This window comes from Alosa alosa, chromosome 9, assembly GCF_017589495.1.
Source record: "Alosa alosa isolate M-15738 ecotype Scorff River chromosome 9, AALO_Geno_1.1, whole genome shotgun sequence".
Lineage (NCBI taxonomy): Eukaryota > Metazoa > Chordata > Actinopteri > Clupeiformes > Clupeidae > Alosa > Alosa alosa.
In genome coordinates this window covers 15,792,980-15,936,218 of record NC_063197.1, presented here as the reverse complement: position 1 = coordinate 15,936,218, position 143,239 = coordinate 15,792,980, and the positions used below count along the sequence as shown (strand labels likewise).

The window sequence follows — 143,239 nt, the reverse complement described above, 5'->3', positions numbered from 1 at the left end:
GGCCTTCATGGCGTCCAACTTCTACACATCAGCTAAGGAATGCAGAGACAAAGATCCTAGACTGTGAGTACTACATCTTGGTGATGGTGTTGATTGACGAATGTGTTAAATAATAATCTCCTGGGGCTCTAACCTTTGTCCCCCCTCAACATATGCACAGGTGTGCAGAATGACCTGTGGGCCCGCTTTGTCTCGCTTCCTACTCAGGACAAAATCTGGACAGTATCAGTGACTCACAAGACTCCCCAAGCTCCTCCTAATCCTGGTACTAACCTGTCATTCATTGTTAATTTTACCTAATTTTAAATGTTATGTTTGTTAAGTCCGCTTTACATGAAAAGCAAGTACCAAAGATTAATTCATTGGATGTGACATAAGGAAATCTGAAGTTTGATTGGGAATGTACATTTCCACATGATAAATAAGTGGTCCTGGTGCTCAGTAAAACTAAAAGTGCTTACTGTGTCTCCTCAGCCTCTCAGAGACCACTGGTGATGGTGCATGGGCTATGTGGCGGTGTGGGCTTGTGGATCCGTAACCTAGACCCCCTGTGTCGCTCTCGTCCTGTCCTGGTCTTTGACTTGCTGGGTTTCGGGCGTAGCTCCCACCCCCGCTTCCCAACAGACCCCTCACAGGCGGAGCAGCTCTCCGTCGACTCCATAGAGCACTGGAGACAGGCCTTGGGTCTGGAAAGCATGATACTATTGGGTCACAGTCTGGGTGGCTACCTGGCGACATCTTATGCCATTCAGCATCCAAAGAGGTGAGAATTGAAAATAGTTTACATTATTTACAATTTCAGTTACTTTGAGAATTTCAATCTTTGAGAATTATTCAGTCTGACAGTTTGTGGTGCAGCCTGCATTACAGTAAAATAATAAAATACTACATGTGTTTGGCAAACATGAAGACCTACACTAACAAAACAAGTCATAATAAGTTAGGTAGTCATAAGGCTTAATGCATTTCCTATTTAGGGTGAAGCACCTCATCCTTGTAGACCCTTGGGGCTTTGAGCACATACCGGAGGATGGCCCAGCTGCAGCGAGGCCTGGATGTCCTTACTGGGTGGAGGGTCTCATCTCCGTGGCCTCCCGCTTTAACCCACTGGCAGGGATCAGAGCTGCAGGGCCTTGGGGTATGTAGTCTTACGATAGCAAGATCATTTTCCCCTGTGTATGTGTGTGTGTGAGTACATGAATCAATATGTCTGAACACTCTGCTCCAGTCATTCCATGTACTGTATTTATTTGTGCTTGCGGAGGACATGCTAGTGGATGTTGATGTTGAGTGTAAATTGGGATTGGGATGCTATTTTTTTTTTTTTCATCTCTCTCTTTACAGGGCCAAAACTTATCCACAGATTCAGACCTGACATTAAGAGCAAGTTTGAAGACATGTTTGATGACCAGACTATGACGCAGTACATATATCACTGCAATGCCCAGAACCCAAGGTAGGCCAGACAATACTGAACGTTCTCATTTTAAAGACCTGATCATTCCTGAGCATCCCTATACCATCACTTGCATGTTGGCAAGTCTTTGTCATATGTTTAGAAGTATACATGTCTTTCATAATACACAAAAGACATTCACATAATTCATATTTTGATATATCTGTGCACTTAATAGTGCAGGGAGGTTTCGTGTCTGTCATTGCATTGATGTACTGTATTTTCTCCCTTCCACCAGTGGGGAGGTGGGTTTCAGGATAATGTCTGAGTCGATGCTTTGGGCGAAGCGTCCAATGTTAGACCGGGTTCATCTCCTGCCCGCAGGCCTCCCAGTGACCCTAATCTATGGAGCCCGCTCTTGGATGGACAGTAAGACTGGCAACGAGGTGGCCAAACGGAGACCCACGAGCTACACACAAACAGTGGTAAGGCACAAAGACTGCTGTTTAGAACCCTCATCAAGAATGTGTTGTGTGAGTTTAGACAATTGGATATATTTAGGTCTAAAATAAAAACAAAAGTAAAGTAAAGGGGTTATGTTGCAGTCAGAGATTGTACGCCATTTCAAGCCCATAACATCTCCTCACGATCCGCTAGCTACCCATTCAGAGTACATGATAAAAAAAAAAAGTCTCTGTAAGGGCTGTTTCACACCGGGTCTGTTGCGTGTCAGTTGCGTGGCGGCTGCGTGGCCAAAAATGTTGTGATGACAAAACAAATGATATATCACACGATTTGTAGCTCTCCAGCTTCTAGTAGTGCATCTGCTTCTATGTCTTTGCTTACCAGAAGCATGTCTGACGCGGCGCTGCGGCGGCCTCTCTGCCTATTAAAACATCTCTTTTTCTCACGTCATTTTTTTCTTCACTGTTTTGAATGGAAACGCTTCCAGCACGCTTGCGTGTGGCGTGAAAAATAGGCGTCGGCCCTATTCCTAGCATGCACGCGTTTTCGCCATGGCTCGAGCCGCACCTGAGACGTGTGTGTCACGCAGGCGGTGTGCAAGCTCTAACCTGTTAACATGGGAGCCGAAATAAAATCGGACACGCCACGCAGCTGACACACTCACGCCACGGACCCGGTGTGAAACAGCCCTAAGAGTTTCTCTAGGAATACTTAAGAGAGGGGTGTGAGACCTCTCTGATATGTTTTGTTTGGTCCTTGATTAAAATTTAATGTATGTTATTTTGGGCAAAACCGCCTGCTTAGAAATTTAAATATAAACATAAACAAAATTGTGACTTCATACACAATCACTGACTGTAACATCAGTACATCACATGAATGTACTGTTTTTTCATGTTTTAAACTGACTTGGACAAATAGGCCAACTCCTTGCATATGATGTCGTCTTCCACAGCATATCCTCTTAAGTTAACACATGTTAGGTAACGTTAGGGAACTTAACTTTAATGTAATGTCCAACAGGTCTGACTTCTTTCTCAGTTGTTCCCCTTCATTGTCCCTCCTCACTTATTCCAGTTATTAATAAACCATCGTTGACCATATAGATTTACAACAATGCATTTATTTAGGCTAACGTTATGAATTTTGAAGCATCTTTATAATTAAAAGCAGTGCCTAAACTCACTGGACAGAAGCACTTGCCACTTCACTACTGAAGTGGGTAGCCAAACGTAACATTATTTATTTATTTCTAAACTGTACTTTTTAACCCAGTACTGCTTACATGGGCAATGCAAAATTAGATCCCCACCTGCAAATATTTTCTTTTTAGTTTATCTTTGTTTATAATCCATCAAGTCAGACTGACAGCTTGTCATTACCACTCAGCTAATGTAAACTACTGTACAAGTTCAAAGCCAATCAACCTCATGATGTCATCTTCTTCTGTTCTATTAAAGATGGCGCTGCACGTTTCAAAAATATAACTTTAAGAAACGTAATATTTAAAACCCAGCTTCTGTGATGGTGTTAAACCTCTTGGGATTTATACAGTGGGAACCAATCTTGTAAATTATGTCCACTTTAAAGCAGAGGTTTTCAACTGCTTGTACATGAAGAACCACCATTGTGACAAAGAAATCACCTCAAGGACCACTGCTGAATAAACAAATAGTGATTCCTAGAGTGAAAGTATATTACCGAATGCATGGTCAGGGACCAGTACTTTTCAATTACTGTGTTAGAGAACTTATGACTCTGTGGGCCAGATGTACTAACGCTTTTGCGCCCACTTCAGGCCTATCTGTTTCGCAATGTGCGTGTAAAATCCTTGTGAGGTATGTACAAACAGGCCGCAATTATGTAAAAGCGCAAACTGCCTGTGGCGGGAGATGAAAGTGGCAGATTGCGTTTGTCATGTCATGCATATGCATTAATGGGAGGATCCAGGGGAAAGTGGGAGTTTATCTTAAAAAGACGGGAGGGGAAGAGTAAAGAGCGCCTAATTATGTATTCCGCGGTATGTACAAAGACTGCTCCTGAAAGCGCACGTCTATTCTGCGCCTAAATACTTCCGCCTTGTAAAAGCAGGTGTTAATCCAAATTGCAGTTCAATGCATCAATAAGAGAACCTTTCAAAGACAACAGAATTGCTATTTAGAGCACCAGTTTTTGTGGTGAAAGTATTACCAAAAGCCAAATACAACCTTAACTTTCGTTGGCCTTTCGTTGGATTGATAAATACGACGGAAACTTGGGTCTGACAGCGTTCACAATCTGCGGTGTGTCCATGACGCTGATAACGCTAGGTTCGCAAATGTACGTACAGCTGGCCCTGTGTGTCTGTTTGTAAGAGGAAGAGAGAAGCTTCCAGGAATAAATAAGCATTTTAAAAATGTCAGTTTGAAATTACAAGCCATTTACTGAACTCTCTCTCTCTCTCTCAGGTGGTGAAAGGGGCATCACATCATGTCTATGCTGATCAGCCTGAAGAGTTCAACAGAGTGGTGCAGAGTATCTGTGACAGTGTGGTGGATTAAGTGCCTAGTGTGAGTGAGGTTTTATGTGTGTGTGTAGGAGAGACAAAGAGGTTTTGTGTGTGTGTGTGTGTGTGTGAGAGAGAGGGAGAGAGAGAGAAGAAAGTTAGACCATCATGTTGTGTTCTTTCTCATGTAATTTACTGTTTCACCTAGACTGCCAAATATAATTTATCTTTTTAATAAAGTAAACGTATCAGTGTGCCGGCTCCACCTACATTTATCTGAAAGGTATCCCTGTTATATGATACAATAACTTATATAATATACAATAACTTGACATTGTGTTGCATTGCTTAAGGATGGCATTGTCATACCAATAAGGGCACTTTTTTTTTGCAATTTCAGTTTATAATAGTCTTTAGTACAATACAAGGCACTGTATGTCATGTGAACTTCAAACTGTACACTGCATAAAATGATATCTTACCAAGTGTTATACTATTATATTACAGATTTTTTTCAATCGCTAACAAGCGCTTACCCATACTTCAGATACTTTTTCTAAACTCTTAACACAGACTCACACCTAGAAAACACCGTTGGCCAAATGGATAATTTTCTTCTCAAAAACATATTTTGTTAAATGTATTACTAACACATATTTCTCTACACACACTAACTTTACAAAAACACTGGAAATCTGACTCAAAATGAAATTATTCTGTCAAAGAATGACACTTGTTTTCACTTCACGTACAAGGTACATGCATTCAATCAAAGTACACTCAAAGTACATTCAAAATACTGGCTATTGTTGACATTACAAAAACTGCATAGACTTTTATGTTTCAGTTTTACAGGTATTTGCAATCAATTGTTACACTAAATGTCTTGGTTGGGAACTGTATGTCCACATGTTATGTTCACATTCAAAAGCATTCCAGTAAAAAGCAAATCAGTTTATTTTTTCCTTGTTTACTACAGGAGGTACAGTAGAAATACTGTTTACAGTATGATGGAACAGAAAAAGTTTTGCAGTATTGCTTACAGTGAACAACAAAATATCCATGAAATACAAAAGAGCATTCTGAACAAAAAAACAACAGCAAAAAGCCCAGATAAAAGGGGGGTGGGAACTAAAAAAAAAAAGCACAAAATTACTGTATCTAATCTCTGCGATCTTCAGGGTTAGGCCACATGTTTTCATCAACATCGCATTGATTACATGGTCAATGATAGTGGCACGAATTTTATCACTGACAACAATTCTTGCAACCTTTTGGAATGCCACCACCACGCATTCTTACACCTCTACCTTGCCCTCTCTTTGGGCCTGCTCTTTTCCCTGGCCCTGCTCCTCTAACTGCTCCTGCATCTCTCACTGCAGCTCTCACTGGGCCTGCTCTTCTCCCTGGGCCCCTTGCTCTTACTCTTCCTCATCCAGACATTACAGTGTTTGTCTTATTCTGTTTCTGTTTCTAAAAACATCACTCCTCAATGTCCTCCTTTGTATACGTGTCAATGTAATAGAAAAAAAATAACCCCTGCCACTGAGTCTAAGCCAGACTGGAATCAGCTGTGGTTGGCCCAATTTACCCAACATAAATCAATTGTGTCAATTATTCAATTGTTTGTTTATTATCAGCTGAGATATATTGTTTTTTGAACTGATATCATGCAGAGGTTTTTAAACTGTATCTAAGGTTTGGAATATTGTTTTTGCTATTGTGGGATGTTGTGTGTTAACATTCGTAAATACTGCAAAAACAATCCATAATTTTGTTGGGAGGTATAGCTTGTCTGTTAAGAAAATGTAAGCATTGTGGAAATGTGTTCACTGACTGCATATCGTGTGAAAACGACATGAAATGTGTGAATGTTATGGCCACAAAAGACCGATGCTGTGCTAACTGTATTTAGAGTTTTGAAAATGTGACAACTGGTTGGACAAACGCTTGTTAGCGACTGAAAAAACCTAAGATAATTAGTATTGTTTTTAGTATAAAGATACTTTTTTTGAGCTTTCTTGTAAGATTTTTTGACTCAGTCAAAATCTTCTTAAATTAAGACATAAAAACAAGTAAATTTATCTGCCAGTGGAGTAAGTAATTGTATTATAATTTAAGATAAGATTGAAGATTTAAGACAATTTAAGGTAAATTTATAAGGTAAATATCCCACATAGATGTTGCTGTTCTTTTTTGTGTGTGCATGTGTGTATGTCAATTTGTCGCCATCTCCTATAGAGCCTGACCGATATGCGCTGATACCGATTTCGGTATTTGAGTTTTTCAAAAACTAATAACCGATATGTCGGCCGATAGTCATTTTTAACAAACATATTTTTAACAAACGTTGGTATGCGTTCATGTGTGTGTGCGCATGTGTGTGTGTGTGTGTGTGTGTGTGTGTGTGTGTGTGTGTTTGTGAGAGAGCGTGTGCGTAAGACAGTCCTGCCTTGTAGCTCCTCTTCTCTCTGAGTGGCCCCTGGGGAGGGGCCACTCATTTTCCGTAAGAGTCTAGTGGGGCTACATGCCCACCAAGTTTTGGTGTCCCGGGTATCATTGACCAAAAATTCAGGAAGTAGATAACGGAGAAAAAAAAAAAACAAAAACTTTGACAATCCACGCTAGCGATGGTCATAATGTGTGTGTGTGTGTGGAATGGAAATGCAGAACCGCCTTCCCGAGATGCTTTGCAGGCGCATTAAAGACGCTTGGCATCACCCATAGGAATAAAGTGGAGTTTGGCACAACAGAAGCGCTGCACGCCGAAGTGGATCTGCACCGTTACCCTAACAGTATTTGCAGCAGAGTACTATTAGGTGAAGTTGTTTAGAGATCCATAGAAATCCATAGAAAAACAGTGGGATGAGTCAAAGAGGACCTAGGTGTGTGGACCTAGGAATCTAGACGATGTGGGGAGATTTCGTAAAGATGAATGGTCTTAAATCCCTTGGTTTCTACCGGTATTCTCTGACTTTATGGGGTGTCATAAACTCCAGAGTTCTCGCAAGAGCACAATTTGAATTGTCTCTGCAAGACACTCTGGCAATGAGAGATGATGCACGTTATTTTTGCCAGAATTGCCACTTGTATTGCGGGGAGCCAATCACATCAGTGTATCTGATATATGTGAGCCAGAGGCGAGCTAAACAGATGACAGTCATATTGTGTTATCCAATTGCGTGCAGTGAGATTTTCAAATGCACGCTTGGTGCCGCCCCTCGAGTTGGGCCATTATATTATTTGTGGCCAGACCCTTAATCTTTCTAGATTATCAGGGTCTGGAATCTCCAGGCTAGGAGAACATTATGAGCAGTTTTATTGTCAAAAGGGAGGCTTGGACTCGGCCGTGGCGCAACTGGCTGGGGCACCTGCACCGTATGCCAGCGACCCGGGTTCGATTCCCGCCCCATGGTCATGTATCACCCTATTGAAAAAGCAATGTTTTCCCTGAAACCTCATGGTCCACAGATGAACCAGAGGCCCAAAACTTTGTCAGTTCAGGTTAGTGTTTAATAAAATGATATTTGGGTCGGAGCTTAAAGATAGATTTGTTCATATTTACATTCATATGTTTAAATGTATTTCCATGAAAACTGTCTCCATCATTTTCAGTATTACTTATGGGAGTAACATTTACGGATGCCTTTTAAGCACTGTGAGCTTGTTATAAGAGTCATGGTGATCATTCTAAACCCACAGCCGCATGGGTAGCTGTTCCTGTAAAACATACATGACTCATATCTGACATCAGACATGTAGACACTGTTATAATAGTCTATGAGTTACAGGCAAAGTTAATTAGGGGTTTGCACGGCGTGTCATCAGATCTGGACGTTGCCATATGGAGATACTCGCCTCATTAGAAGGCATTAGGCACTGAAGTAAATCAACATCGTCAAGGAAAATGGTTAATTATTGCCGTGTTTTAGGTTGTACCAATAGGTCAGACTGAGAAAAACATCTGGTGTAGGTATTGACTTCCAAAAGTTATTTAAAAACCAGGGAGAAAGGAGAATAATGCCAGACGTTATCAGAGGAAGGGGGGCGCTTGTGGTTGAACTTGGTACTGCGTCTTCCTCACCTAACTCATATGGATCTGGGTTGCCAATAAACCGTAATTTATTTTAATATTGGGCCTTTTCTTGTGGTCCAAGTCCTGACCTATGTGCCTTTGCATCTTGGATGCGTTTTGATGAGTTTTTCTGTTGTTTAGACATGGTTATAATCACTTAAGGTATCCAAAGTGCATAATACTCCATTGTACTTCATTCAGTTCTTTATGCCGAGTGCCTCCAACATGGCCATGCAGCTGGGTTACCGCCCAGAACGTGACTTCCGTGCAAACTCCTAATAAGCAACAGTAAAGGCATCCAAATGTGCACCGCATACCAGGACCTCTGCTGACCCATAGCAAACTGACTGCAGCAAATCCAGAACAGATCTGGGAAACAGGTCCGTCTGGCATTGAGTCCACTTGCACACCACAACGGATCCGTGGCAGTTACATCATGGTTCCGATCTCGAGGGTTGCCACATTTGATTTGAGAAAATCCAGGACATTTGGTGCATTGTCACTTTAAGGTTGCTAGTCTAAACGATTCTCACTGGGTTCTCATAAAGCCCTTTCACCAGCTCTTTTAAGATATAAGGCTAATCCATAAACTCTAGCTTTGTTTGTTTGTGTCCCATTGATTACACAATATTAACAATATATATTAAGTTGTTTCAAGCGGTTATACCTTTCCTATATTAAAAAGGAGATATTAACATTGACAAGCCACCTGGAACTGCCAGCCTCTCTGGTAGTTCCAGGTGATGCGTTCCCAGTTAATTAGAGTAACTAACTAACTAAGTTAGATCTGCTGCATGATAATCCTGTTTTGAACCCGTGAAATAAATAGACACGCATCCTCTGCGGAATCATTATGGACCCGCTAATCACCCTCCGTGGATAAATTTCGGATCCGGCCTGGGTCCGTATAGGACCCGTTCATATGGCCCATATCCCTGTCTTATTATGACCGCCGCGCAGCGAAGCGGCGGTCATATAGGTTTAGTCAGATTTTTTTTTTTTCGCATGCCCAAATTTCCGTCAATGATTCCCGGACACTGAAAGACCGGGTACACGAAAACTTGGTGGGCATGTAACCCCACATGGATAGCATGGAACCATCGTTTTTCGTTTTGATCTGTAGCCCCCCCGCTGGACTGGACCCCCCGAAAGGAGGGTAGGGCAGACACAGTTTTCTGTGAATATCTCGAAAACCGTAGGGTTTAGGAGGACCATTTTTTTTTGTATGTTGATCTCAAGGGGCCATGTCAACCCATTCCATAACCACTCATTTCATGTATAGCGCCACCTAGTTAAACACAAAAAAGTAAAATGAGGTGTTGTAATTGAAGGTATCTGTGACCTAACATAGTCAAAACTGCACGAAATTGGAATTGTAGGATCATTATGACACCCTCTGTATGCACGCCAAGTTTTGTGGAATTCCGTTCATGGGGGGCCACACAATAAATTAATTTATGTTACTATACACCAACTGGCCTGTAGGTGGCCGGAGACAGTTTTCTGTGAATATCTCGAGAACCGTAGGGCCTAGGAGGTCCACCTTTTATGTATGTTGGTCTTAAGGGGCATGTCAACCCATCCCATTACCACTTATTTCATGTATAGCGCCACCTAGTTAAAAATTAAAAGCAAAAAAAATTAGGTGTTTTCATCACAATATCTCTGGCTGACAAGGTCAAAACTGCACGAAATTAAAAGTGTAGGATCATTATGACACCCTCCGAATGCATGCCAAGTTTTGTGTACTTTCGTTCATGGGGGCCTTACAATAAAATAATTTATGTGTACATTTAGTGACGACACCAACAAGGATTCCCGACACTGAAAGACCGGGTACACAAAACTTGGTGGGCATGTACCCCCACATGGATAGCATGGAACCGTCATTCTTCGCTTTTGATCTGTAGCCCCCCGGGCTGGACTGGACTCCCCGAAAGGAGGGTAGGGCAGATACAGTTCTCTGTGAATATCTTGAGAACTGTAAGGCCTAGGATGACCAATTTTTTCCGTATGTTTGCCTCCAGGGGTCATGTTAACCCATTCCATGTGCACACATGTGCATAAACAGATACACACGCACACACATACATTTACAGTAATCATACGTATGACACATACTCACACAGTAGACATATGTACTCATGCATGCACATGCACAAACACACATATGCAGGCAAACACACAAGCACGCACATACACACACACACACACACCCACACACGCACACATGCACATAATTCAAGAATTTTTCCCGTCATCTACTCCCTGAATTTTTGGTCATTGAGACCCGGGATACCGAACCACCGGGGTACATGAAATTTGGTGGGTATGTAGCCCCACTAGACTTTTACGGAAAAATTTCATTTCGGCCCCCGGGACCACCACCACCCTCCCACTGGGCCCCCGAACCGCAAAAAAAAAAAAAGTTTTTCCTAATAACTACCTGAACCGCGTGGCACTGAGGATGAAGAATCTTTTATGGTATGTTGGTCTCAAGGGCCCACATCAACCTGGCTCATAATCACTCATTTGTGATTTGCACCCCCACCCCCGTAAAAATGAAAATGCAATATTATTCTGCTTTAATTGCCCCTATCTTCAGTTAAGATGTTCAGAACTGCACCAAATTGTATGTGTATGATTGACCTGGCATTCTCTGGGGTATGCCAAGTTTCAGAGAATTTCATCCATGGGGGTCTAAAAATTAGGTTATGTGTACATTTAGTGACTGTACACTCATTGGCCTGTAAATGGCGGTGCACACATATACACACGCACACACACACAGGCACCCACATACTATCGGTATTAGAACGGCCGATACATAATTACAAATTCAGTAGGATTAAAAGAAAGCCAAAATAAATATTCATCATCATCATCATGGCTGCATTTTCAGTATTGGCGATAAGTAGTCGCTTGTCCACTAGATGGCGATCGTTGCAGTGAGACGTAATTTTGTTGGAAGTTAAAAGTGGGTTGGAAAAACAATGGACGCTTCCTACAAGGACTGTAATTTACCGCAGAGGACATCTAATAAGGATAGGACGATGTTCACATGAAGTGTAATTCCCATTTCTTCTTGAAGCCGAAATAAATCTGAGGATGTTTATCGGACATGCTTGGTTTTTACTGCAGGTAATGCTAATCTTGTAATATCAATAAGGACCTAGGTAATGTTACCGTTAAGCTATTGAGTGATGGAGGCATTTGATTGATTGCATTTGTAGAAAACTATAAATGCGGTTATACCAAGCAAATTGATAGCAGCACTGTTTGTATCTTTCGACTGTCATTTATTGCACGCGCTACAAAAATCATTCTGTGCAATGGAAGATTTACCAACGCTACAATCGGTCTGATACAGTTTTGCCTATACATGCGTGAGACTGAGACGCCTGTTTATTTTGTTTTAAGTGCGTGCATGGTGTGAGAGGGGAATCGATGTGCTTTGATTACAGCTTGGTAGTTGTAGTCTAGTGAAATTAAAAAGCACGTGTGTGTGAAGTATCCAAACAATGACACCTTCATTTCATTATGGCTACTTTAGCAACACACCTTAAGCTACTGTGTAGTGGGTCCCATTTAGAAGTGGCTACTTCATTCAAGGCTTTCCTTGACTCATGGAGCTGCTTGAATGTTATTACAATTTTTCGCCACGATATGACAGTTTAAGTCCGCTTTGATACTGTAAGGCGAAGCCATTGGTTTCAAAGGAGATTTTATTTGTGTCGCCAGCATAGCCTGGCAATTTATGTTGTAAATAGGCCTACCTTATAATCCTACCTGTAGCTTAGGGAAGCTAACAGCTTTCTATTAGGATCTAGTTTGTTAGTTACCGCTTTGTCATAACTCCCTGATGCATTTTTGCATTTAGAATAGCCAGAGCGTGTATATCTCAATCGGAAAATTAAACAATATCGGTGCCTATGGACTAGGCTGGGTGAACCCAGCCTGATCTGCCCGCTATTTATTTTTGATTTCTTAAAAGATTGAGCTTGGTCTGATGAAAGCCAGACTAGCCATGGACCTCAGTTACACAATGCAAGGGAACATGAATCAGCCTATATTTGCAACGGTAACAATAACGGACAAAAGGCTCTTCAACTTTGGCCCGTTAAAATGTGTATGAACAGTCTAGCGGCGATTTCATCAAGGCCCATTTGGACATGTCAGTTATTTGCACCACTGGTTAGATGTAAAACAGCATTTCGTTTCAGACTACTGTTACTTAATTTGTGCATTAACAATAACGTTTCAGACTACTGTTACTTAATTTGTGCATTGACAATAAAGTATTACATGAACTAAAGATGACTAAAATCTTATGTAGAAGAAGAAACATTCACAAAAAATCCATCCATCCAAAAATGACCTTTGTTTTTGATAGCTGTTGAAAACGGCATGTAACTGACAGATATGTTTTTGTTTATAAATACATAAAAAATAAATAAATAAATAAATAAATAACATTATGCTGATACCTTTTGCTTTTCCCAAATACAATGTAGCCTACAGGTGTAAGTGACCTTTCATCAATCCAGTTGCAATGGATGAACTGTGATGAACTGCCCTACTTGTGATTGTTTAGAGATTTTAAAGGTTTTATAACAATGCTACATCTTCTTTGGCTATTCTACAATCTATTCACCTTTTCAGCACCAGTAGGCTACTTTCTGTGCAGCCGCACACACACACTCAGGCATGCCAAACAAGCATACACAAAAGTTTCAAGAGTGGGGGATGGAGTAAAATATGGAGACAAATTGAAGTGTGATTTATTTTCGCGGAACAGATGTACAGGACTGAGCGGCGGTCATATTTTGTACCGCTATGCGGTACATCTAGTTTTATAATGGCCAAAACCTAGCCTGACGAGCCAGACCCACATTACAGTTTTTTTCAATCGCTAACAAGCGCTTACCCACACTTCAGATTCTTTTTCTAAACTCTTAATGAAGACTTACACCTAGAAAACACAATTGGCCAAATGGATAATTTTCTTCTCAAAAACACATTTTGTTAAATATATTACTAACACATATTTCTCTGCACACACTAACTTTACGAAAACACTGGAAATCTGACTCAAAATTAAATTATTCTGTCAAAGAATGACACTTGTTTTCACTTCACAAGGTACATGCTTTCAATCAAAGTAGGGCCTACACCAGGTTTCAAAATACTGGCTATTGTTGACATTACAAAAACTGCATAGACTTTTATGTTTCAGTTTTACAGGTATTTGCATGCAATTTTTACACTAAATGTCTTGGTTGGGAACTGTATGTCCATATGTTATGTTCACATTCAAAAGCATTCCAGTAAATCAGTTTATTTTTTTCCTTTATTGTTTACTACAGGAGGTACAGTAGAAATACTGTTTACAGTATGATAGAACAGAAAAAGTTTTGCAGTATTGCTTACAGTGAACAACAAAATATCCATGAAATACAAAAGAGCATTCTGAACAAAAAAACAACAGCAAAAAGCCCAGATAAAAAGTAAACTAAACTAAAAAACGACTAAAAACTAGCAAAAAGCACTAAATTACTGTATCTAACTATACAGTAACTAAACAAACTAAAAAAAGCACAAAATCACTGTATCTAATTTCTGCGATCTTCAGGATCTTCAGGGTTAGGCCACATGTTTTCATCAACATCGCATTGATTACATGGTCAATGATAGTGGCACGAATTGTATCACTGACAACAATTCTTGCAACCTTTGGAATACCACCACCACACATTCGTACACCTCTACCTTGCCCTCTCTTTGGGCCTGCTCTTTTCCCTGGCCCTGCTCCTCTCACTGCTCCTGCATCTCTCACTGCATCTCTCACTGCTCTTCTCCCTGGGCCCCTTGCTCTTAGGCCTACTCTTCCTCATCCAGACATTACAGTGTTTGTCTTTTTCTGTTTCTAAAAACATCACTCCTCAAAGTCCTCCTTTTACTGTATACATGTCAATGTAATAGAAAAAAATAACCCCTGCCACTGAGTCTAAGCCAGACTGGAATCAGCTGTGGTTGGCCCAATATACCCAACATAAATCATAAATCACATAAATGAATCAATTATTCAATTGTTTGTTTATTATCAGCTGAGATATATTGTTTTTGAACTGATATCATTGCAGAAGCAGAGGTTTTTATACTGTATAAGGTTTGGAATATTGTTTTTGCTATTGTGGGATGTTGTGTGTTAACATTCGTAAATACTGCAAAAACGATCCATAATTTTCATGGATTTCTATGGAACGTCACGAAAACATGCGTGCGCAACCAAAAGGCAGGAAGCACCATAGAACAGCATAGAGCAATGCAAAAGAGCAAAAGAATAAAATGAGTTTTTGTGCTGAAAACTGCACCAATTCGAAATCACGATGGTTAGAGAATGTTAAATATGTGCAATATCCCTAACGGAATGCATGTCTTCGCCAAAAATGACAAAATATGATCACTGTAAAAAGTTTAACGTAAAATTTACAGCAACTTGCTGGCAGCAAATAACCAGCAAGTTGCTGTATTTCACTCTACAGTACACCTACTGTATATGAAATCACAGTACCTATGCCTGATACTGTAAATGCAAACTACAGTAGTACTACCAGTGCTGTAATGTATACAGTATTGAATTGTCTACCGTATTTCTAATCACAGTACTTATGGATCATACTGTAACTTAGTACAGTAGTAATACCAGTGCTGTAATATTATATACAGTAATTTTGGGAAATTCATATCCTGCTTTATCTACAGCCAGGATAAATTTGACTAGGCCTAGGTATGGTTTAGGCTACACAAACTTGCATAAATAACCATTGACAACTTGTTATCAGTTTGAAAAGCAAGTACATTTATTCACTTTTTTCCGTTTAGAAATTCTCGTGTGCTGCATCCTAACGTTAGACCAACGGTTGCAGTCAGCCTGATCCACCACCAGTAGCAGAGTGAAGCAGCAACTAGCAGAAATAGAAGGAAAAAAAGATAAACAGTGTTAGATAACAATTTTCAACTGAAACTGAAGGCTACTTACAAGTGAAACTTTTAGAATAATCATGTATATATATACTGTATGTTTTTGAGTTTACTGTCAAAATGCCAGGCTGAAGATGGTGTTAGCATAACTCAGTTTCGCAAGGTATATTTAGCTGCTAGCGTTAGCCAGCTGGGTGAGCTCATTGATGATGTTTGCTTGCAGCAACACATAGCCTAGATATATGTACTGATTACTATGAGTTAACGTTACATAAGTTAGCTGGTAGCAGCTAAACCTCCACGCTAACGTTAACCAGCAGCACATCATCTTCAGCCTAACATTGTGACAGTAACATACTAGGCCTAGTACTACTAGCTTAATGTTTTATATAAATTATATGAATATAATAAACTATAACTTACTGAGAACTAAGGTAGGCCTAAGATAAATGAGACTGCCAAAACGTTAACGTAACATAAAACATTAACGCACGCCACCTTCACAGCAACAGCAACTATGATAGCAGTAGCCATAGTTGTGTAGATAACAAAATCTGGTTTGGTTCCTACTTACTTAGCAAAGTTATAGTTGATCCAACAAGCATGGATGAGTTTGTAAAATTAGACAGTACAACGCATACAGCTCCTCGAGACTGTCACACAATTTAGCCCTATGTTGTGCGTGGTTGCGTTTCTAATTTAATGTAGTACAATTTCACAAATGAAACATTAACGCTACATAAATAAATGCTTGCTTTGTACCATTAAGGTGGAGCTTTCACAATGAACTTGACAGAGTGCTGAACAACCGTTGGTCTGACTGACTGAACTGTTGCTCAAAAATGATCTCCCAGCTAGCGGACAGTTCAAACGTCGTCGCCGCGCGTGCACGCTTCAATCACCACGTCAAAATTTCCCAGTAAACCATATATCCATGACTTTTCAATATCTTTTCAAAATGATGATTTGGATGGAAAATCCAACATAATATCAATGTCACCTTGCTATCCTGGAGCTTAACTTTGTATTTATGTGCAAAAAGAAAACAGAAAACTCCAACTGATTTTCCGCCATGTTTTTTCAAAATTTTCAAAAAGCTGACAAGTGAGGGAGGAGTCAGATTTATTACTGTGTTATGATTCGCAGCAAATTTGTATTACTGTAGTTTGACCATTTTTGACCATAATTCATAGCGAAACTACAGCAACATACTGTATTCACAAATACAGTACACATTTTTCTCAAAAACAGCAGTGATGCTGTGAAAATCACAGAATCTTGTTACAGTGATGTTATATTAATAATTCAAATGAACGTCAAACTTTGAAATATAGTCTAAAATGGGATGTTATTATCATTGAGACAACAGGGGTATACAAAAAAGCCGATTGTAGCTTACAGCACAACGTTATAAACTTAACTTTAGGTTGTGTGACAACTGGTTGGACAAACGGTTGTTAGCGACTGAAAAAAACTGTAAAATGTAGGGTCTGGGCGAGGGGCGGGATAATCGGTTGTCTTTCAAATTCCCTCTGCACGCAATAGGACAGCGCTATGAGTCCCATGCGTTTCCCACCAGGGGAGCTAATTGGCTAGTTTAAACTTTTGCCAACTTAATAAAAGCTTAACTCGTGTCACACTGTTTGTTCGCCAACAGCATCATTCATCTTATTTGTTTTCAAGTAGCAGGGAATTCAAGCCAAACCTTTGCAACTCTGCCATCAATCATTATGTTAAGCCCGCCTAACGACTCTATATTTCTCTATTTGATTGGCCTGATATAAGTTTAATTTTTCGAGCTCACAAGCCAACGGAGAGTTGCTAGACTAGCCCTGGCTAGGGTGCGTCTAGATTTCTAGGCTAGCCAAAACCAGCAACCTGCTATGCCCGCCTAACGACTTTATATTTCTCTATTTGATTGGCCTGATATAAGTTTAATTTTTCGGACTCACAAGCCAACGGAAAGTTGCTAGGGTGCGTCTAGATTTCTAGGCTAGCCAAAACCAGCAACTACATAACCTGCTATGTTATAATCTGTCCAACAACTAGAATGTAGCCTACAAAAAATACGTAAAATACTTTACCAACCAATATGACCAATATAATAGGCCTACAAATTACTAGTATTCAGTTCAAGGCATGATTAAGTCCAATTCTATCATGTGAAGCACTTTGTGATTTCACAGCCAAATGCTTACAATTGTGTGAAGCTGTAGCTTAAACATAAAAATAGGGGTTTTACTAGCAGTGCAGTTATCCATCAGTTAAAAGCAGTATATAAACAGGTATGGAGGTAAAATGAGATGCAACCATAAATATTGTCTTTATTTATTATTATCATTATTAAAATTATAGATCTCTGTTTGTCAAGGTCACCGAGTACTGTCGGTACGGAAAAAAAAGTGCTGCAGCCAACAGCTAGAGGAGACAGGCAGCTACAGTGCTACAGTACACTCTGGGGGCACCTTTCACATTTAAAATGTTACAGACAGTAGATGCTAACTGGAAATGTCACTATTTGCAGATTTTTACCAGCACCATTGAATCCCATGGATCACCTGTTCGCAATTTCTTTATCCCCAGAGGCAGCATGCCCTGCCGTCGGTGCCCAGTGCGAGGCGGACTCTCCGAGGCTTGGCTGCGAGGACCAGTGGGTGTGTGTGACCGACCTCCCAGCAGGCTTTCCCAGCTTTCTCTAGACAAGGTGCAGCGCAGTAGGTCTACAAGGACTAGCGGCGAGTAAGGCTAGTATTTTCACAGCACTCTTTTTATTTTGTCGTAACAAATCATAATATAATGTTTGAATGTTTAGAATTTGTATATAGATATATTAGTATAATCTGACCAATAATAATGCATATGTGATGTAGGCTACTGCAGTATCTCCTATCCTCACAATTTCAACAACAAAAGTCATTAGCCTACAGTCTTGTCAAGGCAGTTTTCATGACTTGTATGATTTACTGCCTGAAAGATTCACTTTTTACTCCTGACATTACACAAGACACTTTATCATAATTTATTTGATTACAACAAATGCATTTAAGCACATAAGTATTTCATATATTTATACTATTTTTTATTTGTATTTGCATTTATTTGTTTCTGTTCTGTTCTAACTGTCTTCAAAGACTGGATTGATTCCAGTATTCCACAACGTCTCACCCTTACTGCTACTGGCTGTGGAAAAGAACAAAATATTAGAAATGTACAGACACAAATATAAAGGCAAGACTGTAACATCAATCCATTTACCATTATATTCTTACCTTTCTTAGCCATGCGTCGCACAAGCAGTCCTACACCAATCAAACCAAGCAGGCCAAGGGCAGAGGCAGCACCCACTGCTGTGTACATCAGCAGGGCTGCACCCAATGATCTCTCTCTCACTGAAATGAGATGAATCACAAACTGGTTTAATCCAATGCACATTCTACACCCTGGTTCAATAACAAGAGCAGTCAGGTGACTGTTTACCATTCCCCTACATTGGGGATATATCAAAGCTTATTAACATTAAACCTTGACAGGTCGAAACGTTGGGATCAATAAAAAGTAAAAAGAGAGAGAGTGTGCAGTGACCAAGTTTTTTATAGTTTATTTTCCCTTGCCAGCACCTCGGAGGGTGTGCATTCTTTTCATAATATATTAAAGCGTACCAGTTAACAAGTTTACATTAATTGGTGGAGTTTTGAGCAAGACCTCTCAATCAAAGTTGGAACATATTAACTACCGTAAATAGACCTTGTTTTTACTCTTTTAAAGTTATGCTTTAAAGAAAGTGGAAAAAATTCAATATGCAGATCCTGATGTGGATTTATTCATTTTTACATTTATTCATTTGGATATGGACCCAGATAAATATTTTGGAGGACCAAACATGTTGACCTTGTACATATAAATCCAACTAGTAGTTTTTAAGTTATGTGAGCCACACACACACACACACAGATGGACAGACGGCATGGTTACAATACCCTTGATCCTGGGTCATTACTGAAGTTCAAGTTTTCCTGTGGTAGTGATTGAGGACACCAAATCAGCTATGTATGATAAGGACTGTCAGCTGTACTCCAAAAGAACAAAATGTGACCTGGCAAAATGAGTCACATTGACCCAAAATTATTATGGCATCAATAGACAGAGGACACCATGAGCTTTAAAATGATATCCTGGTCAAAGTATCTTGAATTGTTGTCAAGATACAGTATTTTGCAATATTGCCTCCCGCCATCTTTTTCCAATTGAAAAACGGAGAAAATCACAGTTCAAGTTACATATTACAGGCAGGTAGGGTCCGTGTAACGCTTTGCAGTGCTGTGTTCTATTTTCAGAATTCACATAAAAAAATATAAAAATATAGCCTGACGAGCCAGACCCACATTAAAATGTAGGGTCTGGACACTCACCGTTCGCAGTGCTCAGTCCGAGGGCCGGGATAATCAGTTGTCTTTCAAATTCCCTCTGCACGCAATAGGACAGCGGCAGCTTATGAGTCCCATGCGCTTCCCACCAGCGGAGCTAGTTAGCTAGTTCAAACGCTTGCCTACTTAATAAAAGCTTAACTCGTGTCACACTGTTTGCCAGCAGCAACATCCATCTTATTTGTTTTCAAGTAGCAGGGAATTCAAGCCAAACCGTTGCAACTCTGCCATCAATCATTATGTTAAGCCCACCTAACGACTCTATACACGATTTCATTGGCCTGATTAAGTTTCGATTTCTGGAGCTCACAAGCCGATTTTTGGGAGATGGGACGTTAAACATAACTTTTAACCTATGTTGAACATATAGTAGGCTATATTTGAATACCATGGCCATGCCATAGCCTACCATAGCAAACAATTCCCCAAAGCAGAATGCTTTGCCATCTGTCAGTTTAGGCTATACAGGCCTATAGGCTACCCCAAGCACTGTTTGACATGGGCCGTTTTTCCTTATTTAACACTTTACACTAAACTAGGTTCATTAAACGAAGACACAACAGTGAATAATTCATTAGTTTAGGCTATCCATTTATTAATTTCAACAGCAAATAGCCTACATTGGCCTGTAGGCTACTACGGCTCAAGTCTATTGGTAATGCTCATGTAGGTCTCCAAAGCCTACCAGAACAGCTCTTCTCTACCTATGAGACATGAGTAAAACACGTAGGCTAGCCCAGTGGTTTTCAATATGGGGGCCGCGAGGGGGTGCCAGGGGGGCCTCAGCAAGTTGGAATACAAGCAACAAATAAATACATTTGAAAAATGTAAAATATACCTATTGGGTTGTTATACAATGCCATTATAATAATTTGCTGCATATCTGAACATTATATTCTCCATGATAATGACTGGGAATAATAGTAGAGTGATAGCTCTCATATATAGCAGAAAGTCACAAATGCAATTTTTACACACTGTATGCTCCATCGCGAAGTGCTTGTGGCTAAAATAATTATTAGGATTAGCTTAATGTATTTTTACATTTGCCGTAGTATTGTTGATGGGTTGAATAACACATCAAGGGGGTCCTTGGCCAGAACCTAGTGGTATTTGGAGGGCCTTGTCGTGGAAAAGTTTGGGAACCCCTGGGCTAGCCTCCTCATAAGTGTCAGGACGCAGCAATGTCTCCCTCTGCATCTGAAGTTCTGGTCTCGAGCTGACATTATCAATCGCTTGCCACCTTGATGCAAGCTGAACTGTGTTTGATAGCCCTCCATCACATCCGCTGATAAAATGTGATCACCAACACCGCGCGCTCTGTTATATGTATCAGGTCACCCCCCCTACGCTTGTGGTTCAGCCCGACAAAAATGGTAATAAAGGCAAAAATCCAATAACTGAATTTTACTTTTGTTTCCAATCCAGTTTCTGTTTTTTTTTCTTTATCTTGTGTGACTAATGACAAATGTAAACAAATGTATTATCTATTTGCTGACCAGTAAAAAAAAAATGAAAATTGGATTATTGAACTTTTTTTTTTTAATTTGGATCAGATGGATGGAGCAAATAGAACAAAGCACTGCAAAGCGTTACACGGACCGTACAGGCAGGATTTGCCCCCTAGAATAATATTTTTACATTCTTGTCTTGACTATGAAACTTAGGGAAATTCATTTTGAATGCATCTTTCACAGTGTTTGGAATAACGCTGTTTAAAAGAACGGCGTTAGGTAACAATGTTATTTTTTCAGTAACGGGGTAATCTAACTAATTACTTTTCCAAAAGTACTTTGCCAAACACACCGATACCTCCACCACAGATGATAGCTCGCCATCCACTAGCAAAGAAGGACTCGCAGCAAAAGCTAGATCTTTCTGCCTCACAGCAAAAACCTATGACACAGGTTGAAGTCAACCATAGGTCTGTCGATGTTCAATATCTTGAATTTCCCCTTGGGGATCAATAAAGTATCTATCTATCTATCTATCTAATAAATATCTAAAGTTATGTAGCCTACAAACACCTGTCTGTTCTACTCATTTCAACTGGCTGCTCAAAACTGCTCAAAAAATCCAAATTCTTTGACATATAGCAACTTTTTTTTTTTACAGTAACGCAAATAGTTACTTTCCCTGGTAACGAGTTACTCTTATCATAGAGTAATTCAGTTACTAACTTAGTTACTTTTTGGAACAAGTAGTGAGTAACTATAACTAATCACTTTTTTAAAGTAACGTTCCCAACACTGATCTTTCATATAACACCAAAAAAGAAAAAATCGATATTTTCAATGGTTTTTGAAGTAATCGGCCTGTATTTCAAAATGAGATGTGCGACTTGTGACTTATTTTGTCAAATCGAGTCACAAATGATTGCTCTCGCTAAGATGTGTCCCTAGTCTAGTCTGTAACTGTATAGCACTATAACGTAGCAAAAGAGAGTCACTGTCGGTCAATGATCTGGGTGGCTAAGCATTTTGGTAAAGCGAGGGAGTGATATTCTAGAGTGAAATTTACACTAATGTCTAAAACATTATGCAAACTGACCCTGGAAATATTCCTTCTCATCCAGTCAGTACTGAGTACTCAACTACAGTACCAGCAGTATCACTGTTGTGTTCCAATCTAAATCAAACAAATATGTACATTTATATGATTCTGTACCTTTGCAGGTGGGGGCTGGGTGCGTCCACTGGCCTGTGGCATCACATTCTGTTCTCTTAGCTCCTTGGAGCAGGAAGGCCTCATCACACCGGAATTCACAGGTGGAGTTGAAGCTGTAAGGAGCAATGGGGTGGCTGCAGTTCATGCCTTCTCCACTAGGGGCATCAGACACTGCAGGACACTCAACAGCTAGAGGATGAAACAGAGACATGAGGGGCTAGACATACGCTAGTGATTGGCTTATGGTCAGAGTGGTGATAAGTAAATGCTGTGGTGATTTGATCTGTCTGTGTAGTCGTGGAATAGAAGATGATACATGTTGGATGTATGTTTCTTACCCTGGCAAATGGGAAGGGCATGGCTCCACTGGCCTCGGATGGAGCAGAATGTGGAGTTGTTTCCCTTAAGGATGAAGCCGCTATCACATTCTGACCAGCAGGTGGAGTTGTAGCTGGACTTCTCCAAGGGGTCCTGACACTTTAATTTGCCATTTGATGGGGCTTTTAATTGTTCACACCTTACAACTACAACACATGGGAGAACAACTCACTCCAACAACATCCATGAACAATATATTTTCATTACATCAAAGAACACTGACACCCAGCACTTGTTGTATTTCCTTTCTTCTCAGCTTGTGTTGGCACACCTCTGTTAACCACCCAGTGTCTGTACCTTTGCAGGTGGGGGCTGGCTGTGTCCACTGGCCTGTGACGTCACATTCTGTTCTCTTAGCTCCTTGGAGCAGGAAGCCCTCATCACACTCTGACCAGCAGGTGGAGTTGTAGCTGAAATTCTCCAAAGGGTCTTGACACCGCAGCTTGCCATTAAGAGGGGCATTTAGTTGGCCACAGCGTACAACTGAAGTATATCAAAAGACAATAAATGCTAAAAATTGTGTATTTTTTTTACAAATGCATTGGCACTTTTGGCAATGAAGTGTGACCGGCTGTATAACATAATTATTTACAGAAAGCAGTGTGATCATGAAGGTTGTTTGAAGGGCATAACTGGTCATTAAGGCTTTTATAGAACACATAAATGTACTTCATGATCTTGAATTGTGGGATTTGAAACAAGTTTTCTGTTTTTATGTATGTAACTGTTTTCATGTTTGTATTTATATTCTGTCAGGCCCATACCATTCATCAGAATTCATCTGAGTCTTTAATGTCATACACCTAACAAGCATCCTGCGGACAGTGAGTGTCTCACCTTTACACACAGGTGCTGCTGCTGACCAGGTTCCAGACGCCAGGCAGGTGAGGCTGAATGGTCCCATCAGAGTGTGACCCACCTTACAGGAGAAATTACAGGTAGAGTTGTAGGAGGAGGCACCCAGTGGGTTTTCACAGGTGAAGTCGACTCCCGAAGGCACTAGCAGTGGATCACAGGTTACCACTGGAGGAAAGGAAAACATGGTTAGCAACACACACACACACACACACACACACACACATCCACAAACACAAACACACATATACGTACAGTATGCATGACAACAGTGATGCAGTCTAGTTATTGGGTCATTACTGAAGTTGAATTTTTCCTGTGGTACTGATTGAAGACACCAAATTAGCTAATGTATGAGAAGGACTGTCAGCCATAGGCTGTATTAAAACTCTGGGCAGGGTACTCCAAGAACACAAACTGATTCTGCTCTCACTAAGGCGTGTCCCTAGTATGGCGCCAGAGGTCTGTGAATTTGCAAGGGTTACATAACTGGTCCAAACTGGCAGGGCCTACTTCTCTAAAGCAAATTGTCATATTGTTCACTCTGCAGATGCACTGCAAATGTAAGTAGCAAAAGAAAGTCACTGTCGGTCAATGATATACTGGGTGACTAAGCATTTTGGCAAAGTGAGAGTGATATTCTAGAGTGAAATTCACACTAATGTCTAAAACATTATGCAAACTGACCCTGCTAATGTCCCTTCTCATCCAGCCATCTCTGTGATCTTTTCATTTTTCCACACTGACTGATCAGCAAACAAAAAACAACAAAAAACAAACAACTGGTGCAAAAAAACATAAGCACCAGCAGTATCACTGTTGTTTTCCAATCTAAATGGAAATATATATATATATATATATATACATTTACTCTGTCTTCAATAATGTGTGTTTTTGTATGATTCTGTACCTTTGCAGGTGGGGGCTGGGTGCGTCCACTGGCCTGTGGCGTCACATTCTGTTCTCTTAGCTCCTTGGAGCAGGAAGCCCTCATCACACCTGAATTCACAGGTGGAGTTGAAGCTGTAGGGAGCAATCGGGTGGCTGCAGTTCAAACCTCCTCCACTAGGGGCATCAGACACTGCTGGACACTTCACAGCTGCAGGTCAAGCAGGTCAAATAGTCAATCACTTCATACCAATAATAGCACAAGGTGTGAACAGCATGGCGTAATGCCTTTACACTATGAAGAAACTAATTTGAAGTGAAAGTGATAGATATGAGGTTTTCCTCCATCCTTTCTACCTTAGGTGTTATTTCAGTAATGAGAGTATTTCATCAAACATTTATTCAATTGTGCATGCAGATTCAATGTAAGCATGCCACATATGTTAATATTAACATGTAACATCCAACATGTCTAACATAAAATCAAACATAAGTCATTTTTGATTTTAGAATGGCCATGAACGTCAGCTCAACCTTGGCACGAGGGAGTTTGTTGGTCCCACTGTCTGGTGGCCAGGCAGAGTAGCTGTGCTGCCCCCTGCAGCTGGAAGCCTGCATTGCATCGGACCTGGCAGCTGGAGTTGTAGCTGTTCTCTCCAAAGGCGTGGAGACAGCCCACTGAGCCCTGCTCTGGAGGTTGCACTGGCCCACACACCACAGCTGAGGGAGAGAACAGACCAAGAAATGCAGACTAAACAGTTAAATAACTCTCTGATACTAATGAGAAAGTGTGTGGGATAGTCGTAGGGTTGCCACATTTGATTTGGGAAAATCCGGGACATTCCCCCCACCTCCACGAAAAAGAAAAAATGTTGCGGTCCCAATTAATGAGTAACTAACGTTCAAGTTAGATCTGCTGCATGATCATCCTTGCATCATGTAACACGGAGTTGGCGCATTTCGAGATCATAAACATTCTCGAAGAGAGAAAATCAGTTTGCAGTAAGGCTATTTATTGGCTACATTTTGGTACCCCTTCTGTCCCTTGTGTGTGATGCACGTGGTGAGAACTGCGTTATTGTGTAGCAGCCTATATACAATGTTGAAACATTTCCTATTGTCTCTTACCTATGCCCTGATGGCTACACAGGATTTGATATATGATAAACACAACCAAGAACAAAACCAAATAGCCATTTCATTTGAAACTAGCAGAAATTATAATCAGAAGTTCGTTTTCACCAAAAACCGAGAGAATTTGTGTCCCGGAAAATATTATTAGTCACTCAAAAAATAGAACAATCCCGGAAAATCCACTAACATGTGGCAACCCTAGATAGTCGTGAGGCATGTGGGTTTTTAACGACACACACTCACCTCTCTCACAGCGAGGGCCTTCAAAGCCAAGATAACACCTGCACTTAAAGTCTCCAATGGTCTCCACACACTCCCCAAACTGACTGCAGGACTCTTCAGAGCACGAGGCTATTTGGGTTAAAAAAAATACAGACAAAGGTCCAGCAGTCAACTCCACTGTCCCCACACATCACTAAGTGCTACTCTCCGAATCTGGATATGAGATGCACTTCATAGTAAATAAATAGTCTGATTGTAAATGGTAAATAAATGTAAATATTTGTATTCATATAGCGCCTGCATCTCAGTATGCCATTGATAAAGCAGGTTGTTTTTGTTTTATCTTATAAGAATAAATATTCTTGCAATTCAAATAAAATTTGATTTAATTTAATCTTTTTTTTTTACTCATATACCCTGCATTATATGCCACTGACTGACTAAGCATTTCTAGTTTTTAGCAGATCAGCATCACCAACTTTCAATTCATGTTAAATTAAGTATTAATTATTCTAACCTGTGTAGCAGATAGCTCCCTTTTTCTTTCCACAGTTCTCATCATTCCATTGTGCCATATCTATCTCTCTCTTGATGTAGATCTCCACACAGTCTTGCCCGTCGCCCAAGTCATTGGGCTCCCCCGTGGCCCAGTTCTCCGCCTCAGGTGTCAGGACCTTATTGGTGCCCACCCAGGTCCACTTCTCCTGCACCTTCCGGATGCCGATCCAGTAGTAGCCTTGGTTACGAGGCAGTGCCTCATTGAGGTAGGCGATTTCAGCCTTGTTCTGGATTGCCACTATGTCGGTGAAGTGCTCCTTGCAGTAGCGTCGAGCCGACTCCCAGTTCAATGGTGGGTCTGTGGTGTAATTATAAGTCCAGGCCTGAACGCCCATTCGACTGAGAAGCAAATCTGAACAAAGGGCAAATCAAAAGGACAAATCTCTCTCATAAGCAAAGCCAGTACTTGGTTCTATGTGAGAAACGTTGTCATTAAGGATCATATTGTATGCAAATAAAATAATAACATACACTTGAAATGGCTGTAAGCACCTTGAAAATATCAAAGTACCTTAATACACAGCAAAGTTTGATTTTGTCCATTGTCATTTTTTTAAGTGCACATAAAGAAGCAAAATCCCATGCTGTTGAGTGCATCAGAATCTTAGTAAACTTAGTTTTGGTGTGATGTATTATAGTGCAAATCCAATCTCATTGTGGATAACTCACCATTACTTATTGCAATGAAAGTAATCCCCAATGCCACAGTCACCATGGATGGCCGCTGATGAAATATCCAAGAGCGCATCTGTAAAGCAGTAGGCCAACAAATATGTCAAGACAGAACTCACACAGTCACTCTTTTGTTGGTGCATCTCAACATACACACACACAGGAGAGGATGGTTTACATTCAACAAATTCAATTCATAATTCATAGTAACATTTACTCATTAAGAGGTTTATATTGAGTCTAAGTCCATGTGAGAGGCCTGATCTTAAGTAATATGACCATGACTTGAAGAATCTTACCTTTCACAGACAGATGTTTTGGTAGATTCAGCATCCAACAGACCCATTCACACACTCTAGAGCTGACTTGACTATTGAATCATCGCTCCTATGAAAAAGGATGTTTCGCAACCTTCTTTTCTCTTTTAATGCAACATCCACAGGAAACTTGCCACAAAGATAGTGGGGTGTGTTATTCTTGCTTCAATCACAAGTCAATTTTACAGACACATAGGCGACACACATGTACAAACACACACGCACACAGAGAGAGAGAGAGAGCGGGAGGGAGGGAGTTGCATTGCATTGCATTCTGTGTATGTGTGAGAGAGAGAGATAGAAAGAAAGATAGAAAATTGCTGAGACAGTGAAAACAGAAAACATCTATGGCCAAATTATGTCCTCTCTTGATTATGTTTTATTTATCATCACAGTTTCTTGTTTAGAAAATGTTTTAGTAGTTGATTTCCTTCATGCTAACATGGCCTTCATTAAAGCATGTTTTGCACGCCTGATTGGGCACATCAGGTGGGTGTGAAAAATGAGAGCAAAACATAGAAAACACAGGGTGGAGTCCACTTCCTGTGGTTAGAAATTAACCATCACAGCATATTTCCCAGAGAACACCCAACAAAGAACCCAAGAATTATGCAAAGGAGATTCACACAAGTGTATCATAGATTCAGACTTATGCAAGGAATCTCTACCACCTGTGAATAGTTGTTTTCCTTTTGTTAAGCACAGCAGGGAAACCAATAGCCTAGAGGTTGGGGTCTTTGAATGACATCTGTATGAACTGTTTTGCAAAAGGGTGTGAAATGTGTGTGAACCCAACAAAAATGTGTGAAGACATTTGCAAGAGATGACTTCTGCTTTGCAAAGGTGTTAATGAAGTGTCACAGTCAGGAGGGGTTTATTGTCATAAATGTTGGGTTTTGAGGTTTCCAGGTGTAAATGTCTGAGATGTGGGTTGACAATGCTTATTTGTGTAAAATGAACAATTTTCTGTGATGGATGTTTTCCTGGTTTCACATGAGAGAACACTGTGATTGGTGGATGGACTAATTGGACTGGGATGTGTGAGGGTTTGTGATTGGGAGAATTGGGATGTAAATCCTTTTTATAGGGAAAGGGGAGGTTGTAGAAACAGTGGGGAACCCAGGGCTGGCCCGATGACGCGAGATGGACTGCTAGCTGACTGACTGACTGGCTGACGGATTGATTAAGAGGACGCAAACTACCGATCCAGTGAAGGAAAGTAATCACTGTTTATCTGTTGTCTTGCTGTGTGAGTGGGCCATCGGTCGTCTGTCCAAGTTTTAAGAACTGCTTTCTTTCTGAGGGGTGCCGACTTCCTGGAGCTGTGCAGCCTGACCGAAGAGAGGAGACAGCTGATATGCGCGATCATGCATCTCTCCCCGAGGGCGATTGCTGTGTGGGAGATGGCGTCTGCCGACAAGGAAGCCTTACCTGTGCATTTAGGCAGCAGTCTGAGCGTGCCTCGACGTCACTGGCTGCAGGGAGGCTGACCCCACGGAGACAGCGCTGCTATAGTACCCGGAGCATTATGGGATTTGTTGTTTTCTTGGTCGGCGAGGAGGGTGCCGGCGACCAGTGTTATTTCTCTGATCGGAGGCCGGCAACACGCGACAGCAGAGGGCGGCGTGGACTGTGTCATGGTGAGCCCTCCCTCCTTATAACCGCTTGGGCCTAGTGCACATTTGTCTACCTGTGTGGCAATGAAGAGAACAAACTGGACTGAAGTGACTATTGGTGTTAAACTTTTGCTATGTGATTTTGAATGGTACCATATACTGGAGTGCTGTGCATAATTTTCTATTTCTACTAGTGTTAGCCTGTGTGTGTTTGTAATGCCATTCCCTTTGCTGGTGATTGGGTGTATGGGCTATTTTATCCTAGGAGAGAGTCTTGTGATGTTTTTTTCTTGCAGCTCAGTCTAGGCTACTAGTGGCTTAAACTGGTATTTTGGGAACTGTGTGTGGGGTGATAGCCTGGACCTTAACAGAGGGTGGGCTTGGGCCTGATACGGTTACCACCTGTTCTGTACGTATGCTTGCTGGTGTTCCCTTGTTAATAAATCCTGTACATTTATTCAGTGTGGTGTTTGTGTCTCAAAGAGGTTCAGATCTGCATGGTTAAGAGCGGCACAACAATTTTGGCGTTAGTTGGCAGGACCTCTCTTAAGACACAGCACTATGTCTGAAGATCAGCAGGCCGGTGGAGCAGCCAGACCTGTAATCAACAACATGATGATGGTACCATGGTTTTTAGGGGGTCCATGGGTACCCCCTGCAGAGAAAGATACAGCTGATCATATCTTTGAGGCCCTAGGAAGAATATATGGGGATGATGTAACAGTAAGCCAGTTAAAGGAGAATTCCGGTGTGATTTTGACCTAAAATGTGTTGAAACATGATACCGAGTGTGAACGTATGTCTCATAGCCCATCTCGGCTTGTCCCCTGCACTCCAAAATCTGGCGCTAGTTAGCCGATGCTACCAACAGCTTTTTCAATGGTGGTGCTTCGGCATCGGGCTAGCCATGCAAATAAATCACAATGAAAAGATCCCGGGCCAACACCTCGACAACCTGACCGAGCTAGCAATAACAGTAGCCATCCACAAGGTACCTGCCCCCGCCGGAGAGATAGAACACCTCAATAGGACGACCAGGGACGGCCCATATGCCTCCGGTGTGGCCAAGCTGGCCACATGCAGCGCAATTATGTTTCTCAGGGACCAGTCAACCATCGCAGAGTGGCGTCCTCTGCAGATGGCAGTAGCCCAGCGGAGGCCCCAATGAAGACCAGACATCCCAACCTGCAAAAAGCCATTTCAGGGAGGTACCCCCCCCCCCCCAAAAAAAAAAAAAAGAAAAGAAAGAAAGAAATATAAATAAGCCTATGTTTGTTAATTAATTGTCTCTACTCAGCACACCAAATAAGGAAGGCCTATAGTTAGAATTTGGTAGTTTGGTCTTTATGTGGCCTTGGCAAATAGCCATCTAGTAGGCTAGTCCTGAATAATATGCACATGAAATGACACATGTTAAACTCACCTCAACATGTCTTTTGCAATCATTTAACCCGCCATGGGCAATGCTAAAGTCACTGTTACAAACAGTGCAGCATGCAAGACTATCGGTATTTTGAACTCTTATGACAAGGGTACACTTTCGTGTAGTCTGATGTGAAATGGGTCTTAAATGTTCCTTTTTGGGGACCCTCTGCCTCTGCCATGATGCTCCTGTTCCTACTGAACTGAACTGAACTGAAATAAGCCAATCAGGATGCTCTCTGTCTTGAACAGGCACACACGCACTACCTCTCTCTCGGTACCGATCCACTTCACTTCATTTTGTCGTGTCACATTCCACTCTAGTCCTATGGGTGACGTCAAGCGACTTCAACGCGCCCGCAAAGCATTCCGGGAAGGCAGCGCTGCATTTAAAATAATGTCGCGCGTCAAAAAGCTGGCCGATGCCCAGCTTTATGCAAATTAATCCATTGAACGCGAGGCGACTCTCCAATGAAAGGACGAGTTTGTAGCTGATTTTTGGCCAGCTCCTGCTCCAAGACCTTTAGAGATATCGCCACCGGTCCAACTCTGGAACGTCCGGCCGGAACCGGTGTAGTGTGGAAATTGAAAATGATGTCACTGACCCTTGTCATTCTTCCGCCATATTGGATTGAATAGAATGCGAAACTAAAGTTTCACAGGTCACAAATTTGGTCCGAACTTCACGAAACTTGACGTACATGATCCTTGGACCAAGCCTCACAAAAGTTACAGAAAGGATTTTTGATTTTCAGAAGCGTTTGCCCGTCACAGCCAAACGAAATCGGCGGCGAAGCTCCGAAACAGGAAGTCGTCCATATCTCAGGAACACTGTCACATATCGATACCAAATTTTGTATATGAACTCGGGACTCCAATGTGAGTGCAAAAAAAAAAGAAATATTCCAAAAGTTTCCAGCATTTGGCAAACCACCCACCCGTATTTGGTAACTGCCACCTTTCACCTTTGCAGTTGCACCTCTATCACAATGCCTTCCAAGTATGCACAATGTCTCTGTCCAGCCACAATGTCTCTGGGCAGCCCTGCCCAATCATGAAATCCTTGCTCAGCCATGGGATAGTATGAACTTACGAACTGAAATGGCAAGGAGAACATTAGCTATTTATTGCTGACGTAGTACAGTTATTTTCACATTGACGGTATTCAAAATAAATGTTTCATTATTGTTAAATATCATGATGGGAGAGTATTATTAAAAATGTTACAAGTATGCAAATTCATATGTTTACGGGCATTTAGGTTTTACTGTGTTGCTTTGTTGTAAAGACATGCAAGCCATTCTGGGCCGTAATAAACAGTGGTTGGCAGCACTCCATAGGCTACGTATTAATATTAATAGGTGTTTCTGTAAACCTAGGGACAATAAACAGCTATCTCTGTTACAAAAACGAGCTGGTAATCGCTCATTGAAGAGGGAACTATGATAAAAAGATTGTTTTCCTAAAAGCATGGAGTTGACGAAAGAATAAGCAAGCAATGTCACGTTAATGTTAAATAGCCTACATCTGAATGCTAGGTGGCAACGTTGTATTACATTTCACTAGTGTACTTGAAATATGGTGTGAGCTTCACAAGTAAGGAAGGTGCAAATATAATGTAATTTATCATGGGAAATTATTGGAAATGTTATTTCTTGTTTATTCTAATTGCAAACCACACACATCCATTCGTAATCACACGTACACTTTTAATACCTTGAAAAGACTCATTTTGTTTATTTGATGTTGCCTAGCAACGCAGCTGTTCAGAGCAAAGATTCTAGAACAGAGCTTCAGAGACACGTTTTGAGTTTGTGGCCAAGTATTTTTTAGACGGTGGTGGAGGTGGATGTTCGCCCTGTAAGCAGTGCCCTCCCTGACCACTTAGCCTAAAAATTGTGAATCAGAATCATTTCTGTAAATGTACATACTGCGTACTTCTTATGGTCATTTGTGATTTTTGTACCCATGTGTACCCTGTGTGTGTCTTTGGTCTGTATGCAGTGTATCCATTGTTTATCCTTGAATGATTAGAATTAAATGAAAGCCTGTCTAGAGGCCTTTTTCTTATCACCAGGTGTGAAACGTTAATGTTTGTAGAAACAGCATGTGTCAAGGCCTCTGAAGAACTTCCCAGGAAAGGGGGTAGTTTTAATTAATGGGCAATAGAAGCTGACTAGACTTGATGGCACCAAAAGGCCACATCCCCTTCCACCACACCTGTACATTGCATATTCATACTAGAGGTCACTCCTTCTCTTTGTGTGTAACTTAAAAATGGTAGACTTGTTTCTGTATGGTCAGAGTACACTGGTGAAACCCATGATGGGGTGACACAAACATGCATCTCTCCCTTGAGGGGCAATGGCCCCTCATTGAAAAGAATAAAAGCCTGGATCCTGATATTTCATCGTCCTGACTGAGTCTTAAGAGAAATATGGTAGTAAAAAATATGCTATCAAGCCTCTCTGGTCCATCAGGCGGAAGGTCTGGCCCCTCTGCAGCGGCAACAGCTCGAGGGTCTACTGGGCCAATGTCAAGGTGTATTTGCACAGAGTGAGGAAGATTATGGTTGCACTGTTGTAATATATCATACTATCCCGACGGGAGATGCTGCCCCCATACGTCAGCGCTACCGACCAGTGCCACCCAGCCTCTACGCCAAGTTGAGGACTACAGAGGTACTACAGAGAATGTTGGAAGGGGGTGTCATTCGTGAAAGCTCCTCCCCCTGGGCATCGCCGGTAGTGCTTGTGAGGAAGAAGGACCAGTCCTAAGGGTTTTGCATATACTAACGCCAGCTGAACGAGGTCACGCACAAGGATGCCTTTCCTCTTCCTCGAGTGGAGGAGACATTGACTTGCCTGAAACAAGCTGAGTGGTATTCTACCCTCGACCTGGCCAGTGGCTTAGTCCACCAATCTGATAAGGAAAAGGCTGCCTTTGAAAGAAAGCCATTTGGCCTATGTAATACCCCCGCTACGTTCCAGTATTTAATGCAGTGGTGTTTGGGAGGTCAGGTTCACGATTTTCTACTTATTTATTTAGATGATGTGATTATATATTCACCTGATTTTGATTCCCATTTAGACCATCTGGGGCAAGTTTTCTTGATGCTGCGGGACCATGGGCTGAAGTTGCAGCCTTCCAAGCGTCGTCTCCTCCAGAGGTCAGCGAAGGATCTGGGCCATGTGGTTGGAGGGGGTGGTGTGGCGACCTATCCCAGCAAGACCCAAGAGGTGCAACAATGGTCAATCCCAACAACTGTGCGTGAGGTCCGTTCATTCCTCGGGTTCGTTGGATACTATCGCCGCTTTATCCCTGCCTTTGCCCAGAAAGCTGCTCCCTTACACGCTTTGCTGAGGGGTACAGGGGGGCATAAGACTCGGTCAATCAAGTGGACCTCTGATTGCGAACAGGCCTTTAACCAGTTGAAGCAGGCGCTTGTGAAGGCTCCTGTGTTGGCATATGCGGATTTCACTCTGCCCTTCCAACTTTATACCGACGCTAGTCTACATGGGTTGGGGGCAGTACTAGCTCAGGTTCAGGGAGGGAGGGAGCGTGTTATCACTTATGTGACCGACAAATTTAAAGATTACCTCTGGGGGGCAACATTCCAAGTGTTTACTGACCGACCTCTGCTCCACTTGTGGACTGCAAAATTGAGGGCTGTGGAGCAGAGGTGGGTGGCCCAACTGGATAACTTTGATTCCTCATTGTGTCATAAACCAGGGTCAGAACATCAGAATGCAGATGCTCTGTCCAGGCTTCCAGAGGCCATGCTGGCAGGACATGTCGAGACCCCATCTAATGGAGGTCCACAGGAGGCATGGGCAGAGCGGCAGGGAAGTGATTCGGACCTCACACTTATACGTCGGTGGCAGCAGCAGGGACATGAACCATCTGCAGTGGAGCACCAGACCCTCCAGATGGCTGGTCGACAGCTGTTAGATAGATAGATAGATAGATAGATAGATAGATAGATACTTTATTGATCCTCAAGGGGAAATTCAAGAGTTAAGTTAAAATGTTAAGAGAATGGCCAAACCTAACTGTGAAGGAAGGGGTATTGCTGTGTAAAAGGCTGGCCTCAGGTGCACTGGGAGAGGTGACTGCGGTGGTGGTGCCGGTGGCAGACAGAAGGCAGGTTTGGATTCACTACCATGAGGCCCTGGGTACCGACTGCTGGCTGCACTGAGGGCAGGGGCGGACTGGGACCAAAAATCGGCCCTGGCATATTTAGCCCAAGCGGCCCTCAAATCGGTCGGCCACACCTAATTAAATACAAAATCTTTGCAATACCCTTAAATATGCATATATTTTTAACTGTCATGGAGCACTGAAAGTGATGTAGGCCTCATTGGCTATCACTCTGACTGATCAGAGGTAGCCATGGAGCACATGATTTCCATATTCAAGTAGCTTAGGCTATACAAGCAATTATTATGACCGCCGCGCAGCGAAGCGGGTTTAGTCAGATTTTTTTTTTTTTTTCACATGTCCAAATTTCCGTCAAGGATTCCCGTGACACTGAAAGACCGGGGTAGACGAAACTTGGTGGGCATGTAACCCCATATGGATAGCATGGAACCATCGTTTTTCATTTTGATCTGTAGCCCCCCCGCTGGACTGCACCCCCCGAAAGGAGGGTAGGGCAGACACAGTTTTCTGTGAATATCTTGAGAACCGTAGGGCCTAGGATGACCAACTTTTTCCGCATGTTTGCCTCCAGGGGTCATGTTAACCCATTCCATTTGCACACATGTGCATAAACAGATACACACGCACACACATACATTCACAGTAATCATATGTATGACACATACTCACACAGTAGACATATGTACCCATGCATGCACATGCACAAACACACATACGCAGGCAAACACACAAGCACGCACACACACACACACACATAAACATAAACATGTACACGCACACATGCACACAATTCAAGAATTTCTCAGAATTATGAACAGGCAAGATGGGGGTGGGGATGTATAAAATGAATTTTACATGTGAAATCTATGAACTAATCATGTTTTGGTACTTGTTTTCTAGCAGATACCAGTGAGAATTGAGTGTGGATAATGCAATTTAGACAGTTAGAATCATATAGGCCTTTCAGCGTGATTTATTTTTGTGGAAAAAATGTGCTGGACTGGGCGGCGGTCATATTTTGTACCGCTCTGCGGTACATCTAGTTAAATAAGAGTTTCTGCTTGAATTCAAAGTATCATTTCAAATTATTCAATAGGCTACATTTAAACTATACAATGCTCAACTGACAGCAGCACCAAACAGTTACTGAAGCCTATGTGTAAAGAGCTAATTACCTATTGTTGTAGACGTTAATCACTGTAGGACAACTGAAACAACACAAAATAAACAGCGCTGTTGCTGGAAATATTTTATTCCTGTAGGCTATACTACATTGCTGGTACATTTTGGAACATTATAGCTACATTAACTAATTATCTTTAATGTCTTCCAGTAGCCTATCGTATAGGTTACTGTATATTAGTTGGCTTGTGCATGAATATGACTTAATGTTTTGTAAGGCAAGGCAAGGCAAGGCAGATTTATTTATATAGCCCATTTCATACAATAAGAGCATTTCAATGTGCTTTTACAGATGCTAATGAACAGTTTATCAGAAAAACAAGATAAAAAGTTAACGCAAGATGAAAAATAAAATATAAATAGAAGATCAATTGCTGGGTAGAAAACAAGGGTAAAAGATAAATAGTCAAATAAAGGATAAAAAGAAGATAAAATCCAAAAGATAAGAAATACAATGAAATTTTTTAAAAAAAAATAAACTTTTTAAAATGTAGTAATATGCATCATTAAAAAGCTTTGCCTTAAGTCTGTTTTTAAAAACAGAAACCGTTGGAGCATCTTTAATTTCATCAGGTTGTCTGTTCCAAAGTTTAGCTGCATACACACTAAAAGCTGCTTCACATTTGGTTTTAGTGGTGGGCTCCATTAAAAAAAAATTGTTTTGAGACCTGAGTGGTTTATTTGGGATATACTGTTTGAACAGGTCGTGTATGTCATTTGGGCCAATGCCATTAAATGCTTTAAAAACAAGAAGTAATACTTTTTTTAAATTTATTTTTTTTATTTGCAAACATCATTGACATTACAGAAAATGCAACACTACGACATGCACAAGAATACTACATACGACAAACAGATGTACATTACATAAACACATACTGTAACTTAACAAGACATCACATTGACTTGGCTTCCACAAACATAACACAACATAACATTAATAACAGAAAGGCTAAGGATGATTTGCGTCCAGGATGATTACAGATATGATTATCTGGGATGAAATTGATGACCGGAATGAAAAGAAGGGGGGATGGGGGGTGCGGATGGTAGCTCTGAGGAGTGTGAATGAGGTGGTGTTGGGATGGGGGTGGGAATGGGGGTGAGGGGTAGTGAGTATGTGAGGATGTATGTGTGTGTGTGTGTGTGTGTGCATATGTATAAGGCTGGCTTGCTGTCGGGCCAGGAGGAGAGAAGCTGGAACATAGAGAGGGAGGGTTTCAGAGGAGAGGAGTTGTAATTATTCTATTAAAGATAAGTATAATAATAGGAATAACTGATTGCCTGGTTGATTGCCTGACTGATTGCCAACCTGGGCACCCCTTAATGGCCACAGTTCCACCCAGCCCCCGCAGTTATACTGCGACGAGCTGACAGAGGGGAGGACCTGCGTGCCACCCATCCCCAGCATATGCACACATCCCCCACTGCCACGACCAACCACACCTCGCCCCCAGACCTTCACCCAACACGCCACTCTTGACCTAAATATGTACAGTATGTAAATGGCTAGGTTGAGGGATCTATCTAGAGTGTAGCATTAAAAGAAGTGGGCATGCATGGTGAATATCTGTCAGGATTTCCCCATGCACACCACACTTACCGTGTGTAAGATGTATGCCTCCTCAATGTGTGCATTAAAATAAGTGAGGCATGCAGATAGACACCTGATGAGGCATCTACCTGCACTCCACTCTTACCCTAGCCTGTTTTGTAATTTTTGTTTATGTTTAATGTATGTCAACTAACATGTAGTGCAATTAAAAGAGAGTAAAGCGTGCTGTGTGCTTCCAGGACAAGGCGTGTGCATGAGCGTATGAGGAGGGTGCACACCGGGGGCCCAGGGCCAATAGATAACCCACAGGACCCAACCAATGCCAAAACCACACAGCGACCCGCCAGGACCGAGTCTCCCAAGCCATCCAATGGGGCCCCGTCAGAATAACGATGGGAGAGGCAGAGAGAAAGTGTGAAATTAGTATAGTTTATCAGAGAATGTAAATAAAAGGGGGAGGGAAAGAAGGGGATGCTATTTATATTACTACTACTAATAATAATAATAATAACAATAATAGTTCCAGCTACCCTCCCCTGCCCAGTGTTCGATGATATGTGTATCTGTTGATGAAGTGTGTTATGATGGTGTGGAGATGGAACTCAGGCAAAGAGGGTCAGGACTGTAAGTAGGTGATAAAGGGGTACCAAGGAGAGGTTGTATCCTGAGTATTGATTAAGTTTGTAGTTGATAGGTTTTCTAATGATATATATTCTGTTAACAAGTTTTTCCAATGAGTGATGTGAGCTTTGTTCTTAGATGTCCAGTTCATGAGGATTATTTTCTTGGCGATAGTCAGCGCTACCAGCAGTGTTTTATTGCAGGAGTTGCTTAAATTGACTGTGGATGTATCACCAAGTATGCATAAGGAAGGGGATGCTGGGATGTGACAGCCAAAGATGGAAGAGAGAGATTTTGTGACACTCACCCAGAAGTGGTTGATTGGAGTGCAATGCCAAACCGCATGAATGTATGTATCTGGGTTATTTTGTGTGCAGTGAGTGCAAAGATCCGAGCCAAACCCCATTTTAGCCAATTTATGTGCAGTGAAGTGGAATCTGTAAAGAACCTTGTATTGTATTAGTTGTAGATTACTATTCTTTGTCATGAGGTAGATGTTTTTGCACATTTTGGTCCAGAAGTCGGCACCGGGAGTAATTGATAAGTCTGATTCCCATTTGTGATATGGCAGGCCAATTGTTTTTCTGAACGAGATATAATTTTGTAAATTTGGGAGAGTATTTTTTTGGGAGAGGGAATATTAAGCAGCTCTGAGATTGGTGGGGGAATGTCAAGGTTAGCTGTCTGGATGTTCATTTTTCCTAGGATAGATGATTCAATTTGCAGGTATTGTAAGAAGTGTTTACTCTCGATGCCGTGCTTCTGGACCAAACAGGAAAATGAGGCCAGATTATTGTCTTGAAGAATGTGTTGAAGGTGAGTGATGCCCTTTCCCATCCATGTGTGAAAGTTAAGTGTTTTTTTATTGACGGTGAAATCTGGGTTATTCCAAATCGGGGTGCGAATTGATGGTGCTATAGGTGAATCAGTGATGTGGTAGAATCTCCACCAGGCTGTCAGAGTAGCTGAAATTGTTGGGGCTTTGAAGGATGGATGTTTTTTGACTGACTGCAGAAAGGGAGATCTGAGATTTTAATTTCTTTACAGATTGTTTGTTCTAGGTCTAACCAGGTGTTGTCTGAGGGGGTGGGGTGTAGCCATTTGTGGATGAAGTGGAGCTGGTTGGCCAGGGCATAGTGCTGGAAGTGTGGGGCCTCTAGTCCTCCCATTGCTTTTGGTTTTTGGAGAGTGGTGAGTTTGATCCTTGGGGTCTTATCTTTCCAGTAGAATTTAGTGATTAATGAATCGAGAGACTTAAACCAGAGGGTGGTGGGCTGGGTTGGAATCATAGAGAATAGATAGTTTATTTTGGGCAGTATTTTGATTACTGAGATTCTGCCCATGATGGATAATGGGAGGTTCTTCCAGCGTTGAAGGTCATCATCTATTGAAGTGAGTAGAGGGGAATAATTTAGGCTAAATAAGTCTGACAGCCTGGGGGGAGACTTTTATCCCTAAGTAAGTGATATAGTTAGTGCAGAGTGGGATAGGTGAAGAGTTGGCTGTCACATCCCAGCTGTTGGGATGTAATGGGAGAACTGCAGATTTATTCCAATTGATTGAGTATTCAGAAATTTTAGAGAATGTGTCAATGAGTTTGATGGTTTCTTCTACTGATGTTGTGGGGTCTTGAAGAAAGAGAAGAATGTCGTCAGCATAAAGGCTGATTTTGTGATGCATATATGGAGTCTGGACACCTTTGATGAGGGGGTTCTGACGGATGGCAGCTGCTAGGGGTTCAATGAAGATTGTAAATAGTGAGGGGGAGAGTGGGCACCCCTGTCTAGTTCCCCGGTAAAGAGTGAAACTTTGTGATGTTAGTCCATTGGTGATTACTGTGGCTGAAGGAGAGGTGTATAGAAGTTTAATCCAGTTAATGAACGACTCCCCGAAGCCAAACCTCCCTAATGTGGAAAACAGGAAATTCCAGTTCACCCTATCAAAAGCTTTTTCAGGCCCAGAGTTGCTATGATGGTATTATCTTAGAAAATTTGTGGAGTGATACATTATATTTAACAGTCTGCGGGTGTTGGTGGATGAAATTCTACCTTTAATGAAGCCTATTTGGTCTGGGTGGATAATGGATGGGGTGACCTCTGATAATCTGTGTGCTAGCATTTTTGCGATTATCTTATTGTCCACATTGAGGAGAGAGATTGGTCGGTAGCTGGATGGCAATGTTGGGTCCTTATTGGGCTTGAGGAGCAGTGAAATTGAGGCTGTGGTGGTACTAGTTGGAATTCATTAATCATTCTGATGAAAAGTGGAGCTAAGATGGTCCAAAATTGTTTGTAGAACTCAGCAGGAAAGCCATCCGGACCTGGTGCTTTATTATCGGGCATCTGTTTCAGGGCATCAAACAGTTCTTGTTGAGTTATAGGTGATTCCAGGTTTTTATTTCGGTCTCATTGAGTTGTGGTAATTTGATGCTGTTTAGGAAAGAGTCTATGAATTCCTGGTTGGGGTTTATTTCTGAAGAATATAGTTTATTGTAAAACTGGTAAAAAACATGATTTATTTCTTCAGGTGAGCTGGTTAGCTTCCCCTGCTGAGTTCTTTATGACCGGATTGTTGATTTTTCTTTGTTACGTTGGATTTGATTGGCTAAGTATTTACCTGATTTATTGCTATGGTGGAAGTTTTCCTGCCTTAGGCGGTGAATCATAAATTGAGTGTGTTTATTGAGTATTTCATTGAGTTTGAATTTATGTTTCCTAAGTTTTGCCTGTGTTTCTTCAGTTGGGTTGCTTGCATTGGTTTCTTCTAACTGTTTAATTTTATTGTTGAGTTCTACTTCCTGGTTCCTGTTCGTTTTTTTTGTATACTGAATATGAGATGATTCTTCCTCTGAGTACTGCTTTTCCTGTTTCCCACAGAAGGGAAGGAGATGATTCAGGGGAGCTGTTCATTTCTAGAAAGAATGCCCACTCTCTCCCAACAAAACTGATGAAATTTGGGTCTTGTAAGAGGGATGTATTAAAACGCCATTTGCTAATTGGTCGCTGTTGGTTCAAGTATGTTCCATTTAATTGTAAGTGGGGCATGATCGCTAATGACTATGGGATGAATTGTTGAATCAGAGATATTTTTCATTATAGAGTTGCTGGTTAGAAAATAATCAATACGGGAATAGGAGTGGTGGACCGGAGAGAAAAAAGAGTAGCATTTGGAGTCTGGGTGCTGAAGCCGCCAACAATCGCCAAGGCCAGAATCGCTCATGAACTGTTTTATTGTTTTTGTGGATTGCCAGATTCGTTTGCTTTTAGAGTGATCAGATCTGTCAATTGTGGGGTCTAACACTGTATTAAAGTCGCCTGCAATTATGATGGGACAGCCAGATAGAGTTGAGATGGAGGTGAAGAGGTTCTGAAAGAAAACTGGGTTGTCTGTATTAGGGCCATAAACATTAACAATTGTTACAGGGGTATTGTGAATTGAGATGTTTATGATGACAAAACGTCCTTCTGGGTCTGTGATGGTGGCGTTATGGATGAATGAGATTCTTTTGTTAATCAGAATGCAAACTCCCCTTTGTTTTGTATTGTAATGAGATGAGAAAATGTGATTGAATCGTCTTGATTTGATGCGGGTGAAGTCTGATTCTGAAAGATGAGTTTCTTGTAGGAGACATATGTCAGTTTTAAACTATCCAAATGATTTAAGATTTTGAGCCTCTTTGCCTGAGATCCAATCCCACGGATGTTCCAGGTCAGGAATGTAAGTGGTACCATGTTGTGATTGTACAGTTATGAAAATGTTTGATAAGATGGGTATTGTGTGTGTGAGAGTGTGTGCAGGTGTCAGTTAGATAGGAGAGGGGGAAGGGGGGGGTGGAGGAATAGGTATGTAATGTGGTGTGCGAATGAGATGTAAAGGGTAGGGGCTGAGAAGAATATAGAGCATAAAGAGGTAGGAATTTGGTTCTGGAGTGGTGACAGCATGAACATTTCCTGTTTAGCATTGAGAACATACAGATCATAATTTGACTTTAGCCTATAGACATAATAAACAAAAACAGACAGGACACACAAGCAAACATGTATAGACAAAACACCATGAATAACATTAAACATTGAGAGAGCAAAAGAGAATGGGTGGGTAGGGGGAGCAAAAGGAGTGAAACATAAGAAGTAATACTTTAAAATCAATTCTGTAGCTGACTGGAAGCCAGTGTAAGGACCTTAAGACTGGAGTAATATGCTCGCTTCTTTTTGTTTTTGTTAGAATTCTAGCAGCTGCGTTTTGTAGGCTATGCCTACATTTCCGTCAGTCTACAGTCTTTTAGCCCATCTTTACCATGATAACCCTTCCAAGATAGAACCCTTTCGACGCTCTACTTTGAGAGACCAACCACCACTCATGCCATCGATGTTGAATTTTGGGCGTCTGAAGGAAACTGATCAATCTGACCAACAATTAACATCGATTTGACACTCTTTTACTGTCCGGGTTTACAAATCATTCATTTAAAACATTTAAGTTGCACTATTTGTTATTATAATCACAGCACGGCCTTACGTTATCATTACCATATCATTACATTATCACAATTAATAAGTCATCATAATCATCATCGTCAGCATGGCATGTCACACATAGCCTACCTGCTCCACCACTGAGTTCTTATCATGTAGCCTCAACTAGGCTCCACCACCTGCTCACTGTCCCTCTGCTCTGCTTGCTTACATCCTCGTTCAAACTCAACGAACTTCAACATGTTGCCAGCCTACTTGCAATATTGTATTTTTGAAGCTTTTACATTGGTGTTACTTTTGCACTATTGTCACTACCGGCACCCGCCGCAATTTAGTGTAGGCAACTTCGATTAACTTTTCATGCGCTCACAAAATCCTGGCTCTGAGCCAAAATGTGAGGGGTGGGGCCTGACGTGAGCTGTTATTGGATCAGTCGAGTGTCAATATGGAAATGTAACCAATGGGCCAATGGTTGTCCTTCCTTTGGGCCGATCGTTGGCCAAACTGATTAAATTATATATATAGCCTATTCTATCGGCCCAAAAGGTGCGTCGGCCCACCGGGAAAATTCCCGGTATGCCAGATGGCCAGTCCGCCCATGACTGAGGGAGAGGGTGTTTTGGAATGGTATGAACCGAGACAACCGCAGGTGGGTAAGGGAATGCACCCAGTGCTGCCTCAATAGCAACGTGGAGGGGCCAAGGGCACTTGTGTTACAAGGGGTGGACCACGCCATATCACCCACAGGGCAATGGAGCCTGTGAGCGTATGAACCAGACCATCTTGGGGTTGCTCAACACCCTCAGCCAACGTGAACCGGGCCGATGGATGGAGCATCTACCGGAGCCGACGCATGCCTATAATAACACTGTGTTACTGGGTCGGCCCCTTCTTTGTCTTGTTTGGTAGGCATGCGCGGCTGCCGGTGGACCAGCTGATGGGAGTACATCGATCAGGGTGGTGGGGTAACACCCTCGACTGTATCCATGAGCATCATGCCCGCCTAACCTCGGCATACCAGTTAGTGCGCCAGGGTACTCAACAGCGGCAACAACAGGATCAGCGGCATCAGAATTGGGCATAAAAAAAATAAATTCTTGGGTTCCGGTTTCCGACCGACCCTGTCAATTTATGTGCGACCCAAATTTATTTTATGAGCTTGGGGAAGAAATAACACTAAATAGTCTAGGTTACATTAAATAAATCCACAAATAAAAGGCGAACTATAATTACATTAATTACCCCTTGCGTTATGTATAGGGATGAGCGTATTCTCTCTTTTACAAAGTAGCCTATGCACAGCTGTTCACAAAGACGATTGTTTTCGTCACTTACCAAGGCACTCTAATTTTGTCCAAACACCTCAACTTTTTCGCAAATTTGACCAATCATCGTAGTTTCACCGTGAAATTTCACCTACCACAACAGTCCCTCGCGCAGAATATTGAGCCAGATGGCACACTTACTTCTGCACCTTCTGCATATGACACCAAAGACTGCCCTAACGTGTTCGTTCCTCTGCAGTTTTGATGACAATAAATAGAAGGCTAACGTTAATGATCTGCTTACTTGCAATTCAGTGTTCAATGAATTGCTGAAATACCAGATGGAAACAACGCACCCCTGTCAAAGATAAACCAGTTGAGTACTTCAGGAGTTGAAGACTTCACAAATGCAATGCCAAACATCAGCATGTTCCAAACAAGTTGTTCTCAACCTGGTGTTGCTAACATACCTAGGCTATGAAAGTAAGTTAATTAAGGCCTACTTGGTTTACTGACATTTGAGTAGGCTATGCAACCCATTGGCAAACGTTTACCTGGATATGTCCTTTTAGCTTATGTCATGTTTGCTAGCTTGTGGGCTTTGTTTGAGTAGTGCTACCAAAATCATAGAAATTAATAACATTGCAAGACATTATCGAGTTGTTTTTTTTTAACATTTATTTTAACTAATGACATAGAAGACATTCCCAATTGCATTCACATATCGTAATGTACTATGCAAAAAGTGATTTACACTTTCGTGGCCAGACAGAGTGAGATGCAAGCCTTCAATCCACTCAGAAATGTAATTAGGCTACTCTCACGTCCTTAAAGGAGCAGGCAGTCAATTAGACGTACACCACCAATGTAATGACATTAAACAGAAGTGTAGTCAAATAGTTTAAATCAATATGAAATTACTAGATACTTACTTGGCTATTAGTAATTATGCAGGCCACAGAATATGAATTACAAAATATATGAATGTATTGAAACATATGACATGATGCCATCTCTTTAGGTGACTGTCTTTTTTGGACAGTTCTACGAAAGGTTATACTGCTTTGTGAATTACCTCAGTCAAAGCATTTTCACAAATAAAGTAGGCCTACTTTGATTTTCTGTAATCCTTACTGTTTACCTTTTGATTATCCTTTTAGCATCAAGATTATCAGTGTGATTTTGGTCTTACTAACCTTAATTGCCCTAAATTAAAAAACAAAAATTCCCAACTATTTTCGCAATTTTCACTTCCTCCCGCAATTTCTCCACAAGAAACAGCTAAAAACACCTCAACTTCCATCCAGGCATTTTAGGTCGAAACAGTCTCAAAAACCTCGTGAAATCCTGGAGGGACTGATTTTCTACCTCTCCCTTACTGCCACTGGGAAAAAAAAAAAAAAAATCCCCTACCGACCCATGGCCTCAACTGACAACCAACAGGAACCAAACCTTTTTTTTTTTTATGCCTTGGGGCCGGAGTGCCCTGCCGCTGCTTCCAGGAGAGCGGGTCTTGGTCCGGGATTTCCGCCGCCGTGGCCGGGGGAAACTAGGATACCACTGGGATCCTAGGCCCTATGTGGTGCTGAACCAACCCTCAGCAGACTGTCCGGTCTACACCCTGCACCCAGAAGGCCAGGAGGGGCCCACCCGCACTATCACCCGAAACCACCTGCGCGTTCAGCCTGCTGGATGGGAGGAGGACCAGAGTGGGACTCGTGGAGATGCAGGTGAGGTGGCAGGGGAGGGTAGAGCAGAGGGCCCAGAGCTGGGGTGGTGGCTGGTGGGTTTACCTGTCCAGGGAGTGGAGCCAGGGTCAGGGGGAACCACAGTGGTGGGAGATGGAATGGCCCCTGAGCTTGAAGAGGGGGCTCTGTCTGATGAGGAGACAATCGCTGTCCCTGGGGCCCGTCGATCACAGCGACCCAACTTGGGAGTTCGGCCAGCTAGGTACAGTGAGTGATGGTCGGGATGACCATTGATTTAGTGGGGGGGAATGTCACAGTCAGGAGGGGTTTATTGTCATAAATGTTGGGTTTTGGGGTTTCCAGGTGTAAATGTCTGAGATGTGGGTTAACAATGCTTATTTGTGTAAAATGAACAATTTTCTGCGATGGACGTTTTCCTGGTTTCTCATGAGGGAACACTGATTGGTGGATGGACTAATTGGACTGGGGTGTGTGAGGTTTTGTGATTGGGAGAATCAGGAGGTAAATCCTTTTTAGGAAATAGGAAAAGGGGAGGTTGTAGAAACAGCGGGGAACCCAGGGCTGGCCTGATGACGCAACCCTGAAGCAACACCTGATGCGAGATGGACTGCTGGCTGACGGATTGATTAAGAGGACGCAAACTACCGATCCAGTGATGGAAAGTAATCACTACTTATCTGTTCTCTTGCTGTGTGAGTGGGCCATCGGTCGTCTGTCCAAGTTTTAAGAACTGCTTTGTTAAGAACATTGTTATTCTCTCCCCGAGGGCGATTGCTCTGTGGGAGATCGTGTCTGCCGACAAGGAAGCCTTACCTGTGCATTTAGGCAGCAGTCTGAGCGTACCACCCGGTGCATTGTGGGATTTGTTGCTTTCTTGGTCAGCGAGAAGGGTGCCGGTAATCCATCTTGCTCTGTTCTAGAATCTTTGGCTATGGCCCTAGACCACGTTGTAGTTACACGCCCCTGTGTAGCCTATTGTTCTGTAATGTAGAAAGGGACAGCAGCAGGGAAAGGAGTCAGCGAGTGCATCAGGGCAAATAGGTAAGAGACAATAGCAAATGTTTCAACATTGTATAGGCTGCTACACAATAACACCGCTCTCTTCATGCGCATCACGCAGGCACCAAGGGACAAAGGGGGTGCCAAAATGCAGCCAATAAATAGCTTTACTGCAAACTGCTTTTCTCTCTTCGAGAAATTAGAATGTTTACTATGTCAAAATGCGACAACTCCATGTTACATGCAAGGATGATAATGCAGCAGATCTAACTTGAATGTTAGTTAGGCTACTCTAATTAATTCGGAACGCATCTTGACTGTGCACCAGAGAGAGAGAGGCTGGCAGGTTCCAGGTGGCTTGTCATTGTTAATATCTCCTTTTTAATATAGCAAACGTATAACTGCTTGTAACAACTTAATATTCACTAGTTCACATTCCGTAATTTGCAAACAGATACAGTATAATAGCATAATAGAAAAGCATGTTTGGCGAAGTCTCTGGCCAGGGTCCTGAAGTGATTTGCGGGATTGTGCAGGAGTCAACTGCGCAGGCAGGAGTCGTGCAGGATTCCGCCATACACCCCCTTATTCTTGAACTATGGAAGACAGGAGGCCTAAGGGGAGGTGGTGAGTTGCAAGCGGAGTGACGCCGATGCTGCAACTTCGGCAGGTAGAGACAGACTGCGAATAAATAACCTGTCTGATTGAAGGAGGCGTGGCAAATTCCGTCATGCTCCTCCCGAACTTCCGTTTGTAAACGCCATATCACTAGTTCACATTCCGTAATTTGCAAACAGATACAGTATAATAGCATAATAGAAAAGCATGTTTGGCGAAGTCTCTGTCCAGGGTCCTGAAGTGATTTGCGGGATCGTGCAGGAGTCAATTGCGCAGGCAGGAGTCGTGCAGGATTCCGCCATACACCCCAAAAAATGTGTTAAAGATAAGGGACCCTATAGCCAGGACCACGCAAACAAATTCAACGGGAGAGCGCGAGGTGCGCTAATTCCCTCAGTTTAGAGAGACTTGATCTGACATAAGAGTAATAGGCGTCGGAGGACCACGGGCCGAGAGTTTTGAGCGCTTGATTGGACAGGTCGTTATTTGCCGCGTTGGTGGCTGCACCATAAAATAATGAGTAGTAACGGCCTGCTGGGATTCCGATTTGCGTTAGAACAGCGTTGAGCTGTGTTTGAAACCAGAAGTGAGTAACAGAGCATCCGTAGTCCGGAGGGGGGATCTTTCCATGCGATGGAAAAAGTAATTAGCCAAGTTGTATAGGGCTGGAGGAGAGAGTAGATGTTGAAAATGACAGCCCAAACACGCGGTTGTGAAGTTCAACATCTAATGCACCCCAATGTTCAGTAGGCTAGTAAGGCCTACGCAATTAAAATAGGCTGCTGTAGCTAACTGTGGTAGCTACAACTGCAAGAGAAGTGATGAGCAGCAACACATTATTAAAGAGGATTCCGAGGAACAGAGCAGAGCTACACGCTGGTGCAGGTGCTCCCTTGGTCAGCTAGGGAAGGGCTTTAATATGCTGGCACTCTCTAAACACAGAGGAAGGCAAAAAAACTCCCAGACATTTAAAGGAGAAAAATTCCTTCCTTGCCCTCTTGGCAATAAGTGACAGAGCAACAGCTCCTGTGTATCAGCTGCCTTACAGCCAACGCCGGCATTGAGTTAGGGTAAAGCGATGCTCCCTTAAATAGATTTTACCACATAGATTATATTGTATTACTATTTCATGTAGACATGGTCTCAGACAAGGCCGTAGTCATGATGTCAAACATTGGGGGGGACCAAATCTGTGATGGGGTCTGAGGAACCTCCAAACAGAATTTCAAGACATTTCCTACCATGCAAAAGTATAAAATGTACTTTTGACGGACATAGGCATGGCATGGATGGATGGATGGATGGATTATAAACCCCTGGGCACAGATGCCCCCCCCCCCTCCCCCTCCAGATAGAGGGGTCCTAAGGCATTCTACCACGTAAGATTTGTTAAAAAAAAATGACCCTTTAAATGATGACTTCTGTCTATCACCGCATTGTTAACGTTTTTTTCCAACTCGTGTGCCATCGCTACATTTGATTCTTATGTTTTGCCTGCATGGATGCACGATTCAGTGCGCATCTAAATAATATGCAAGATGCAACAACCATTTCTAAGAGGCCTATAAAGAGGGTAATTCTTGGCATTAGTACTAGCATATGAATGCGTTATTTATGTTGTAAGACCTGTAAAAGAAATGAATGACACAGGCTTGCACAAATTCATCATTTAAAATAAAACATTTCACTTTTCGAGAATAGGTTACAATATGGAAAATTTTTCAAAACTATGTTGGGAATTTAATTGATTAACACATCACATAAACTGTTATTGAGTGTTGTTGATAGCCTACACTGAACTTGTTCCCTCGGAACCAAATCTGACAGCAAGCAGCTTTGGAGTTTTGGAAGTAGGCCTAGGCTGCAGGCAGGCAGCTGGTGGATACATAACTGGTATGCGTAAGGTAAAAGCAACGACCGAAATGCAGTGTTGAAACACGTGTATGAAACTATTAAATATGCAAACACAGATCCGGTATAAACACTGACCCCCCCCCCGAAAACAAATCTCCCGTTTTTGGAAAGCTAAATGTTGACAGGTATGATTGGGAGGGACACGTCCCCCTCAATGTCTATGGTGACTACGGCCCTGGTCTCAGATGGGTGGTGGCACCAATCCAGGGAAAGAGGAGTGAGGAAGAACCATAGACAGTAAAAGAAAGAACCAGGTCCCTGGCTGGGAAAAAACGTGGGTTCGAACGCAGTTCGCGCCGGCGGGAGATGATGGGGAAAGGGGAAAAGGTAGCAACGCGGTCGCTACGGGGGAAGGGGGAGGAGGTTGCGCAGCACCCTAGGTAGGCAAAGAGAAAAGTGGGGAGGGTAGTGGAAGGCAAGGTAGAGGGCTGCACGCGGGCAGCCATAAATTGCTGAGTTGAGTGAGCAGGGGGAAAAGCTGTTTAAGAATAGAGAATGAGGCCGCAGTAGCGGAAGGCAAGGTAGAGGGCTGCACGCGGGCTGCCATAACTTGCAGAGTTGAAAAACATGTTGCATGAACAGAGGGGGAGACGCCGGAGGAACGGAGCTCCGCGCTGGAGAAAATGTGAATCACTTTTCTGAGTAGATATAATTGCTTATTTTAACACATATAGATAAAAACACTAAAGATGGATCGTGAAAATTTGAAGACAAAAAAATCTTGTCCCTTAGACTCTATATTAGCAAAATATGCAAAAAAATATTTTTTTACATGAAAATCGGGAGCCTGTTTTCCAAACACAGCGTAGCCTACTGTACTAAGAGCGCCTCGGCAAGATGTCGCCCCTGGGTGACTGCCCATGTCTCAGAGTTTCTGTTAAATTCATCTGCAACCCCATTAGCACATTTTACGTATAGAAGATGATTGAAAAAAAATAAGCACACATAAAATGTGGCTTTGCATAACTGCACGTAATTAGCCTAATTACATGAGCAGCCGTAACGGATGCAAACACTTTACATTTGGTCATCTTGCCACTGACCTTTCACAATCACATGATATCACGCGTCACATGGTTTACCTCCAGTATCTGAAAATAAACTTCATGATATAACGCTGGCAGAAATGTCAGGCTTTCATGCACCTGAGGCATTGCACTATTTGAAAAGTCAAGACAAGGAGTTGCCACTCTCGCCACTAGATGGCAATACAGCACCAAGTCGAATGTGAAGGTCAGGACATTTCAATAGAAGAAGAAACAGAACGGACAGCAGTCAGTGTGAGGTATGTGGTCGTGACAATGTAGCAGTTTTGGTTGAATGTAAAAGGCTATTTTTATCTCTATTTTGTTACAATGTCTTCAGTTGCGGCTGATGAATTGTCCGTGTTGTCAGCGATATATTGCGGCAAGGACGAGTTCGAATTGTTGGAAGAATCAGGTAGGCTAAATGAAGATCTCAACTCCAGACAAACTTTATACAAATAATTGAGTAGGCTAAATCATAGTTATTGTTAGGATGTTGTTGAGGAAATATCTTATTCTCATTTGTGTTTTTTTGTTTCGTTTGCAGCTGGGAAAGGATTTGTGTTCCGCATAAAACTTTCGGTGGAGGCAGTTACTTTAAGCATTATATTCCATCTGTCACCGGGGTATCCGCAGTGTCTTCCAGCTATCAGCGTTACCTCCGAAGGTTTGTCTCGACACCAGTGTCAGTCAGTAAAGGAAAATTTGAATGAGAAGGCGGTGGAATTACAGCCGGGGCCAATGATTCACCAACTACTGTCATGGTTTAAAGAGAACTCCTCAGGTCTTATCATGCCAACCATTGCACCAACACAAAAAGACGTGCAGGGCCCATGGGTTGCTCTGTTGCATCTGGACCACATGAGGGCAAAGACTAAATATGTGAGAATTATTGAAAAATTTACATCAGAGTTGGACCTGACTGGAAGACTCTTCATGGGTAGAGTGATACTAATAATGTTGCAAGGGACAAGAAAAAACATTAAGGTAAACAGGCAGCTGAAACTTATCTGAATATAGAGACCCATCTGAAAATACATTAATACATGTGTCATTGTTATTGTTGTTATTTATGTTTCAAATCAGAAATGTAATTTGAAATTATGCTAAATTTAATGTTTTATGATTCTCAATGTAGGAGTATCTACGTTTACAGAAAACAGTAAAAGTGGACATAGATTCATCTGGAAAAAAATGCAAGGAGAAAATGATGAGAGTTCTTTGCGAATCTCCTCTCTCAGCTGGCCTCCAACAGTAAGTTTCTTAGTTACTAAATGTCACAAGCTTATGAGTGGTCCAACAGGTTTGGAAATATAGACCCTTTAAACTGCATAAACAAGCATGTGTGTTCCTAAGGCATTTTCGATGGCACAGAAAACAACATTGAGCTAATGGCAACTTGGGGACAAACATGCAATTCTGGGGAAAGGGTTGCTCTAAAGGTTGCTTAATGAAATGCTGAAGTGTTCATTAAAGGAACAGGCCACCCAATGTCAGTAGTAATATATGTTCTTACCTTAACTTTCACGAGTTGAGTCATACCTCTCCCGTGTCGGTACGTGCACTCAAACGCTCTGGTGCGCGGTGCGAATGTGTTAGCATGTTGCTATGCTAGCTGGCTCAGACATGCCATAGAGGGAGTAAGATAGCAGTAATCAAAAACATCCACGTTTTCCCTACTGAAATACAGTTGCACGAGTACTTGATAAAATGTGTATGGTCACACAACATGAAACGTGGCGATTTTCCAAGCGAATAAACAGGAGAACTACAATGTGGCGCAATAGCACTTGGGAGCAGGCTACTTCAGCCTAGCGTAGTAATATTAATTAACACCTAATTGTAGATCCTATCCACCACAGAGTTTAGAATCAATGCTTGATCGACCCCTCAGCCTCCCCCTCCCCTCTGAGCGAGAGAGAGAGGCACACACACTAGAGATGTGCGGATGGGCTATTATTTCAACCGTAACTGCATAGCAAAACTTATCATCCATATGCACCAAAGTTTTTTGACCGATTTTCAAAACCGCACCCGCCCGCCATCCGCTGGTTGTTTTAATGTATAGTGATGCGGCGCTGCTGACGTGAGGCTAGAAAGCTCTTGCCTGTTCTAGAAAGACTGATCCAATGCAGCAAATATATTAAAAGGCTAAAGTCCTACATTGGCTATCTCCAGAATATCAGCAGCAAACTCAGTCTCTTTCTCGCAAAACAGTCTCCAAATAAAACGCACATCGGCCTGTTGCCTACAATTTTATCATTGTAATAAAAAACGCAATTTGGCACATAATTTCAACATGCTGCTATCTGGCCTACTAATTAATGCCTATTGTACTTTATTTTTTGCAAAAAGAAAGACATCCTTAAAGGAGAATTCCAGTGTGATATTGACCTAAAGTGTGTTGAAACATGATACCGAGTGTGAACGTATGTCTCATAGCCCATCTCGGCTTGTCCCCTGCACTCCAAAATCTGGCACTAGTTAGCCGATGCTACCAACAGCTTTTTTCAATGGTGGTGCTTGGCATCGGGCTAACCATGCAAATAAATCACTGTTTTACACCATTTACGAGGCTCAATGTATCTCCACACTTCATTGGTAGACTTCCGAGGGCCCTGACATTTAAAACGCGAGACATTGAGAACTTTGAAAAAGACTGGTAGTTTACTTACAAGGCGATTTATACAGACAGTATCTTCACGAAGTTTAGTGTTTTGCAGCCATCTTGAATTTAGTCACGATAAGTCGAGCGACGAGTAAGAATGAACAGGTATGATAAGGGATCAGATTCCAAAAATAATTCCGTGGAAATGCATGCATTCCAGTTATCATACCTGTTCTCGTGACTAAATTCAAGATGGCTGCAAACTTCGTGAAGATACTGTCTGTATAAATCGTCTTGTAAGTAAACTACAATGTCTCGTTTTAAATGTCGGGGCCCTCGGAAGTCTACCAATGAAGTGTGGAGATACATTGAGCCTCGTAAATGGTGTAAAACAGTGATTTATTTGCATGGCTAGCCCGATGCCGAAGCACCACCATTGAAAAAGCTGTTGGTAGCATTGGCTAACTAGCGCCAGATTTTGGAGTGCAGGGGACAAGCCGAGATGGGCTATGAGACATACGTTCACACTCGGTATCATGTTTAAACACACATTAGGTCAATATCACACCGGAATTCTCCTTTAAGGTAAGAACACATATTACTACTGACATTGGGTGGCGTGTTCCTTTAAGGTTCATAACAACTTGTTCCCTCTGTCATGTAGGTTATCTACATTTGATGTGATAGAATGTTCGACACATGAAGATCTCAAAATGGAATTCCAGGCAATCGGTTTCAGAGGGATGTACGAGGAGTTTGTACTCTCGTTGCTATAATTAAGTTATAACATGTTAAAATTACTGTTTTATGTCTGTGGGAGTTGCTGCTCCCTATGGTGCATATACTTTTTCTATTCATGGGTTTCATCAGGTCCCTTGCCACAGGTGTATAAAATCAAGCACCATGAAGCCTGCCTTCATAAACTATAAGCTGAATTCATAAAAAGATACTTGATTTTATACACCTGTGGCAAGGGACCTGATGACACACATGAATACTTTGTCTCTGTTTGGAGGAAAAGTGGATGTTTTGTACAAATTATTTTAATTTAGAAACACTGGTACAAATGTTTGTTTGGTTAAGTATTACTGCAATAACCTAACTACAATAAATGTATGAAGACTATAACACGTTATTCATGTGTTATTATATTCAATTGGCCAGGGTTAGACCAGAGGGTCACTACAAGGCGAGATTAGTGGGTTAGAGTGTCTCAAGCAGGTTTGCAATGGCATAAATGTGGCTCTCTGGAAACAAAGTGAGGGCAGCCTGTCCTCAAATGAAATCCTGTGTGAAGTTTCTCTGGGAATACTAAACTTCTCTGGTGTGTTTAGTTTGGTCCTTGGTTAAAATATAATGTACGTTGTTTTGGACAAAAGCGTCTGCTAATAATTTTCAACAAAAATATAAACAAATGCAACTTCTGCACAATCACTGATTGCATCTTTAAAGGAGAACTCTGGCGAATTTCAACATAGGACATCGATAAAGTAGACGATGCACTGACATTCCAGATACAACACCATATGGTCTTAGAGCAGTCACAACAATACAGTGTGGAACTTGCTGTTGCCTTCCGACATCCACCAGTAGCATTTTTCGACTAAAATAGAATGGGTTCTCGATCCGTTCCTGTTCCGAATTCTTTGAAAGGCTAACTTGCTATATAGTGTAGGCCTACCAGGCCACATTTCCACCAGTTTTGAATGGAACCAGGATGCGTCATCAACAGAGAGTGTTGCATGCATAAACAGGAGGAAATGATACTGTATGTCAGTGGTGCCGTAAAAAAGGTAGAAACAAGACTTGGCTTAGCTGTATAATGGCAGTTAACTAGTTTTATTTACTCTTAAGGAGAGAAAACTTGTGCTTTCAGCTTACAGTGCCAGTGTGACCTGTGGAAAGACACTCACTCGTTTTCACAGAAAAAGAAAAAAATGTTTTTTTTTTATTCCAGCTTCCGAAACCAACTTTTCAGGTCCAAAACCAATTTATTTTTCGTGGAAATGCTCCAAATGGTTCAACATCTGGAGTGTGGACCAGAAAGGAGCAGGTTCTTTGCCAGTGCAGGTTCTTTGCCCCATGTTCCTGTGTTGCTTGCATTTGCTCGATGGCCACTTTTCTGTCCCTCTTGCACAAAAGAAACTCTACTGTCACTGTCATTCACCAGTAAAGAGTTCACCCCTCTTGCTAGTAAACACACCAGTGAATTAAATACCTGATTATGTCTCCAGGTGGTTGAAGCTGGTCAGATTCTTGTCCATTCTATCTCACGAGATAGGTCATGATGAAGCAGGTTACAACCCGAGTTAACCCTTTCAGATGTAAAAACCAAACCTTTTAGAGAATTTGAATTCAGTCTGCAGGTTAGTCTGGCAAAAAGGCCATGGCCATTTTAGAGTGTGGCTATACGGGTCGGGTTCGGACAAATATTTAGAAATTGTAGTCGGGTTCGGACACATGGGGGCGATATGCATTGGAAGCTTACATTTAAATTCCTTATTATGTTGGGTAACCAACAGGTCTGCTTTACATGATGCAAACGTTTGTTTTTTGAGAATAAAGTAAAATGTAAAAAATTACTAATAGCTTTCTTCCTGTGTGCAAGATTTGTTTATCGTGACAACGCATTTCAGGCATGCCGCCTGAAATGCACACGCGTTGTCACGATTACATAAACAAATGGTTATGCACATTTCACACATATGCACATAAGCACAGTCTTGGGTGACGTTAAAAAAAGTTGTTAGCCTATCAGGAGATTTTAAGATTATTTGCGTTGCATACTGTGGTAAAGACATAGGCTACCGGTAGGCTATAAGGTCGTCTCGTTCAACTGGATAAGGATTTCCTCGAGTTGGCCCAATTAACGTCGATGCTGCATATGGATCAGTTACAGAGGCACTGTAGTTTCAACGACTGTTGCAGTTCATTTTTACGACTTTTCGTCAATGGTAAGACAAGAATTATATTTCAATAGGCTATGCTTGCTTGGGCCTCTTGTGTTAATGTGCGCTGTGTGTGACCTGCGTGCGTGCACGCTCATCTGATTCTGTAGACAATTTGTTGTGTGTTCCGTTTAATGGGCTAAAAAGACAGGCAATCCGTCGGGTTCGGACATAAAAATGAAAATGCCTGTCGGGTTCGGACGCAACTCTGTCGGACGCGGGCCGGGTTCGGACAGAAATTTGCGGCCCGATCCGCACTCTATTCCAATGTTCTAAAAACCCAGGCACCGCGGTCACAATTGCTAATCCAGTATGGGACAGGCTTTATATGATAGAGCAGTCCATTCAAAACAACCAATGGCCGCACTGATGGTGACCGGTTTAAACAGATATACCCATGCATTTTCTTTGTAATAACCAACTTCACTGCACCCCTGGAAGTTGTAAGTCAATTCAGCCTTTCCAGACCCACTCTCAATCTCAATTGAGATGCGGTTTGGTGTCAACGAGTTAGGTCGATGTGTGACGGAATGAAAGGAATAAGTTGTCAGATTCAGTGGCCTATTTGGAGATGGTGGAACTATTTTGATCATGCTACCAAATTCAGTGCTTTATTGAGTAGCAGTTCTACAAAAAATATTTTGGGTAGGCTATTAAATGTGATAAAAGGCATTTTTGTTATTATTTTGTTGTTTTGGGCTACTTTAGGCCTGCCAGTTAGCTTACCGCAACATATTGTGGTTTTGTTTTGTTGTTCATATTGTCTTTGCAGTCAAATAGACAAGACAAGCAGCCTACACAGTCAAATGAGCTAGGGCCAAGTAGCCTGGCGAGCCAGACCCACATTAAAATGTAGGGTCTGGGCACTCACCGTTCGCAGTGCTCAGTCTGAGGTTAGGGATACTCAGTTGTCTTTCAAATTCCCTCTGCACGCAATAGGACGCAATAGGATATTTGTTTTCAAGTAGCAGGGAATTCAAGCCAAACCGTTGCAACTCTGCCATCAATCATTATGTTAAGCCCACCAAATGACTCTATAGGCCTACACGATTTCAATGTCCTGATTAAGTTTCGATTTCTGGAGCGCACAGGCCAACGGAGAGTTGCTAGACTAGCCCTGCTGCCGCTAGGGGCGCGTCTAGATTTCTAGGCTAAGGGCCAAGCCAAGGTCTACCCTAAAACATTGATGAACGGAAGCACGACATTAAGCGAACACGCCCCTTTGCAAGACCGCCGCGTTCTCGGTAACGTTCGTCTTTCTTCGTGCATGCTGCCACCATTTTACTAGCTACTGTGCTTCTTCAGACGAGGTTGGTGTGGCTGACGGTCTAGCAATCAGCATCTAAAGGCGGACAATATTTCTCTGGCAATGGACGGGTATGTACGATTAGAAATATAAACGGCAAAAGCACAACCTGCCGTAGTAATCGACCTATTTGAATAACGTAATTGAATTTAGGTGAAATATTAATATACCAAACACACATCAAGCTAATGTTAACGTTAAGTCATCGCGGGCCACGTTTGATTTAAATCGGCAGATTTAGTGATGTACCAGCCTGTTAGCTATCTAATGCGCATACGCTAATTACAACCAAATTCGCAGGAACTGAAACGACGCTTACATTTGGTATCTGAAGTCGTTAGTTTTGTATAGTTGTATATTATATACTGTGTGCTCTGACGGTTTAAATTATGGTTAGAATCAGTCCTACACCGATCAGACGTATTGCAAATTATTGGCGAACGTTAGCTTGCTGCCTAGATGGCAAAGAAGGCGCGCTCCATTGTGATGTAAAATGAATGGCTAACCAAGCGAGTTAGCGACGCCTCCTTTGTCTGAAATCCATTTGGATTCCAAGCCTACATTGTGGCATTGGTATATACATCGTTTAAATTTAAGATTATTTTTTAATTTATCGAAAATAGACATCGGATAGTATCCATCATCCATTTACTGATTCTAATAGTCAGTGCCTTCAACATACTAGGTGGCTAACGTGAAAATAGCACTTTGTACAGAGATTCAGCTAACCTTAAATGGCCAGGGCCTTTCAGCAGTGCGACCTCGGCATTTACCGGTCATTATTCCAATTTATTGCGGTTGTAGTGGTTCATCGTGTTTTACTTCCCAAACAACGCGATTAAATTGGGATCAGTTGGTTTTCGTTGTGCCACTGCTGCATTTTAGAGGTGTTAACTTTCTGGCGTGAAAATGAAGCTAGGTAACGTTAGCTAATTTGCATGCCCTGGTTGCTAGCTTACCAACGCTAGCTTGAAACAATAACATCGCGCTGCGAAGATGGGTTAGCAATCAAGCTAATGCTAGCTAAAGTCCATGTTTGATATCAACTCGAAGTGTTTAGCACATTAGAAACCCAACGTTACATTATTTTGCAACATAATTAGTTAGCGTAGTCTACGTCAGACGCATTTGCACGCATCCGCCAGTCGCGCTCAGTGCAACTTGGTGCGTTCTCAAAATAGTGGTAGGCATCAGACAATCTTGCTAACACACTTGTTGGATTGTTGGTTCTTTATGAGAGTCGAGCATTTTTCCTCACTGAAGGCACTACATTAACTTAAGTGTCTTACTGTAATTAGTCTCCAATCTTGTAACTGTGCCTTTTTATAAGTTGACACCTTTCTTGGACCATTTACCTAGTTTTCTTTTCTGCCTTTGTTTCAACAGTGATGTCGCGGTTGGTGTGAAGGTGAGTTTTACATGCAGTTGACTTTCCACGGATTATCACTTTTACAAAAGCTTTTCCCAGAATGTTGTCAGTTTTTTCCTGGTGACTTATTTCCTTCCTGTCTTTATTCTAGAGGGGATCGGATGAGTTGCTCTCAGGGAGCCACTACAACAGCCCCAACTCCTCGGTCACCTGTGAGTTGTTCCCTTTATACATCATTCCCCCTCATCTAATCCAATGTCATACAGCTTTGCCTATGCAGAGATGTGATGTTCTCGGGAGCTGGAGATGCTGTGTATACGTTTCTAACTGAGAAATTAGTGGCTGCTTACACGTAGAAAAGAATGAATCTTCTGAATCTTATTGCAACCCGATACAAAAATCTTTGCTTTACTGACGGGAGAAAACAATTGTGACCACCTCTATTGAAAGGCTGTGTTCTGCCATAAAGTTGGTTTCTATGTGTCTGTTCACTCAGCGAATGGAAGTGACAGTAAGAAGCTGAGGGTAGAGGAGAACCCACCCTCCCGGGTTATCCATATCCGGAAGCTCCCGAATGAGGTGTCCGAGACAGAGGTCATCGCCCTGGGCCTGCCTTTTGGAAAGGTCACCAACATCCTTATGCTGAAGGGTAAAAATCAGGTACAGTCATGTGTGGGCTCCTAATTTTCTGAGTAATCTGTGATGACAGTGGTTTACAGCTCTTTCAAATGAATAAAGGATGATCTCATCATTCTGCTGATGTATTTGGCTGGCTGAGACTAAACAGGATTTTTGTTTGCCGTAGGCGTTCCTTGAAATGGGCACAGAGGAAGCAGCCATCACCATGGTGAACTATTACACGACAGTGACTCCCCAAGTGCGAAATGTCCCTGTTTTCATCCAGTACTCCAACCACAAAGAGCTGAAGACAGATAGTGCTCTTAATCAGGTAGGGGACCGACATCTCTGCTGCAGATTGAAACCCTGACAGTGCTTGGTTAGCTGCTGGCTTCACATTCTGTCTTGTACATGAGAACTATTTAAGTGCGTGGTGCTTACGCAGCAATTAGAAAAAGTCACACATCCTCACATGCATTCCTTACTTCTCCACACATTTACATTTATTCATTTGGCAGACGGTTTTTTCGAAAGTGACTTAAATATCAATTAAAAATTGACAAGTAAAAAGGGCCATTGTCCCCGGAGTAACTCGGGGTTAAGTGCCTTGCTCAAGGGCACAACAATGGAACCTAGGAATTGATTCATAGCTGGTTCTGTTTGATTGAGAGCCAAACACACATTCCAAAGCTAACCTGCAGTTGTATCATGTTGTGCCCAGCGAGCTCAGGCAGTGCTGCAGGCAGTGTCGGCTGTGCAGGACGGGAGCTCCCCCAACTCCGAGTCCGGAGGCAGCGAGAGTGTGCTACCGGCTCCCAGCCCCGTGCTCAGGATCATCATCGACAACATGTTCTACCCAGTCACACTGGACGTGCTGCAGCAGGTGGGTCTTCAAAACTTTCCACCAAAAAGCCCCCTCAACTTCAGGGGCACAGTTGTGTTAAAATGTCACCGTTCGATACACTCCTCAGTTTAGTGGGGTTTTAGTTATGGTTATGTATTAGCACTGCAGGAAAATAAACTTATGCGTAGAGCCATTTATATTTTATTGTACAGTCACTTGTTGGAAGGCAATATTGGACATAAATACTCAGATACATTTTTATTTAAGGTATTTAATGAATGCTTCAACAAAACTGTAAATGTTATAAATAATGTAATAAGTCTACAAAAGGTTAGCTTCCATACCTACTTGCTTTTGTCATTGCTTGGCATGACAAATATACTTGTCTTTATATCTGAATTAAGCTGGAGATATCTTCATGTTGTCTGTCAGCATAATGTTACATGCCTAGTTTGTAATTCTTTGAGTCGACTTCAAAGGCCACTGAATCACAGGACGAGCCTCTGGTTGCTAGGTGACCACAGTAAACAAAGCCAAAGAGTCCCTTGCCTTTGCTAGCTCTTTCCCAGCTCTTTGCTTTCTCAGCCTGCAAATTACAGTTAACAGGCTGCATTGTATTTATGCTTGTGTGTCCATTACATGATTGTGGGCTGAAGTTATACAGGTATTAGCAGTTTAATGGTATTATGCAGTTTTGTACCAAATTATTTGGAAACACATTATAGTAGCGAACTTTGCTGTCTGTAGTCTCTTGGTGGGTTGCTGAAGAACCTTGAGTTGTTTTGAATGGTTTTATAACTGAATTCTTGCCGTCACCACAGATATTCTCAAAGTTTGGTACAGTCATGAAGATCATCACTTTCACCAAAAACAACCAGTTCCAGGCTCTGCTTCAGTACAGTGAGCCAGTCAACGCTCAGCAAGCCAAACTGGTGAGTTTTATAGACCCAGTGATGGGCACCTCTGCCCTGCTCCTGTGCACTGCATTGTGGAAATCATGAGTTTGCACCGGTGCTTACGAGGAGACTTAATGATGCTGTGTGTCTGTCTCTGCCTTTGTCTCTCACCTTCCCGCCAGTCTCTGGATGGCCAGAACATCTACAACTCCTGCTGCACGCTGCGTATCGACTACTCCAAGCTGGTGAACTTGAACGTGAAGTACAACAACGACAAGAGCCGCGACTACACACGCCCGGAGCTGCCGGCTGGTGATGGCCAGGACTCCAGCATGAACAAGGACTCCACCTCTCTCCTCGGTAAGTCCCTCACCCCGTCCCTCTCACCCCCTGATCCACTAGGCCCGAATACCATCTCCTCTACAACAGTACCTTTCCTCTGAATAGGCCGTGGCCTTTTTGCTCAGTGTAACATGTCACAGCCTTTTTGCCATAACACACCATATTGTTTGATAACCACACCTGCCTTTAAAATCCAATCTTGCAAACGACATGCTTCTGATTCATCAGCTAGCTGCATGTCTGCTGTGTGAGTGTGAGAGAGAGAGAGAGAGGCGCTGTATTCACCATACCTCTTCTGTTTTTCTGCCCGTCACTCATTTTAACCTCGGTGCTCAAACTATAGGCTGCAGGAAGTGTTTTGAGAAGCAAATTACTTAGCACAGAATTTGCCGTTTTATTTTGCACAATGGATTTATTTTTGGGCTTGATATTTCAAAATGCAAACCAGATGAAGGTTTCATACGGCTAGCTTTGCCCAGCGTGGATTTCTGAAGTGTAGGTCAGATTGATAGTGGGTGTTTTAATTACGATTTAGCAGTCGAGCAACAGTTTTGTGTTCCCTCGCAAACTCAAGGAACTCAACTTGCAGGATAGTGCAGAGTGCACGGGGCCCTCTCTCACACGCAGACACCAAATCAACCACCATGTCGTCCACTGGCCTCTTTCTTTCTCTCTCTCTCTTCTGACTTTCTCTCTGATCTTACTCCCCTTTCTCTCACCCTCTCTCTCATTCTCTCTCTCTGACTGTCACTGTCTATCTCTCTCTCTCTCTCTCTCTCTCTCTCTCTCTCTCTCTCTCTCTCTCCCTCTCTCCCTCCCTCCCTCTCTCTCTCTTGCTCTGTCTCTGTTTCTTTCTTTCTTTCTTTCTTTCTTTCTTTCTTTCTATCTGCACATTCTCCATAGGTTCTCCAACTGCAGCTCCCTTCTCTAGTGGTGGAGGCTATTCGTCTTCTCTTTGCCTAGCACAGGGCAGAGGTACCTATGCTTCCATTATCTCTTCTTTCTCTCTCCCTCTCTTTCTTTCTCTCTCACTCGCTCGTTCTGACACTCGTCTGTTCCTAACCCAGCATTGTGTCCCTTTTTTACTCATGTGGGAGAAAAGGCTCTTGGGTTTTACTTACTTTTTTTTTTTTATATATTTTTCCATCACTGCATTGGGAAGTAGGGTGCAGCAACATGCCCTACTAACATGTCCTCCATAACCTGTAGGTCCTGTGTGTTTGAGTGGCGTCTTCAAGATTGACTAAAACTGTTGTGCTGTGTAGCGTGTCTACTGCCTGCAAAAAGCACAGGTTGAGTTGGCTTGTGTGGTGTAGAGGTAGTCATGTCAGAGGTAGATCCTCTTGTCTTCATTATTTGATTGACTTGTTTTTTGGCACTTATTATTGACTAGTGTTTTTTTTTGTCTCCTTTAGCTACACACACACACAGGGTTTCCGCAGAGTCTAAAATGTGATCATATGAAATTCAAACCTTAAGTCTGAAATAATGTTAATAATGCTCATTTAACGCTACTTCTACAGTGGTCATTTGATTTTTTTTTTTTTTTTTTGCAGCATTGACTAGTTTTCGGTATTGTTCTTTTTCTCAAAGATACAGATACATCACTATGTGAAAAAAAACTACAAACTGGATCGGTTTTGAACTGATAACTTATACAAACTTTGCAGCCCATATTTATTTACTTTGCAACTAATTCTGGGACTTATGTTTTACCAAAGTCCTTTTAGGCAAGTCCCTCCACTCTGCGCCATATTGCAACACTTTTTGGGCACTTATCAGGCACCTATAAGGCTTCACGACACCAATCTTGCTCCAGTGGCAAGATCACAACACATGATTGGCACGATGTCTTCACAATACACCACATTATTGGCTCAATGTATTCACACGTCAACGTTTTGCCGCGGAAGGGGTGTGATGCGTAGACAACTGCAATATTGGCATTACAAACTGACCCCATGCATTTCTATGGAGGACTTTTGGAGTGCTGTCTCCTCATTAGAAAGTCTCTGGTTTTACTTAATATTGTTTGCCGGTAAGGATGTGAAGCTGGCTTTATATTTCATCCACAATGGTCTTAAAAAGGTCTTACATTTCACTTCTTGAAACCTGCAGAAACCATGTATATAGTCCACTCACCATATTTGAGCTAAGCGATGCTGTCCATTTGTAATATTCAAGATACATGAGTTTTTTTTTTTTTGTTTTTTTTCTGTCCCTCTTTCTCATTTGTCAGTCGCATTCCCTTCATGGCTGCCGTGGCAAGCCTTGCGTCCATGCTGTGGACAGTGGGGGGCACCATACACACGATAACCAACCTTTCTCGATCTCTCTTCCTTCCTTCCTTCCTTCTTTCTTTCCTTCCTTCCTTCCCTTGCTCCTTCCGTCCCTCTCTCCTCATCTCCCCCCACACTCTATCCTCTCTTCTCTCCCTGTCCCTCAGGAGCCATTTCCCCGCTGAGTGCGGCGGCGGCGGCAGCAGCAGCGGCCGGCAGGGTGGCCCTTGCCGGCCACTCGGGCTCCAGCGGCGTGCTCCTGGTCAGCAACCTCAACGAAGAGGTCAGTATGCCTTTCACCCCACTGCAGCACATGTTCACATCAATGTTGTCTGTGTGTGTGTGTGTGTGTGTGTGTGTATGTATACACACACTGTCTGTCTCTCACTCTCTCTCACTCACTCACACACACACACACACACGAAAGAGAAACTACACCAAAAAATAATTTATTTCTGCTCCTTCATGTCAAGTTCTAGGAACAACTAGTAGTAGTAGTAGTAGTACAACTTCCTCCCAGTTTCAGTACTATAACTACTTCAGTTTGTTTGTATTTATTAAAGACAAATTCAGTCCCTCTAAGAAACATGATTTTAATACTGCTGACTAACTAAGCTAGTAGAGTTAAATTTAGTTTGAACGTCGTGGTTCATACAATAGTTCATCACTCTCCTGTTGAAATAGGCACTGAAAACAAATTAGAATCTCTGTAGCAAAGACCAGACCAAAGTTCTTCCATAAGGTCATATTGAGCAATGTTCAGTCGTCTCATTAGTTTGTTTATCACCTCTACACGTGAACATTGTGAACCTCTGCTGATGCAATCACCCATTCACCTGTTTTTGCAGTATGACTCGGCTGCAGTGCCAATGTAGGGTCTACCTGCAGTATCTCTTCTGCTATCTTTGCAAATGATGATCTCTCTCTCTCTCTCTCTCTCTCTCTCTCCCCCTCTTTCCCTCTCTCCCACCCTCTCTTTCTTTCTCTCTCTCTCTCTCTCTCTCTCTCTCTCTCTCTCTCTCTCTCCTCACACTCTCTCTCTCTAACTCACACTCTCTCTCTCCTCTCCTCTCCTCGGTCTCTCCCTGAGCACTAGCTAGCAGTTAACCGTCTCCTCTGGAGGGTCTCATTTCTTTTCTCTTCTGATGCTCTGCTGCTACTCTGATAAGCTATTCACAGTTGGTATGAAATGTGGTAGCCACAACTGTCTCTTTCTACCTATCTTGATATCTCTTTCTTTCTCTCTCTCTCTTGCTCGCTCTAGTCTTTCATATACACACATTTCTTCTCACTCTCTTTATTTTAACTTGCCCTTTCTCTCTGTATCTCTAAACTCTCTCTCTCTGTCTTTCTCCTCCAAGTGACAGAAGTAGTGACCTCTTTAGCTCACTGTGTCCTTCGTGCCACTGCTGTTTGCTGCAGCGGGCGGCGTAAAGGCCACGTCCTGGTGCCATAACTCTGTCCGGTGGTTTCATGTGTCCTGCATGGCTGCTGCTGCTAACCTCTTAACCAGCCTGCCTTCTCATCTCTATTGCATGACCCTGCCTTCTTACTGCAGTTAGCCAACCAGAGAGAGAGAGAGAGTGTGTGTGTCGTGTGCGTGCGTATGCGTGTGTGTGCGCGCCTGCTCAGCCCACCTCTGATCCCAGGTGACTATTTGGAGTGTTTGGCTTGTTTAGCCTCAAAGGTGTTTTTGCTGCAGAATCCCCAGAGGTGTGTGTGTGTGTGTCCAGCTGTGTTCTGAGCCGTGTACTGAGCAGACTCCTGCATTCTTGTGAACTGACCTATGTATTATTTTTTTGTCCCCCCTCCTTCCCCCCTCACCCCCAACCCCCTTTTGTTTTTTTTGTTCCCTTCCCCATTGCTTTTCATCCTCCCTCCCTCTCCCTCTCTCTGTCTCTCCGTCTCTCTCTCTGTCTCTCTCTGTCTCTGTCTCTCTCTGTCTCTGTCTCCCTCTGTCTCTCTCTCTCCCTCTGTCTCTGTCTCTCTCTCTGTCTTTCTCGCTCTCCTGGCCCTTTTGCTCTCTCTCTGTCTCTCTCTCTCTCTCTCTCTCTCTCTCTCTCTCTCTCTCTCTCTCTGTGTGTGTGTCCCTGAATGCACCTCTCCCTTCCCTGCTCTACCCTCCCCACCCCACCGTGTTCATGCTTGTGCCTGGACCCCCCAACAACCCTCCCCTCCCCACCCAAATGTTCCCCCTGGACCAACACTTCCCCACCTCCACCCCTCCCCAATTAACCACCCTGACTCTCACCCCACCCAACCCCATGCACCATGACCTCCACCTCACCATTCTGCGGGAAACCACCCCTCCGTTATGGACGATCTGTACATCTCTCGGCTCTCTACCTCGACCTCTCTCTACCTGTCTCACGCTGCTTGCTCTTCTCTCCTTCTAAAGATGGTTACGCCCCAAAGTCTCTTTACCCTCTTCGGTATGTTATCGTTAGCACTCTACCTTTCTTTCTCTCATTCTGTTGCTTTCTTTTATTATTTATTTATATATTTATTTATATATATCTATCTATCTATTAAAGCCTCTCTCTAAGCTAAAGGTAACAAAAGCTAGTAGTGGTTTAGTACAGCCTCATCAATTTTTTTTTTTTTTTTCATTGTTTTTTTTCTCTATATGAATATTTTCTCTGTATCTACATATATGTGTGTGTTGTATCTATGGACGAGGTTTAGTAATCAGAGACATCTTTGTGTCTCTGTCTCTTCCATGGACAGTCTAGAGTAATGCATGCTCAGCTTATTTGCATGGAGGCTTTCTGGTCCTTAACTGTGCCATTTCACACAGCCTATTTTTTTTTCCTTTTTCTTTTTATGTCGGAGGGCGTCTCAGTACGATCTCTCTCTTTCTATCTCTCTCTGTTTAAAAACGACAAAAAAACAAAAAAAACAGTTGGTCTACTTTGATCGGAGTAAATCATTTCGATTAAATGTTCCATCTTTTTTTCACCTTCTCGTGTCTACTCTAAGCTTCTGAAGCACTAACTTGTCCTTCATGGTTCCACCTCTCCCTTCCTCTCCTTTTCCTTCCTGTCCTCCCTCCATCTGGCTCTTGTTTGAAGGAGTGTATGGTGATGTGCAGCGCGTGAAGATCCTCTTTAACAAGAAGGACAGTGCCCTCATTCAGCTGTCTGATGGAAACCAGGCTCAGTTGGGTGAGTGCCCTCTTAGAGAGATGTTGTGTTTGAAAGATTGTAGCATTGATGCCATTGACATTTCTAGATTGGTGTCGTGACATTTGACGTGACGTTTTTCGGATCAACAGAGAACTGGTTCTTGAATCGGGTTCCGTTCAGAATTCTTTGAGCCTTGGTGCTATCTAGTGAACCTGCCACTAGTTTTGAATGGAACCTAAGAGGGTGTAGCATGCATAACTAGCCTGTCGGTTGACACACCAGCCTTTCCCTCCTGTCCAGTTGTTGGCCCTCTTGTTGGTGCCATCTTTAGTTGATTCTTTGTTGCACGGTTCTCCTTAGCCATGAGCCACCTGAACGGTCAGAAGATGTACGGTAAGATCATCCGCGTGACACTCTCCAAGCACCAGACAGTGCAGCTGCCCAGGGACGGGCTAGACGACCAGGGTCTCACCAAAGACTTTGCCAACTCGCCCCTGCACCGCTTCAAGAAGCCCGGCTCAAAGAACTTCCAGAACATCTTCCCTCCCTCTGCTACCATGCACCTGTCCAATATCCCGTGAGTACTGACACAACGGCCAAAGCCACTTCACGTTTATTGTATTATTCCACACACATTACAATTTAAAGATGAACTGAACTGGAATTTGAAGTAAAGGTGATATAACAGATGTATTTTATTTCTTCTCATTGGTACAATGATTAAAATGGCTGAATTTATTAAAAGGGATAAAATTGTACGTTGAAAGCGTTGTTGTTGTTACACGGGTGCCGCCATGTTGGATTTCAACAATCGGCTACATCACTGGCATGGTAAGCTACTCCGCACTAGCAGCCATAGCAGATAATGAGTCTGAGGCTAGCTGACATGGCTGAGGAAACTAACATTAGGCCTAGCTGAGTTACATATTGACCATAAGCTGTTTATCATAGGCTAGCCTACATCACAAAATCTCATACAAAATGAAACCAAACTAGTGAAAGAAAGGCGAACACTTTAACAGGGGAAATAAGTTGGGCATGAATCATACTGAACGCTATTTTGTCAATGAGCAGAAACACACACGACATTCAAACTATTGATAAGATGTGCACTATGGAAACTGGTCTGTAACTTTGGACGAATAAATGCCATTGACTCGCCATATCCTGACAACCCTTTTCTTGCTTACTGTATCACAAACTCGGTGGGGCAGCTTGTAGTCTTTTCCAATTCATAGAAGGGCGAGCCCACAGTCTATGTGCCATGGAGCCTAAGTTTCAACTTCGGCTTCGTTCACCTAATGCAGTCACTGGTCGCAATTACAAGGTCCGGGAAGGTTCGTTCAATCTTTTAAAGTTTTAAGTGCAGTAGCCTATCTGTCCCCTTTGGAATAATATCTCGAAGTAGCCTCAGATGAGGTCCAGTGTTAGATAGGCAGTGTTAGATAGGCTACCATACGATCAAACCTAGGAAAGGGCTAACAGCTAAACACCTTGTCAAACTCCACAAGCTAGCACTCCGACCATAGAGAGTATGACTCCGACGATATCACAGATCGATAATAATGCGTTTACTAGTTGGTAACCACAGCGGGTCTGTAAACAGAATCCAATGTCCCTTTCTGGCCCTCACAGGCTCAAATGTGAACCCATGCCATTAAAATGATAACAAATTATATACATAATATGCTGCAGCTGTTGCCTATAGAACTTCTCAGGTCCTACCATGCCAGTGACGTCATTGAAACTAGCAGCGTTCTAATACTAACAAACACAATTTTGGTGTTGCTTAAAAAAGGCTACGTATTGATTTTTTTTAATTAAAATTTTTAGTGTCATTTATTTTTAATTGTCATAATCAACACATTATCAATGTTGATTATTTCAGTTCAGTTCATCTTTAATACATTTTAAAAAGCATGTGTTTACACAGTTCCATAGTAGCCTAAGGTTGTTTACAATTTATCTCCAAAAGAAACATTTCCCGTCTTACCAATTAGATAAATGTAAAGTTTTGAAAGATGATGATTTTAGCTTTGCCTTTTTCTCCCAGTAGTCAGGACATTGATTTTCTCACTCTCCCAAAGTTAAGGTTCTTGTGCTCATAACGTTCCCCTGCTTTATCGTGGACTCTATAGGGAGGATGTGACTGAAGAGGACCTGCGGTTGCTCTTCTCCAATGCTGGTGGAACTGTGAAGGCTTTCAAGTTCTTCCAGTAAGTTCATTTGTAGTTTGCAATCTCTATACTACAGAAGTGTGCAAGGGCCAGCCTTTTGTGCTATTTCCACATAGGTGTGTTTACTAAGTCATGGTTGTTGTTGGTTCTCCCTCGCAGAGACCGTAAGATGGCGCTGTTGCAGATGGCCACAGTGGAAGAGGCCATTCAGGCCCTAATCGACCTGCACAACTACGACATGGGAGGTGGACATCGCCTCAGGGTGTCATTCTCCAAGTCTACAATCTGAAGCCCCCACCCCCCCAAAAAAAAAACCTTACACACTTGTACTCCCCCACCCTCCTTCTCCCCTCCAAATCACACACACACACACACACAACCCCCTTTGGAGCTCAGACAAAACCCCATCATTCCTTTCGAGACCACATTGATACTGCAGATTATGGCTCCATGTCACACTTTTGCTCTAAACTATCCCTTCCTGATTATTTAAAATCTTTCCTGTGTTTTTTTTTTTTTTTGTGGTTGGCATTTTCTCTCCCTCCTCCTCTTCCTCCCCTCTGTTTGCCTGTGGAGAGTGGTAGTCCCCTTGTTTTTAAGTGTGAATGGATTGACAAAAGTGCCTTACCCAGCAAAATAGCATCATCTTTTTGCTTCCTCCTTGTTGTGTGAAGGTGGTCATGTTGAGGCGCATTCTGCTGAGGTGGTGTAAGCGACGCAATCTGTTCCCTCCCCGTATCCCTTGATCTCCCTCCACCCCATCCCAATCCCAACACGCTGTGAACAGTGGCAGATACGCCCCCTGTAAGGTTTGACCCTCCCCAGCTGTTATCTCCGGCTGAGTGAAAAAGCGATGGCAAACACGGATGATTTTTGGTCCCACTTCCGCTCTGACAGTTGGCCAGCTTTTCTTTTTTAAGTGTAAACCTGATGGCTGGCTTTCGCTCTTGAAATCCGTGCTTTTGAACACTTTCCCCTTTAATGGGAAGGATTAAATGGGTGTGTATTTTACTTTGGATTTAGATGTCGGACCTAACTTGCTTCTTTGTGTTTTTTGGTCTGTTGTGTGTTTCGTTTCCCTCCATTTTTAAGAAAACAGAATACATGAGATTTTGTTTTAAGAGTATAAGTTACTTATGGGTGATGGCAGTTTCTGGGGTGAGTTGCCATGGCCCGAGCATGGCCCAGGGGGAGGGGGGTTTTGACCAGAGCAGGGTGTTTGGGAGGCACCAGGAGAAAGGACTGTTGGGACCAAAGTCAATGTGCCTTTCGTCTTACCTTACTCTGCATTGTAAAAGATGTTTCACCTCTGGAACCTTCTCTGAGCGTAGAACTATAAACTTTTCCCCCTAAACCCAAACACAGCCCATCCCAACACCCCAACCTCACCGCTCCACACCTTCGACCCCAAAGTCAGGGGCCTGTACCGCTTGTACGCTCCTCTCTGTTCCTGAGTAAATCCCAACCCGATTGTGCGATCTGAGCTTCTGGGGGGGAGCTTCTGTATATTTTCTATTTTGTTTTGGAGTTTTTACATCTGTAGTAAATGTAAAATTCAGTATAGTTTGGAAGTGGCACGATTAAACTAAGTTCATTTTCTACCAAGTGAAAGTTCTGGCAGTCCCTGTGTACGTTCTACTCTGAACCTCTCTGTAGCATGCTGAAATAAACTCTAGCTCTGTCCCTCTACTCTCTCTCTCTCTCTCCTCTGTTACTCATCTGTCTCATTCTTATTCTGTCACTCTAAAAACTCCTCACTGCTTGCAAATGCCCAAGAAAACCAAGATGGATTAATGTTCATAGAAATCTCTCTCAGATGAGTTCAGTGTGACTAACTGGTAGAACATTATAAAACAAAATTACCTGCTTGGTAATATAGAATTTTAGGAAAACAACAGGTGGCAAAGGGTGAAGGTGTGTCAGTTTTGTAATTGGAAAGTAGTCTTCCATGACTGCAAATGTTAGACTTACTATAGATAAACACAATGGGCCTCATTCACCAATATCTTCCTAAGAATTTTCTTAACTGTGTTCTTAAGAATGTCCTATGAAAACTCAGATTCACAAAGGTGTACATAAACCTCAGAAGGTTGTGACTTTGAGGTTGAGGCACCAGCTGTCATTTGTACCATATATTATAAACTACATGAACAAGACAATTTGATTACCGTATATGACGCATGTTTTGAAGTGAAAGCACTGCTGCAGGAATTGAACAGTAAAAGTCGTTATATTTAGTAGCTAGTATAAAGTGTTATTTGTTGTGCTAATTATTTATTATAAAATACGTTTATTTATTTATGTTTATTTGACGGGGACAATGCACAATATATAATTGGGCCAGATTATAGCCACAAGGCTAATTTACATCTGTTGTCTCTGGACAGGAGTTGATGTTAAATCAAATTTATAATGTTAATGCTTTGTAAAATAGTGGAATTTATTTTAAAAAAATGTAATTATGTAATGATATATATATATATATATATATATATATATATATATATATATATATATATATATATATATATATATATATATATATAGAGAGATATATATATAGAGATATATATATAGAGATATATATATATAGAGATATATATATAGAGATATATATATAGAGATATATATATAGAGATATATATATAGAGATATATATATAGAGATATATATATAGAGATATATATATAGAGATATATATATATAGAGATATATATATATAGAGATATATATATATAGAGATATATATATATAGAGATATATATATATAGATATATAGAGATATATACATAGTTGTCATTTAAATTCTATTAGATTTTACAATTGCAGATATGAAAATGCAATAACCATTGATTTTGCACAAACAAGTCAGTTCTCAAATGTGTGTAAGAGTGCTCTTGAGTGTTCATAGATTCTGTTCTTACCTAAGAACAAGACAACATTGGTGAATACCATAATCTTCGTTAAAAACGGCAAAAGTGTAGCCTGACAAGCCAGACCCACATTAAAATGTAGGGTCTGGGCACTCGCCATACGCAGTGCTCAGTCCGAGGGGCGGGATAATCGGTTGTCTTTCAAATACCCTCTGCACGCAATAGGACAGCGCTGAGTCCCATGCGTTTTCCCACCAGCGGAGCTAGTTGGCTAGTTCAAACTTTTGCCAACTTAAAACAAGCTTAACTCGTGTCACACTGTTAGCCAAAAGCAACATCCATCTTCTTTGTTTTCAATTAGCAGGGAATTCAAGCCAAACCGTAGCAACTCTGCCATCAATCATTATGTTAAGCCCGCCTAACGACTCTATACACAATTTGATTGGCCTGATAGAACTTTAATTTTTCGAGCTCACAAGCCAATGGAGAGTTGCTAGACTAGCCCTGGAAGCAAATGTAATTTGCTGCCGCTAGGGTGCGTCTAGATTTCTAGGCTAGCGTAAGTGGGTTTTAAGAACAAATTTCTCAGTAAGAGCGGTTGGTGAATGAGGCCCAATGACCAGGTAATGGATGTAAATACTGAGTTGGTGTTTAATTGATACCAGTGATGGCATAATTATTCTGCAGACATAATGAAAAGCAGGAAGCAAACATCAACATTTTATTTGAATTTAAAAGAATGTCAGAGAATATGTTAATTTGAAATCATATTTCATTCAACATGGCAAATTTGTCACATAGTATTTATTTAGGTAATTTAACATAGGTTGCTGGGCTCTCTCTTGTACATCTTGGAAGACCTAAAGCAAAAAATTAATTCAGCCCGTCCCCACTCACCTGTTCCATTACATTACATTTAGCAGACACTTCTTGACCAAAGTAACTTACATATGTCAGCTATATTACAAGGGATCACATTGTCCCCGGAGCAACTTGGGGTTAAGGGCCTTGCTCAAGGGCACAACGGTGGAAGTCGGGAATTGAACCGACGACTTTTAGGCTACTGCACGCTAGCCCAGCTCCTTAACCACTACACTACCACTGCCCCCCTATGTTCCCTATGAGACTGCAACCTATGTTAAATGTAGGGGTTCTTATAGACCAGCTCCCACCAAGGCTAAATCCTTCATGGTAATATATTTAATCTCGCAACAGCCATTATATGTCTGATCTTTACTGACTTCTACATGGGTCTTTATCTCAGCTTAAGATCCCACTGCCAGCAGTGTTGATGGATATGCCCAGTTCTTTATTTAGCTTCAACAATGACAACTCCTCAACCAAGCCTGTTGAAGTCAAGGCTGCTCAGGAATCAGTGCCTCTCCTCAGTTGGATTAAATAGGAATCTATCAATCACGTTTTCAGGCTAACCGTTCTCATATACTGTATATATGTAAGAAATGCATTGACATGTTGTATTGTGCGTTACAGATTTAGCTAATGTTAGGGTTATATAACTTCTAGCAAACGGGGTTTACTACTGGTGGATAGATGCCACGCTTTGGCTCGTAGGGCGTTTTTCTGGTGACCATCTTGATGCAGTCGATGATGGGGCAGACGCTCCAGCATAGGGTGCAACCAGTACAGCTGTCCGTGACTACAGGGAGATGCGTCTCTGGGTGGAACTCGATTGCCTGCAGGTTACATTTACATTTATTAATTTAGCAAATGTTTTTATCCAAAGCCACTTACAAAAATTTTGATTAACCATCAAGCCACAGTGCAGAGGAGACCTTAGGTGGGAATGAATACTGCATCAGTCAATACTATTACTAGAGGATGAGAGTGAAGTTATAAGTACTAGCCAAGTGATGGAGGTTGAGGAGTGAACTGCATGGTTAGTGCATGTTAGGTTGTTAGAAGTGTGGTGGAAGAGAAGGTGAAGCAATGACTGAATTCAAGGGTTATGGGGGTTAAGGCAGATGTGACATAACACTTCATATGTAGCATAAAACCAATATAAAGTATTTGACAACTACTCAACAGTAACAAGTTACAAGGATCAATGGAGCAGTTACCTATTTTGATTTAACTATTGTCAGTGGAATTAAACGTTTAACTGATGAGTTAAATAGGCCCATACCAACCCTCCATGACCTTATGGAGGTACAGTAAGTGTGACAGAAGTGAGTAAGAGGAGTCCATGAGTATGTACCTGGTATCCTGAGTCATTGCAGGTCATGTAACACTTCCCACAGTTGATGCACATGTCCTCGTCTATCAGGGCCACTACTTGTTCTTGGTTGTCCAGTTCCTGATAGGCCCCAATGTGCTTCAGGGCTCGGGCAATCACATCCTATAGCAGCAGAAGAAATGATGAGCAACGCCGCCACCATCATTTAGTCACATCACAGCACCGAACTGAATCTATCCAGAATCTTAACAAAATCCAAACTCAAAGGTAAGATGAGAACAATTGGGTGACTACAGACCCTTGCCCCTATCTCGGTGTTAAAGCAAGTTAAACATAATTGGGCAATTCCATGGAAATGTTTTTTGTAACATCCATAACGCCAGTAAAAAGTGATGGTGTGGTATGATGTGAATGATTACATGAAATTTGAGCATTTGCTATTTTTGGCTGAAGAATGTACATGAGAAAAAATGCACAAAAAATTTAATCATTAACATCATACAAATGCCAAGGCATTTCACTGGCGTTATGGATGTGACAAAAAGTCAATTTTCCGTGGAATTGCCTGATTACAACTTCTGGATCCAGAGGGTATTGTAGAAGGACAGAGATATGGTGACTATCTTGTAGGAAAATTTTACGCAAATCAGATCAATCATAATGTCCTCTGCCCCCAATAAGTTTAGGTAACTGATTCAAGTCCAGTAACCGCTAGATTGTATGTGTCTTGGCACTGTGCCTGCTTTACTGCTGCTGCTCTGCTCACCTTCACAGATGGCACAGACTTCTTGGGTATGAAGACCCTGGCATCGTTGGTGTCTATGGCAACGTTGTAGTTGGCGTCTCTCAGCTTCTTTTTATACTCAGCCACAGCCTGGGTTTTCTCTATGAGGTATGGCCCAAAGCTGGGCAGGCTCTGGAGGAAGGGGGTCAGTTGCAATAGGATATGTTAACTCACACTACATGTTTCAATCTGCTGTGATTGCCATGCTAACATTATACATTCAACTGCAAGACGAACACACATTTCTGAAATTCACTTGGATTATACCGGAGCTGTAACGTTGATTGTCTGATCTTCTAATCGGACATTGTGAGCCTGCTCAAACTACACAACAGATCGGTAAGGAATTTGGCCCGAATTGTCGGATCCAACTGATTCAGTGCTAAAATAGCAGAATATGCTTGCCATTAGTCTCAGGGTTACCACATGAACTGTATTTGTGTGAAAGTATTTTTTTTTAAAAGATGTTGTCTATCTCTATGTAACTTATGGCTCCTAAATGCAAGACAAATTACCCCTTGGGGCAATAAAGGTTTCATTCATTCATTCATTCATTCATGTTCATTTTCTTTAGCTACTACTTATCATTCAATTCAAATGCCTGTTTATTATAGAAACAATACTCTGCTCTGCTGGTGTAAACTAACACCCGGTGCGTCCTTGACTCGTCTCGCAAATGCTGGCCAGAATACTCCACCCAGAGGAGTACATATGGACTCACTTTGCCCACCAGCTCCTGCACGCGGGGCACAGGCTTGCCCTTCTGGTGGCGCAGGGTCGGGGGAGACTGGCCATCCCAGTCCCTCAGCTCCTCGATACTCTTCAGGTAGAGGAGAGCCTTAAGGCCCAGGCAATAGTCCTCAATCACTGTGAAGTCCTGGTTCTGCACTGAACTGCAGATCTAAGGACACACATGACACACGCTGCTAGTCAAATGGGTAAAAGTTGTACCTACTAAATAGGTAAATGACAAATGCTTTCTTACACAGTATTTGCTCAAAGTAAGTGTAGTAAGTGAATAGTTAGTAATGCCAGGTAACTGGAGTGTACCTGTAGCACAGAGGCTCCAGCGTGCAGGAACTGCAATCCTGCCTCAGCAGAGTCGATGCCCCCGGTGGCAAGGATAGGGAAACCCGGCAGGGCGCGACCAATGGCCGACACAGCACGCAGGGAGATTGGTCGGATAGCATTACCTGGGAAACAGAATGGTTAGACTTCTGTAAGACTTCTAAAAGTTAGACTTCTGAGTGAACAGGTGCCTCCTCAGTGCCATGCCCAAACAAAAAAGAATGAGAGGAATCTTATAGTATTTTGGACATACTAGAGAAGCAATATAGGACTGAATTACAGCAACACTATAGAGGGCAAGGACATTATAGAGGTATTACAGAATATCATAGAATTACTATAGAAATCTTGTAGCATTACTGTAGTTCTTCTTCGCACTGGTAAGATTTAGACTGGGATGCACCTACCAGACACTCCTCCATAGGTGGTTCTCTTCCCCATGCCAATGCCAGGCCAAGGGCTGCCGTCCGCCTTCAGGCCCATTAGGCCAGACACTGTGTTAGTGGCAGTGACCCCATCAGCCCCACCTGTGGATAGACAAACGGATTATAATTCACAATATAATGTCATGAGCCAGTTTCCCGTACATGGATTAGGCCTAGTCCTAGATTAAAAGCAAACTTAAAAAAAGCAACGAAAATCTCCATTGAAAAAATCTTTTAGTTTAGGACTAGGGGTTCCATCAACAAGTCAACTCACTAGCCGGTGCTGTAGGCAGCAGTCAACTGATCATGGACAAAATGGCTAAATAGGCTAGACATTCCATTACTCTCAATTGTCACAATAGCTCCCCATCCATGTGTACCAGTCAAACATAATTTGTCCTTAAGAAATCATAAAACCTAATTGAGAGTGAACGTGTCCTTGACTGTCATGATATCGGCCTCTTACCCTCGTAAGCCGCCGTGGCGATGTCCACGACGTTGGTGACGTTGGGGGTGAGTTTGGCGAAGAAGGGGATCTTCACAGCTTGACGGACCCAGCGGCAGATGTTCCTCACCAGTTCAGGGTCCTGCAGACAACCAGAGCCATCAGCTCAACTGTCAAACCCCACACATGCTCACCAGTGCAAAGAGCGATATATCTGAATGCTCAAAGTGGGCATAATTTCTGTGGGTGTATATATGTGTTGAAAGCATGTAAGAGACAATCACAGCCAGCAGGTCAAACCCCACACATGCTCACCAGCGAAAAGAGCGATATATGTGAATGCTCAGAGTAGACATGATTTCTGTGTGTATGTGTGTGTTGAAAGCGTGTAGGAGACTTGCCTGTCCACAGGCCAACCCCATGCCTCTCTCTCCCATGCCGTGAGGGCAAGACAGATTCAGCTCCAGGGCATCTGGGCCAGATTTCTGCTCACAGACACAAAATAGGTCAACTTGTGTTCCATCAGCAGCTGTGACATTTCTCTTTCTCGCACACACACACACACACCTCTGCCATCTGGGCCAGCTCCGTCCAGTCTCCCTTGTTGTAACTGCACATGATGCTGGAGATGACAATCTGCAAGAACACCATAATGGACACACTGAGCCAGAGGACACATGGCAGTTGGAGGATGTGTTGAAATTATTAAAGGAGCGTGTAGGAGGACCAGGTCCAACACTATGAAAATCTGAAGTAAATAGAGCAGACCACATAACAATATTCTCTGCCTCCTTCTCGGGCTGAGTTCAAGTAGTTTATTGTCATGTGCTCATAAAAGGAATTACCGGTATAAGTAAAGAAATTCTTTTGCTCAAGAGCCAGCTCAACTTTAAAGAACTTAAAAGTAGTAATTAAAAAGGTATATTATGTGTGTGTATGGGGGGATATGGTGTGGGTGTGTGTTTTGGGGTTGGGGGGTTATGGGCTGTGTGGGTAATCATTTCCATTTCTGGATTTACAGATAAAGCACATTCCCAGGAAAAGATGTCATGCATGAGCTCCGTACACGACCATAGTAAGCGTTGGCACTTACGTTTTCTGGGAAGTCGGCTTTGAGCTCAGCCACCCCCTTGCACCAGTAGGCCGCCGTCTTCTCACTGATCAGCTCAATGTTCAAGAATGAACCTTGACCAGGGCCAAAGAGGTGACCAGATGTGGTGCCGCGAACAATACGAGGTGACACATTGGTCACAAGATCCTGAGGTAAAAAAAAAAAAATGCAACAATGATGAATTCCCTTCAAAGATAGACACTGTAACAAACATCCAGTGTGCCATTCAAGCCTCCAATGGGTCGCATAGAACAATTGTGTCATTTTAGTCCCAATCTTAAACCTCTAGATCCCATGAAGCATAGCTTAAAAAGTTTAACAAATACTTATGGTTATTGTTGTAACCTCAACAACGATTAAAGCAATGTCCAATCCAAGATGCTTCTCAATACCGGGCACAACTCCGGTGTTTTATTGAACCAGTCGTAAAATACAAGAAGTTTATCATCACCTGGCAACTAGCCCCACGACACCCCCATACGTCATCACTCACTCTTGCACACACGCACACTAAGGCAATACAAAAACAGTATACCTTAAATAAAACCCTCACGTTATGACATTCCTCCCCCCATAGTTCAAAACACTTAATTACACTTAATTTCCCTGGCAACCGAAATAACAACTTCAGTAGGCTCACCAGAATTAACTGAGAGTGAGGGGTAGACTGCCCTCACTCCCGCGGACAGGCTAGGCCCCTTTGCCCCTTTCTTGTGGCCTCCCGCTCCAACTACAAATCTAAACAAACAGGTGCATTGCGGATTCTGATTGACCGCCAGGGGACAACATTAGACCCAGCTCCAGCAGACTCTCCCGTATCGGGATGTGGGATGTCCTCACCGTCTGGCTGACCCGCAGTGGTGCCCTCCGGAGTATGGGGCTCCAGTGGGAGGATGCTCTGCTGCTCATTACCTGGATCCCACTCCTCCTTGGCTAATGGAGAGGTGTGTCGGCACAGTAGGTGGTCCACATGACGACGCCACACGTTCCCACCTACCTCCACTCTGTAAGGAGAGTGGCCCTGTCTTATCGATCACTGTGCCGGGCAGCCACTTCTCCCTTCCCGAGAAGTCTCTTACCCACACTGTTGTTCTGAGTGGCAACTCCCAACTGAATGGGTGTCTTTTTGAGTTTGCTACCATTCTCTCTTGACTACGGAGGACTTTCGCTTGCATGTCAGGCCGCAACAGATCCCACCTGGTGCGTACACGCCGACCAAACATCATCTCTGCAGGGGAGAGACCAGTGGTGGCGTGTCAGGTGAAACGGTATGCTGCCAGGAATCTTGCCAACCTTTCTCTCAGTGTTCCATCTGTTATCTTTTTAAGTGATTTCTTCAGTGTCTGCACTGCCCTCTCCACCAGTCCATTTGAGGATGGGTGGTAGTGGGAGGAGGTGAGGTGACGAACACCATTCATCTTCAAAAACCCCTCGAATTCAGAGCTGGTGAAGACAGTGGCATTATCGGACACTATGGTATGTGGAAGGCCATGTGCACTGAAAACCTCTCTGAGGTGATCCACTGTTGCTGCTGATGTGGCTGACTTCACTTTAAACACTTCCAACCACTTCGAATGAGCATCCACGAGCACCAAAATCATTTCTCCTAGGAACGGGCCAGCATATGTGCAGGTGAGTCCAGGGCTTCCCAGGCCACTCTCAAGGGCACACAGATGCTGCTGGAGGGACGTTCCTGATTTGCTGGCAGGTTGTGCAGGATTTCACCTGGTCTTCCAGGGCTGCACCCAGGCCAGGCCACCACATGTAAGCCCGTGCTACAGCTTTCATCCTTGATGCCCCTGGGTGTGCCTCATGCAGCTCCTCCAGCAGAGCCTGCCGTCCTTGTGGTGGGATGATGACGCGAAGCCCCCATAACAGGACTCCATCCTCAACTGTGAGCTCTTCACGCCTCTTGAAATAGGGCTGAATATCTCCAGCAGGGCAGGTTGGTGGCCACCCTCCCATGATGTACTGGCATACCCGGGCCAGAAGGGGGTCACGTCGGGTCCAGTCCTTTAACTGGGTGCTGGTTATGGGTGCTGTCTGAAGCTGCTGCATCAGACACACCAGCTCAGGGGGAGTGACGGGGTCTGGCACCGTGTGGGGCAGTGGCAACCTGCTTAAACCATCAGCATGAGCAATCAGCGCCCCGGGTTTGTACGCCAGGGTGTATTGGTACTGCATCAGGAGGAGCGCCCATCTTTGCAGTCGTGCTGATGCCGTGGGCTGTATGTTCTTTAACTCACCCAGCAACCCCAGGAGAGGCTTGTGATCGGTTTGGATCGTGAACTGGTGGCCATAGACGAACTGATGGAATTTTTTTACAGCGAAAATAACGGCCAGGGCCTCTTTTTCCACTTGGGCGTACCTTTTCTCAGCTGGTGCCAGAGCTCGCGATGCAAAACAGACTGGGCGCTCAGTTCCATCTCGGTATCTGTGAGACAATACTGCTCCGAGGCCAAATGGTGAAGCATCAGCAGCAATCACCAGTGGGAGTGTGGGGTCATAGTGGGCTGGGAGCACCCCTGAAGACAACAAGGCCTTTGACTTGTCAAATGCATGTTTATGCGCAACGCCCCATTCCCACTTTGCCCCTGAACGCAACAGAGCATGCAAAGGTGCGAGTACGGACCCTTTCAAGAGAGTTCCATTATCAGCATCATAGTTGGCCCCACAAGACTTCCTTTTTAACATTCCATATGTTATCTTAATGCAGAGGAAGTAGATTGGGGCCCAAATAGAACGTTCAAGCATTGTTTTTGTTTTTATTGTTGAAAGGGTCTATGGAGGCTGGATCTGGAAGGAACTGCCCATAATAATTCAGCATAGCTAGATAGGCTCTAAGATCACTGGTGGTCTGGGGCACAGGAGCGTCTTTGATTGCCTGTACTTTTTTTTTCCAACGGTTGTAGCCCCCTTGATGTTATCCTATGGCCCAAATATTCCACCTCTGGTGCCATAAAGACACATTTGGACCTCTTCAGACGGAGGCCAGCTCCCTCCAGCCGGGAAAGCACTTGGTCCAGGGTGCGCAGGTGTTGTTCTAAACAGCTACATGATCTATCCCCCCTAGCAGGCCCTCAATTGCCCTCTGAAAAATGGCACAGGCGGATGACACGCCGAATGGAAGGCGTGTGTACTGGAACAGGCCCCGGTGGGTATTGATTGTGACCAGCTTACGAGATTCTTCTGCCAAAACCAGCTGCTGATAAGCATGGGACATATCTAACTTAGAGAAACAGACTCCCCCGGCTAGCTTAGCGAACAGCTCATCAATGCGGGGTAAGGGGTAGCACTCTACTCTGGACGCCACATTTACTGTCAGTTTATAGTCCCCACAGATGCAAATGGAGCCATCCCCTTTCAAAACTGGGACAACCGAGGCTGCCCACTCAGAGTATGTGACAGGTTGGAGGATTCCAGATTCCACCAGACGTGTCAACTCAGTCTCAACTTTTCCCTGCAGGGCCAACGGAACTGTCTGGGCTTTACAGAAACGCAGCGGAACAGCTTTGTCCACGTTGATGGTCACTGTTGTCCCTTTTAGCTCTCCCAGTTCATTGCGAAAAACAGCCGTGTGATTTTCAAGGATAGCCGCTAGAGACTCCTCAGACATTTTGAAAAGCCTGTCCAATAGCTCTGGCCAATCTAACGGCAGGGATTTAATCCAGTCACGTCCAAGCAAATTGCCACCCTGACCAGCCACCACAAGACTGGCCTTTGTATGAAACTGTTACTTGAACGGCCCCCCTCAGGCTTATGTGCTGTCCTGTATACGATCGAAGAGAGATGTTACAAGGCTCTAACTCCAATGACGGCGCATAAGTGCGCAGGCGTCCGAATGTCTTTTCCGCCATGACAGTGCGAGAGGCCCCAGTATCCACCTCAAAATGTATCTGAGCCCCGTTCACATTTAGCTCCATGAGGCTATAGGACTGGGTGGCTTGTCTACCACTGCTAAGACATAAGCGATCTCTTCCTCCTCACTGTCAACTGGCAGGCCCACTCTCTCTGTAACCACATTGGCCCTGCCACCATGCTCTGACTTCAGGCTTGCTCTCTGGCCCTCGCTCTCCTTTTTACGGCAACAGCGAACAATGTGGCCTCGCTTGCCACAGTAATGGCAGTCAACATCCTTAAATCTACAGCTATCAGGCAAATGAGCCTCTCCACAGCGATAGCAACGGCGAGGTTGGGTTGTCGTTGTCTTGCTGCTGGGCATTCTCCGAGCCCTGTTAGGCTGGTAAGTGGACGCCACTCTGTTGATTTCTTTTGGGCACTGCAAAGCTAAAACACCCTTCTCGGCTATCTCAAACGCTAGGCATATCTCTAATGCCTTCCCCCAGGTCAAATTTGGCAATGACAGGAGCCTTTTCTGGAGTTGTTCCATGGCAATGCCCCACACTAGCTGATCCCTTAATCTCTCCTCCAATGTTCCCGCGAAATCACAGTGTGTAGCTTGATGCTTCAAACGAGCAACAAAACAGTTCACAGATTCATCAGTGCTACGTGTACATGACTGAAATTTAAACCTCAATTGAATTACACTTAGGGTCGTAATGGTCCCGTAACTTTTCCATTTTATCTTTATATCTGTAGGCACTGAGAGGGCTATTAAGTCTCGTAACACTCCATAAACGACTGGCCCGCAAACAGTCAAGAGTATAGCCCTCTTCTTCGCATCGTCTTCAATTCCATCAGCAACAAAATAGAAGTTCAACCGCTCTGCATACCTGCTCCAATGTTCCGTGTTGGAATCAAAATCGTGAATTTTCCCAAACGTCGCCATGAACGTTACTGGTAGTGGTTTCACTTAGGCTACGTGAAGGCTTAGCCAACTCCGTTGTAGCAGCAGTGGTGAGAAGCTAGCTCGGTAACGCCACCAAGTCCCAAGAACAATCTGTTAGTGGGTTCAGTATTAGATACCTTATCAAGGCCAAAGGTCTTGGTGAGGGCAAAGCCCCAGCCTTGTTCAAAAGCACGACGGATCATGGCAGTGCTGGTGGTTGGTGGAGCACTGGCCAGTCCAAACGGGTTGGGGAATCGGATGCCGGCCATCTCCACGCTGATATCAACAGCATCAATAGCAGTGTAGAACAGCGGCAGCTTTGGAGTGCTGCCCACAGTTTCGCCATGTAGAGACTACAAACACACACAAACAGACATGTGGAAAGACTTATTCGCACACACATAAAACAAGGTGCAGATACACACAGAAACCTAGATGAATATGATGCGATAAGGGGCTGCACAGGACAATCCATCTCACCTGGATGTACTTGTGGATGTGCCAAGACGCTTGCTTGCCATCATTGACGGACTCAACAGAGGTGTTGGCCATGCCGGCGATGTCTCCGCCAGCAAACACCCAGGGCTCACTGGTCTGCATGGTGTCCTGGTTGATCTCCGGTGTTCCCCAGCGGTTCAGCTTGATGGGAGCCATGGCGGCTTTCACTGTGGCACAGTGCAGTAGATGCAGGTTTACTCCTGTCCTGAGCTTTCATACCTCAGGTGAGGAATGAAATACCATCTGAATACACTAGTTTGTCATCAACTCTCTTTCAATTGTCATACTTGAGGTTGCTGATTTACGATTACGGAAAGGGCAGCCAAAAGGTATGTCAAAGGACTCTGTCTGCTTGTTCTTCTGTCTGCCTGACTGTCCATAGCACACAAAATTCAGTACTATGCTGATATATGTTCTGCAGGTCAAAGGAAATCAAGTTCCTTGCCAGCTGTGCTTGTTTGAGTTGAGCAGAGGGCAGTGCCAACTTACCGACAGGGTCAGTGAGCCCCGAGCCAAAAGCGCTGATGATGTAATCAGCCTTGAGCCGGACGATCTGTTCCTCGTCCTCCAGCCAGTCGCCAGTGTCGGTCTGCTCCGTACGGCAGAACTGCAGGCCCACCACTCGGCCATTCTTCATGATGACCTCACGCGGGGATAGGAATGGCAGGAACTCACACTTCTCCTCCTTCGCCAGCTCCATCTGTCTCACAAGACAGAGGAGAAGAAACATTCCTTTGGTGAGTCTGTGATAATAAAGGAATTTCACTGATAGGATTTTGATTCTGATAGGAAACGTTCCTTTGGTGAATCTGTGCTGGTGCTGACAAACAAGGCATCTTACAACACAGTTTTCATTTCCAACATTAAGGGCCTGTTTCCTGCACACTGATTATGACCTATTCCTGATTAGAAGAGAACTGGAGTAGGCTTAATCCAGACCAAAATGTTACATCTATACATCTTATAAATCTAAATATTTTCCTATACTTTCCTTTACAAACCAGAAACCCATAAAAGTAAACACTACCTAAATGACACTACTGATGACTTGGTAAGAGGGCCATCTTATTTAACCCAAAGGTATGTGGTGGTCAGTCTAACCTCCTCTGGAACAGCACGTATGTTGGTGAATCCTTTCCTGAAGACAACATAGACACGCCGGGCGCCACAGCGCAGGGCAGAGGTTGCACAGTCAAATGCCGTGTCTCCAGCGCCCAGCACAATCACATTCCCATACAACTCAGGCAGCGCAGAGGAGCAGCTACACATCCCTGCACAGAGAGAGAGGCGGGAGGGGGTTGTTAAAATGAGTATTACAGTAACTTTTCAGAGAAAACTGATGTATTATATCAAATGGTTGTGTGTGTGTGTGTGTGTGTGTGTGTGTTTGTCTGTATCTGTATGTGTGTGTGTGTGTGTGTGTTTGTGTGTGTGTGGGCACAGGCAAATGGGGACTTTTTGGCCTCAACATTACACAAGTGCTATAATATCCCCCAAAAAGAGCTATATAAGGAAGTATGCTTCTTCTTAGTATGCCACTTTGCTGGTGGTCCTTTTACTACTTTTACAGACCTTTCTCTGTTAACAAAAAGGACAGTGTGTGTCAGGGCTCCGAACCAGTTCAAGGAACGAAAACGAAAACCGAAAACGAACGGAATTTTTCGGAATTTTACGAGGAGCAGAAACGGAAACGAAAACAAAATGGTCTTCAACTGTTCCGGAACAGAAACGTTATTCTGAAATCCACAAAACCGGTTAATAATGTTTTTTTTTCGTTCTCTATATATTTTATAAAATTTCACAAAAGCATATCCTATGTCAGGGAGACTATTTCCGGTTGTGCGAAAAACAAGCCCGCATCTACACTGTTAATGTGAGCTAACAAGCCGCTATGTAGCCAACTAGGCCTACCTATCCGTCTGCCACTTCGGATCTTAGGCCAGCTCGTAGCGTAGGCTACTGAAACTTATTTGGAAATTGTTTGTAGCCTATGCATAATAGCCTATTTTGCCTGTCCACGCCTTGTCGTTTTAAAGTCGGGATTTGAAATGTTTGCGCAATTATAGCCTATTCTATGTAGAAGAGTTAAACGGAAAATTTGAGATAGGCCTTGTCAGCAACAGACAGGTTGGAAATTATAGCGCAAGCCTTTGAAGAAATCCATATGGATAAAACCAGGTAAGGAGTTTAGCACGTATCCAGAAATATTTTTGATAAGAAATTATTTATAGGCATAGGTTAGGCTTACAGTAAGTCTGTAGGCTATGGGATGGATAGCCCATCTGAATGTTTTTGGATGCCGCCTGTGATTTATTATTTTTGGGCATAGCTACGGTATAGGCTAAATCAAGGGCAAATAATGAGTACGTCTATTCTAAGGTAAAGTTCACAAAAATAGACTTGATAGGCCCGCCAAACACTGCCGAACTTTAAGAACGAACGATATTTTATGTTCGAACCGGTTCAGGACCGATATGTTGGTGGCGGAACGCATGCAAGAACGAAAACGTTAAACATAGGCCTACCTGAACCGTTCGGAACGGAACGTTTGAAAAATAATTTCGTTTTCAAGCCCTGGTGTGTGTTTACTGTGGTATATAGACGTTTTTTCCTCACCTGGTTTACTGGACTTAGCAACCAGAGGCAGGAAGTCTTTAGATGTGTAGAAGCCCTGGTCTACAGTCAGCCCATCAAATATCTTGTGTCTGTTGGCCTGTGGAAGACCTGATTGGAAAGTAAGGAACATCCATATATGACATCAGTCCGGTCCATAACCCATCTGCCACACAATGATTCATCCAAACATCCATCCACTTTAACCCCCTTACTTACCAATACCAATGAAGATCACTTCATACCCTTCATCTTTCAGAGAGGGGATGCTCATGCCATTCACACCAAGACCTTTTCCCAGGACAACCTGCCAGAGAAAAGACGCTTTACCTCAAACGCTTGAGCCACTGTCAGCTGCTTTCATTTAAAGACAAATTCCTGTTCTGTTTTTGTTGGTGCTGTCAGGCGTCGTTACCTTCACTCCGAGGTCCTTCATCAGGTCCACCTCAAACTGAACCACTTCATAGGGCAGACGGAACTGGGGGATTTCAGCAGTGCTAAAAGATGCATGCACACACCACAGAGAAATATAGAGAAGCCATTCAAAGTTTAGAATTCATAACAGCATAAGCATAGAAATTATAACAAAATATAATTAATGTGATATTATATACCATATGCACAAAGCCTATTTTATTTGAAACTGGACTACACAAACAAACACACACACACACACTCGCACACAAACACACAAGGGGTCAAGCCCCACCTCAAGCCACCGATGTACTCCTGTTTCTCTAGCACAGTGATGTTGTCGTATCCTAGGCGAGCAAGGAAGGAAGCACAGCTGATGCTGGCTGGGCCACAGCCAATCAGAGCGATTTTGGTGTGGTAGCTGGCAGGCATCTCCTTGGGAGGTGGAAGGTCAGGATTCCTCACCTGAGGGATGCCCATCTTACTGAACACCTGCGGGAGGCATGGAGCATGGACAGTGGTCAGCATTTCAAAACAAGATAAGAGGCAAATAACTGTGTCAATAATGGCAGCTCCAATCTCTGAGTGGAGTGGGAAGTTCTCACCCAGAGAAAAGGAAAATTCAAAACAAGATCTCTTCTTTGTCTAGTCTGTTTGTCCTAGACATGCTAAATATTACATCAATATAAGATGTTAACCATTTTCTAGTACCTTCCCCTTGTCGCAGCCCAAGTTCAAGTTAAGTTTTTATTCTTTCGCTCTTTATTTCTAAGGAGGTTTAGGAGGTACAGGTCAGAATTCAGTGATCTCCAAATAGAGTCAGATTTATTTCTGAGACAAATAACAGATATCAAACATGTCCTTTGGCTATGTACCTCCACAGCAAACTGCTGCAGGCCTCCAATGTTGATGGGCCCCTCCTCAGAGGCGTAGAGGTTGCATCCACCCACACAGAGCTCCGAGGTGGGGCACACCATGCCACAGGTCAGGCCCAGGGGGTTGTCCGATAGGATGGCCTTCGCTGAGCCGTAGTAGTTCTGCAAAAACACCCCAACAACTCAGTTTGCACACACAACTCTGCTTTTAAAGATCTTTATTTAGCTGTGATTAGGGTCACAATTTATTCAGATAGTCCCCATACCCCAACAGACTATCTGCAGATCCCTTAGATTTTCAAACAACTCTCTGTTGACTCTGTTAGCTACAATTTATGATTACGGTTAAGGTTAGAGTTTTGACTTGGTCAAGGTGGGGTTCACTACTTGTTCAAAAATGTTATATATTGCATTTGAATCTCAACAGATGATTTGTTTAGTCTCTGTGGGCGGATTATCCAAGTAAAGTGTTTAGTGATTAGTGGAGGGATTATGTGAGTTATCGCGGGATGGAGAAGCACTTTGCTGTGACTGGTAAGGGAATTAGTGGGACTGTCCTGCTGCCACTGGTATATAAGCTGTCTGCTCACCTTGTTGGAGATGCTGGAGATAAAGGACTTGATATCCAAGTTGGTGGGACAGCTCTTCTGGCAAGGAGCGTCCGCACACTTGAGACATCTGCGAGAGGAGAAGACTAAATGGTCAATGGCCCAACAGGCATCAGATCCTTTTCTAAACAACTCACATGTTCACCAGCAATCAGCTGTCTATAGACTTAGTTCACCTCAACATAAGTTCTTATTCCATAATAAATATGACAGGTGATAGATGAAATGAAAACATTAACAGCATGTGCAGCCAGGTGTGAATGAGGCATTGTCACAGACACTGAGAGTGTTTGAAATGTCCACTCCTCACCTCATAGCCTCCCGCAGTGCTCCTCGTTCGCTCAGTGTGGTGTGTTTGATGTCATCAAAGTTGTTCTCCAGCTTCACACAGGTCTGTCAACAACACACAAACACAATAAAGTACTGTCATAGACCATTCCACCAGTTCTCATTCACTTCTCAGTGTTGGGTGTTATGCATGACAAAGTACTGCTATAAAACACTGCATTGTATTTGTCTGTGACACAAAGGACAACACTTTTTGTGTTGTATGCATTGTGGCACTTAATTTGTTTTTCTCCATTGCATTACTGCTTCTCTCAACTCTGACATCACATATTCATTTCATTTCATAGTTTTAAAACACACAGGCGTAAACAGAAGGACTCTGGCCAAAATGGCATTTTGTTTGTAAAAGGCTCCAACACTTACAAAACATTTGAAACAAATGCAAAAAGCAAAAGCAAATGTTTCCTCCTTACAGTTACTTCTTATGTGTATGTATTCAATCAATCATTACACATTGGACAACAACATGCAAAACATAGTTTTCAATATGGGCAGGTTCAACTGTACCTTTTCCTATGTGCATTTGCTGATACTCACATAGTTATAGTATGTGTAAAAAGGCAAACAAGCATATCACAGCATGAACTGTATTCTTTCCTCTCAAGATATAACTGCCATTGACATGTAAGACCTACAGTCACCTTGTGGATCAATAAAGTATCTATCTATCTATCTATCTATCTATCAAATGTACATTCAAGTGCAACTTACTTGCCATGAGAGCTATGTGAAATGTTTTGAAAAAGGGTGTATAAACATGTTAAACTAATGACCTCCTCACCTCTGCTAAGGTGATGATGAAGATCAAGTGGATCCCAGTTCCATTAAGTGCATCATAGCAATCAATAAAAACTATGAAGCGCTACAGGGAAAATGGAATGGTTTTTTGTGTGTATGTACTTACATCACAGCTCTTCTCAATATTTCTCTTCCAGTGCTTCTTCTCCCTCTTCTTTGAGGCTGTCGAATGGATGGTGGCATGGCTCTTCACTCTGGGGTTCAAAGCCAGGATACTCTGTGAGTGGAATCAAATCAAAAATATCAATTCAACTTTGTTCAACATTCAGAGAATCCAGAGAAATCTTTGCAAACAAGGGAAAGAGCTGAAAAACAAATTGGATAGCCATGGTGTTTTGGACCTCAAATGGTACTGCATCAAAACCAGACATATTTTGAAACATGTTGCTGGCATGAAATTCAAAATGATCATATATTTTCCATTTTCAACATATCAACATGTTGTCTATGTCCTTTTTGCTGCTAAATATGGGTTTACAAGACGTGTATATTATCACATTCTGTTTTTATTTGTATTTTACACAATGTCCCATTTTTTTCTGATTTGGGGTTGTACATAACACTATGTGTGCAATGATGCATGGCCCCTGCCACGTGCTTGTGGTATGTGACTGACTGAGACAGCAGTGAAGAGCAGTGGACTCTGCTCCTCTGTATTTAACCAAGGGGGCATGAGACACAGCACACGTGTTGACTCTGAGCTCCATGTGTGTGGGACAATGGTGATTTAAGTTCATTAGAAGACAAATGATTTGTGTGATAACACTGCTTTATAGACATATAGGATACATTTAATTATGTTTGGTATGAGACTGAACCTGAACTTCATGTCTCCTCCTCAGTCTTACGTCACTCTATCCTTTTTCTGTCTTTCCTTTAATTTTTAAGTGCTTTCTGTCTTTTTAACCAATTATTATACATATTACATATCAAGTCAGGATGTGATCAAATAGTGAAATAATATTGCTATAGTAAAGAAACTTCTGGAATGTTATCTCACATTTTACACAACACGAGGGGAGCACTGCAGAGGGCAGAATGCAGACGTTGTATAAGGTAATGTTTACCATCCGTTTCATGACCTCCTGCCTTTATCTTGTGCCCTGTGAATGTACCTCTGTGACAGGAGAAATTGTTCTCAGAATTTAACCACTTGTGCAACTGTGACTAATCACATCTCCCCAGTAGCATTAACTACAGCAGTGCTTCCATCACTGACAAAAGGCTGAATAACAAGATTGCAGTAGTGTTCTTACCTGTATTACCTCTCTCTCTTTCTCTCACACACTCCCTCTAGCACATCCAATCATATCATTAATGAGCGGCTTGGTAAATGCTGAAGAACTTGGGAATACCTAAAAACTCTACCTAATGCTCCTCAGTGGAAGCATAAAACTTAACTCATGAAACTGACATACTGGCCTTGCGTCAGATGTCTATGAGAAACATAGTTTACACAAGACTATCCAAGCACTTAAATGAGAACAACATTCTATATGAGCACCAGTATGGATTTCGTAAGAAACACTCGACAGAACATGCATTACTCCAGCTTACCAATATTTTCTCATCTGCCATGGATAACAGGAAGTAAGCCATCGGGATCTTCCTCGACTTAAGCAAAGCATTTGACACTGTCAATCACAGTGTTTTGATTGACAAATTAAATAGATATGGCATTAAGGATATTGCCCTGAGCTGGTTCTCAAATTACTAAAAAATAGAGAACAATATGTATCAGTTAATGGGTATAATTCTACCAAGTCCAGAATTATTCATGGAGTGCCACAGGGATCTATTCTGGGCCCATCATTATTTCTGATCTATATAAATGACCTAGCCATGACCTGTGAACAGCTTCTTCCTGTATTATTTGCTGATGATACTAATCTTATAGCAACTCATAATGATTTTAAGTATTTGATTGACAGTGTAAATGATGAATTATCTGTTATTTCTAAATGGTTTCAACTTAATAAGTTAACGTTAAATGTGAAGAAATGTAACTTTGTGATCTTTTGCAGCACAAATAAGTCGTACCCCAAAGAGTTAGCTAAAATATTTATCAGTGGAGCAGAAATCATGCAAGTAAAAGCAACAAAATTCTTGGGAGTACTAGTAGATGAAAGACTCAACTGGACAAACCATATAGACCTCGTCTACAAAAGGTCCACAAAGATGATGGGTATATTACGAAAAGTCTGTCCTCTAATTCATCCCTCTGCTCACTTAACTCTTTACTACAGCTTTTTGTTTCCATATTTAAACTACTGTAACATGGTCTGGGCAGCTTCATATCCAAACCATCTCAAGAAATGATGCATTATTCAAAAAAGGTTCCTGAACAGATATGCCCCATCAGCACCACTTTTTATTAATTTCTCTATTCTATCTATTTACAAACTGAATACTTACCAGATTTGTTTGTTCATTCACAAGTTCATACAGTACTCAAGATCTTCCAGCCTCCCTTTACCCGGTCATTAGACATACATTCTCATCGCACTAGACACAGCCACAATAATAATTTATTTGTACCCTTCACTCGCTCATCTCATCACCAATTTAATATGCCATACAGAGGCCCTATACTATGGAATGAATTACCTCCCCCATTAAGAGCCATAGCTTCCCACTCTCTCTTTAAAAAACAGCTTAAAAAACATCTTCTCCTGTCATGAATCATCTACTTAATTCCTGCCTACTTCAATTCTTGTCATTATACTATCTAACATCTCTAATGCATCCTTCAAATCCATAGATCTGCCACATCTTCTTCCATCCATTTTGGATGATTTTTGTATTTTGTCTCCTGCTTTTCCTTTTCCCTTATTGTCATTGATTATATTTGTACTTTATCTCCTCTCATGGTTTATTTGTCAGCCGTACATGATTAAGTGTGATTATTGAAAGGGGTGGAGCTCTGTACAAGCCCATTGGGCTTTGTTCCCTCCTTGCACCATTTAATGTTAATGTGTGCTAAATAAATAAACTAAACTAACTAAACTAGCCACATGTTTATGAAAAAGATGTTGTGTGCATACATCCCCATGCATCCAATTTACTATTTGCAATCTATCCAGAGATGGCATGGTGAAAATTAAGGCTGAAATCTGTCACATGTGACGAAAGCCATTACACTGACCTTCCCAATTCCTCAATCAGAGCTACTCTTTGGGTAAAGAGCCAAACAAAATTGAAATTCTGAAAGTCACAGCCAATCAAACACCCTTGCATCTTTTCTCTAAATCTCCACAGCAGAATATGGTTGGGCCACACTTTCAAACCATTTTCATTTCACCACCGATACATCAGCAGGACATTTTCATCAGAAACGTATTCAACATCAGCAGCACAATGGAATCAGCACAAAAATCCCTATCTGTGGTACCAGAGGTGCAAGACACCAGGGTGTAACCAGAGCAATAAAATGCTCACAGTGTGTACATCTCAACGGCTTCCTTGATATAGTATACTGATAACAATTCCAGCAAAGCTCTCAGATTAGTTGACCAGCATTGTATACACAGAAACACTGGTCGCATCCGGGCCACACTAATTTATTTTAGAAAATAAATTAACTGTTTCTCTGAGCCGGAGTTGCATAAATGTTTTAGAAACAAGTAAATAACAATTCGATTTCATTTAGAAAATGTCCGCAATTTGATTTCTTTAAGCATATGCCACGGGGGCATTACTATTTGGGGCAGCTGTGGCCTGCTGGTTAGGGTGGCTGGTTCGATTTCCGACCTGTAGGGAAAATGTGGATGGGGGTGATTGATCAATGCTCTCCCTTGTCCACATCTACGGCTGAGGTGTCCTTGAGTAACACACCTAACCACCAACTGCAATGGCTGCCCACTGCTCCGGGTGTTTGTATGTGCTCACTACTAACTGTGTGTTCACGTCTCCCAGTGTGTGTGTGTTCACAAACCACAGAAAACAACCAAAGGAAAACATAAGTGGAAAACACCCAGAGCCGATGTGTTATTACACTGTGGAATTAAAACAGAAAACAGTTGCAAACAGGTAACCAAATTAGGGAATAAGGATTTAAGGAGGAAAGAATATTGATTGATTAATCCTCTATTCTTGGCTTCTATAGACGAGTGTAGAGCTGTATGGAGTCACACTTTTCAACATATTGAACATATTTCAGCAATTTAACATATTGTTCTATGGGCTGGTTCTATACCTTAAATACCATACAATGAAGATATTTTTTTGAGGATAGATTGAATTTTAAAACAGCCAAAACGAGATAGTCTTAATCATCTGTTTCATAATGTATGGCCCTAAACAGGTACTGCGAGAAATCACATTGGTCCTGAATGGGGGACATCGACCCCCTTTCCCCCATGAGCCATCTTGAGTGGAGCGCAGATTACAGTTCATATACTATCATTTCCAGTTATTTGAATGGACATCACTTCTTTTTGTCTTTTGTTGTGTTAATCTGAAACTAATACGTGAGGTGACTCGAGGATCTCTGCGCTGTCCAGAGTACTGAAATCAAATTACATTTTTTTTGGGATGTTTAACTTAAGTAAAAAATTTCAACGCCATAAACTGAGGAAACTAAAAGAGATTTTTGAGTTTTGTATATTATTTATTTTAAAATAAGAACATAGTTAAAATGACAGGAATGGCATTCTGTTCAAAGGAATCACCCAAGATACAATTGAAATGCAAGAATTGTTGTTCCTAAAACTCTTGGGAAAACCCCTTAAAACTATTATCTAGGTGTTACTTAAGTCTCAAACAGTTACAATCAATTTGTGATACAATATAGCTAGAAATCATGTAAAGTACCCAATACTGTGGCCCTACCTCAATATCCGGGAGATCTTTGCTCAACATCGCCATTTAGAAAGCTTCACGTTTTGCGCCTTTCAATATCTTTCCTTTGGATGTGGACAACAGTAGTTGGTTATATCTTCTGCAGAATCTAGTATCTTTTGGCACTGTACGCAAGGACTCACTGGCCCTGTACCGTGAAATGGTCAAAACATTGGTAGAGGGAGGCATCTAAAAGAGGCGACTGTTCCATTTGTATGTGACAACTATAAAGATTTTACATGGACATGAAGTTGTATGAACAATGTTTTTGCAAAGCATGTAACACCTCTTAAATAAACTTGTTTCATTTATTGAAGTAAATGTGTAAATCACAATTTATAGTGTGTTATTCATTGTTATCTCTAAAAAATGGTACATTCCATTCCCTAACAGCCAGGTTACAGGGGTTCAAAGTTGATAGGCTTAATGTGCAGGTGTTTTCAACATGTGAGCTATTGACAGCTGGTTAACTCTGTGAACTTTATAAATCTTTGCTCACTTTGAATTTCTCAACCAGAGTCAATGGAAGTATGTTTAGCAACTTAGGTGATCATGGGTCTTGTTCCCTTGTGGGAAATAAATTAATTGGGCTAAAGCATACTTCAATTCAAATATATGATTTCAGTACTCATAGTTTTGCACATTCGGGAAATTCAACCAAACAGTGGTATAATAATTGCTTAATAATATCTTAATAACATCTTAATTCAGTTAATTACAGCACTGCTTCAATAAGTTAAAACAGTTAAAACAAAAGGTAAAAGCAAACACACTTACACCACAACTAGCATCCATCAACGTATGCATTTCATAAGAATAATGCCCAGGCAGAATAGAGGGCAAAAGGCACTCTATCAGTGCATGTGCTTGCCAAAGAACTGTGTGGCTTTCACCGAGGTGAAGTTAGTTTGATATTTGATATTCGGATATTTTTTAATATATTTTTTTTTAATGCAGCCGGTTTCACCCCGTGTTTGCAGACAATGTACAAACAGATGACCTGTCTACTTGCTCCCAGTCGACCTACTTAGGGACCGTCTATAAAGGACCTTCTGAATTACCTTCATAGTCTTTTTTGTCAATAGCTTTGACATCATGTGACCTAGTGACTCCAAACCAATGCAGAATAGTTATCCTCTATGGGACTCATCAGACACACCTCTTTTTATAGCGACTATTGCACGCTGTATTTATATGAATTTTTTAAAGAAAATACATTATTTCATATAAGAAACAGACTCCTTTTTTCAATACCTCCCAAGCCATATGACCTAGTGACTCCAAACCAATGCAGAATAGTTATCCTTTATGAGATTCATCAGGCACACCTCTTTTTATAGTCACTGCATGCACACTGTATTTTATATGAATATTTAAAGAAAATACATTATTTGCCATCAGGAATGGTCTCCTTTTTTCAATACCTTGCAAGCCATATGACCTAGTGACTCCAAACCAATGCAGAATAGTTATCCTATATGAGACTCATCAGACACACCTCTTCTTATAGTCACAGTATGCACACTGTATTTTATACTAATATTTTTAAAGAAAATACATTATTTCCTATAAGAAACGGTCTCCTTTTTTCAATACCTCCCAAACCATGTGACCTAGTGACTCCAAACCAATGCAGAATAGTTATTCTATATGGGACTCATCAGACACAGTGTAGGTCGACTGGGAGCAAGTAGACAGGTCATCTGTTTGTACATTGTCTGCAAACACGGGGTGAAACCAGCCGCAAAAAAAAAAAAAAAGAATATCTGTCCAATATCCAAATATTAAATATCAAACTAACTTCACCTCGGGTGTGACTTTCAGCTGAAAGTGACGCAAAAGGTACAGGCTCATGAGATCACAGTGGAGGCTACAGGTGAAGCACACATGCCCAGACTTTACTCCTAGAAAACCTACTTCCACATAAAGTATGTAACAATAAGGAAAAGGGCACAGTTACTGAATCAGTTTAACAGAAAATATTAGTGATAGTATACTGCGGCTGCCTATGAGAAACATGTGGATAATCATGCTGCTGCAGTAATATGTAATTCCTTCAACAGACATATTTAAGCAAAGCTTACAAATTAATTTCATTCCATGAATTGACTGAACCACTTTAGAACTCTCCCTCAGGAGTAGGCTAAAACAAAAGAAAGCTGAAAATAGGCCTATTGTTTAATATAGGTAGGAGAAAGTAGGCTATTGATGTTTTTTTTCTTTCTTGCATATTTATCCTTGTGATATTATATAAATACAAGGGTGTTAACTATCACAACTTTCATTTATTAATATTATGATCTTATTTTGGTACATCTAATTGCGTCCACAATAGGCTACCATAGGCCTATGTTTCAAAGCCTTTTCTTTTTAGTTTTTGCCTATATGGAGGAAATAAATCAAAATAATAATACTTGCTGTCGGCCTATCATAAAATATTATGAAGAATTGCAATAATATCGTAGGCCTATCGTTGCCCACATCATGATGATCACATCACCTTTTTTAAGGCTATTGTAGCGCTTTATCGTATCGCATCTGTTTAGCCAACAACAGTCCAGTCCAGCAACACAACAGTCCATGGATGTATTCATTCTCTCTGTCATGTCATAGTAGCACAGACGTTTTGTGATGCTGACCACCACTAACAACTCTCTGAGTGGTGACCGGCAAGGCTTTACACAACAGGCAAGTAAAGAAACCTTACATTCCCGTGAAGTAGCCTAGTGTGACGTTTCTATGAGTTTCTATCAGTAAATCGATAGCTCCGTGACCATCCAGGCTGCTTTCCATGTCTTCAGAGTTTTTCTACTCTGGAGTATGAGATCTGCCTTGAAGTTGTCCTGCGCGGGTCTGAGGTTCTCTTTGAAGATAACGGACTTGTAGCTTTAATGCACCTCTTCCGGGAATATGGGAATGTGGGAATGGGAAGTGGAAATTCCACAACAGGATGTGGATTACAGGGGCTCAGCCTACCCCCGACTCCAGAGCAGAGCGGTTTCGCGCTGACAGAGTGCAGTCGTGGTGATCTATCAGGTGAGAACATTGCTTCTTCTCTCTCTAGAGCTCACTCTCTCATTCACTCTGTCTCTCCCTGTAAGGAACTGAATGCTTAACGGAATGCTTGTTGTGGTTATGTGTCTTTGTCTATGAACATAATGTATTTACTCTAACAGTTTTTGGTGGGTGTATCAGGTACATGTAAACCTCCCCATTGTCTTTCATCTGTCTGCATGCAAATCTTTGACCCTTTGATCCTTTGTGTGCCTTCAACCATCATGTTCTGACCTGCTAGACTTCTGTGGCCTGGGGGTCCATAAATGCACAGGCCTGCTCCCACCCTTCACACGGCAACCATTGGCATGCATAGGGCTACTTTCACAAACTACAACTGCTCTCTAGGAATTTTCTGAGTGTCAGTAAAATACTGTTTTTGAGAACTGAACAGGTTGTGATAGCAGTAAGATATTGAGTGAGTGTATGCAATACTACGTGATGGGTGATTTCAGGAACCTGCAGTTGGACAGGGCCCGCAGAACCTTTTAGCTGGATGCATGTTAAATTGTACATCACTCTGTGTGTATGTTGTGTGTGCGTGTGTTTGTGTGTGTGTGTGTGTGTGTGTGTGTGCGCGCGCATTGTTGTCTGTGTTTCATGTTACAGATAGATATGGACACTGTGTTTGTGTGTCTACTTCAACTGATTTTCATGACTGTGGTCGTGTCTTCTCAAAATGAGAATGAAATTCTGAAGCACACTCCCACCACCATCACCAAGAGTGAGGTGAGATTTTAAAGGTTTCATTCTCTGCACACTACATTGAACTACCAAGATATGAATCTACATGATGTGTTTTCATATACTCTACGTATTTGTTTAAATGTGTGTGCATACTTTAACTTTCTGTGTGTAAGACTGGACTACTTTTTCAATTTATAGATTGACAATGCAGTGTCCAATCTGAGTGAAACCAAGCAAGACTTGACAACATGTGAGTGAATCACTGAATTGATTACAACCTCACCAGCCACATTATAGCCACATGTAAAGTTTTCTCTCTCTCTCTTTCTCTGTAGCTCCCTCACCCACAACCCCACCCCACTCCACTGCTGCCATTAGTTGCCCAGGCAACCAGGTGAGAGGGGAGGATGGGAACTGCTCCTGTCCAGAAGGCTTCACCCTAAAAAAGACAGGAGAATGTCACGGTAGATTTACACACCACGCACACACACACACACACACGCCATTCTCACAAAACGCTCCAATGAATCCAGCTGAAACACACACACACATACACACACGCACACGAGCACATGCACAGTATTACACACACTTTGGGCAGCCGTGGCCCACTGGTTAGCACTCTGGACTTGTAACCGGAGGGTTGCAGGTTCGAGCCCCGACCAGTGGGCCGCGGCTGAAGTGCCCTTGAGCAAGGCACCTAACCCCTCACTGCTCCCTGAGCGCCGCCGTTGTAGCAGGCAGCTCACTGCGCCGGGATTAGTGTGTGCTTCACCTCACTGTGTGTTCACTGTGTGCTGTTTGTGTTTCACTAATTCACCGATTGGGATAAATGCAGAGACCAAATTTCCCTCACAGGATCAAAAAAGTATATATACTTATACTTATACACTCAAACACCCACACAACCCACCCCTCCCTTCTCTCTCTGGCATATACAGTCAAAACATAATTATAGGGTTGTCTCTGTCTTGCTGTTAGATGTGGATGAGTGTGATGGAACCTGGGATGGGAGTGGGATGGAACCTGATCCTTGTGGTTCCCATGCCAATTGCACAAACACGCCAGGTTCCTACCTCTGCCACTGTTTCCGTGGTTTCCTGAAGGGCCCAGGAGGATGCCAGGGTGAGAGAATGTCTCTGTGTTTGTTTATTGCACATGTGTTCCTGTCATAATCATTATTTTGTGCGTGGTTGCTGGTCAGATGTCTTTGTACTTACTATTATTACGGTTGCATGCTCAGGTTGAAATATGTGATTTAGTACATATAGTATAAGTATTAAGTATACATACTCTATATTCTATATATATATATATATATATATATATATATATATATGATGTGTGTGTGTGTGTGTGTTTTGTGCATGCATTCGCATGCAGACATAGATGAGTGTGCGCTAGCTGCAATAACAGGGCTCCAGGCCTGTGGGGGTGGCGCCACCTGTAAGAACACACTGGGCTCGTTCTCCTGCGCCTGTCCAGAGGGATACGTGCTGGCCTTGAACGGAAAGGCCTGTGTCGGTCAGTCCCCACATCCATGTGTGTGTGCTGAAATTGAGAACACACACACACACACACACACACAAACATACACGCACATACACACACACACACACATGATGTAGGTTAAATGAAAGAGGAGCAAGTTTCAAAATTAAAAGTTCAGCACCAGATCAATTAAACTGAAAAAAAGGCTTTGTGTTTGTTTATAATCCTACTTGAAAGGATCTTCCCTCTTTGTTTTCAAATAGGTATCTGTGCTCTTTGAAATAGTCTGACTGAAAATGAATTGCTGTTAAGTTATCTCCTTGGATATCCTTTAATCTGTAATACTTGTCCTGTAATCTTGCCCCCCATCACCCTTTTTTATGTGTGTGTGTGTGTGTGTGTGTCAGATGTTGATGAGTGCAGCTTTGAGGAGCGCTGTCGGAGGGAGTTTGGAAATGTGTGTGTCAACACAGAGGGAAGTTACAGGTGTGATTGTGTGGCTGGCTTTAAAGAGGACTCCTCTGCTTGCATTGGTGAGTTTTTGGTGTGTGTGTGAAATAAATGCATGTTTGGTTCGGTCCACTAAAGCTTGCTTACATGCTTACATGTTAACATGCTGCAACCTGCAAGATATATTTCTTTGAGGGTTGTGGTCTACCGTCATATTTGCCTGTGTGTGTGTGTGTGTGTGTGTGTGTGTGTGAGTGAGTGTGAGTGTGAGTGAGTGAGTGTGTGTGTGTGTGTGCATCCATTTGTCTGCGGATCAGAGCTTGCTTGCATTAACCCACTTGCTTCAGGCTGAACATCTCTGTCCCTCAGGTGGCTACTGTCCAGACTACAAAGTGTGCACAGGTAAACGGTTCCCTTCACACTCTTAACTAAAGCACATTGTATACATTTGATTACATTTTCCTTGGGAATTGCTATGCCTCTGTTCATGTGAAGATTAGCTTGCTTGCTTGCTTGGCTACTGCATTTGTGGTATCTGGTGTTTGTCCTCCTGTACAAGAATATGTATTTATGAGACTGGACATCAGTCAGTGGATGGTTGTCCTTTCCCTAATTTTCTTTCTTTCTTTTTTCATTCTCTCCTCCTCACACTCTATTTTTATCCATCTTTTCACACCCCCTCCTCCGTGTAGATGCGGACGAGTGCAGTGAGATCCCGGGTGTGTGTGCTGGCGAGGGTGTGTGTCAGAACACTCTGGGGAGCTACAAGTGCGTGTGCCAGCGGGGTTACCGAGGCAACGGAACACACTGCGAAGGTATAGAAGCAAACAATGCTCTCATAGAAACACACAGCCATAATCTTCCATCCACACACAATCATAAGACGTGACTCATAAATAAAACTGTATACAATGAGTGAAGTAGTTAAGGACAGTATGATGTACATGTTAATATAAGAGCAGACACACCACAATGCCACAGGCCTTAGTGACCATACACAAACAGAAGAAGAGACTAGTAGATTATATATTACACAACATTATATTGGGCTATTATGCATATTAAGTGCTTTCAACAATCTGTTGGTTGTAGAATGGTGACAAGACAGTGTTTCACCAGTACACAGAAAATCATCATGAGTAGTAGCAGTGTATGACATTTGCTGTGACAGATTTGTGACCTGCCAGTTAACCTATAGCTAAAAATAGGCTAACTGGTCTAACATGCTTTCAGTGAATTATGCTAAGCTAGGCTAATGTTTTTAGACTGGGTTATTGTACGCACAGAGAAGGGAAGGGTATCTTCTTATCTAACTCTGGGTTAGACAGCAAATAAGCACATTTCCCAAACTAGAGTTATCAGAACATATCTACACACTCAGTTCTCCTTTCCTCCTCACTCTTTCTCTACAGATGTCAATGAGTGTTTGTCGGGTGACCATGGGTGTGATGTAAACGCTCGCTGTGGAAACGTTATTGGTTCTTACTTCTGTCAGTGTCACCAAGGTTACGTTGGAGATGGACACTCTTGCTTCGGTAAACTTAGTTTGTGTGTGTGTGTGTGGGAGAGAGGAATGGGTACTGTTTGTCATCATACACATTTGTTGATTGTTGTTGTTTGTTGTTGTTGGTGTGGGGGATTAGATGTTGATGAGTGCACCCTTCACAACGGTGGATGTGAACATATCTGCACCAACCAGCTGGGATCTTACAGTTGCAGCTGCAATGATGGTCACATACTGACTGAAAATCTGCACAACTGTACTGGTAAATATCCACACACACACACACACACAAACTGAACTGACTCCATGTAGTCACACAGTTAGTGACAAAAATACACACATACACACACACTTGATCATCTTTCCTCTCTCTCCAGATGTGGATGAGTGTGCTCAGATCAATGTGTGTGATCAGACCTGCACCAACACACTGGGCTCCTTCTCCTGCTCTTGCCACAAAGGATACCAAATCCACATCGATAGACACAGCTGTGTGGGTCAGTGGAGGGGTCAACGCCGTACCAACACCAACAATTACATTTATAGTTCCATCCTTGTTCTAATGTATGCCGTACGATTATGTTTTCACAACATATTACTGTAGTGCTGTTAAAGATATTAAATGTATGTATGTTTGTGTGTGTGTGTGTGTGTACGTGTCTGAGTGTGTGTGTGTGTGTGTATGTGTGTGTGTGTGTGTGTGTATTGCAGATATTGACGAGTGTGAGCTGGAGAATGCTGGCTGCTCTCATGAGTGCAAAAACTCACCTGGTGGATACACCTGCCACTGCCCCACCCCTTTGCTGCTTGGCCGAGACAACTCCACCTGCGTCAGTACGTGTGTGTGTGTGTGTGTGTGTGTGTGTGCATATGTGCATATGTGCAATGAGTGTATGTATTGCCAACATCATGCATCAAACCTCAGTGTTGTTGTATTTTGCGACTGCTTTGTAGAAATAGTGCATGTCTGTGTCAATATGATGTTGGGGCATGTTGATGAAAATATTCCAAGTTACCCATGAAGACTACTATAATTTTTGATAACATATTACATTTATATTTGTGTGTGTGTTTGCATGCAGATGTGTCATCCTGCGCACTAAGAAATGGGGGATGCGACCATTTCTGCTCAACGGGGCCTGAGGGGCATGTTCAATGTAGATGCAAAGCAGGATGGGAATTGGAGTCTAATGGGAGGACTTGTCGAGGTACCAGTATGACTCTATATGCTTTGTAGAATGGTGGGTAGGATGATCATTCCTATGTAGGAAATGTTTTATTGGAAGATTATTTATGGTTTGTGTCTGTTAAGATCAGAAGTATATACGTTATTGTAGATTTAAATAGACTACAGTCTACAGTAGAATTTGTGTTCGGCAGTGTGTTTGTGTGCGTAAAGTGTTTATATTATATCTGTGTTTTTTGGCAGTGTGTGTGTGTGTGCTTGAAAAGTTTGAAAAGTGTGTGTGTGTGTTTTTGTTTACAGATGTAGATGAGTGTGCTCTGTATGGAGGAGGCTGTGAGCAGGTGTGTGTGAATCTCCCTGGTGGTTTTAACTGCTCATGCAGGGAAGGATACCAGCAACGCACCGACCAATCAAACAAATGCCAGCGTGAGTGTCAGCGGCAACCAACCACACCCATGAACCCATCTTAACCAATCACCTTCTCTAAATTACAGGCAGAATGTTTGTCATGAGAAAGCCAAGAGGCACTGAGTGAGACGTAAAAACTTAAAAAAAGACAATGCTGGTAGTTCAATGAACTTTACCACTGTGCACTGAAAGGTTAAGGAAAACTTCCTTGGTAACTGACTTTCAATTTAAACTGAAATCTTCAAAAAAATATAATGGTATTGAGATATGTGACTACCAGTATCATTTTCTTGTAAAAACCTTTTTTGCCTTTAAATATTTTGGTTAAGTGAATGAGAGATCCAGTATATGAAATCCCTGTCTCTTCTCCATTTGTAGCCACGTGTGGGCCCCCATGTCTGAACTCCGGTGTGTGTGTGGCCCCAGACACCTGTGAGTGTCCTGCTGGCTACCCCGGACCTGGGTGCTCAGGTAACTTTGTGTGTGTGTGTGTGTGTGTGAGTGCCAAAGTAAAAAATGAATATGAACATACACAAAGACCATACATGAAATTTTGCTGTGTGTATAGTATGTGTGTTTGTATTTGTGTAGTAGTATGTATTTAGTATGTGTATAGTATGTGTGTTTGTATGTATGTGTGTAGTATGTATGTGTGTTTGTATGTATGTGTGTAGTATGTGTGTTTTTATGTGTGTAGTATGAATATAGTATGTGTGCAGAGGTGGAGAGAGTACACAGCTTCATTACTTGAGTAAAAGTACAGATACCCTTTGCTAAATTTTACTCAAGTACAAGTAAAAGTACAACAGTCAGATGTCTACCTAAGTAAAAGTACTGAAGTACTTGTTTTTAAAAGTAATGAGTATCAAGAGTACAAGAGTAGCCTACATTTTCTAAATATTGCATTACTGCCACAGTGGTTACATTTATGGACAGAAACGTCCTACATGGAGAAATGAAAAATGTTAATACCTTGGAGAATGTAAAAGGAATGTTGCCAGGGATGGGCAGTATTTCTAATACATGTATATAAAATACGTAAACACTTGAAGCGAAAACTATCATTAACTTGTTCAGAAAATTTAAATAGTCTGGCGAGGTGGGGCCACAGGTTGGCACATTCCCGGGATGGACCTGCTGCGTCTTCATCCATTGTTTCGTCCATGGTTTCGTCTCTTATCTAAATCTGACCATGGAGTTGACTTTGGCGGACAGTTGAAGGTGATTGCTGATAGGCTGTCCCAATCAGTGGCGCCTGCACAATCCAATCACGTTTGAGAGGAAAACAACAAATTGAGGGTTTCCGAGATTTTTATTTTTTCCTTTTTTTTTAGAAGAAGTAACAGGTACTCACGGTTATGGATAGAAATGTAGTGGAGTAAAGAGTACAATATTTGTCATGAGTACACCCCAAAAATGATACTCGAGTAAAGTACAGATCCCTCAAAATTGTACTCAAGTACTGTACTCAAGTAAATGTACTCCGTTACTGTCCGGCTCTGTATGTGTGTAATATGTGTATAGTATTTTGGTTTACTGGCTCAGTCAGTAAGTGTCCTGTAATGTGTTTCAGCCATGTGCTCCCCACCCTGTGCTAATGGGGGCACCTGCATGCGCTGGAACATGTGTCTTTGCCCAGAGGGATGGACTGGACAAGGCTGCCATACTGGTAACACACATACACAATACTAAAATAATCAGAAAATCCACTTTCAAGTTCTTCAAATTCACCACTTATTTCAAACTGTAAATACCAAAAGGAATCATTTATTTTTAAGGAATCATTTTATTGTAATAGATCAGTCCTGTGTTTTACTGATGCTCCATGTCTTTGGTTCTAGCTGTGTGCTCTTTGCCGTGTGCTAACGGAGGTCGCTGTGTGTCTCCTGACGTGTGCCAGTGTCCCTCTGACTACACGGGGCCCCAGTGCCTCACCCGTAAGTGTGTGTTGGTGTGTCTGCATCTGTTTGTGTCAGCAAAGTGTAACATGTATTACAACCGAATTTATATCAACATATAAGTAAAGCATTAGATTTGTGCAATGTAGTGCTGTATACAGTATATATGATATATGTATGCTATGGTATGATACATGCGTGTGTGTGTGTAGCTATGTGTACTCCGCCCTGTAAGAATGGGGGACGTTGTGTCGACATCAATAAATGCAGCTGTACTGGAGGATGGCAGGGATCTCGCTGCCAAATAGGTACTAATTCACTCATCACACAAACCTTCTGGTCACATACAGTATAAACACCGTCAGAACCTCATTCACTCGTACACACACAATGACACATCCAGACATGTAATTGGGACAAAGATAACAGGTACATAAGTAATGGCTTTCTTTGTCTCTTTTATCTGATGGTCAATAGCACTGCCAGATGTGTTATGGACTGGTCTGTTATGGACTGGTCTGTTATGGACTAGTCCAGATGGTACTGTATATGATGTGCTGTGTCAGTAGTGGTGTCTGAATGCACACTGCTACTCTTCATGTTTTTCTGTGGTATTGTTTTCAGAGCCTGTTCGGTGCCTTAAAGCCTGTCAAAATGGTGGAGTGTGTGCGGGAGTCAATCGCTGCAGATGTCCAGCTGGATACATTGGAATGTTTTGTGAAAATGGTATGTGTAGTGTGTGTGTGTGTGTGTGTGTGTGTGTGTGTGAGAGAGAAAGAGTGAGAGCTAGAGCTGCGTCTCTTCACATGCATGGCTCCCTCTATCCAACAGAGGGCACTAATACTCTGTCTCATGCATTACTTACCTCATTGCATGCAAGTACTGTAGCTATGCATGCACATCAAGTTAAAGTTAGTATTTGTAGTGTAGGTTTATGGAGTTTATTTGGCTGGTTGTCTGTTTGGGTGAAGGAATAATAAATAGTAAAAAGTAAATTATGTTATAATAATTATAAGGTGCATTTGTTTGTTTGAAATTACCCTGTCAAATAATGCGTTTGTGTGTGTGTGTGTGTGTGTCTTGGTATGTGTGTGTGTGTGCGTGTCTCTGTGTGTGTGTGTGTGTGTGTGTGTGTCTGTCTGTTTGTCTGTCTGTGTGTGTGTGTGTGTGTCTGCAGCGCTGATGACCCCCTGTGTTCCCCCGTGTAAGCATGGAGGCACCTGCTCCCCTCACAACACTTGTAGTTGCCCCACCGGGACCAGCGGGGGGCGCTGTGAGAAACTGTAAGTGCACACTAATGGGATACTCCCGCTGCCTCAGGGCTGTCATTGCAAAGTTAAACACCTGGAGCCACCATGATTACTCGTGCCATCCTTACGGTCTTCAAAAAGTTACAAACAGCACACGAAGATATACATTCTTTAGCACATACAGTAGATCTTTTTTCTCTATTTCTTTTTCTCCTTCTCCCTTTCTCCTCTCTCTCTCTCTCTCTATCAGTTTATGTCCCGTGGTGACTATGGTGGTCAGTACGGCACGGGGAGTCCGAAAACCAACGAGGGAGAGTTATGTGGATCGCTGTGGACCCCTGGGAGTGCAACTCTGCACCAAATATAGGTAACGTGTTTATGCTCTCTCTCTCTCTCTCTCTCTCTCTCTCTCTCTCTCACATACACACACACACACAGATGGCCACTGAAGCACATAGTGTTTATTCACTGTAGTAAACAAACATGTACTTATTTATGTACTGTATACTTACTTATATTGGATGTTTCCTTTGTAGGATAAATCAGGCACGGGTTTACTTGCAAGCCTACAAAGTGGGATACAAGATCCAGTGTCCACAGAAAGGAGGACAAGCTTAAAGACACACACACACACACACACACACACATTCATATGTTAACTCAGGTATTAATGTGACATTTGTACACACATAGTCCCCTTTTTTCATGCTGAATTTGTCTTGTGTTTCATCTCTTTTGCAAGCGTAAGCACACAAATGCACAGATACATAGAAACATGTTCTCCCCTGGACCTCAACCCTGAACCAATTTGCATCCTGAAAACAAATAAATGTTTTGAAAATCAACTGGCTCCTGTGCCTTTATCTGTGCATTTCTGTGTGTATATAAATGAGGGCAAGAATGAGCAAGAGATAAATGGCAACAAAAAGTGAGAGTACAGCAAGTTGTGTCATAGTTGCTGGTTACAGGTTACTGTACATGTTCACTTTTACTGTGATGTATTAACCCAGAGAAAAGCTTAAAAGAGTGCCCACTAAGATGCCAACCAAAATTTGATATTGTACTGTGTTACTAGAAAGATTTAGGATGTCTCTCTTGTCAGATGTGAAAAGGTTGTTTGATGAAGAACTACAGAAACATGCTGATCGTATTAGACACCAACTTGCAATGGTAAGTCAGATACACTTTCTAAGATCCCAGTTTGCAATGGTAGATCAATCTTATTCTGCATAGGATATACGATCTGTGGCTATTAGATGAAAAATAATAATGTTGTAATTCCATTGTAATGAAGAAGGTTGTTATTCTTGTGTAATTTCTATGCATTCATAACAATGAGTCTTGTTATTTAATAGCCACACATTGTATACTGTATTCATAATACAGATCAAAGCTCACTATTTTTAATCAATTTGATTCAGTGTATAAAATGTGTAAAATAAATATTTTCCTGTCTACTTAGTGTTCCTTTAAGCAATAAGCCCAGAGAGGTCGTAGGTTACAATGACTTTAGAACAGTTGTTCTAAGATCACTGTAACCGATAGACTTCAGTGGCTTATTGCTTTTTTCTAAAACAGTTACTATACCTGTAGCCTACATACCTGGCAACATTTTGTGAAATAACAATGTCGAGATGCAGCAACTAACTTTCAGATCAATTTGTAGCACAGTAATAAAGAATGAAGTGCTGATCTAAATCATAGGGGGTGAAGAAGCCTTATAAAGAGGTGGTGGATGTCAGCTCTGCCGATGCCCACCGGACAGGAATGGCCCCCATAACCTTTATGCGACAGGTCAGTAAGTGTGTGTATGTACACAGTGGTTTGTGATGCTTGGTTAATGTCTTACTTATTTCTATTCTTATTCATTTGGCTGACGCTTTTATCCAAAGCAACTTACATAAGTCCATAATTGCAAGTGCCAGTCTCTCCAGTAGTACAGCGGGTAACCAAGAAAATTGCACTTTTTGAAAGAAACATGAAACTTCTACCATAGTTAGGTTATACCATGAGGTTTATTTTCAGATTGGGAGGGAAGTCAAATTTGACCTCTGAGGCCCGGGAGAGGCTGAAATTTGGCTATTTCAGCAAAGAATGGGTGAATTTGGACGCACTTTCTTTCTTGCCGTGCGCTGTCACATTCTCCACTGCGTAAAATACATAGGCTAAATTAATTTGCGTTGTGAATGCTAAGCTTAATCAGGCCATAGGCTAAATAAAAATCGCTAGTCGGATGCAAAGCAGAATATAGAAAGAAATGGGCACCAAGGCCACAGTGGCCTGTGAACCTCCGATTTTCAAAAGGACATAACGGCCAACGCAAGGGGCAACGACGTGGCCACCGTAAAATTCTCACCCTGCTTATAACACAGTTAAGGAATGACCAATGTTAACAAACTAACTGGCTAGATCACCTTAGAAAGCTAACATGCACATTAGCTAAAAACAAACCTTATTCAAACGAGAATAATACAAAAAAGGTCTTTATTTAAACCAGCAACAAGAATCTATATTACCGTATTTTCCGGACTATAAGTCGCACTTTTTTTCATAGTTTGGCTGGTCCTGCGACTTATAGTCAGGTGCGACTTATATATGAAAAAATATATAATTGAACATGTTTTTAAATATTAATTTATATTAACTGACATGAACCCTACGTGAAACATTACTCTACAGCCGCGAGAGAGCGCTCTCAAATGCACAAGTCCTGTGCACTTTCAGTCAGAGATTAGTGCTTGCACTACGCCTGAAACACACATGTAGTCAAATTATGGCAGGGATTCTATTTATAGCCGGACCTCAGATTTGGACAAATAAAAGCCAGTATAATTTTGTTTCAATTTAACTCATAAAAGAGCTCTTCTTAATATTTTATATTGTTGGTTGGTATTGTTGCCAATGAAAAGTCATTTACACCATGAGTCTCCAACACGTTGCTCTCATTGCTCTCAAGCTAGTCGCATGCCGCACCCTTCTGAGCGAGAGGCTGAAGCCTACATTTAAACACAATTGTTGCTGCCAGGCATCAGCCTATGAATTTTATAAAAAAGTAAATCATGCATAATTTAAAAAATAACTACGTTTAGGCTATCTTAGACATCTTTGGCTATACGGAATAAGGTTTCCCTTGCAGCACAGCACACGAATGAATGAAAGCACGGATACCTTATCTTGCTATAAGTGGATGGCAATCAAAATTCCCGACACTATGAAACTTAATAGTAAGCCATTAAATACCCCACAGATTTCAGTGGTCATCAGTCCCGATATTTAGCAATATAATCAACAGTCCAAACGTAAATTAAATCTCAAATTAAACATCTGCTTTTGATAGCCTACCCATGCCGCTCCAAACGAAAAGTAGGCCTATGTCTCACAATAAAACGCAAGAAATAAAGGATTATATTATAGCTGACTCGAATACAAGCCATGGCCAAATAAAGGTGCTGTGCTTTGCGCAGCCTAAATTTGAGGATTTACGAGTCTCCTAAACATCCCTCACCTGTTATCTTGACATGCATGAAAACATTTGAAAACAAAACGCACTGGCATGTAATATTTGATCTTTTTTTCTCTGTTCAAAACTCGGTTTACACAAAGACAATAGCCTTTCTTAGAAGCTGTGAAATTTGACCAGAAAGGAACATGACTTCCTTCTGAAAGCTGACACAAAATCAAACAATATTTGATCATTTAACTTCAACTGAACAGCGACAGGTCTTGGTAGGCAGTAGACTCAGCAGACGTTAAAACGGTAGCCTACTGTTATAGCCAGAGTCAGTCAGCATCATGTAACATTAATGGCGTTAGTCATGAATCCTGTAACATATTATATCATATAACAGCGATGGCTTATTCGAAGACGATCTGCATGGATATATAACCACCCAGAAAAACTCAGAATGTGAGTGATAAAGTTCATTAATTGTATGAAACTTTTTATTAGTTATCCATTGCAGCATCGCCTATATTAGGCTGTTATGCTAGCTCAGCCTTTAAATATGTTGTTATTTTGGTCATGTGGACTTGATTAAACGGGTAAAGATAATTCATAAACTGCTTATTTCTTACATGACTGAAGCAGTAGCCTAGGTTCAACAGTGGTGTTTGAGGTTGCTGTGTTAAGTTGTTGTGTGTGATCGCTAAACAATTAGGATCAAATCAGTTTATTTTGACATACGGGAGTTAGCCTGACCTGTAACGTTAGCCTATAGCACATAAGCCTATTCTGTTTTCATTTATTAGTATTTGTTGTGATTATATAATCAAATGACACTCATGATAACTTGAAATAGAAGGACAGAAGATAGGTGATTGATGTCCACAAGCACGAATTTCACGAGACAAATTAGAACAAACTGTTCCGGTAAAAATAATCTTGCCATGTTTAAAATGCTGCACTTTTCCCCTTCATAGCCTATCTCTGGCAATTCATTTTTGGATGACTGTAGATAGTAGTATTTTAGCCTACGTCTTCGTAGACAGTAGGCTACACCATTAGGCTATCTTGAGAATAAAAGACTTCACAGCTGCTAACGATCATCCTCCACAACCACGAGGATAGGTAGGCTAAACGGTCGCTCGTCAAGCCTTTTTGCTTCTTATTGTAAAACCAACTGTTAGGGCCTACACAAGTGGTCGGCATCCCGGTCAATATTTGATATTAAAATTTCAATTTTGAAGCTATTTGTAACTATGTGTAGCCTATGCAACCCGACTGTTGTAGGCTTGCCTACCACTCTCTGCAGTGCCTTGCCTACCATTCTTGCCTACCACTCTAGCTGTAAACAAACGGTCACATGACATTATGACGTAGTTGCAAAACCTTAATAACCTTTATGGAAATATAGCTGAGCCCTCTCTACTGAAGTATGAAACTGCAAGTGATGCACTCAGTGTGGAATGGTAGGTGAACGCGTCTCTGCTGCTCCGGTAGCTTATTTATACTATCCAACCAGCAAATCAGCACCCTTGAAATTCAGACGGGACGAATTAGAAAACTGTGATTGGCAGATTCAATAGCTGTCAATTAAAATTGACCAATTAGGTGGGGCAGAAGAAATATTTTGGAGGGGCATTGCCCCTCCCAGCCCTAATCTAGATCAGGCCATGTCGCCCGCCCCTATTGCCTGTAGGAAGAATATCCCGCTTGCAAGTTCAGTCAGAGAATGTCTAATAGGAAGAGAATTGGCACTGTCTGGTTACTTCCGGTTTCTGGACTGGTTGCAGTTCCTCCTCAGATTCCACTTGAGGGCGCTCGCAGGCGAGTGCAGAATGCATGGAGGTCTATGGAGCTTTACCCCTCAATATCCACTTTTCTCTGGATATAATTTTTTGAGTGATAATTTGAATGTTGCATTCGCTAGGAGAGGCAAAGAAAATACACACTGTTGATTGTTATATTTTTTGAAGTCACGTGAAGACACCTGCATAAACTACACCTGCATAAACTACAATAAAATCTACGATTCTTCTACGACAAGCAGGTGAAAGAGATACATTTAGCCGTCTAGCTCCATAGACCCCCATTCAACCTGCACACGCCCGCGATCACCCCCAGTGGTATTCTAATGGAACTGCAACCAATGTCGATACAATGAGGCTTAATAGGAAGTGCCAAGGCTCTCCGTAGACGGGCTCTGGTTCAGTGTATCCTATCCGCCGACCGAAGCAGGAAGGCTAACGAAATGCTAGAGATTGTTGCAAACGTGTGTATGGCAGAGCCGGCGAAGAAGCAGCGAAAACATTTATGTGAACATGAAATTAATGTCTACTGTATGTTTAGTGATAGGCTACGCTACCGGTCAAAAGTTTGGGGTCACTTAGACATTTCCATTCCACTCCATTATAGACAGATAGGGCCTACCAGCTGAGATCAGTCGGCATTGTTTTTAATCAGGGCAGCAGTTTTCAGATTACATGATGTGCTTATCCCGCTTATTCCACTTGCATTGTGTTCATGTCCTGTTTCAATTTAAACGTTTTAATCGCTAAAACTGTCTTGTTTGTAGAACTAATTTCTTCCGACACATATCAACTAATTTCTCAACTTGCAGGACAAACTGCCGTTACTAGTTCTAAATGGATAGTTGCTAGCAAAGATTCTAGCAGAAGAATCTTTGCTAGCAAAGAATCTTTGGTTGCTAGCTACGGCCAAAGGCCAGTCGTTAGTTCTGTCTCTCCCGTTGTCAAGCGGGCGTATCCCAAGATTCTGATGAACTTTAGCTTTGAAACATCGCTATTTTTCTTAGCCTGCTGTCATCCATCTAGCTAAAAGCCACCTCCGTCATATATGCTACAATGTTACTATGTTCTGAACGTCTGCATTTTACAGATCGGATGCAACGTGACGGTTCATTTAAACTTCACAACGAAGTTGTTCGAATTAATATACAAGTGTGATACGGCCAAAAAAATGGATCTAGGCTACTTCATAGGTGTGCAAATAACATACGCTTAATGGGCGTTCTAAATTACGTAGGACATGGGTTCCCAAACTCCATCAATGTGGGCCTCCCCTCTGAAAACAGTGACACCTCCGCCCCCCCCGACAATTATTTGAAAATTATTTGAATTATTTGAAAATCCGGTAGCTTATTTATACTATCCAACCAGCAAATCAGCACCCTTGAAATTCAGACGGGACGAATTAGAAAACTGTGATTGGCAGATTCAATAGCTGTCAATTAAAATTGACCAATTAGGTGGGGCAGAAGAAATATTTTGGAGGGGCATTGCCCCTCCCAGCCCTAATCTAGATCAGGCCATGTCGCCCGCCCCTATTGCCTGTAGGAAGAATATCCCGCTTGCAAGTTCAGTCAGAGAATGTCTAATAGGAAGAGAATTGGCACTGTCTGGTTACTTCCGGTTTCTGGACTGGTTGCAGTTCCTCCTCAGATTCCACTTGAGGGCGCTCGCAGGCGAGTGCAGAATGCATGGAGGTCTATGGAGCTTTACCCCTCAATATCCACTTTTCTCTGGATATAATTTTTTGAGTGATAATTTGAATGTTGCATTCGCTAGGAGAGGCAAAGAAAATACACACTGTTGATTGTTATATTTTTTGAAGTCACGTGAAGACACCTGCATAAACTACACCTGCATAAACTACAATAAAATCTACGATTCTTCTACGACAAGCAGGTGAAAGAGATACATTTAGCCGTCTAGCTCCATAGACCCCCATTCAACCTGCACACGCCCGCGATCACCCCCAGTGGTATTCTAATGGAACTGCAACCAATGTCGATACAATGAGGCTTAATAGGAAGTGCCAAGGCTCTCCGTAGACGGGCTCTGGTTCAGTGTATCCTATCCGCCGACCGAAGCAGGAAGGCTAACGAAATGCTAGAGATTGTTGCAAACGTGTGTATGGCAGAGCCGGCGAAGAAGCAGCGAAAACATTTATGTGAACATGAAATTAATGTCTACTGTATGTTTAGTGATAGGCTACGCTACCGGTCAAAAGTTTGGGGTCACTTAGACATTTCCATTCCACTCCATTATAGACAGATAGGGCCTACCAGCTGAGATCAGTCGGCATTGTTTTTTAATCAGGGCAGCAGTTTTCAGATTACATGATGTGCTTATCCCGCTTATTCCACTTGCATTGTGTTCATGTCCTGTTTCAATTTAAACGTTTTAATCGCTAAAACTGTCTTGTTTGTAGAACTAATTTCTTCCGACACATATCAACTAATTTCTCAACTTGCAGGACAAACTGCCGTTACTAGTTCTAAATGGATAGTTGCTAGCAAAGATTCTAGCAGAAGAATCTTTGCTAGCAAAGAATCTTTGGTTGCTAGCTACGGCCAAAGGCCAGTCGTTAGTTCTGTCTCTCCCGTTGTCAAGCGGGCGTATCCCAAGATTCTGATGAACTTTAGCTTTGAAACATCGCTATTTTTCTTAGCCTGCTGTCATCCATCTAGCTAAAAGCCACCTCCGTCATATATGCTACAATGTTACTATGTTCTGAACGTCTGCATTTTACAGATCGGATGCAACGTGACGGTTCATTTAAACTTCACAACGAAGTTGTTCGAATTAATATACAAGTGTGATACGGCCAAAAAAATGGATCTAGGCTACTTCATAGGTGTGCAAATAACATAATGCTTAATGGGCGTTCTAAATTCACGAGGACATGGGTTCCCAAACTCCATCAATGTGGGCCTCCCCTCTGAAAACAGTGACACCTCCGCCCCCCCCGACAATTATTTGAAAATTAATGATATTCACTTCAGTTAAGCCACTTAAATCGGTGCTATACTATGCTATGCAATGCAATGAGTTTTCATCATATTTTCGACGTTTGGCTTTGTTGCCCATATTAGGCTCGTGCAGCGATAAAATGTGACAAATCTGTGAGCTATCGGAACGTCACATATTACCGTCATGTAGCCTATGTCCAACCTCTTACGTGTATGTGTCACTTATTCATTTCTATACAAGCAAGCTGTCGGATTCCTAAAGAAACGCAAGCACCCACACCATAAGTGTATCTAAATTAGCTATGTACCAAAAAATACATTTTACCGTGACTCGAAGAGCAGTGTTGTAAGGCTGCGTACAAATCCGCTTGGAGCTCAAGCTCCGAGCTGCAAGTTACCGTTCACTGGTATACCGTTCAGTTACCGTTCACTGGTAACTTGCAGCTAGCTCGGCTGGCGGCACTGTTGCTAAATTACGTTATGAAGTTTGGCACAATACATTCTCACTCAGGATAGGGATCAATAATACTTTCCACTATCCCAAAGATTTAGTATATCTCTTCTATGATTTATTTCGATTTTATAATGTTGACAATTACATAATCATTGGGGAAAAAAACATAGATAGTTCTAACATGAAATAAACGTTTTTCCTTCTTTTTTGAATCAACCTTCCGCGCCTCCCCTCAAATTATTTGGCGCCCCCCAGGGGAGGCGCGCCTCACAGTTTGGGAACCTCTGACGTAGGACAATGGGAAATTCAACCAAGCAGTGGAATAAATACAAGGATACAAGGATACAAGGAAGTTTATTGTCACATGCATATAGTTACTGGAAGTAAGAAATGCATTGAAATTATGTCTGGTGTCAGCCTATTTGTGCATTAATGGGGGGGGTAGAAGAGGGGTTTAGTAGATTAAGTGGCAAGGGCTGCATAAAAAAGGGGGGGGAGGATTGGGATTGGGTGGGGGCACCAACAAGGAGCACCCAAGAGCAACAGGGGCAAGGAAAAACTCCCTTACCAAGGAAGAAACCTTGGGCAGATCCACGGCTCAAGGGGCTAACCCAACTGCCAGGGGTCTTGGTGTGTGTGTTGGGGGGATGACAGGGGAGATGGGATAGTGTGCTGTGTATGTGGGGAGAGGGCAGTGTGCAATATGTGTGTTGGAGAAGCTTCCTCATGAGACAATGTGCTGTGTATTGGGGGGGGGGCAGTGTGCTGTAAGTATGTTGGGGATGTGTGTTGGAGAAGCTTCCTGATGAAATAATGTGCTGTGTATGTAGGGGGGCAGGGACTTACTATTGCAAGCAGAGTACTGTATGTAATGTATGTGAGTGATGACAGTGAAGATGTGTGTGTGGGCGGGAGTGGAGCAGTGACTGTGTGTGTGTGTGTGTGTAGTGTGTGTGTGTGGGTAGGTGGGGGCAGTGTGCTGTAAGTATGTAGAGGATGTGTGTTGGAGAAGATCCTGAAGACAATGTGCTGTGTATGTGTGGGGGGCAGTGTGCAGCAAGTATGTAGAGGAGTGCTGTATGTATGTGAAGTGATGACAGTGATGATGTAAGTGTGTGTGTTGGGGATGGGGGTGGGGTGGGGGGGGGGGGGCAGAAAGGCTAGGCAATCAAGGACATGGGTAGATGGAGGAGAAATCAAAAATAATAAATAAAAGTGTGCAAAAGTTGGAGAAAGTCAGATATGTGTGTGTGTGTGTGTGTGTTTTGACGTGTGATGAAATAAGAAAATAAATAAAAGGTCTGTAGCATAGGGAGAGGGATGTAAAAGTGCTAAAAGTCTTGTAGGTGTGTGTGGGTGTGTGTGTGTGTGGGGGGTCATGAGTGCTGAGGAGTGAATGAGTGCAAAGTCAGTATAGTGTGAGTTCAGAGTTGGGAAATGTTTGAGAGTGCTGAGGAGTGAATGTGTGCGGATGTGAGGATGAGAAGAGTCCTTCAGAATCTTTTGGGCTCTTAGGAGTACTCTTCTGGAATAGATATCTTGTAGAGCAGGGAGTTGAGTTCTTATAGTACGTTCAGCTGAGCGCACTACTCTCTGCAGAGTACTACAATCTCTAACTGTGGAGTTCCCATACCAGGTGATGATGCTACCAGTTAGAACACTCTCAACCGCTGAAGTGTAGAAGGCCTTCATGATGGATGTAGAAACTTTGAATTTCCTTAGCTGACGAAGGAAGTAGAGTCGATTGTCTGGACTTCTTCAGAACATATTGAGTGTTAACAGTCCATGTTAAGTCTTCAGTAATGTGGACACCAAGGTATTTAAAACTTGTGACTCTCTCTACAGGTTGCCCGCTGATCATTAGTGGGGTGTAACTGTAGTTCTGCTGCTGCCTTCTGTAATCCACTACCATTTCCTTGGTTTTATTGATATTCAGTGTCAAGCTGTTAGATTGACACCACTGTGCCACCTCATCAACCTGATCCAAGTAGAACTGTTCATTGTTGTTACTAATCAGGCCCAAGATCACTGTGTCATCTGCAAACTTGATGATGGAGGTATGACTACTGTTGGCTTTGCAGTCATGTGTGTAGATGTTGTACAGCAGTGGACTCAAAACACAGCCTTGGGGAGCACCAGTGCTGATGGTTAATGAGTCAGATGTCAGACCCCCCACTCTAACCACTTGTGAACGGTTGGTGAGGAAGTCAAATATCCAGTGACACAGGGTGGTGTTCAGTCCTAAGGCCTTCATCTTTGTGACCAAGGTGAGAGGTACTATCGTGTTGAATGCTGAACTAAAGTCAATGAACAGCATCCTCACATAATTCCCATTCCCTCCTCCCAGGTGAGTTAAGGTGGTGTGCATGAGGTTTGAGATGGCATCCTCTGTAGACCTGTTGGCTCTGTAAGCAAATTGGAGGGGGTCGAAGGAGGCAGGGAGGGATGAGCAGATAATGTTTTTCACAAGCTTCTCAAAACACTTCATCACTGTAGACGTCAGGGCTACTGGGCGGTAGTCATTCAGACATGATGGACTTGTTTTTCGGTACTGGAACAATAACAGACTGCTTGAGGCAAGTAGGAACTGTCTCTTGAGCCAATGATGTGTTAAAGATATAAGTGAACACAGGAGCTAACTGAGCAGCGCAGGATTTCAAAACCCTGTTAGAAATTCCATCCGGTCCAGTAGCTTTACTACAATTTACCCTCCTAAAGGCATTGCTCACATCGACCTCAGAGACACAGAAAGGTGCATCCTCATTTGCTTCACATGCTGCAGCTAGTCCAATATAGTCTGTGTTTTTCATGTCAAAGCGAGCATAAAAAGCATTAAGTTCATCAGGGAGGGCTTTACTCACATTCATCATAGGAGGGGACTTTCTTTCAAAGCCAGTGATGGTTCGGAGTCCTTTCCACACTCGTGCTGGATCACCCTCCAAGAAATCAGCTTCAACTCTGTCTCTATAGCGCCGCTTAGCATCTTTAATTGCACTACGTAAACTATAAGATGCTGCTTTGTAATCCGTCATATCCCCTGAAATAAGCCCAGCATTATAAGTCATGGTGCGTGTCTTTAATGCCGTTCTCACTTCTCTATCCACCCATGGTTTCTGGTTAGGGAAGCTTCGGATCTTTACAGTTGGGATGATGGAATCAGTTAGCATATTGATGTAACTCAATGATACTTCCGTAAACTCATTGATGTCAGCAGAGTTCGTCTTGAACATCTCCCAGTCAACGTTGCTAAGGGCGTCCTGTAGCCTGGCTTCCGATTGGTCAGTCCAGCGCTTGACCTCCTTCGTCACTGGGGGGTCCGTCCGACTTCTCTGTTTGTACATAGGCAGTAGGAAAACAGCGGCATGATCTGATTTTCCGAAAGCTGGTAGAGACTTCGCTTTGTAACTGTTCTTGAACTGTGTGTAGCAGTGATCCAGTGTGTTGTCACCACGTGTAGGGAAGTGAATGTGTTGAATAAATTCAGGCATGGACCGGTTCAGATGTACTTGATTGAAATCACCGGCCACAATAAGCGCAGCTTCAGGGTGCGTGTGTTGTTGTCTATTTAACACTTCTTGCAATTCTGAAACCGCAGCATCTGTGTTGGCTTGTGGAGGAATGTAGACAGCGTTGAATATTACCGAAGTAAACTCACGGGGCAGGTAGAAGGGTCGACAGACGATCGCTAGATGTTCTAGATGAGGCGAGCAGGACTTTGAGAGAACGGTGACATTTCTAGGATCACACCAGTTGCTGTTCGTCATGATGCAAACACCGCCACCTTTCGATTTTCCAGATTCCTCAGTCCTGTCAGAGCGAGCAGCAGAGAAAAACTCCACCGGAGTGATGGCACTGTCCGGAACAAGTTCAGTTAGCCATGTCTCAGTAAAGCATAGAATGTTACAGTCCCTGATGTCTCTTTGAAACTGTATCCTCGCTCTTAGTTCATCCATCTTGTTCACAAGAGACTGGACATTGGCTAGGAGAATGCTAGGCAGTAGAGGCCTATGAGCTCTATTCCGCAATCTGTTACGGGCCCCGGCTCGTTTTCCTCGGTGTTTTTTCCTTCTGCGCCGAGATGCGTCTCCATGGTTCCCTGATGCATCTCGGAGAATCTCAGTCGGCCAGGTAGAATCGTCAATTAAAACATCCCGAAACAAAAAAGGCAATTCATTTCCGATGTTTCGGAGTGTAACGCCATCATACGTAATCAGTGCAGTGGAAAAGTGCAAAAAATTAGGGGTTAATAAAAGGTAAAAGAGTAAATATAAGCACAAGTTTAGGCGGAGCAACCAAAAAGGCGTCCGAACGCGGCGGCGCCATGGCAACCTGCTATAGGCCTACTCTTTTGATCCCGTGAGGGAAATTTGGTCTCTGCATTTATCCCAATCAGTGAAACACACTCAGCACACAGTGAACACACAGTGAGGTGAAGCACACACTAATCCCGGCGCAGTGAGCATGCCTGCTACAACAGTGGCACTCGGGGATCAGTGAGGGGTTAGGTGGCCTTGCTCAAGTGCACTTCAGCCGTTCCTACTGGTCGGGGTTCTGAACCGGCAACCCTCCAGTTATAGAGTCCAAGTCCAAAGCGCTAACCAGTAGGCCACGGCTGCCCAAAGATCTCCTAGTCCCATACAACCCACCTAGACTGCTACGATCACAGAATACTGGACTTCTTGTAATCCCAAGAATCTCAAAAACTTCAGTAGGTGACAGGGCTTTTTTTGCTACCGCGCACCCCTCCTCTGGAATAATCTCCCTCCCTCTATTCGATTAGCAGACACCGTCCCTATTTTTAGTCTTGACTTAAAAAATACAGTACCTCTTTAGTGCCTCCCATAGTTAGGTATGGTGCAGTGTAGAACTTCAACCACCTCATGGACCACCCTGCTGTGTCCTTGTGTGACTGGCACCCCAGTCATGCGTGCGACGGTGGTCACTGACCATACCTGCGCTGGTATTGACCCTTCACCATGCCGTAGTTATGCTGCTATAGCATAGTGCTGTCATGGACTTTTCATGTGTCACGCCGTACAACCCCTCCTCTCCCCTCTCTCCCCTTCCCTCTCTTTCTCTCAACTCTCACTCTGCCTTTTCTCACTATGGTATAACACTATATAGTACCAATGATATACCTATTCATATTAATCATTTTGATTTATAGTAATACTAACCCACTCTATATATCTCTCTCTCTCTTCTCCCTTACCATTACCAGTCATCAGCCATCCTTGTGTTTGGCCCTCATTTTACCCGAAGTCCCATCCCTATGACTGCCCTATTATCACCTATTGCTGTCCCCCTGCCCGGATTCCTGGCCTGCGCAGCCTAACGACCCACTACTTGCCCTATGACAACTCCTAATCCCCTTGGATAATTCATTTCCTACACTGGACTATTTGAACTTTCTGACACTAAATAAGATTTATGCATTATCATACTGGATATGTAACCATCCCACCTCTTTGTAACATACACCTCTTTTCTCTACACCTAACTAACCTATTCATTTATCATGTAAAAAGACCTTACTGTTCTGTACTGACCCTAGGCAGATGGGTCAGGCCCTTGAGTTGTGTATCTGCTCGAGGTTTCTTCCTACATGTATCTCCAATTCTAGGGAGTTTTTCCTCGCCCCTGTCACTCATGGGCCTTCTCTGATTGTTTAACACTCGAACACTTGAAATAAAGTTCTCCCTGACTCTGAACCCGGCGTCTGATTGGGTGTGTGTTAGGTCCTCGCCACATGCCTTTATCCTGATCTCCTCCTTGATGACACACTTCCAGTGGATGTGCGACAGAGGGCAGAGAGGATGCTGGAACACTGTGATGGAGGCAGTGTTGGTAAGTGTGTGTGTGTGTGTGTGCTTAGGCACAGGAAAGGGTTTATGTAACAGACAGTAAATAAAAAGACCTGCCTGTCTTGGTGGATAATAAGTCATATTTTAACTACCATTTCAGAATGACTTTGGACTTTGGTTTGACTGTGTGTGTGTGTTAGGTGCATACTCAGAATCGTGTGGGCTGAAGAGTGTGCAGGTTAGCGTGGCCAATTTCATCTCCAGGAGAGATGGGGGCCTGGCCTCTAACCCAAAGAATATCTTCATCTCCACTGGGTCATGTCGAGGATTAATGGTACACACACACACATGCACAAACACATACAGTATGTGGACTTCTTGAACCCACTTAAATATAAAAACATGGATTTTTCATTTGTCACACACATATTACACATTATTTGTCACACACACACACACACACACACACACACACACACACACACACAAACACACACACACACACACACACACACACACACACACACACACACACACACACACACACACACACACACACAAAACACACACACACACACATACACACACACACACACACACACAAAACACACACACATACACACACACACCACACACACACACACACACACACACACACACACACACACACACACACACACAGTAAAGCCTTGAATAACTATTTCATGATGAGAACACATTTTGCTTCCCCTTCCCGAATAAGATCATCCTGAAGCTACTTGTGTGGGGGAGTGGTCAAACCCAGCCTGCGGTCATGATCCCTGAACCACACCCTCACACTCTGCCGCGGCTCTTGGAAGACGCCGGACTAGCGGCACTCCCTTATAAGCTACAGGTGAAGAGGGGCTGGACCTGGGAGAAGGACGCGCTCCAGCGGGTCATCCAGCACTCCAGGGGGCGATGCAACCCCAGAGCAATTTACATCTCAAACCCAGGAGATCCTACAGGTGCAGGCACCTGCACATCACACCACATATGTTTGAACACACACACACATACACAGATACATTCACAGGCTCACATGCAAACATTTTGCTTGAATCTTGACATACAGGAGAACCCCCGAATTGGACATTTTTATTCAGATTCTAAATTTGTCCCCCGTGAGAGTTTTAATTTTAATTTAGGATTTCAATGTCTGTTGATGTCCAACCACAAATAAAGATCAAAATGATTCAATATTAAATCATGTACCAACCATTACCTAAGAAAGTCTAAGCAAGAACAAAGAAAGAGGATAGTTCATTTTCAATGCATGATTTCTTTGATTTCATGAAGGACACGTACAGGACAGGAACACCATACAGGATGTCATACGGTTTGCAGCAGAGGAAAACCTCCTTTTACTGGTGGATGAGGTAGGGATGAGTGTGTCCATGTTTAACAATGCCATACCATGTCAAAAAACATTCTTACATGACTTTTACATGATAATGTGTAAATGAATGACAGAAAAAGAGAGAGCGCCTTTCTGTGTGTGACCATGTCATGATTCCAAGTAAGTGGTTTAGTTGGAAACATTGGTAAGGCAACCTTAAGGAGAAAGTTGTGAACCTGATAATATCCAGGAGCTTCAATAGGCAAACTAAACAAAGCCAAAAGGCTATTCTATTTGGAGGTTTACCACTTCCTCTGGATTAACTTACTGTCACTTAACCACCTACTTGGAATACACCCCTGACTTGACCGGAGTGTGTTTCTTTCCAGGTTTACCAGGACTGTGTGTTTGGAAAGGACTGTAAGTTCCTGTCCTATAAGAGAGTGCTCTTTGAGATGGGTCCCATCTACTCAGGCTCAGTGAAGATGGCGTCTCTCAACTCCCTCTCCAACGGCACCCTGGGAGAGTGAGTCTTTCTCAAGTATACTACTGGCATGGCAGACATGGGGTTGAAAGTAGATTAATTCACAACAATGCATTAATTCACAACAATGCAGCCACTTCATTTGAAAACAAAACCATGTGACTATTTATTCATTAAAAATGTCATAGTAAACCTATTCTGATGAGCCACATAAAACTGCAAAAGTGTCACATTCTGAAGTTGATGACAACTGGATTGAATGAGTGCCCCTACAAACTACCGGCTTGGTCGTAGAAAAATAGTATATGTATAAGTAAGTATAATATACTCATTTGATCCCTGCATTTATCCCAATCCGTGAATTAGTGAAACACACTCAGCACACAGTGAACACACAGTGAGGTGAAGCACACACCAATCTCGGCGCAGTGAGCTGCCTGCAACAACAGCGGCGCTTGGGGAGCAGTGAGGAGTTAGGTGCCTTGCTCAAGGGCACTTCAGCCGTGCCTACTGGTCGGGGTTCAAACCGGCAACCCTCCGGTTACAAATCCGAAGCGCTAACCAGTAGGCCACGGCTGCCCACAATAACCCGACTAAATGGCAGAATATTCTGTCATTTTCAAAATTCACTTCATGTGTTGTTTTCACTGAGTTGTCCCAATCAGGAAATGGCCACAATGTCAAAAATTGTGGATATATGACAGAGACTTGTGGCTCCCAGGTGTGGCATGAGAGCGGGGTATATGGAGCTGGTCAACTTTGATGACGCTGTGCTGCCATTCGTGGAAGTCTTGCTCACTGGGGACATCAGCCCTCCTGTGATTGGTCAGATTGGGCTTGATGTCATGGCTAACCCACCGTGTCCTGGCGAGCCGTCTCATAGAAGATATATGCAGGTACACGCACGGAACAATGCATACAGGCACTTCCATCATGAATTATCAACTTAGCAGCTCAGCTAGTGTGTGTGGGTGTGTCTGTGTGTGTGTGTGTGTGTGTGTGTGTGCATGTGTGTAGGAGTTGTTGTCTTATAAGAATACTCTAAGGCAAAATGTCGAGAGGGGGCGGACCTTTCTCAGTTTGCTGCCAGGAGTCCATTGCCCACCTGTGATGGGAGGAGTCTACCTCTACATACACCTCACATTACCACAGGTAAAAACACACACAAACATACATACACACACACACACACACCTCACATTGCCATAGCTAAACACACAAACATGCACACACACACACACACACACACACACACACACACACACACACCTCACATTACTACAGGTAAACACACACAAACATGCACACACACACACACACCTCACATTACCACAGGTAAACACACACAAACATACACACACACAAACATGCACACACACACACACACACCTCACATTGCCATAGCTAAACACACAAACATGCACACACACACACACACACACACACACACACACACACCTCTCACATTACTACAGGTAAACACACACAAACATGCACACACGCACACACACACCTCACATTACTACAGGTAAACACACACAAACATGCACACACACACACACACACCTCACATTACCACAGGTAAACACACACAAACATACACACACACACACACACAAACACACATACAGGTACACACCTCACATTGCCATAGCTAAACACACAAACATGCACACACACACACACACACACACACCTCACATTACTACAGGTAAACACACACAAACATGCACACACACACACACACACACCTCACATTACCACAGGTAAACACACACAAACATACACACACACACACACACACAAACACACACATACACACACATACCGGTACACACCTCACATTACCATAGGTAAACCCACACAAACACGCACACACACACACACACACACACACACACACACACACATTTCACACCTTCCCTGACCACACAAAAAAACACAAATGCAAAGAAACAATAGCTCTATTCACTGTAAAAGGTGATTACTGCCATAATGTATTCATACGTTCACACACATGGCCTCCACTGTGTTCACCGTGTGTGTGTGTGTGTGCAGGCCATTGGGAGGAATGCTGGGCCCCTGTACTGTGGAAGACTCTTGGAGGAGGAGGGTGTGTGTGTGGGGCTCAGTGAGTGTGTATGTGACGACCACTCAGCCACAGGAAGCTGCTGGCACATAAGGTAAGATCACACTCACTCACACACACGCACACACGCACTTGTGCACATACAATCACACACACACACACACGCACACACATACTCACACTCAGTCACACACACACACACATCAGAATGGGGTAAGGACAAACTAAATAAAGAACTGTTTGTCATGCAGTAAGGAATGGGTTCACTGTGTAATCACACACTGTTTTATATTTCATCAGGTTTGAAGTTTGAGTTCACTGACACCATTTGACAACAATCTGTTTGCAGTGACATATTTTTTGTTGTTTGTTTGTGTATTTTAGAATCTGTGCTCTCATGCCACAGTATAAGCTGGAAGACCTGCTGAGTCGTCTGGGATCCTTTCACCTTCGCTTTCTACAACAGCCAGCGCAAACCCAGATTGGAATTCTGTAAACTGAGAATGACACTGCCATTTCACAAATATTTACTGTGCAATTTCACAAATATCTACTGTATTTGCTTTTGCCTCTAATACGTAATACCTATTAACAATTGTGTCCATACGAATAGACATGACTGCTGAAAGATTGGACCCATTCCTGAAAGTGCTGCTGCTGTTCTGATCATTGCTCAATGACAGGCTTCATCCTTCTAGTCACCTAGATCAGGGGTGTCCACCTCACATCAGGCAGTGGGTTGGATTTATCGGAATGAGACCTTGTGGGGGTCATTGTCCTAAACATACAGTATTTCTATCGCTATTTCTAAGCAAAGGTGATGTCTTGTGTTCTCCTTTAGAGCCAAGGTTATTTTTGTTATGGACGTAAATTGAGAGTGGGGCTGTGTCAATCAGTGTGCCTCCTACATTATTGCTTCACCTACAGTAGTGTTGCACAATGCACTAATATTTGAAAGTTTTTGTGATACCTTGAAATGTACTTAATTAACTTATTTAGCTGTATGTTCCTCCTTGTGTTTTCTTTAGTTTTACACAACTTTTCAAAATCAGCTAGTGAACTATGTACAATGCTCTATCGCATGCACAGTATTTCCACAGATGCAACTAGCCGATCCGGACGTTTGAACACAAAGCGGAAGAAAATCAGTTTATAAAATGGGCGTGGCGGTATGGTATGAGAAAAATGGCTGTTTTGGAAAGGTGAACACGGGTGTTAGACTTGCTGGTTTTAACTCCGATAATGATCTTGCTGATAGTTTAAATGAATTTTAGCATAGTTTTACTGAACAGATTGATAATTTGAGACATACTAAGTCATCCCCTAACAATATTGATATTAATACTGGGTTTGTGGTTAGGTTGCTCAGGCAGACTCATTTAGAAAGATCAAATCTATGGAAAGGTGCTTAAGACCTGTGTGGAGCAACTGGGGGGCATTTTCCAGTGCATTTTTGTGGAATGCCTGGAGAGAAAAAGGATTCCCGTTATTTGGAAACACTCCATTGTTGTCCCTGTTGCAATGGGCTCTAATCCCAAATTCAGTGAATGATGTTATACATGTAGCCCTCACTTCTCTAGTAATGAAGGTGTTTGAGAAGGTGATGAAGCAGGTGATTCAGGTGCAGGGGTCCTTAGACCCCATGCAGTTTGCATATAGAGTTGGTAGAGGTGTGGAGAATGCCACTCTGACGTTGCTGAACAGTCTGTAACACCACCTTGAGAGCCCATATCCCATGCTAGACTTCTTTTTATTGATTTTTCCTCTGCTTTTAATACTATGCAGCCACATCTACTTGCTGAGAAACCTCTCTACACATTCAAACTTGATTTTAACATTATTGCTTGGATTTTAGATTTTATGACACACAGGTCACAGTGTGTTAGAGTCAAAGGTGTTCTCTCTGAAAAGCTCTACTCTTCCACTGGTTCTCCCCCACCTCTCTTGTACATTCTATATACCAACAGCTGCAGAAGTCAATTTGATAACGGACAAATCATCAAGTTTGCCGATGACTCATAATTAGTCTCTTTAAGGGAGGGGAATTAGATTTTGAAATTAGTCAAAAATTAGGGGGGAATTAGATTTAGACTTTGTCACTTGGTGTATGGAGTCATATTTGGAACTTAACATGTCCAAAACCAAGAACATGGTCATTGATTTTAGAAAGTCTGCACCTACTCCCAACAGTGATAGGAGGATTGGAAGTGGAACTAGTGGGCAGCTGCAAATACCTAGAAACTGTCCTGGGGTGTGTTTGCCAAAACCATAGTTGCAACTTAGAAAACTAACTTAAAGCTAACTTAGAAAACCCTGTTTCACTACACCACAACATGATGTATTGTATTGTTTTTTTTTTGAAGCCCTAGCCATCATTCTTTTCAAAGAAAAGGGTGGCTGAAAATTCAACAGCCTGGAATAGAAAGTTCTACATGCTGAATAAGACAATAAATCAATATGAAAGCTTTCATTCATGTTATCAGGGCGTCTGTTGAAACTGTATTTGAATATAACTGAAGGCATCCTCTCGGTCGATGAACTGTGTGTGAACTATGCACACATTTTTAAACCAAGACAAATTAATGTATTGATAAACAAGCAATGTTTATTCATTGTTTACCTTTTGAAATGTGGTTACACCTAACAAAGGCATATGAAAATTGCGATATGAAAAATCAGTTGAATATAACTGAAGGCGTGTATGCGTGAGTCTTTGTGTGTGTGTATATATATGTGTGTGTGTGTGTGAGTGTATATGTAACTGTGACATGCGTGAATGTGTGTGTTGTTATTGTGTTATTATGCTATTTTCCCATAGGAAAAATCTCAAGATACCGGATCTCCTTATATGGGCAAAGATGGTAGCTTTTTTGTTGGCGAACTTCAGAGGTTTATTGTGTATTTCTGCATGCTATAATGTGGACTGTGATGCACTTCTGAAATTATCTTGTTGCTAACCTTCGTGTATATGTCTGGGGAACAACTGGGATTGATTTAGTTTAAACCTCCACCAGACTGGCATACCCCTACACATACAGTTCATACAATATTTAAGACTATAACCAGAGGTTTGTTTTTAACTTTATTTAAACTCAGAGGCAAGGCAGAGGTAAAACAAGGAGCTGGGTTATAATGGCAGGGAGATTGAGTTTAGGGCAATGTGGAAGCTGAGAAGGACTTGGGAAATGTCTACTTTCTTTTCTTTTCAAAATTGTACTGCTCTGCAAGTTCTAACAATTTTTTAAATGGTACAAAATAATTTTGTTGTGATAGATTCCAGTACTACATTTAACATTCAGTTTGGTCAAACGTTTGAGATTAAGACTAGGGCTTTGTTGTTATATAACACGGTAGTGGTCAGATAGAAAAGGTTGGGGGCCCAGTCAACGGTTACGTCCCTCACTGTGGCCCGCTGTAGCGCCCAAGGAAGAGGATGCTGCGTGTGGGGTTGTGCATGATGAGGAAGAAGAAGGGGTGGTCAGCGTTGAAGTGTTCCTCGCGGAACATGCAGAACGACGCTATGGCCGCAGTGGCCGCCGCCGCCTCCGTGCCCTCCTCGGTGACGTCGCATACGGCGCTGTGTGCCAACGTTGAGATGAAGAGCCCACCGTTGGCGCTCATGCCGGACAGGTCTGCGGTGGCCTCATCGAACAGCGAGCCCATGCCGAGCCCGGACAACGTGTCACCCAGAGAGAGGGACGTTTCCAGCTTGAAGCGGGGCAGGTGCAGGACCACGTCGCTGCCGTCGTCCAGGTTAGCGGGGTGTGTCCAGTCTAGAAGATTCTCTATGGTCAGTTTATTCTCCAGCTGTGTGAAGATAGAGAAGAGTACAGTTTCCAAATAAAAAAAACGAGTTTAGACTAGAGCAGGGGTGGGCAAACTTTTTGGCTCAAGGGCCACACTGGGTTTTAGAAATTGGCCGGCGGGCCGCACAACAACCCCCCCTCACGACACACACATAAAAAAAATACATTTTTTATAGCCTATAATTTAGTATGACAAAATATTTCTTTTAAAATATTAATTGCTTAAAAATACTGCTAATTTTATGCTGTTTAACAAATGTATAAATTGTGCACTGTCGCTTTAAGACAGCCGCTTTAATTCACGTTTATTTTTCAATGATCTTCTGCCTGCTACGGTATGGCCCTCTCACACTTTTTAAATGGTCAGTAGTGGGAACTACTGCTGCCTTCATGATTTCCTTTTAAAAGTTTCTTATAAGAAGGAGATATCAATTATCAACAATGACAAGCCAGCTGGAAGCTGCGGCTCTCTCTCCCTCTCGTGAGTGCAGCGTTCCCAATTAAATGGATCGCATGTTCACGTTAGACCTGCTGCAAAGGAGATAACTAAGAGTTAACTTAGTTTAACATGATGTTATCTCTATTTAACATGATGTTTTGACATTGACATTGTAAACGTTCTCTAAGGAGAGTGAAAAGCAGTTTGCAGGAAAGCTAACCAACGTCGTCTCTATCGCAGGAAAAAAATAGAGCAGCCTGATAACCAAATGAAATGCTCAGTGGTCCGGATGAAAGTGCTTGGCGGGCCGCAGTTTGCCCACCCCTGGACTAGAGGAAACCGTCCATTCTCTCTCTCTCGTTATCTTTCTTACTGACGAGCAAACACATGCTTCTTTTCTCTTGCATGGTTTTCTGCATGTGCAGTTGTGGTCTCTTTCTCTGTCTGTTTCTCTCTCTCCCTCTCTCTTTACGTGCACACACACACACACACACCTCTATTAGTGTTTTGCCCTCTGGCGGCAGTAGGATGAACATGCTGAGCTCCTTTTGTGTGTACGGCAGCTCCAGCACCTGAATCTCCAGGTCGGGAACCCATCCATAAGGAAGCTTCTTTGTCTGGCACATCATCTGCACCGGCCGAGTCTCCAACTAAATACATACACGGGCACACAATTACACATATATACCAACATGAATACACACACACACACATATGAATCCAAACACACACACAAATATGAATTGCGGCGCACACACACACACACTCATGAGTTCATGACTTCTTTAGCTCATCAGTACACTTGTGCATGCTGCACCAAGAAATGTACAGGTCTTGCACACGGTCTCACTGTTACTTCAGTGGCTAGATGATTCATATTTGCAGTATGTAGCCACAGAGCTTTGGGTGTTTCAAAGTGATTAGAGGTTTGTGTTTTTGTCATTTTTTAACATGTTTGAATATATATTGATGTTTTACCCGGCTGATCTTAAAGGGCATCTCTTGCGTCTGCTCCTTTTTGAAGCGATGCATCCAGCTGCCCTTAAAGTAAACAGCGTTCACCAGCACCAGACGAGTCATCTTCGACAGCACTCCTGCCTTCAGCAGCTCTTCAATCTTATCTGAAATAGCACACACAGACCACAGGTAGGTACACATACACACACAGCACACACACAACACAAGCACACAAACGAGCATTTTTTTTATCAGGCTCCTATAGATTTTTGCCTACAAATCTATATTTCAGACCAGGAGGAGAGTGGTGTTTAGCGGGTTTTGAAGCAAAATTATTTATTATACTATGTGTGGCGAGCATTACTCACCATCGTTAACTAATTTTTTGACGGAGGTGGTGTTTATACTGTATGTAATTGTTGTGTGCATGAATGTGTGTGTGTGCGTATGTATGCATGTATCTCTCTCTCTCTCTGTCTGAATGTGTGTGTGTCTCTGTGTGTGTGTATGTATCTTTCTGTCTTTATGTGTGTGTGTGTGTGTGTGTGTGCATAAGTATATATACTCTTTTGATCCCGTGAGGGAAATTTGGTCTCTGCATTTATCCCAATCTGTGAATTAGTGAAACACACTCAGCACCCAGTGAGGTGAAGCACATACTAATCACACACTAATCCCGGCACAGTGAGCTGCCTGCAACAACAGCGGCGCTCAGGGAGCAGTGAGGGGTTAGGTGCTTTGCTCAAGGGCACTACAGCCGTTCCTACTGGTCGGGGTTCGAACCGGCAACCCTCCGGTTAGTCCGAAACGCTAACCAGTAGGCCACGGCTGCCCCAGAGTGTGTGTATGAGAGAGAGAGTGTGTGTGTGTGTATGAATATGTGATCCTTACTCTCAGTCTTCTCCTTCACCCACTGGTTGATTGTTTGTCTGGCCTCCTCAGTAGCCTGCAGGAAGTCCATCGCTTGCAGCTCAGCCAGGTAGTTCTTCTGTATCCCTGCCAGGAACTCCTACACACACACACACAGGAATATATGACTTAGCCTATAGCAACCAGATACTCCAGAGTCAGCCAATGGGAAACCAGATACTCCGGAGTCAGCCAATGACTCTCACACCGACTCAGTCTCTAGTTAGTCTCTAGATATCCCCCAATATACAGGATGACATGACACACAGTAATGAGATGAGGCTATGTCTACACTATTACGGATTCCTCTGAATCCGGAAGACTTACAGGTGAGAAGCCGAAATTTTTCTCTCCAAAGAGGCGATTGGCCAGGTTGAGAACGTGGGAGGAGCTGGGGGTGGTGATTTTCCCCATCAAGGTATGAAGATGAGAGTGGACTTCAGGCACCTGATCAAATCGCATCACCTGCGTACACACACACACACATTTGCCCATTATACATGCATAACTACTGGATTTGTTAAAGCATCTCAAAACCATGGGAATGTATAGAACGACGGCAGGGGCGTAGGTTTGATCTGAGCTTTAGTGGGGACACTACCTACTAGCCCACTACCCACTAGCACCGTTTAAAAGCTGAGAAAAGTCTCTTTTATGTGACACATGTGTGACGAGTAACCTACTTCATATGCCTTAGTGAAGTGAAGCTGAAACGCTGCGCCATGCTGTGCAGGAGACTGCGGCTCACTGGTAGTTATTATTGGTAACTTCAAATCAGCGCGATTTACCCTTATAGGCTACTGCACATTACAAGATCTGTACGAGACGATCCGCAGCACAGAAGTGAGAAATGATTTAACTCTTTTGTGTAGCGCGTGAGCTTTTTTCCCCATTTCAACCTGAATATTGGTGGGGACATTTCAGTCGTAATTTGACATTGGTGTGGACACGTCCTTCGGTCCCCACGCAAATCTACGCCCCTGAACGACGGTCATTATCAGGAAAATAAGTCCCGACAGGGCGAACAGGAAGGTCTTGATTCGTCTTGAAGGGACTTATTTTCCCGATAATGACTGGCGTTCTTTACATTATCCTGCTTATTACACGGCTACTTGCCAAAACGAAAAAATAAACTCCACATTATATGACTCTTTACATTTATACAGTTTCATCGTGGCTTTTGATGAAAAACAAATAGTTTGCAACACACGGTGAACTTGAATCAAACATTCTTTAGAACACAGCTGATCAACTGTCTGCTTTGACTTTTGAATGAAGTTCCACTGCAATAAGTGACAGACTACTTGGGGAGTGATATGAAAGACCTGAATAAGCATAAAAACCATTTTCCTTGACAGCGGTCTGTTATACTTAGCAACGGTCTGTTATCAAAAAAATATCAGACCTCCGAACGTTGGGATGGCCCATTCAAGTGAATGGAGCATTTTGCAGCATTATGAAGAGCCGTGTAATAAACACTTATACAATCAGTGACCTAGCCTGGCTAAAATATTTCCTGAACTCAAATTTTGTGGGTGGGGTAAATAGGACTTGTTTTCAGGCTACAGTGACCTGATAATATACCGGTACATTATCAGGGGTTAAGGGGCGGGGGGGCGGGGGGCGGGAAGGAATGCAGTTCCGCCACCTCAGATAAATGAATAATAAACATATTCTTTCATACCAACAATATAGCGCGATGATATTGTTAAAATAAATGGTGAGTTAATTTTTTCGCATGTACAGAGGTGACCAAGAAGCTAGCAATTCTTGTCCAAAAAGTATTGCTACACCACTACGTTAAGTCAGTTTCTGTGTAAACCCATGAACACACCTCTTTGCTTGAGTTCTTTTACATGTTGGCTGCAAAGAAATCCAGGAAACTCAAGAAAACACATTCCTTCAGCCCTTATTGCGGTTGATTTTCTACAACCACAAGTGTCTCTGAATTATTTTCACCCTTTGCTATTTGCCTTATCCAACCACCTTACACACACACACACACACAGCATGTGAAGCAATGTGGCAGAATGAATCCTTTCCCAATACCTTGCCCATCTCTGTGTGTGTGCACGTGCGGGCCCCCATGTAGACCATGGCCAGAGCAGTGCTGATGCTGAGGGGGCTGATGATCAGGCTGGCGTCGGGAGACTCCTTACTCAGCGCGCGGTACAGATCCAGCGCAAACGCCCCGTTAGCACGACTTAGCGCCTCCATAGCAACAGCTGTAGAAGACAGGAAGTAGTCAGTTATATGCAAGTGTGGCCTGTAGTGAATTATATCAGTAGTGATCAGCGTAGATGGGGAGTTTAATTTGAAACAAAACTGATTCTGATGATCAAACCGTGAGGAGCCTCTGCTTCAGGAGCAGCTGGTTTACGCTTAGAGTAACTTAAACATTTAGGACGACAGGTTCTCAGATAAAGTATACATAATGTAAACACATACATTATATACGTAAACCACACACAACCACAGATGAGTCAGTATAAAATGGACACACAGGGTGCGGCCAGTGTGACACTTCTACAGCTGTGGCTGAATGAGAGAAATCCCATATGTACACAGCACACATTCCAGTTGACATAAAACACACACACACATGACACAGGCAAGACTGATGTTGAGGCTCCTGTTTGCTGTGCCGATGGCAAAATGGAAGAGATTGTATATGGTATGTTGCCTACTTACCGTGGAAGATTAAATCAGTTGTTACAAAGGTGCTTCCCTACTTCTTTACTCACATGCAGTTCCTTTATATCTGTCTCATTCTCTCTGTGGAACTTGCTCTTCCGGCCTTTTAGTGGCAACGCCACGCCCACTGGATATAGGCACTCAACCCTAAGTGTGTGTGTGTGTGTTCGTGTGTGTGTGTGTGTGTGTGTTCGTACAGAGGTAGTAAATGTGTCTACCTGTATGTAAGTATCTATAGGGAGACAAAATGGAGGATGTGGTGTTTGACTTTTAGGTGTAGTCACAGTGGTAGTATCACACGACACAGCCATAAAGTAGGGTGAGGGACTGTGTGTGTGTGTGTTGCTGGTGGACTTTAGACTTTTTTGTTACACATACCGCATTTTCACATCTGTCTCTCGCATACACAGCTAAAAGTATAAATAAGAATGTAGATACACACACACACATCCCATATCCACAATGAGCAAATCAAATCTGAATCATCACCACACTCAACAGTGCAGTGTGTGTGTGTGTGTGTATGTGTGTGTCTGCCTGTGCGTGTTAGAGAGAGAGAAAGGGAGAAAGAGAGGGAAAAAGAGGAGAGAACCCAGATACCACAACTTATTATAACAATGATTGCATTTACATGCACCTCAGCATCCCGGTTATGATTGGGATTTTTAAGCATTGGGCATGTAAACATCATATCCCAACTTCAGAAGCCCGGATAAGCCCATATTCCAGTTTTGCTAGGTGGAGTACTCGGAAAAGTAACCGTGATACTGTAACATACACATCTTATCCTGGTTTATCATGCAAACGTGCGTGACTGTGCTAAGAGATCTTAACTGTTATCCGGGATATATTATGTATACAGGGATATCAATAACCAGGCTTCTCTGTGTTCAACACCATATCTTGAATAATTGGGATAAGCCACATAACCGGGTTACTGACTGCATGTAAACGCAGTTACTGTTCAGAATTATTCCTCTCAGTAATTCAGACTGGAATATAACTATAAATCATATAAATCTGAGTTTAGAGATGTAAAACATATTTGTCCTATTGTATTAAAACAATATGTGCATCGGTTTTGGTCTGGCTATCACCAGACCAAGCTCAATCTTTTCAGATCAGGCTGGGTTTACCCAGTCTACATCAGTTTTGTATTGTGTGAATAAATCACAACATTTAATAATTTATCATAAATGATCAGATTCATCATACCATCAAATAAACCAAACTAAAGAAGATATGAGAGAGACTCATGACTCTAATTTACAATTTAAATTTTTTTTTGCGCCAAAACATTACACATGTCTCATGGTGCTTTACGGAGTGTTAGACAATCAGAGAAAAGAAGGCCCATGGGTAAACGGGGGCGAGGAAAAACTCCCTATAATTGGAGATACATATACTGTAGGAAGAAACCTCGAGCAGATCCACGACTCAAGGGCCTTACCCATCTGCCTAGGGTCAGTTACAGAACAGTAAGGTCTGTATACATGATAAATGTATAAGTTAGTCAGATGTAAAAAATATAACATGGTGTTTAAAGCCACCTGAGGTGTATGTTCCAAGAGGTGGGATGGTTACATATCCGGTATGATAATGCATGAATCCTATTTAGTGTCAGAAAGTTCAAATAGTCCAGTGTAGGAAATGGAATTGTCCAGGGGGATTAGGAGTTGTCATAGGGCAAGTGATGGGTCGCTAGGCTGTACCTGCCAGGAATACGGGCAGAGTTGTCATAGGACAAGTGGTGGTAATTTACGTTGTTGTGCCTCCTGTAGTTTGTTAGCCTGGGAGAACCCACATGAACCTGTTAGCAATTCACAGCCAGTTAGGCCATTCACAGCCCTTTTCAAAAACCCAGGCATGAATCACAATCTCTTATCTGACATGGGATGGGCTTTTATGATATAGAGCAGTGCATTCAACACAACCAATGGCTGTGCTGATGGCGACAGGGTTAAACACATGTATTTTTTTTAACTGAGTAAACTGGATTTAAACCCTTTGTTTACAAGAAATATTTGATTGTTGCACTTCTGAACTGATTTGGTAAGAGTTTAATGCACCAATTTAAGTTTAATTTCACTGCTGGTTATGCCCCTGAAAGTAAGTCTTTGACGCCTTTCCAGACCCATTCTCAATCTCCATTGAGATTTGAGAAACAGTCTGGTGTTAACCAGGCTAGTAGTTTTGCTTCTGTCTTCCCTCTGCCTGCTCTATGAATTATCAGTTATCAGAATTCTGGCAATTTTTAACATATATCTCTGTGTCACAAGGTCACCAAGTACTGTACGGAAAAGGTGCTGCCTAGCTCAGGTTGCTGCAGCTAACAGCTAGAGCAACCAGGCAACTACAGTGCTACACTCTGGGGGCATTTTTAAAACCATGCCCCCATAGAATTGCCAATGTTTTCCTTTAAGTTGTGCTTTGCCGCTTTATAACTCAAAGTGCTTGTGTGCATTTGATCTCTGTGTGTGTGTGTGTACTGGGTATGTATACATAGTAGTGTTGTCACGATACCAAAATTATGACTTCGATACGATACCTGCCATAAATATCACGATGCTCGATACTGAAACAATACTACGGCGAAATCCTAAGATATCTGGAAAAGAAAGGACTCATACCTCCTCCAAGTGTATTGAGTCATTTGTGTTGAATTCGGTGCACTTTTGTAGTGTGCAGGTCAATTCTGGGTTCTAAACTTCCTACATAATTATTTTTATAGTCAGTAAAAGTAGGCCTACTTTGTGTGATTAAGTCCTTTATTTTTTGTTATAGCTCATTTACACTGTGTTGTGTTTTGCCAATAAAGTAGCTTTAAATAGCCAAACTAGGCTAGATCAAGGTCAGTGTTGAAATTACTGCATGCAAATCACTGAATGCTATGCAGTGGGGCCTAATCTTTGGGGCATCTGATGTACAGTATAGGCTTCCCTAGGCCATCCCGTGTTCATGGGATTTCTTTGACAGTTGCAAAGGGAAAAATGTGAGGATAGTCTTCTTTGCGCCCAGTGTACAAGTACGACGTTCCAACCACTCAGGTTTTTGTGAGATAGGCCTACACCATTACCTGTTACAATATGTCTGTGTGCATTCCTACATCTATTTCTTTGATAACATGATTTGCTACCACGTAACAATAAGCCGCTATTATTATTAGGACTCGACACGCTTTGGTGGTATTATATGCTGTGGGCTTTAATTAGCGCATTTCGGGTAGCCTATCCTACATCTGGGCAATACTTATTAAACAAATTGCAGTCTACATGCCATGACAAATATTACCAGTAGTACTGACCGAACATGAAATAGATTGTTTACAAGTTCTGGCAATGTTATTCTGGCGCGAACATTGCGCTTTCATCACGTTAGCACCCTATGATTATAGCTAGTTATGTCTCGTCAAAATTCATTGATGAAGGAAGGTTCGCTTTATCCCAGAGTACCATACTCGTTTCACTTAGGCTAGACTAAAACAGAAGAGAAGAACTTGGCACTAACCATGTAGTCGTGTTTTCTATAGGATATTCGTTAACCTTCGTTCTTTGAACAAAAATGTTGGGATGTCTGCGAGGTGTTTAGCCAAGTCCCATGCGTAGCCTACTGCTTTAAATGACTTTGAAACATATTTCACAAACGGGCCTCTGTGTACCTGATGGCTTGCCTTCACTATTCGTGATGTATCCGAAATAGTTGCAGATTTCACTTCACCTTTTGTTTTATCCACAAGGCCGAGGACGGTCGGCAAAGAACTACTGTATGTTGACGTTGGCTGCGCACTCACTCACTCAGAGCTGCCTGCTTGACACGCCCACTTGCCTAGATGCGTGCAAGGAGCAGTGAGAGCAGCAGTTCACACAGACACAGAACGTTAATTTTAATAAAGTATCGATTCTAAAAACGTCGGAAATCGTATCGTTTTTTGCGTGAAGGCATCGTGATACCTTTTTAGTATCAATACACCGTGCAACACTAGTCTGCTCTTTCCATTACAATCCAGGATGGATCTTTAAAAGTGTGATCCAACCACATAATCATAATGCGGAAAGCACAGGCCTGATAATAATAAAAGAAATCAGGGAGACCCATGCCACCATCTAACTTAGGTCTGCTTTTTTTTATTCTAGGTGTCTTGTAATCCCACAAAAATGGAGTTATAAGTTTATCAAGCTGTTTAAAGAATTTCTTAGGGAGGAAAATTGGGATATTTTGAAAGAGATATAAGATTTGTGGGAGAAAGACCTTTTTTATTGCATTAACTCTCCCTGATAGTGAAATAAGGAGTGATTTCCAAAACTCAATGTTATTCTGCAGCTTAGATATTAATGGAGGGAAGTTGTACTTGTACAGTGATTGAAAGTCCTTAGTGACTCTGATACCTAAATATATAAATTCTTGCAGTGATATCTTAAAAGGGAACCCCTGTAGGGTTGAGGCTGAGAGGTTGTGTGTTTTTACCGGCATTAATTCGCTCTTTGACCAGTTGATCCTATAACCTGAAAAACTTCCGAAATGAGATATCAGATCTAGTATGGCTGGTATTGAGGACAAAGGTTTAGTCACGTAGGCCTACAATAATATATCATCTGCATAAAGGGAAATCTTATTTGATGTATTATTGATGTCATTTCCATGTATGCAGACCTCAGACCTGATCTTTTGTGCCAAAGGCTCAATGGCCAGGGCAAATAGTAAGGGTGATAAGGCACACCCAATTGCCTTGTACCTCTGTGCAAGAGAAAAGGCGGAGAAAGAATGCCATTAGTTAAAATTCTGGCACAAGGTCTGTCGTACAAGACCATCAAACCACTTTTTGAAATCGTTACCAATTTTATATTTTTCTAGCGCAGAAAATAAATAAGGCCACAATAATTTGTCAAATGCTTTCTGTGCATCTAATGATAGATAACTAAATCAGAAGACTTCTTTTTCTGAGAGTAAATAATGTTAAAGAGGCGTTTAAGATTAAAGAAGGAATGTCTGTTTGGTATAAAACCAGTTTGGTCCGGATGAACAAGTTTACTAATTAAAGAGCTAAGCCTGAGAGATAGAGTTTTAGCTAGTATCTTTTGGTCAGATGTCAAAAGTGATATGGGTCTATAGTTGCCCACTTCCATTGAGTCCTTCCCTTTTTTAGGTAATACTGTTATGATGGCCTTGTTAAGTGAGGGAGGTAAAGTGCCATCTTCTTTTGCTTGTGTATACATTCTCAGAAGGTAAGGAGAGAGAAGATCACTGAATTGCTGATAAAACTCGTTTGGAAACCCATCGGGCCCAGGGGTCTTACTATTTTTCGAGAATACGGTTATTTTGCTCTGGTTGTATGCTCATTACCTCACTTTAGCATTGATTTCGGAAAAAAGTTTATTACTCAGCCGTTAAGTCAGTTACGAGGTTATGACGCCAATTACACAATGTTGTATTACTCCGAAAATAGAAAAAGTTCATATAAAGGCTTAAAACGCTCCAGCTGTAACGTTATTTAACGTTATATGTTAAAGTGGCGCCAAAATTGAATGGGCTTCAATGGGATGGCTAGGTGAACTGGTCTACTATTTAGCCTCAGATCAGCCATAGTGTCTACCAGAGGTGGGAGTAAGTCACACATGTGCAAGTCACAAGCAAGTCTCAAGTCTTAACCTTCAAGTCTCAAGGAAGTCCAAGTCATTTTTTGTGACAGTCAAGCAAGTCAAGTCCTAGCCAAATCATTGAAATTCATGATGATTTACCCATGTTTTCATTTTAAAATAAGCTACAATAGGCTAGTTATGAACTGCTGGAGTTTTATTTGTAACAAACAAAATAGACATTGCATTCATTCAAGCCACATAGCCTACATCTGAATGGTTATAGAATAAGATGAAATGTATACGAATAAAAATAAATGTGTTTCAAATGGCCTATTATTGTTTCAATATGCCTCAAATATTAGGTAGCCTAAGCTACATTAAATCATGAAAATATATTCAAACAGTTCAAGTTACACCTGTCCTGACCTGTCACATCTCCAGGGAACCAATAATGTTGAAAAAGTGAACTAATCAATCAATCAAATGCTGCCGCCGACGTCACTGCCAAAGTTTGACAAGCGCGACAGCGCAATTGATTTTAGAAGGGTTTAGGACCGTCAATGCTATATCATATTATACATAAGCCTAACATGTGAAATAAGCTACTTTTCTATGCTGATTGCTGACAGTTAGCTAGGCCTACTTACTGTTGTTAGCCTACTACTAGGCTGTAACGGATGGAACATGGACGTGTTTAAGAGGGAGGGAGAAAGAGAGGCGCTTACTTTAGGTTACATTGGCAACATTTTCGCTATATAGATTAAACTTAGACAAGAAAATGTTTCACTTTGCTATTTCACACATTTTAATGTAATATGGCGTTAACTAAAAATCATAATAGATTCAAAGCCAACTCTTAACATGCCTCAAACTTGACGTTAGGTTTCTAACACGACTAACTTCGGATGAAAATCAACGTGGTGGTGGTTATGTCGCTATTTTGCACACTTGCAGACTGCTGTTCATTTCTCCTTTGACTTGTCAGATACATCATCTGTGAAGCCAAACATTATTATGTTTTGGTATAAACGTAGAGCCTTCCATATTTGCAAGTTAGCCTACCTCAGTCTGTCTCATTTGATCTGGCACTTGCTGTTGGCCTGTCGCGTCGCGTCACTTGACAGCTACAATGACAGGTTCGCTCGCGTGACGCATGCAATAGCACGGGTAATCATGAAAATTATGCACTTTTTGAAAGAAACATGAAACTTCTACCATAGTTAGGTTATACCATGAGGTTTATTTTCAGATTGGGAGGGAAGTCAAATTTGACCTCTGAGGCCCGGGAGAGGTCAAATCCAAGATGGCCGCCAATAATATTCAAAAGTGCCTTACCTCACGTTGGAACCAAACACAGTAGAAAAACACTTAAGGTGTCATTTCCCACTAACTTTTGGGTGCCTATTCTGTATAACTTTGAAACCACCAGAGTTCAAGAAAATGCATTTATGTAAAGGTCAAGGTAAACAAAAATATTCATTTTTTATGTATCCCAACTCATTTCTTTGTTGCCGCTGTATTATTCAGTTATTAGTTGTTATTTCATGAGATTTGTGGCTAATTTCATTTCTTTACAGCACAGAATTATCCACAGGTGACCCCCTAGACCATTTTCACAGACCACCTGCAATACCACCGCTGGTTGAAAAAACCCTGCTTTAGAGAGTTGTTGCTACAGGCCACAGTACGCACAATGAGCACTTCAACCAACATATTCTAATAGGTAAACAGACTGACTACGAACAAACAATATTATTACATAATTACATAATTTTATTCATGTTGCAAATTAATTTAACCATAGCCAGGAAGGCATTTTCCTTGGTAGTTAGCTTTTGAGGTAAAAATCATGGACATTGATCAAAATAATTATCCTAGCTAAACTAGAAGATAGTCTGGAACATTTATGTGAGCTGAAGCTAGTTTAATGATTGAACAGAGTATATTGTAGATATTTCAGCTTGGTAATGTTAATTTGTTATGGCTAAAATAGGTAATGTTAACAGAGTAGCTGGTTAAAGGGACACCAGGCAACGCTTTCGTGTTATCTTCGTAAGTCGGTATATGGTTAAATGACTCGTTACAGGGCGAGTGAAGACTCTCTCGCCCGCCCCTATTGCCTATAGGAAGAATATCCCGCTTGCAGTGCATCCTACCCACCGACCGAAGCAGGCAGGCTAATGAAACGCTAGAGATAGTTGCAAACGTGTGTATGGCAGAGCCGGCGAAGAAGCAGCGAAAACCCTTGACAGAAGACGCAAAGAAAAGGAAAAGAGCTTCAGACCGAGCGAGGGGAGTTTTGTAGAGAAAAAGCAGCAGGCAAAGCAAAGGCTGTGTCTTTAATTACTACTTAATTAATTACTTCTTACTGTTAAGACTATCAATTGGGAGATTGTTAAGGCAGGTTTTGTGGTGGACTGATGCTCAATGTTTGTACCATCAAGTACTATGTTGATGAAGGCCAAGAGAGATGGTGGCACAGCCCTCTGCTGGCAGTTTTCTATGAATGACCCGTCAAAAGAGAAAGATGAATTAAGGATCTCTTTGCGCACTACTTGTGCTGCTCGCATTAAGTGCATGGCATCACTGTCAGTTTGACAGGCTATCATGAGAGCTGGTCCATTGTCCTTCTCAAAACTGAGGAGTGTGTCTCTTCCGCGTGAATGTGCCCTCAGATGTGGAAGCTCAGAAAGCAGTCATTCTTTCAGTCTGGTGGTGTGAATCCGTTCACCTACAGTAGTACCTGTAGTAATGCAATATTTAGAAAATGTACTCTTGTACTCTTGATACTCAAGTACTAATGCAATATTTAGTAATGCAATATTTAGAAAATGTACTCTTGTACTCTTGATACTCAAGTACTTTTAAAAACAAGTACTTCAGTACTTTTACTTAAGTAGACATCTGACTGTTGTAGTTTTACTTGTACTTGAGTAAAATTTAGCAAAGGGTATCTGTACTTTTACTCATGAAGCTGTGTACTCTGTCCGCCTCTGGGGTTCTGCCACCTGGAGTGGGGACGATGTGCTGCTATTAGGAGCAGAGAGAACAACAGGTACACATGAACGCACACACACACACACACACACACACACACACACACACACACACACAAATAGTCACATGCACAAGCTTATAGAGATGCTACACACACACTCACACACACACACACAATAGTCACATGCACAAGTGCACAAAGATGCTACATACACACACACACACACACACACACACACATACACACATTATGAACAACTAACTGTGCACATGCACATTTACACACTATTAGTATCCCTACTGTATCTAAAAAGTAATAAGTTGTTATGACAATATTTAACCAGCAGAGGGCAACATAAGCCTGGAAAACTATTGGACACTTGGAAACTTCCCTCTGGAAACTGACATCTTCTTAAACAACCATTCTATAACCAATTTTAAATATTACCATACACTCTAATAATCGTGCATCCTTTCTCTCTCTCTCTCTGATCTTGGGCCTGATTAGTAACAACAATGAACAGCTCTACTTGGATCAGGTTGATGAGGTGGCACAGTGGTGTCAATCTAACAGCTTGACACTGAATATCAATAAAACCAAGGAAATGGTAGTGGATTACAGAAGGCAGCAGCAGAACTACAGTTACACCCCACTAATGATCAGCGGGCAACCTGTAGAGAGAGTCACAAGTTTTAAATACCTTGGTGTCCACATTACTGAAGACTTAACATGGACTGTTAACACTCAATATGTTCTGAAGAAGTCCAGACAACGACTCTACTTCCTTCGTCAGCTAAGGAAATTCAAAGTTTCTACATCCATCATGAAGGCCTTCTACACTTCAGCGGTTGAGAGTGTTCTAACTGGTAGCATCATCACCTGGTATGGGAACTCCACAGTTAGAGATTGTAGTACTCTGCAGAGAGTAGTGCTCAGCTGAACGTACTATAAGAACTCAACTCCCTGCTCTACAAGATATCTATTCCAGAAGAGTACTCCTAAGAGCCCAAAAGATTCTGAAGGACTCTTCTCATCCTAACAATGGATTATTCCTACCGCTGAAATCAAGAAGACGCCTATGTAGTCACAAAGCCAGAACTGAGAGACTCAGGAGAAGTTTTTATCCCCAGGCCATCCGAACTCTGAACTCACACTATACTGACTTTGCACACATTCACTCCTCAGCACTCTCAAACATTTCCCAACTCTGAACTCACACTATACTGACTTTGCACTCATTCACTCCTCAGCACTCATGACCCCCACACACACACACACACACACCCACACACACCTACAAGACTTTTAGCACTTTTACATCCCTCTCCCTATGCTACAGACCTTTTATTTATTTTCTTATTTCATCACACGTCAAAACACACACACACACACACACACACACACATATCTGACTTTCTCCAACTTTTGCACACTTTTTATTTATTATTTTTGATTTCTCCTCCATCTACCCATGTCCTTGATTGCCTAGCCTTTCTGCCCACCCCCACCCCCATCCCCAACACACACACTTACATCATCACTGTCATCACTTCACATACATACAGCACACTGCTTGCTACAGTAAGCCTCCTCTACATACTTGCTGCACACTGCCCCACATACACAGCACATTGTCTTCAGGATCTTCTCCAACACACATCCTCTACATACTTACAGCACACTGCCCCCACCTACCACACACTACACACACACACACACACACAGTCACTGCTCCACTCCCTCCCCTCCACACACACATCTTCACTGTCATCACTCACATACATTACATACAGTACTCTGCTTGCAATAGTAAGTCCCTGCCCCTACATACACAGCACATTATTTCATCAGGAAGCTTCTCCAACACACATCCCCAACATACTTACAGCACACTGCCCCCAATACACAGCAGCACATTGTCTCATGAGGAAGCTTCTCCAACACACATATTGCACACTGCCCTCTCCCCACATACACAGCACACTATCCCATCTCCCCTGTCATCCCCCCACACACACACCAAGACCCCTGGCAGTTGGGTTAGCCCCTTGAGCCGTGGATCTGCCCAAGGTTTCTTCCTTGGTAAGGGAGTTTTTCCTTGCCCCTGTTGCTCTTGGGTGCTCCTTGTTGGTGCCCCCCACCCAATCCCAATCCTCCCCCCCCTTTTTTTATGCAGCCCTTGCCACTTAATCTACTAAACCCCTCTTCTACTGCACTTTTTTCCCCCATTAATGCACAAATAGGCTGACACCAGA

General features: G+C 42.4%; 8 protein-coding genes and 1 long non-coding RNA gene across 16 annotated transcripts in view; 6 read left to right on the top strand and 3 right to left on the bottom strand.

Annotated features, from left to right (window-relative positions):
• Window positions 1-4,600, top strand: part of LOC125300508 ((Lyso)-N-acylphosphatidylethanolamine lipase-like) — an 11,611-nt gene extending 7,011 nt beyond the window's left edge. For all 3 annotated transcript variants that reach the window (XM_048252503.1, XM_048252501.1, XM_048252504.1), the window contains 7 exons: window positions 1-63; window positions 161-265; window positions 475-763; window positions 978-1,138; window positions 1,345-1,456; window positions 1,695-1,881; window positions 4,309-4,600. The exon at window positions 1-63 is cut by the window's left edge and continues 23 nt beyond it. In XM_048252503.1, coding sequence (XP_048108460.1) covers window positions 1-63; window positions 161-265; window positions 475-763; window positions 978-1,138; window positions 1,345-1,456; window positions 1,695-1,881; window positions 4,309-4,401 — 1,010 coding nt within the window. In that variant the 3' untranslated portion in view covers window positions 4,402-4,600. The remainder of the gene's footprint in view (window positions 64-160; window positions 266-474; window positions 764-977; window positions 1,139-1,344; window positions 1,457-1,694; window positions 1,882-4,308) is intronic.
• A 13,385-nt stretch (window positions 4,601-17,985) lies between these two features.
• Window positions 17,986-24,728, top strand: LOC125301149. Its single transcript, XR_007194678.1, has 5 exons — window positions 17,986-18,144; window positions 22,505-22,597; window positions 23,180-23,272; window positions 23,724-23,812; window positions 24,648-24,728. It is a non-coding gene; the product is annotated as an uncharacterized LOC125301149 (long non-coding RNA).
• LOC125301148 (P-selectin-like) lies at window positions 18,155-28,413 on the bottom strand. Of its 2 annotated transcripts, XM_048253478.1 has the most exons (12): window positions 27,503-28,413; window positions 27,201-27,279; window positions 26,491-26,883; window positions 25,995-26,102; window positions 25,152-25,337; window positions 24,640-24,828; window positions 23,712-23,897; window positions 23,172-23,357; window positions 22,835-23,020; window positions 22,497-22,685; window positions 18,675-18,794; window positions 18,155-18,585 (listed from the first exon to the last, which is right to left on the bottom strand). In XM_048253478.1, exons 2-12 carry the CDS (start codon window positions 27,277-27,279, stop codon window positions 18,521-18,523), a joined length of 1,887 nt encoding a protein of 628 aa, XP_048109435.1. In that variant the 5' UTR covers window positions 27,503-28,413; the 3' UTR covers window positions 18,155-18,520. The 2 variants fall into 2 exon arrangements, with proteins under 2 accessions (XP_048109435.1, XP_048109437.1); XM_048253480.1 differs by lacking the exons at window positions 23,172-23,357; window positions 23,712-23,897.
• Window positions 28,414-50,313: 21,900 nt separating this feature from the next.
• On the top strand, window positions 50,314-53,807 carry rwdd3 (RWD domain containing 3). The gene is made up of 4 exons (XM_048252975.1): window positions 50,314-50,497; window positions 50,630-51,069; window positions 51,221-51,336; window positions 53,355-53,807. The coding sequence occupies exons 1-4, from the start codon at window positions 50,413-50,415 to the stop codon at window positions 53,464-53,466; spliced, it is 753 nt and encodes a 250-aa protein (XP_048108932.1). The 5' UTR covers window positions 50,314-50,412; the 3' UTR covers window positions 53,467-53,807.
• Window positions 53,808-56,833: 3,026 nt separating this feature from the next.
• On the top strand, window positions 56,834-70,199 carry LOC125300443 (polypyrimidine tract-binding protein 2-like). 2 transcript variants are annotated; one of them, XM_048252395.1, is made up of 15 exons: window positions 56,834-57,015; window positions 58,331-58,352; window positions 58,465-58,525; window positions 58,810-58,973; window positions 59,119-59,262; window positions 59,653-59,814; window positions 60,597-60,707; window positions 60,854-61,031; window positions 61,917-61,988; window positions 63,460-63,575; window positions 65,691-65,724; window positions 66,364-66,456; window positions 66,778-66,994; window positions 68,556-68,633; window positions 68,754-70,199. In XM_048252395.1, the coding sequence occupies exons 1-15, from the start codon at window positions 57,008-57,010 to the stop codon at window positions 68,881-68,883; spliced, it is 1,590 nt and encodes a 529-aa protein (XP_048108352.1). In that variant the 5' UTR covers window positions 56,834-57,007; the 3' UTR covers window positions 68,884-70,199. The 2 variants fall into 2 exon arrangements, with proteins under 2 accessions (XP_048108352.1, XP_048108353.1); XM_048252396.1 differs by lacking the exon at window positions 61,917-61,988 and having other exon boundaries at window positions 56,836-57,015.
• A 1,975-nt stretch (window positions 70,200-72,174) lies between these two features.
• dpydb (dihydropyrimidine dehydrogenase b) lies at window positions 72,175-93,419 on the bottom strand. Its single transcript, XM_048253594.1, has 23 exons — window positions 93,268-93,419; window positions 88,544-88,654; window positions 87,602-87,684; window positions 87,274-87,361; window positions 86,684-86,845; window positions 86,104-86,300; window positions 85,810-85,891; window positions 85,614-85,701; window positions 85,398-85,505; window positions 83,883-84,052; window positions 83,271-83,481; window positions 82,764-82,948; window positions 82,421-82,636; window positions 77,477-77,641; window positions 76,951-77,019; window positions 76,785-76,868; window positions 76,405-76,525; window positions 75,921-76,040; window positions 75,496-75,638; window positions 75,167-75,346; window positions 74,428-74,577; window positions 73,683-73,823; window positions 72,175-73,161 (listed from the first exon to the last, which is right to left on the bottom strand). The coding sequence occupies exons 1-23, from the start codon at window positions 93,301-93,303 to the stop codon at window positions 72,988-72,990; spliced, it is 3,084 nt and encodes a 1,027-aa protein (XP_048109551.1). The 5' UTR covers window positions 93,304-93,419; the 3' UTR covers window positions 72,175-72,987.
• A 2,497-nt stretch (window positions 93,420-95,916) lies between these two features.
• On the top strand, window positions 95,917-106,049 carry si:ch211-221n20.8 (neurogenic locus notch homolog protein 1). 2 transcript variants are annotated; one of them, XM_048252702.1, is made up of 23 exons: window positions 95,917-96,312; window positions 96,944-97,059; window positions 97,216-97,267; window positions 97,353-97,481; window positions 97,999-98,142; window positions 98,401-98,541; window positions 98,916-99,041; window positions 99,328-99,360; window positions 99,651-99,773; window positions 100,371-100,493; window positions 100,602-100,724; window positions 100,840-100,959; window positions 101,174-101,296; window positions 101,545-101,670; window positions 101,949-102,074; window positions 102,435-102,527; window positions 103,630-103,725; window positions 103,898-103,993; window positions 104,167-104,262; window positions 104,579-104,680; window positions 105,132-105,237; window positions 105,455-105,571; window positions 105,741-106,049. In XM_048252702.1, the coding sequence occupies exons 1-23, from the start codon at window positions 96,168-96,170 to the stop codon at window positions 105,820-105,822; spliced, it is 2,538 nt and encodes an 845-aa protein (XP_048108659.1). In that variant the 5' UTR covers window positions 95,917-96,167; the 3' UTR covers window positions 105,823-106,049. The 2 variants fall into 2 exon arrangements, with proteins under 2 accessions (XP_048108659.1, XP_048108661.1); XM_048252704.1 differs by having other exon boundaries at window positions 96,175-96,312; window positions 96,940-97,059.
• Window positions 106,050-106,290: 241 nt separating this feature from the next.
• LOC125300295 (alanine aminotransferase 2) lies at window positions 106,291-125,316 on the top strand. The gene is made up of 11 exons (XM_048252068.1): window positions 106,291-106,374; window positions 106,909-106,998; window positions 119,610-119,718; window positions 119,876-120,009; window positions 120,418-120,661; window positions 120,993-121,072; window positions 121,422-121,558; window positions 122,238-122,412; window positions 122,534-122,668; window positions 123,575-123,629; window positions 125,186-125,316. Exons 1-11 carry the CDS (start codon window positions 106,291-106,293, stop codon window positions 125,314-125,316), a joined length of 1,374 nt encoding a protein of 457 aa, XP_048108025.1.
• Window positions 125,317-126,674: 1,358 nt separating this feature from the next.
• Window positions 126,675-136,093, bottom strand: serpinb1 (serpin peptidase inhibitor, clade B (ovalbumin), member 1). 3 transcript variants are annotated; one of them, XM_048253662.1, is made up of 7 exons: window positions 136,069-136,093; window positions 131,766-131,941; window positions 130,044-130,181; window positions 129,699-129,816; window positions 128,829-128,971; window positions 128,345-128,500; window positions 126,675-127,412 (listed from the first exon to the last, which is right to left on the bottom strand). In XM_048253662.1, the coding sequence occupies exons 2-7, from the start codon at window positions 131,931-131,933 to the stop codon at window positions 127,005-127,007; spliced, it is 1,131 nt and encodes a 376-aa protein (XP_048109619.1). In that variant the 5' UTR covers window positions 131,934-131,941; window positions 136,069-136,093; the 3' UTR covers window positions 126,675-127,004. The 3 variants fall into 3 exon arrangements, with proteins under 3 accessions (XP_048109619.1, XP_048109617.1, XP_048109618.1); XM_048253660.1 differs by lacking the exon at window positions 136,069-136,093 and adding an exon at window positions 132,408-132,946; XM_048253661.1 differs by lacking the exon at window positions 136,069-136,093 and adding an exon at window positions 132,461-132,934.
• Window positions 136,094-143,239: the final 7,146 nt, after the last annotated feature.

Bases quoted from the DNA above. Each gene is read 5' to 3' on its own strand.
- LOC125301148 (XM_048253478.1), bottom strand. From the start codon at position 27,279: ATGCGCTCTTGGATATTTCATCAGCGGCCATCCATGGTGACTGTGGCA. The intron at 26,884-27,200 runs GTGAGTTATCCA...CCCTTTGTTCAG, and splicing joins TTTCATTGCAATAAGTAATG to ATTTGCTTCTCAGTCGAATG. The intron at 23,358-23,711 runs GTGAGACACTCA...GATATACTTCAG, and splicing joins AGCAGCACCTGTGTGTAAAG to TTGTACGCTGTGGCCAACTA.
- rwdd3 (XM_048252975.1), top strand. From the start codon at position 50,413: ATGTCTTCAGTTGCGGCTGATGAATTGTCCGTGTTGTCAGCGATATAT. The intron at 51,070-51,220 runs GTAAACAGGCAG...TTCTCAATGTAG, and splicing joins GGACAAGAAAAAACATTAAG to GAGTATCTACGTTTACAGAA. The intron at 51,337-53,354 runs GTAAGTTTCTTA...TCTGTCATGTAG, and splicing joins CTCTCAGCTGGCCTCCAACA to GTTATCTACATTTGATGTGA.
- LOC125300443 (XM_048252395.1), top strand. The intron at 58,974-59,118 runs GTACAGTCATGT...TGTTTGCCGTAG, and splicing joins TGCTGAAGGGTAAAAATCAG to GCGTTCCTTGAAATGGGCAC. The intron at 66,457-66,777 runs GTGAGTGCCCTC...GGTTCTCCTTAG, and splicing joins TGGAAACCAGGCTCAGTTGG to CCATGAGCCACCTGAACGGT.
- dpydb (XM_048253594.1), bottom strand. From the start codon at position 93,303: ATGGCGATGTTGAGCAAAGATCTCCCGGATATTGAG. The intron at 86,301-86,683 runs GTACATAGCCAA...TGCCTCCCGCAG, and splicing joins TGCAGCAGTTTGCTGTGGAG to GTGTTCAGTAAGATGGGCAT. The intron at 75,639-75,920 runs GTAGGTGCATCC...TCTGTTTCCCAG, and splicing joins CACCTATGGAGGAGTGTCTG to GTAATGCTATCCGACCAATC.
- si:ch211-221n20.8 (XM_048252702.1), top strand. From the start codon at position 96,168: ATGCACCTCTTCCGGGAATATGGGAATGTGGGAATGGGAAGTGGAAAT. The intron at 97,060-97,215 runs GTGAGATTTTAA...TTCAATTTATAG, and splicing joins CCACCATCACCAAGAGTGAG to ATTGACAATGCAGTGTCCAA. The intron at 103,726-103,897 runs GTAACACACATA...CTTTGGTTCTAG, and splicing joins TGGACAAGGCTGCCATACTG to CTGTGTGCTCTTTGCCGTGT.
- LOC125300295 (XM_048252068.1), top strand. From the start codon at position 106,291: ATGTCTCTCTTGTCAGATGTGAAAAGGTTGTTTGATGAAGAACTACAG. The intron at 120,662-120,992 runs GTGCAGGCACCT...GATTTCATGAAG, and splicing joins AAACCCAGGAGATCCTACAG to GACACGTACAGGACAGGAAC. The intron at 122,413-122,533 runs GTACACGCACGG...GCATGTGTGTAG, and splicing joins CTCATAGAAGATATATGCAG to GAGTTGTTGTCTTATAAGAA.
- serpinb1 (XM_048253662.1), bottom strand. From the start codon at position 131,933: ATGGAGGCGCTAAGTCGTGCTAACGGGGCGTTTGCGCTGGATCTGTAC. The intron at 130,182-131,765 runs GTATTGGGAAAG...GTGTGTACGCAG, and splicing joins CACACACAGAGATGGGCAAG to GTGATGCGATTTGATCAGGT. The intron at 128,972-129,698 runs GTAAGGATCACA...GTGCTATTTCAG, and splicing joins GGTGAAGGAGAAGACTGAGA to ATAAGATTGAAGAGCTGCTG.